At 48.2% G+C, this 144,179-nt stretch overlaps 15 non-coding genes across 15 annotated transcripts; all 15 read right to left on the reverse strand.

Moving 5' to 3' along the window:
- Positions 1-24,169: 24,169 nt before the first annotated feature.
- Positions 24,170-24,241, reverse strand: Trnar-ucu (transfer RNA arginine (anticodon UCU)). The gene has a single exon. It is a non-coding gene; the product is annotated as a tRNA-Arg (tRNA).
- Positions 24,242-26,118: 1,877 nt separating this feature from the next.
- On the reverse strand, positions 26,119-26,190 carry Trnak-uuu (transfer RNA lysine (anticodon UUU)). The gene has a single exon. It is a non-coding gene; the product is annotated as a tRNA-Lys (tRNA).
- A 415-nt stretch (positions 26,191-26,605) lies between these two features.
- Positions 26,606-26,677, reverse strand: Trnar-ucu (transfer RNA arginine (anticodon UCU)). Its single transcript has one exon. It is a non-coding gene; the product is annotated as a tRNA-Arg (tRNA).
- A 1,886-nt stretch (positions 26,678-28,563) lies between these two features.
- Positions 28,564-28,635, reverse strand: Trnak-uuu (transfer RNA lysine (anticodon UUU)). Its single transcript has one exon. It is a non-coding gene; the product is annotated as a tRNA-Lys (tRNA).
- Positions 28,636-29,050: 415 nt separating this feature from the next.
- Positions 29,051-29,122, reverse strand: Trnar-ucu (transfer RNA arginine (anticodon UCU)). Its single transcript has one exon. It is a non-coding gene; the product is annotated as a tRNA-Arg (tRNA).
- Positions 29,123-32,945: 3,823 nt separating this feature from the next.
- Trnar-ucu (transfer RNA arginine (anticodon UCU)) lies at positions 32,946-33,017 on the reverse strand. The gene has a single exon. It is a non-coding gene; the product is annotated as a tRNA-Arg (tRNA).
- Positions 33,018-35,390: 2,373 nt separating this feature from the next.
- Positions 35,391-35,462, reverse strand: Trnar-ucu (transfer RNA arginine (anticodon UCU)). The gene has a single exon. It is a non-coding gene; the product is annotated as a tRNA-Arg (tRNA).
- A 1,881-nt stretch (positions 35,463-37,343) lies between these two features.
- On the reverse strand, positions 37,344-37,415 carry Trnar-ucu (transfer RNA arginine (anticodon UCU)). Its single transcript has one exon. It is a non-coding gene; the product is annotated as a tRNA-Arg (tRNA).
- Positions 37,416-41,232: 3,817 nt separating this feature from the next.
- On the reverse strand, positions 41,233-41,304 carry Trnar-ucu (transfer RNA arginine (anticodon UCU)). The gene has a single exon. It is a non-coding gene; the product is annotated as a tRNA-Arg (tRNA).
- A 3,335-nt stretch (positions 41,305-44,639) lies between these two features.
- Positions 44,640-44,711, reverse strand: Trnar-ucu (transfer RNA arginine (anticodon UCU)). Its single transcript has one exon. It is a non-coding gene; the product is annotated as a tRNA-Arg (tRNA).
- A 1,887-nt stretch (positions 44,712-46,598) lies between these two features.
- On the reverse strand, positions 46,599-46,670 carry Trnak-uuu (transfer RNA lysine (anticodon UUU)). Its single transcript has one exon. It is a non-coding gene; the product is annotated as a tRNA-Lys (tRNA).
- Positions 46,671-47,085: 415 nt separating this feature from the next.
- Positions 47,086-47,157, reverse strand: Trnar-ucu (transfer RNA arginine (anticodon UCU)). The gene has a single exon. It is a non-coding gene; the product is annotated as a tRNA-Arg (tRNA).
- Positions 47,158-50,495: 3,338 nt separating this feature from the next.
- Trnar-ucu (transfer RNA arginine (anticodon UCU)) lies at positions 50,496-50,567 on the reverse strand. The gene has a single exon. It is a non-coding gene; the product is annotated as a tRNA-Arg (tRNA).
- Positions 50,568-54,878: 4,311 nt separating this feature from the next.
- On the reverse strand, positions 54,879-54,950 carry Trnak-uuu (transfer RNA lysine (anticodon UUU)). The gene has a single exon. It is a non-coding gene; the product is annotated as a tRNA-Lys (tRNA).
- A 413-nt stretch (positions 54,951-55,363) lies between these two features.
- Positions 55,364-55,435, reverse strand: Trnar-ucu (transfer RNA arginine (anticodon UCU)). Its single transcript has one exon. It is a non-coding gene; the product is annotated as a tRNA-Arg (tRNA).
- Between the last annotated feature and the right edge of the window lie 88,744 nt (positions 55,436-144,179).

A 144,179-nucleotide genomic window follows, 5' to 3' on the forward strand; every position in this document is an offset into this window, starting at 1 on the left:
TGAGCGGTCAACTGGCGGGAAGCCCTCTTATGCTACCTTCGCATCAAGGCTGCCAGAACCGAGGGCCCTCGCTAAGCTTTCGCGCGATAATAGGGTTTGGAAATGAGGGGCTCGTTAGGAAATACAGAAAGAAATGCCGGCAGTCTACAACGCCAAAGAAGGCATAGGGGAAGGTTAGACAATTTTTTTTTACCGTTAGTGACGTTACATTATTATTAATTTTTATTAATTACGAGAGAAAGAAAGAAAGAAAAACATGCGCCCAGAGTGGGGACCGAACCCACGCCTTTCGATTAGATCTCGAATGCCTTACCAATTCGGCTATCTGGGCGACTGTGTTCTGCTTCACTTTCTGGGGTATTTATATTTACTACAACTGTATCTGACGCTTGAGGGTGGTAGCCAGCGCCACTCAGACTACACGGGGAGAAGGGGACCTTCTTTTTCAACCCCCGGTGCATGACGCGAACGTCTACAACCGGTCATGAGCGGTCAACTGGCGGGAAGCCCTCTTATGCTACCTTGGCATCAAGGCTGCCAGAACCGAGGGCCCTCGCTAAGCTTTCGCGCGATAATAGGGTTTGGAAATGAGGGGCTCGTTAGGAAATACAGAAAGAATTGCCGGCAGTCTACAACGCCAAAGAAGGCATAGGGGAAGGTTAGACAATTTTTTTTTACCGTTAGTGACGTTACATTATTATTAATTTTTTATTAATTACGAGAGAAAGAAAGAAAGAAAAACATGCGCCCAGAGTGGGGACCGAACCCACGCCTTTCGATTAGATCTCGAATGCCTTACCAATTCGGCTATCTGGGCGACTGTGTTCTGCTTCACTTTCTGGGGTATTTATATTTGCTACAACTGTGTCTGACGCTTGAGGGTGGTAGCCAGCGCCACTCAGACTACACGGGGAGAAGGGGACCTTCTTTTTCAACCCCCGGGGCGTGACGCGAACGTCTACAGCCGGTCATGAGCGGTCAACTGGCGGGAAGCCCTCTTATGCTACCTTGGCATCAAAGCTGCCAGAACCGAGGGCCCTCGCTAAGCTTTCGCGCGATAATAGGGTTTGGAAATGAGGGGTTCGGTAGGAAATACAGAAAGAAATGCCGGCAGTCTACAACGCCAAAGAAGGCATAGGGGAAGGTTAGACAATTTTTTTTTTTTTTTTACCGTTAGTGACGTTACATTATTATTAATTTTTTATTAATTACGAGAGAAAGAAAGAAAGAAAAACATGCGCCCCGAGTGGGGACCGAACCCACGCCTTTCGATTAGATCTCGAATGCCTTACCAATTCGGCTATCTGGGCGACTGTGTTCTGCTTCACTTTCTGGGGTATTTATATTTACTACAACTGTATCTGACGCTTGAGGGTGGTAGCCAGCGCAACTCAGACTACACGTGGAGAAGGGGACCTTCTTTTTCAACCCCCGGGGCGTGACGCGAACGTCTACAGCCGGTCATGAGCGGTCAACTGGCGGGAAGCCCTCTTATGCTACCTTGGCATCAAGGCTGGCAGAACCGAGGGCCCTCGCTAAGCTTTCGCGCGATAATAGGGTTTGGAAATGAGGGGCTCGGTAGGAAATACAGAAAAAAATGCCGGCAGTCTACAACGCCAAAGAAGGCATAGGGGAAGGTTAGACAATTTTTTTTTTTTTTACCGTTAGGGACGTTACATTATTATTAATTTTTTATTAATTACGAGAGAAAGAAAGAAAGAAAAACATGCGCCCAGAGTGGGGACCGAACCCACGCCTTTCGATTAGATCTCGAATGCCTTACCAATTCGGCTATCTGGGCGACTGTGTTCTGCTTCACTTTCTGGGGTATTTATATTTACTACAACTGTATCTGACGCTTGAGGGTGGTAGCCAGCGCCACTCAGACTACACGGGGAGAAGGGGACCTTCTTTTTCAACCCCCGGGGCTTGACGCGAACGTCTACAGCCGGTCATGAGCGGTCAACTGGCGGGAAGCCCTCTTATGCTACCTTGGCATCAAGGCTGCCAGAACCGAGGGCCGTCGCTAAGCTTTCGCGCGATAATAGGGTTTGGAAATGAGGGGCTCGTTAGGAAATACAGAAAAAAATGCCGGCAGTCTACAACGCCAAAGAAGGCATAGGGGAAGGTTAGACAATTTTTTTTTACCGTTAGTGACGTTACATTATTATTAATTTTTTATTAATTACGAGAGAAAGAAAGAAAGAAAAACATGCGCCCAGAGTGGGGACCGAACCCACGCCTTTCGATTAGATCTCGAATGCCTTACCAATTCGGCTACCTGGGCGACTGTGTTCTGCTTCACTTTCTGGGGTATTTATATTTACTACAACTGTATCTGACGCTTGAGGGTGGTAGCCAGCGCCACTCAGACTACACGGAGAGAAGGGGACCTTCTTTTTCAACCCCCGGGGCGTGACGCGAACGTCTACAACCGGTCATGAGCGGTCAACTGGCGGGAAGCCCTTTTATGCTACCTTGGCATCAAGGCTGCCAGAACCGAGGGCCCTCGCTAAGCTTTCGCGCGATAATAGGGTTTGGAAATGAGGGGCTCGTTAGGAAATACAGAAAGAAATGCCGGCAGTCTACAACGCCAAAGAAGGCATAGGGGAAGGTTAGACAATTTTTTTTAACGTTAGTGACGTTACATTATTATTAATTTTTTATTAATTACGAGAGAAAGAAAGAAATAAAAACATGCGCCCAGAGTGGGGACCGAACCCACGCCTTTCGATTAGATCTCGAATGCCTTACCACTTCGGCTATCTGGGCGACTGTGTTCTGCTTCACTTTCTGGGGTATTTATATTTACTACAACTGTATCTGACGCTTGAGGGTGGTAGCCAGCGCCACTCAGACTACGCGGGGAGATGGGGACCTTCTTTTTCAACACCCGGGGCGTGACGCGAACGTCTACAGCCGGTCATGAGCGGTCAACTGGCGGGAAGCCCTCTTATGCTACCTTGGCATCAAGGCTGCCAGAACCGAGGGCCCTCGCTAAGCTTTCGCGCGATAATAGAGTTTGGAAATGAGGGGCTCGTTAGGAAATACAGAAAGAAATGCCGGCAGTCTACAACGCCAAAGAAGGCATAGGGGAAGGTTCGACAATTTTTTTTTACCGTTAGTGACGTTACATTATTATTAATTTTTTATTAATTACGAGAGAAAGAAAGAAAGAAAAACATGCGCCCAGAGTGGGGACCGAACCCACGCCTTTCGATTAGATCTCGAATGCCTTACCAATTCGGCTATCTGGGCGACTGTGTTCTGCTTCACTTTCTGGGGTATTTATATATACTACAACTGTATCTGACGCTTGAGGGTGGTAGCCAGCGCCACTCAGACTACACGGGGAGAAGGGGACCTTCTTTTTCAACCCCCGGGGCGTGACGCGAACGTCTACAGCCGGTCATGAGCGGTCAACTGGCGGGAAGCCCTCTTATGCTACCTTGGCATCAAAGCTGCCAGAACCGAGGGCCCTCGCTAAGCTTTCGCGCGATAATAGGGTTTGGAAATGAGGGGCTCGGTAGGAAATACAGAAAGAAATGCCAGCAGTCTACAACGCCAAAGAAGGCATAGGGGAAGGTTAGACAATTTTTTTGTTTTTTTTTACCGTTAGTGACGTTACATTATTATTAATTTTTTATTAATTACGAGAGAAAGAAAGAAAGAAAAACATGCGCCCAGAGTGGGGACCGAACCCACGCCTTTCGATTAGATCTCGAATGCCTTACCAATTCGGCTATCTGGGCGACTGTGTTCTGCTTCACTTTCTGGGGTATTTATATTTACTACAACTGTATCTGACGCTTGAGGGTGGTAGCCAGCGCCACTCAGACTACACGGGGAGAAGGGGACCTTCTTTTTCAACCCCCGGGGCGTGACGCAAACGTCTACAGCCGGTCATGAGCGGTCAACTGGCGGGAAGCCCTCTTATGCTACCTTGGCATCAAGGCTGCCAGAACCGAGGGCCCTCGCTAAGCTTTCGCGCGATAATAGGGTTTGGAAATGAGGGGCTCGTTAGGAAATACAGAAAGAAATTCCGGCAGTCTACAACGCCAAAGAAGGCATAGGGGAAGGTTAGACAATTTTTTTTACCGTTAGTGACGTTACATTATTATTAATTTTTTATTAATTACGAGAGAAAGAAAGAAAGAAAAACATGCGCCCAGAGTGGGGACCGAACCCACGCCTTTCGATTAGATCTCGAATGCCTTACCAATTCGGCTATCTGGGCGACTGTGTTCTGCTTCACTTTCTGGGGTATTTATATATACTGCAACTGTATCTGACGCTTGAGGGTGGTAGCCAGCGCCACTCAGACTACACGGGGAGAAGGGGACGTTCTTTTTCAACCCCCGGGGCGTGACGCGAACGTCTACAGCCGGTCATGAGCGGTCAACTGGCGGGAAGCCCTCTTATGCTACCTTGGCATCAAGGCTGCCAGAACCGAGGGCCCTCGCTAAGCTTTCGCGCGATAAAAGGTTTGGAAATGAGGGGCTCGTTAGGAAATACAGAAAGAAATGCCGGCAGTCTACAACGCCAAAGAAGGCATAGGGGAAGGTTAGACAATTTTTTTTAACGTTAGTGACGTTACATTATTATTAATTTTTTAATAATTACGAGAGAAAGAAAGAAATAAAAACATGCGCCCAGAGTGGGGACCGAACCCACGCCTTTCGATTAGATCTCGAATGCCTTACCAATTCGGCTATCTGGGCGACTGTGTTCTGCTTCACTTTCTGGGGTATTTATATTTACTACAACTGTATCTGACGCTTGAGGGTGGTAGCCAGCGCCACTCAGACTACACGGGGAGAAGGGGACCTTCTTTTTCAACCCCCGGGGCGTGACGCGAACGTCTACAGCCGGTCATGAGCGGTCAACTGGCGGGAAGCCCTCTTATGCTACCTTCGCATCAAGGCTGCCAGAACCGAGGGCCCTCGCTAAGCTTTCGCGCGATAATAGGGTTTTGAAATGAGGGGCTCGTTAGGAAATACAGAAAGAAATGCCGGCAGTCTACAACGCCAAAGAAGGCATAGGGGAAGGTTAGACAATTTTTTTTTTACCGTTAGTGACGTTACATTATTATTAATTTTTATTAATTACGAGAGAAAGAAAGAAAGAAAAACATGCGCCCAGAGTGGGGACCGAACCCACGCCTTTCGATTAGATCTCGAATGCCTTACCAATTCTGCTATCTGGGCGACTGTGTTCTGCTTCACTTTCTGGGGTATTTATATTTACTACAACTGTATCTGACGCTTGAGGGTGGTAGCCAGCGCCACTCAGACTACACGGGGAGAAGGGGACCTTCTTTTTCAACCCCCGGGGCATGACGCGAACGTCTACAACCGGTCATGAGCGGTCAACTGGCGGGAAGCCCTCTTATGCTACCTTGGCATCAAGGCTGCCAGAACCGAGGGCCCTCGCTAAGCTTTCGCGCGATAATAGGGTTTGGAAATGAGGGGCTCGTTAGGAAATACAGAAAGAATTGCCGGCAGTCTACAACGCCAAAGAAGGCATAGGGGAAGGTTAGACAATTTTTTTTTTACCGTTAGTGACGTTACATTATTATTAATTTTTTATTAATTACGAGAGAAAGAAAGAAAGAAAAACATGCGCCCAGAGTGGGGACCGAACCCACGCCTTTCGATTAGATCTCGAATGCCTTACCAATTCGGCTATCTGGGCGACTGTGTTCTGCTTCACTTTCTGGGGTATTTATATTTGCTACAACTGTGTCTGACGCTTGAGGGTGGTAGCCAGCGCCACTCAGACTACACGGGGAGAAGGGGACCTTCTTTTTCAACCCCCGGGGCGTGACGCGAACGTCTACAGCCGGTCATGAGCGGTCAACTGGCGGGAAGCCCTCTTATGCTACCTTGGCATCAAAGCTGCCAGAACCGAGGGCCCTCGCTAAGCTTTCGCGCGATAATAGGGTTTGGAAATGAGGGGTTCGGTAGGAAATACAGAAAGAAATGCCGGCAGTCTACAACGCCAAAGAAGGCATAGGGGAAGGTTAGACAATTTTTTTGTTTTTTTTTTACCGTTAGTGACGTTACATTATTATTAATTTTTTATTAATTACGAGAGAAAGAAAGAAAGAAAAACATGCGCCCCGAGTGGGGACCGAACCCACGCCTTTCGATTAGATCTCGAATGCCTTACCAATTCGGCTATCTGGGCGACTGTGTTCTGCTTCACTTTCTGGGGTATTTATATTTACTACAACTGTATCTGACGCTTGAGGGTGGTAGCCAGCGCAACTCAGACTACACGGGGAGAAGGGGACCTTCTTTTTCAACCCCCGGGGCGTGACGCGAACGTCTACAGCCGGTCATGAGCGGTCAACTGGCGGGAAGCCCTCTTATGCTACCTTGGCATCAAAGCTGGCAGAACCGAGGGCCCTCGCTAAGCTTTCGCGCGATAATAGGGTTTGGAAATGAGGGGCTCGGTAGGAAATACAGAAAAAAATGCCGGCAGTCTACAACGCCAAAGAAGGCATAGGGGAAGGTTAGACAATTTTTTTTTTACCGTTAGTGACGTTACATTATTATTAATTTTTTATTAATTACGAGAGAAAGAAAGAAAGAAAAACATGCGCCCAGAGTGGGGACCGAACCCACGCCTTTCGATTAGATCTCGAATGCCTTACCAATTCGGCTATCTGGGCGACTGTGTTCTGCTTCACTTTCTGGGGTATTTATATTTACTACAACTGTATCTGACGCTTGAGGGTGGTAGCCAGCGCCACTCAGACTACACGGGGAGAAGGGGACCTTCTTTTTCAACCCCCGGGGCATGACGCGAACGTCTACAACCGGTCATGAGCGGTCAACTGGCGGGAAGCCCTCTTATGCTACCTTGGCATCAAGGCTGCCAGAACCGAGGGCCCTCGCTAAGCTTTCGCGCGATAATAGGGTTTGGAAATGAGGGGCTCGTTAGGAAATACAGAAAGAATTGCCGGCAGTCTACAACGCCAAAGAAGGCATAGGGGAAGGTTAGACAATTTTTTTTTTACCGTTAGTGACGTTACATTATTATTAATTTTTTATTAATTACGAGAGAAAGAAAGAAAGAAAAACATGCGCCCAGAGTGGGGACCGAACCCACGCCTTTCGATTAGATCTCGAATGCCTTACCAATTCGGCTATCTGGGCGACTGTGTTCTGCTTCACTTTCTGGGGTATTTATATTTGCTACAACTGTGTCTGACGCTTGAGGGTGGTAGCCAGCGCCACTCAGACTACACGGGGAGAAGGGGACCTTCTTTTTCAACCCCCGGGGCGTGACGCGAACGTCTACAGCCGGTCATGAGCGGTCAACTGGCGGGAAGCCCTCTTATGCTACCTTGGCATCAAAGCTGCCAGAACCGAGGGCCCTCGCTAAGCTTTCGCGCGATAATAGGGTTTGGAAATGAGGGGTTCGGTAGGAAATACAGAAAGAAATGCCGGCAGTCTACAACGCCAAAGAAGGCATAGGGGAAGGTTAGACAATTTTTTTGTTTTTTTTTTACCGTTAGTGACGTTACATTATTATTAATTTTTTATTAATTACGAGAGAAAGAAAGAAAGAAAAACATGCGCCCCGAGTGGGGACCGAACCCACGCCTTTCGATTAGATCTCGAATGCCTTACCAATTCGGCTATCTGGGCGACTGTGTTCTGCTTCACTTTCTGGGGTATTTATATTTACTACAACTGTATCTGACGCTTGAGGGTGGTAGCCAGCGCAACTCAGACTACACGGGGAGAAGGGGACCTTCTTTTTCAACCCCCGGGGCGTGACGCGAACGTCTACAGCCGGTCATGAGCGGTCAACTGGCGGGAAGCCCTCTTATGCTACCTTGGCATCAAAGCTGGCAGAACCGAGGGCCCTCGCTAAGCTTTCGCGCGATAATAGGGTTTGGAAATGAGGGGCTCGGTAGGAAATACAGAAAAAAATGCCGGCAGTCTACAACGCCAAAGAAGGCATAGGGGAAGGTTAGACAATTTTTTTTTTTTTTTTACCGTTAGTGACGTTACATTATTATTAATTTTTTATTAATTACGAGAGAAAGAAAGAAAGAAAAACATGCGCCCAGAGTGGGGACCGAACCCACGCCTTTCGATTAGATCTCGAATGCCTTACCAATTCGGCTATCTGGGCGACTGTGTTCTGCTTCACTTTCTGGGGTATTTATATTTACTACAACTGTATCTGACGCTTGAGGGTGGTAGCCAGCGCCACTCAGACTACACGGGGAGAAGGGGACCTTCTTTTTCAACCCCCGGGGCTTGACGCGAACGTCTACAGCCGGTCATGAGCGGTCAACTGGCGGGAAGCCCTTTTATGCTACCTTGGCATCAAGGCTGCCAGAACCGAGGGCCCTCGCTAAGCTTTCGCGCGATAATAGGGTTTGGAAATGAGGGGCTCGTTAGGAAATACAGAAAGAAATGCCGGCAGTCTACAACGCCAAAGAAGGCATAGGGGAAGGTTAGACAATTTTTTTTAACGTTAGTGACGTTACATTATTATTAATTTTTTATTAATTACGAGAGAAAGAAAGAAATAAAAACATGCGCCCAGAGTGGGGACCGAACCCACGCCTTTCGATTAGATCTCGAATGCCTTACCACTTCGGCTATCTGGGCGACTGTGTTCTGCTTCACTTTCTGGGGTATTTATATTTACTACAACTGTATCTGACGCTTGAGGGTGGTAGCCAGCGCCACTCAGACTACGCGGGGAGATGGGGACCTTCTTTTTCAACACCCGGGGCGTGACGCGAACGTCTACAGCCGGTCATGAGCGGTCAACTGGCGGGAAGCCCTCTTATGCTACCTTGGCATCAAGGCTGCCAGAACCGAGGGCCCTCGCTAAGCTTTCGCGCGATAATAGGGTTTGGAAATGAGGGGCTCGTTAGGAAATACAGAAAGAAATGCCGGCAGTCCACAACGCCAAAGAAGGCATAGGGGAAGGTTAGACAATTTTTTTTTACCGTTAGTGACGTTACATTATTATTAATTTTTTATTAATTACGAGAGAAAGAAAGAAAGAAAAACATGCGCCCAGAGTGGGGACCGAACCCACGCCTTTCGATTAGATCTCGAATGCCTTACCAATTCGGCTACCTGGGCGACTGTGTTCTGCTTCACTTTCTGGGGTATTTATATTTACTACAACTGTATCTGACGCTTGAGGGTGGTAGCCAGCGCCACTCAGACTACACGGGGAGAAGGGGACCTTCTTTTTCAACCCCCGGGGCGTGACGCGAACGTCTACAACCGGTCATGAGCGGTCAACTGGCGGGAAGCCCTCTTATGCTACCTTGGCATCAAGGCTGCCAGAGCCGAGGGCCCTCGCTAAGCTTTCGCGCGATAATAGGGTTTGGAAATGAGGGGCTCGTTAGGAAATACAGAAAGAAATGCCGGCAGTCTACAACGCCAAAGAAGGCATAGGGGAAGGTTAGACAATTTTTTTTAACGTTAGTGACGTTACATTATTGTTAATTTTTTATTAATTACGAGAGAAAGAAAGAAATAAAAACATGCGCCCAGAGTGGGGACCGAACCCACGCCTTTCGATTAGATCTCGAATGCCTTACCAATTCGGCTATCTGGGCGACTGTGTTCTGCTTCACTTTCTGGGGTATTTATATTTACTACAACTGTATCTGACGCTTGAGGGTGGTAGCCAGCGCCACTCAGACTACACGGGGAGATGGGGACCTTCTTTTTCAACACCCGGGGCGTGACGCGAACGTCTACAGCCGGTCATGAGCGGTCAACTGGCGGGAAGCCCTCTTATGCTACCTTGGCATCAAGGCTGCCAGAACCGAGGGCCCTCGCTAAGCTTTCGCGCGATAATGGGGTTTGGAAATGAGGGGCTCGTTAGGAAATACAGAAAGAAATTCCGGCAGTCTACAACGCCAAAGAAGGCATAGGGGAAGGTTAGACAATTTTTTTTTACCGTTAGTGACGTTACATTATTATTAATTTTTTATTAATTACGAGAGAAAGAAAGAAAGAAAAACATGCGCCCAGAGTGGGGACCGAACCCACGCCTTTCGTTTAGATCTCGAATGCCTTACCAATTCGGCTATCTGGGCGACTGTGTTCTGCTTCACTTTCTGGGGTATTTATATTTACTACAACTGTATCTGACGCTTGAGGGTGGTAGCCAGCGCCACTCAGACTACACGGAAAGAAGGGGACCTTCTTTTTCAACCCCCGGGGCGTGACGCGAACGTCTACAGCCGGTCATGAGCGGTCAACTGGCGGGAAGCCCTCTTATGCTACCTTGGCATCAAGGCTGCCAGAACCGAGGGCCCTCGCTAAGCTTTCGCGCGATAATAGGGTTTGGAAATGAGGGGCTCGGTAGGAAATACAGAAAGAAATGCCGGCAGTCTACAACGCCAAAGAAGGCATAGGGGAAGGTTAGACAATTTTTTTGTTTTTTTTTACCGTTAGTGACGTTACATTATTATTAATTTTTTATTAATTACGAGAGAAAGAAAGAAAGAAAAACATGCGCCCAGAGTGGGGACCGAACCCACGCCTTTCGATTAGATCTCGAATGCCTTACCAATTCGGCTATCTGGGCGTCTGTGTTCTGCTTCACTTTCTGGGGTATTTATATTTACTACAACTGTATCTGACGCTTGAGGGTGGTAGCCAGCGCCACTCAGACTACACGGGGAGAAGGGGACCTTCTTTTTCAACCCCCGGGGCGTGACGCGAACGTCTACAGCCGGTCATGAGCGGTCAACTGGCGGGAAGCCCTCTTATGCTACCTTGGCATCAAGGCTGCCAGAACCGAGGGCCCTCGCTAAGCTTTCGCGCGATAATAGGGTTTGGAAATGAGGGGCTCGTTAGGAAATACAGAAAAAAATTCCGGCAGTCTACAACGCCAAAGAAGGCATAGGGGAAGGTTAGACAATTTTTTTTTTACCGTTAGTGACGTTACATTATTATTAATTTTTTATTAATTACGAGAGAAAGAAAGAAATAAAAACATGCGCCCAGAGTGGGGACCGAACCCACGCCTTTCGATTAGATCTCGAATGCATTACCAATTCGGCTATCTGGGCGACTGTGTTCTGCTTCACTTTCTGGGGTATTTATATTTACTACAACTGTATCTGACGCTTGAGGGTGGTAGCCAGCGCCACTCCGACTACACGGGGAGAAGGGGACCTTCTTTTTCAACCCCCGGGGCGTGACGCGAACGTCTACAGCCGGTCATGAGCGGTCAACTGGCGGGAAGCCCTCTTATGCTACCTTGGCATCAAGGCTGCCAGAACCGAGGGCCTTCGCTAAGCTTTCGCGCGATAATAGGGTTTGGAAATGAGGGGTTCGTTAGGAAATACAGAAAGAAATGCCGGCAGTCTACAACGTCAAAGAAGGCATAGGGGAAGGTTAGACAATTTTTTTACTGTTAGTGACATTACATTATTATTAATTTTTTATTAATTACGAGAGAAAGAAAGAAAGAAAAACAGGCGCCCAGTGTGGGGACCGAACCCACGCCTTTCGATTAGATCTCGAATGCCTTACCAATTCGGCTATCTGGGCGACTGTGTTCTGCTTCACTTTCTGGGGTATTTATATTAACTACAACTGTATCTGACGCTTGAGGGTGGTAGCCAGCGCCACTCAGACTACACGGGGAGAAGGGGACCTTCTTTTTCAACCCCCGGGGCGTGACGCGAACGTCTACAACCGGTCATGAGCGGTCAACTGGCGGGAAGCCCTCTTATGCTACCTTGGCATCAAGGCTGCCGGAACCGAGGGCCCTCGCTAAGCTTTCGCGCGATAATAGGGTTTGGAAATGAGGGGCTCGTTAGGAAATACAGAAAGAAATGCCGGCAGTCTACAACGCCAAAGAAGGCATAGGGGAAGGTTAGACAATTTTTTTTTAAACGTTAGTGACGTTACATTATTATTAATTTTTTATTAATTACGAGAGAAAGAAAGAAATAAAAACATGCGCCCAGAGTGGGGACCGAACCCACGCCTTTCGATTAGATCTCGAATGCCTTACCAATTCGGCTATCTGGGCGACTGTGTTCTGCTTCACTTTCTGGGGTATTTATATTTACTACAACTGTACCTGACGCTTGAGGGTGGTAGCCAGCGCCACTCATACTACACGGGGAGAAGGGGACCTTCTTTTTCAACCCCCGGGGCGTGACGCGAACGTCTACAGCCGGTCATGAGCGGTCAACTGGCGGGAAGCCCTCTTATGCTACCTTGGCATCAAGGCTGCCAGAACCGAGGTCTCGCTAAGCTTTCGCGCGATAATAGGGTTTGGAAATGAGGGGCTCGTTAGGAAATACAGAAAGAAATTCCGGCAGTCTACAACGCCAAAGAAGGCATAGGGGAAGGTTAGACAATTTTTTTTTACCGTTAGTGACGTTACATTATTATTAATTTTTTATTAATTACGAGAGAAAGAAAGAAAGAAAAACATGCGCCCAGAGTGGGGACCGAACCCACGCCTTTCGATTTGATCTCGAATGCCTTACCAATTCGGCTATCTGGGCGACTGTGTTCTGCTTCACTTTCTGGGGTATTTATATATACTACAACTGTATCTGACGCTTGAGGGTGGTAGCCAGCGCCCCTCAGACTACACGGGGAGAAGGGGACCTTCTTTTTCAACCCCCGGGGCGTGACGCGAACGTCTACAGCCGGTCATGAGCGGTCAACTGGCGGGAAGCCCTCTTATGCTACCTTGGCATCAAAGCTGCCAGAACCGAGGGCCCTCGCTAAGCTTTCGCGCGATAATAGGGTTTGGAAATGAGGGGCTCGGTAGGAAATACAGAAAGAAATGCCGGAAGTCTACAACGCCAAAGAAGGCATAGGGGAAGGTTAGACAATTTTTTGTTTTTTTTTACCGTTAGTGACGTTACATTATTATTAATTTTTTATTAATTACGAGAGAAAGAAAGAAAGAAAAACATGCGCCCAGAGTGGGGACCGAACCCACGCCTTTCGATTAGATCTCGAATGCCTTACCAATTCGGCTATCTGGGCGACTGTGTTCTGCTTCACATTCTGGGGTATTTATATTTACTACAACTGTATCTGACGCTTGAGGGTGGTAGCCAGCGCCACTCAGACTACACGGGGAGAAGGGGACCTTCTTTTTCAACCCCCGGGGCGTGACGCGAACGTCTACAGCCGGTCATGAGCGGTCAACTGGCGGGAAGCCCTCTTATGCTACCTTGGCATCAAGGCTGCCAGAACCGAGGGCCCTCGCTAAGCTTTCGCGCGATAATAGGGTTTGGAAATGAGGGGCTCGGTAGGAAATACAGAAAGAAATGCCGGCAGTCTACAACGCCAAAGAAGGCATAGGGAAAGGTTAGACAATTTTTTTGTTTTTTTTACCGTTAGTGACGTTACATTATTATTAATTTTTTATTAATTACGAGAGAAAGAAAGAAAGAAAAACATGCGCCCAGAGTGGGGACCGAACCCACGCCTTTCGATTAGATCTCGAATGCCTTACCAATTCGGCTATCTGGGCGACTGTGTTCTGCTTCACTTTCTGGGGTATTTATATTTACTACAACTGTATCTGACGCTTGAGGGTGGTAGCCAGCGCCACTCAGACTACACGGGGAGAAGGGGACCTTCTTTTTCAACCCCCGGGGCGTGACGCGAACATCTAGAGCCGGTCATGAGCGGTCAACTCGCGGGAAGCCCTCTTATGCTACCTTGGCATCAAGGCTGCCAGAACCGGGGGCCCTCGCTAAGCTTTCGCGCGATAATAGGGTTTGGAAATGAGGGGCTCGTTAGGAAATACAGAAAGAAATGCCGGCAGTCTACAACGCCAAAGAAGGCATAGGGGAAGGTTAGACAATTTTTTTTACCGTTAGTGACGTTACATTATTATTAATTTTTTATTAATTACGAGAGAAAGAAAGAAAGAAAAACATGCGCCCAGAGTGGGGACCGAACCCACGCCTTTCGATTAGATCTCGAATGCCTTACCAATTCGGCTATCTGGGCGACTGTGTTCTGCTTCACTTTCTGGGGTATTTATATTTACTACAACTGTATCTGACGCTTGAGGGTGGTAGCCAGCGCCACTCAGACTACACGGGGAGAAGGGGACCTTCTTTTTCAACCCCCGGGGCGTGACGCGAACGTCTACAGCCGGTCATGAGCGGTCAACTGGCGGGAAGCCCTCTTATGCTACCTTGGCATCAAGGCTGCCAGAACCGAGGGCCCTCGCTAAGCTTTCGCGCGATAATAGGGTTTGGAAATGAGGGGCTCGGTAGGAAATACAGAAAGAAATGCCGGCAGTCTACAACGCCAAAGAAGGCATAGGGGAAGTTTAGACAATTTTTTTGTTTTTTTTACCGTTAGTGACGTTACATTATTATTAATTTTATAATAATTACGAGAGAAAGAAAGAAAGAAAAACATGCGCCCAGAGTGGGGACCGAACCCACGCCTTTCGATTAGATCTCGAATGCCTTACCAATTCGGCTATCTGGGCGACTGTGTTCTGCTTCACTTTCTGGGGTATTTATATTTACTACAACTGTATCTGACGCTTGAGGGTGGTAGCCAGCGCCACTCAGACTACACGGGGAGAAGGGGACCTTCTTTTTCAACCCCCGGGGCGTGACGCGAACGTCTACAGCCGGTCATGAGCGGTCAACTCGCGGGAAGCCCTCTTATGCTACCTTGGCATCAAGGCTGCCAGAACCGAGGGCCCTCGCTAAGCTTTCGCGCGATAATAGGGTTTGGAAATGAGGGGCTCGTTAGGAAATACAGAAAGAAATGCCGGCAGTCTACAACGCCAAAGAAGGCATAGGGGAAGGTTAGACAATTTTTTTTTACCGTTAGTGACGTTACATTATTATTAATTTTTTATTAATTACGAGAGAAAGAAAGAAAGAAAAACATGCGCCCAGAGTGGGGACCGAACCCACGCCTTTCGATTAGATCTCGAATGCCTTACCAATTCGGCTATCTGGTGTTCTGCTTCACTTTCTGGGGTATTTATATTTACTACAACTGTATCTGACGCTTGAGGGTGGTAGCCAGCGCCACTCAGACTACACGGGGAGAAGGGGACCTTCTTTTTCAACCCCCGGGGCGTGACGCGAACGTCTACAGCCGGTCATGAGCGGTCAACTGGCGGGAAGCCCTCTTATGCTACCTTGGCATCAAGGCTGCCAGAACCGAGGGCCCTCGCTAAGCTTTCGCGCGATAATAGGGTTTGGAAATGAGGGGCTCGTTAGGAAATACAAAAAGAAATGCCGGCAGTCTACAACGCTAAAGAAGGCATAGGGGAAGGTTAGACAATTTTTTTTTACCGTTAGTGACGTTACATTATTATTAATTTTTTATTAATTACGAGAGAAAGAAAGAAAGAAAAACGTGCGCCCAGAGTGGTGACCGAACCCACGCCTTTCGATTAGATCTCGAATGCCTTACCAATTCGGCTATCTGGGCGACTGTGTTCTGCTTCACTTTCTGGGGTATTTATATTTACTTAAACTGTATCTGACGCTTGAGAGTGGTAGCCAGCGCCACTCAGACTACACGGGGAGAAGGGGACCTTCTTTTTCAACCCCCGGGGCGTGACGCGAACGTCTACAACCGGTCATGAGCGGTCAACTGGCGGGAAGCCCTCTTATGCTACCTTGGCATCAAGGCTGCCGGAACCGAGGGTCCTCGCTAAGCTTTCACGCGATAATAGGGTTTGGAAATGAGGGGCTCGTTAGGAAATACAGAAAGAAATGCCGGCAGTCTACAACGCCAAAGAAGGCATAGGGGAAGGTTAGACAATTTTTTTTTAACGTTAGTGACGTTACATTATTATTAATTTTTTATTAATTACGAGAGAAAGAAAGAAATAAAAACATGCTCCCAGAGTGGGGACCGAACCCACGCCTTTCGATTAGATCTCGAATGCCTTACCAATTCGGCTATCTGGGCGACTGTGTTCTGCTTCACTTTCTGGGGTATTTATATATACTACAACTGTATCTGACGCTTGAGGGTGGTAGCCAGCGCCACTCATACTACACGGGGAGAAGGGGACCTTCTTTTTCAACCCCCGGGGCGTGACGCGAACGTCTACAGCCGGTCATGAGCGGTCAACTGGCGGGAAGCCCTCTTATGCTACCTTGGCATCAAGGCTGCCAGAACCGAGGGCCCTCGCTAAGCTTTCGCGCGATAATAGGGTTTGGAAATGAGGGGCTCGGTAGGAAATACAGAAAGAAATGCCGGCAGTCTACAACGCCAAAGAAGGCATAGGGAAAGGTTAGACAATTTTTTTGTTTTTTTTTTACCGTTAGTGACGTTACATTATTATTAATTTTTTATTAATTACGAGAGAAAGAAAGAAAGAAAAACATGCGCCCAGAGTGGGGACCGAACCCACGCCTTTCGATTAGATCTCGAATGCCTTACCAATTCGGCTATCTGGGCGACTGTGTTCTGCTTCACTTTCTGGGGTATTTATATTTACTACAACTGTATCTGACGCTTGAGGGTGGTAGCCAGTGCCACTCAGACTACACGGGGAGAAGGGGACCTTCTTTTTCAACCCCCGGGGCGTGACGCGAACGTCTAGAGCCGGTCATGAGCGGTCAACTCGCGGGAAGCCCTCTTATGCTACCTTGGCATCAAGGCTGCCAGAACCGAGGGCCCTCGCTAAGCTTTCGCGCGATAATAGGGTTTGGAAATGAGGGGCTCGTTAGGAAATACAGAAAGAAATGCCGGCAGTCTACAACGCCAAAGAAGGCATAGGGGAAGGTTAGACAATTTTTTTTACCGTTAGTGACGTTACATTATTATTAATTTTTTATTAATTACGAGAGAAAGAAAGAAAGAAAAACATGCGCCCAGAGTGGGGACCGAACCCACGCCTTTCGATTTGATCTCGAATGCCTTACCAATTCGGCTATCTGGGCGACTGTGTTCTGCTTCACTTTCTGGGGTATTTATATATACTACAACTGTATCTGACGCTTGAGGGTGGTAGCCAGCGCCACTCAGACTACACGGGGAGAAGGGGACCTTCTTTTTCAACCCCCGGGGCGTGACGCGAACGTCTACAGCCGGTCATGAGCGGTCAACTGGCGGGAAGCCCTCTTATGCTACCTTGGCATCAAAGCTGCCAGAACCGAGGGCCCTCGCTAAGCTTTCGCGCGATAATAGGGTTTGGAAATGAGGGGCTCGGTAGGAAATACAGAAAGAAATGCCGGAAGTCTACAACGCCAAAGAAGGCATAGGGGAAGGTTAGACAATTTTTTGTTTTTTTTTACCGTTAGTGACGTTACATTATTATTAATTTTTTATTAATTACGAGAGAAAGAAAGAAAGAAAAACATGCGCCCAGAGTGGGGACCGAACCCACGCCTTTCGATTAGATCTCGAATGCCTTACCAATTCGGCTATCTGGGCGACTGTGTTCTGCTTCACATTCTGGGGTATTTATATTTACTACAACTGTATCTGACGCTTGAGGGTGGTAGCCAGCGCCACTCAGACTACACGGGGAGAAGGGGACCTTCTTTTTCAACCCCCGGGGCGTGACGCGAACGTCTACAGCCGGTCATGAGCGGTCAACTGGCGGGAAGCCCTCTTATGCTACCTTGGCATCAAGGCTGCCAGAACCGAGGGCCCTCGCTAAGCTTTCGCGCGATAATAGGGTTTGGAAATGAGGGGCTCGGTAGGAAATACAGAAAGAAATGCCGGCAGTCTACAACGCCAAAGAAGGCATAGGGAAAGGTTAGACAATTTTTTTGTTTTTTTTACCGTTAGTGACGTTACATTATTATTAATTTTTTATTAATTACGAGAGAAAGAAAGAAAGAAAAACATGCGCCCAGAGTGGGGACCGAACCCACGCCTTTCGATTAGATCTCGAATGCCTTACCAATTCGGCTATCTGGGCGACTGTGTTCTGCTTCACTTTCTGGGGTATTTATATTTACTACAACTGTATCTGACGCTTGAGGGTGGTAGCCAGCGCCACTCAGACTACACGGGGAGAAGGGGACCTTCTTTTTCAACCCCCGGGGCGTGACGCGAACATCTAGAGCCGGTCATGAGCGGTCAACTCGCGGGAAGCCCTCTTATGCTACCTTGGCATCAAGGCTGCCAGAACCGGGGGCCCTCGCTAAGCTTTCGCGCGATAATAGGGTTTGGAAATGAGGGGCTCGTTAGGAAATACAGAAAGAAATGCCGGCAGTCTACAACGCCAAAGAAGGCATAGGGGAAGGTTAGACAATTTTTTTTACCGTTAGTGACGTTACATTATTATTAATTTTTTATTAATTACGAGAGAAAGAAAGAAAGAAAAACATGCGCCCAGAGTGGGGACCGAACCCACGCCTTTCGATTAGATCTCGAATGCCTTACCAATTCGGCTATCTGGGCAACTGTGTTCTGCTTCACTTTCTGGGGTATTTATATTTACTACAACTGTATCTGACGCTTGAGGGTGGTAGCCAGCGCCACTCAGACTACACGGGGAGAAGGGGACCTTCTTTTTCAACCCCCGGGGCGTGACGCGAACGTCTACAGCCGGTCATGAGCGGTCAACTGGCGGGAAGCCCTCTTATGCTACCTTGGCATCAAGGCTGCCAGAACCGAGGGCCCTCGCTAAGCTTTCGCGCGATAATAGGGTTTGGAAATGAGGGGCTCGGTAGGAAATACAGAAAGAAATGCCGGCAGTCTACAACGCCAAAGAAGGCATAGGGGAAGTTTAGACAATTTTTTTGTTTTTTTTACCGTTAGTGACGTTACATTATTATTAATTTTATAATAATTACGAGAGAAAGAAAGAAAGAAAAACATGCGCCCAGAGTGGGGACCGAACCCACGCCTTTCGATTAGATCTCGAATGCCTTACCAATTCGGCTATCTGGGCGACTGTGTTCTGCTTCACTTTCTGGGGTATTTATATTTACTACAACTGTATCTGACGCTTGAGGGTGGTAGCCAGCGCCACTCAGACTACACGGGGAGAAGGGGACCTTCTTTTTCAACCCCCGGGGCGTGACGCGAACGTCTACAGCCGGTCATGAGCGGTCAACTCGCGGGAAGCCCTCTTATGCTACCTTGGCATCAAGGCTGCCAGAACCGAGGGCCCTCGCTAAGCTTTCGCGCGATAATAGGGTTTGGAAATGAGGGGCTCGTTAGGAAATACAGAAAGAAATGCCGGCAGTCTACAACGCCAAAGAAGGCATAGGGGAAGGTTAGACAATTTTTTTTTACCGTTAGTGACGTTACATTATTATTAATTTTTTATTAATTACGAGAGAAAGAAAGAAAGAAAAACATGCGCCCAGAGTGGGGACCGAACCCACGCCTTTCGATTAGATCTCGAATGCCTTACCAATTCGGCTATCTGGTGTTCTGCTTCACTTTCTGGGGTATTTATATTTACTACAACTGTATCTGACGCTTGAGGGTGGTAGCCAGCGCCACTCAGACTACACGGGGAGAAGGGGACCTTCTTTTTCAACCCCCGGGGCGTGACGCGAACGTCTACAGCCGGTCATGAGCGGTCAACTGGCGGGAAGCCCTCTTATGCTACCTTGGCATCAAGGCTGCCAGAACCGAGGGCCCTCGCTAAGCTTTCGCGCGATAATAGGGTTTGGAAATGAGGGGCTCGTTAGGAAATACAAAAAGAAATGCCGGCAGTCTACAACGCTAAAGAAGGCATAGGGGAAGGTTAGACAATTTTTTTTTACCGTTAGTGACGTTACATTATTATTAATTTTTTATTAATTACGAGAGAAAGAAAGAAAGAAAAACGTGCGCCCAGAGTGGTGACCGAACCCACGCCTTTCGATTAGATCTCGAATGCCTTACCAATTCGGCTATCTGGGCGACTGTGTTCTGCTTCACTTTCTGGGGTATTTATATTTACTTAAACTGTATCTGACGCTTGAGAGTGGTAGCCAGCGCCACTCAGACTACACGGGGAGAAGGGGACCTTCTTTTTCAACCCCCGGGGCGTGACGCGAACGTCTACAACCGGTCATGAGCGGTCAACTGGCGGGAAGCCCTCTTATGCTACCTTGGCATCAAGGCTGCCGGAACCGAGGGTCCTCGCTAAGCTTTCACGCGATAATAGGGTTTGGAAATGAGGGGCTCGTTAGGAAATACAGAAAGAAATGCCGGCAGTCTACAACGCCAAAGAAGGCATAGGGGAAGGTTAGACAATTTTTTTTTAACGTTAGTGACGTTACATTATTATTAATTTTTTATTAATTACGAGAGAAAGAAAGAAATAAAAACATGCTCCCAGAGTGGGGACCGAACCCACGCCTTTCGATTAGATCTCGAATGCCTTACCAATTCGGCTATCTGGGCGACTGTGTTCTGCTTCACTTTCTGGGGTATTTATATATACTACAACTGTATCTGACGCTTGAGGGTGGTAGCCAGCGCCACTCATACTACACGGGGAGAAGGGGACCTTCTTTTTCAACCCCCGGGGCGTGACGCGAACGTCTACAGCCGGTCATGAGCGGTCAACTGGCGGGAAGCCCTCTTATGCTACCTTGGCATCAAGGCTGCCAGAACCGAGGGCCCTCGCTAAGCTTTCGCGCGATAATAGGGTTTGGAAATGAGGGGCTCGGTAGGAAATACAGAAAGAAATGCCGGCAGTCTACAACGCCAAAGAAGGCATAGGGAAAGGTTAGACAATTTTTTTGTTTTTTTTTTACCGTTAGTGACGTTACATTATTATTAATTTTTTATTAATTACGAGAGAAAGAAAGAAAGAAAAACATGCGCCCAGAGTGGGGACCGAACCCACGCCTTTCGATTAGATCTCGAATGCCTTACCAATTCGGCTATCTGGGCGACTGTGTTCTGCTTCACTTTCTGGGGTATTTATATTTACTACAACTGTATCTGACGCTTGAGGGTGGTAGCCAGTGCCACTCAGACTACACGGGGAGAAGGGGACCTTCTTTTTCAACCCCCGGGGCGTGACGCGAACGTCTAGAGCCGGTCATGAGCGGTCAACTCGCGGGAAGCCCTCTTATGCTACCTTGGCATCAAGGCTGCCAGAACCGAGGGCCCTCGCTAAGCTTTCGCGCGATAATAGGGTTTGGAAATGAGGGGCTCGTTAGGAAATACAGAAAGAAATGCCGGCAGTCTACAACGCCAAAGAAGGCATAGGGGAAGGTTAGACAATTTTTTTTACCGTTAGTGACGTTACATTATTATTAATTTTTTATTAATTACGAGAGAAAGAAAGAAAGAAAAACATGCGCCCAGAGTGGGGACCGAACCCACGCCTTTCGATTAGATCTCGAATGCCTTACCAATTCGGCTATCTGGTGTTCTGCTTCACTTTCTGGGGTATTTATATTTACTACAACTGTATCTGACGCTTGAGGGTGGTAGCCAGCGCCACTCAGACTACACGGGGAGAAGGGGTCCTTCTTTTTCAACCCCCGGGGCGTGACGCGAACGTCTACAGCCGGTCATGAGCGGTCAACTGGCGGGAAGCCCTCTTATGCTACCTTGGCATCAAGGCTGCCAGAACCGAGGGCCCTCGCTAAGCTTTCGCGCGATAATAGGGTTTGGAAATGAGGGGCTCGTTAGGAAATACAAAAAGAAATGCCGGCAGTCTACAACGCCAAAGAAGGCATAGGGGAAGGTTAGACAATTTTTTTTTACCGTTAGTGACGTTACATTATTATTAATTTTTTATTAATTACGAGAGAAAGAAAGAAAGAAAAACGTGCGCCCAGAGTGGGGACCGAACCCACGCCTTTCGATTAGATCTCGAATGCCTTACCAATTCGGCTATCTGGGCGACTGTGTTCTGCTTCACTTTCTGGGATATTTATATTTACTTAAACTGTATCTGACGCTTGAGAGTGGTAGCCAGCGCCACTCAGACTACACGGGGAGAAGGGGACCTTCTTTTTCAACCCCCGGGGCGTGACGCGAACGTCTACAACCGGTCATGAGCGGTCAACTGGCGGGAAGCCCTCTTATGCTACCTTGGCATCAAGGCTGCCGGAACCGAGGGTCCTCGCTAAGCTTTCGCGCGATAATAGGGTTTGGAAATGAGGGGCTCGTTAGGAAATACAGAAAGAAATGCCGGCAGTCTACAACGCCAAAGAAGGCATAGGGGAAGGTTAGACAATTTTTTTTTAACGTTAGTGACGTTACATTATTATTAATTTTTTATTAATTACGAGAGAAAGAAAGAAATAAAAACATGCTCCCAGAGTGGGGACCGAACCCACGCCTTTCGATTAGATCTCGAATGCCTTACCAATTCGGCTATCTGGGCGACTGTGTTCTGCTTCACTTTCTGGGGTATTTATATATACTACAACTGTATCTGACGCTTGAGGGTGGTAGCCAGCGCCACTCATACTACACGGGGAGAAGGGGACCTTCTTTTTCAACCCCCGGGGCGTGACGCGAACGTCTACAGCCGGTCATGAGCGGTCAACTGGCGGGAAGCCCTCTTATGCTACCTTGGCATCAAGGCTGCCAGAACCGAGGTCTCGCTAAGCTTTCGCGCAATAATAGGGTTTGGAAATGAGGGGCTCGTTAGGAAATACAGAAAGAAATTCCGGCAGTCTACAACGCCAAAGAAGGCATAGGGGAAGGTTAGACAATTTTTTTTTACCGTTAGTGACGTTACATTATTATTAATTTTTTATTAATTACGAGAGAAAGAAAGAAAGAAAAACATGCGCCCAGAGTGGGGACCGAACCCACGCCTTTCGATTAGATCTCGAATGCCTTACCAATTAGGCTATCTGGGCGACTGTGTTCTGCTTCACTTTCTGGGGTATTTATATTTACTACAACTGTATCTGACGCTTGAGGGTGGTAGCCAGCGCCACTCAGACTACACGGGGAGAAGGGGACCTTCTTTTTCAACCCCCGGGGCGTGACGCGAACGTCTACAGCCGGTCATGAGCGGTCAACTGGCGGGAAGCCCTCTTATGCTACCTTGGCATCAAGGCTGCCAGAACCGAGGGCCCTCGCTAAGCTTTCGCGCGATAATAGGGTTTGGAAATGAGGGGCTCGGTAGGAAATACAGAAAGAAATGCCGGCAGTCTACAACGCCAAAGAAGGCATAGGGAAAGGTTAGACAATTTTTTTGTTTTTTTCTACCGTTAGTGACGTTACATTATTATTAATTTTTTATTAATTACGAGAGAAAGAAAGAAAGAAAAACATGCGCCCAGAGTGGGGACCGAACCCACGCCTTTCGATTAGATCTCGAATGCCTTACCAATTCGGCTATCTGGGCGACTGTGTTCTGCTTCACTTTCTGGGGTATTTATATTTACTACAACTGTATCTGACGCTTGAGGGTGGTAGCCAGTGCCACTCAGACTACACGGGGAGAAGGGGACCTTCTTTTTCAACCCCCGGGGCGTGACGCGAACGTCTAGAGCCGGTCATGAGCGGTCAACTCGCGGGAAGCCCTCTTATGCTACCTTGGCATCAAGGCTGCCAGAACCGAGGGCCCTCGCTAAGCTTTCGCGCGATAATAGGGTTTGGAAATGAGGGGCTCGTTAGGAAATACAGAAAGAAATGCCGGCAGTCTACAACGCCAAAGAAGGCATAGGGGAAGGTTAGACAATTTTTTTTTACCGTTATAGACGTTACATTATTATTAATTTTTTATTAATTACGAGAGAAAGAAAGAAAGAAAAACATGCGCCCAGAGTGGGGACCGAACCCACGCCTTTCGATTAGATCTCGAATGCCTTACCAATTCGGCTATCTGGGCGACTGTGTTCTGCTTCACTTTCTGGGGTATTTATATTTACTACAACTGTATCTGACGCTTGAGGGTGGTAGCCAGCGCCACTCAGACTACACGGGGAGAAGGGGACCTTCTTTTTCAACCCCCGGGGCGTGACGCGAACGTCTACAGCCGGTCATGAGCGGTCAACTGGCGGGAAGCCCTCTTATGCTACCTTGGCATCAAGGCTGCCAGAACCGAGGGCCCTCGCTAAGTTTCGCGCGATAATAGGGTTTGGAAATGAGGGGCTCGGTAGGAAATACAGAAAGAAATGCCGGCAGTCTACAACGCCAAAGAAGGCATAGGGGAAGGTTAGACAATTTTTTTGTTTTTTTTTACCGTTAGTGACGTTACATTATTATTAATTTTTTAATAATTACGAGAGAAAGAAAGAAAGAAAAACATGTGCCCAGAGTGGGGACCGAACCCACGCCTTTCGATTAGATCTCGAATGCCTTACCAATTCGGCTATCTGGGCGACTGTGTTCTGCTTCACTTTCTGGGGTATTTATATTTACTACAACTGTATCTGACGCTTGAGGGTGGTAGCCAGCGCCACTCAGACTACACGGGGAGAAGGGGACCTTCTTTTTCAACCCCCGGGGCGTGACGCGAACGTCTACAGCCGGTCATGAGCGGTCAACTCGCGGGAAGCCCTCTTATGCTACCTTGGCATCAAGGCTGCCAGAACCGAGGGCCCTCGCTAAGCTTTCGCGCGATAATAGGGTTTGGAAATGAGGGGCTCGTTAGGAAATACAAAAAGAAATGCCGGCAGTCTACAACGCCAAAGAAGGCATAGGGGAAGGTTAGACAATTTTTTTTTACCGTTAGTGACGTTACATTATTATTATTTTTTATTAATTACGAGAGAAAGAAAGAAAGAAAAACATGCGCCCAGAGTGGGCACCGAACCCACGCCTTTCGATTAGATCTCGAATGCCTTACCAATTCGGCTATCTGGGCGACTGTGTTCTGCTTCACTTTCTGGGGTATTTATATTTACTACGACTGTATCTGACGCTTGAGGGTGGTAGGCAGCGCCACTCAGACTACACGGGGAGAAGGGGACCTTCTTTTTCAACCCCCGGGGCGTGACGCGAACGTCTACAGCCGGTCATGAGCGGTCAACTGGCGGGAAGCCCTCTTATGCTACCTTGGCATCAAGGCTGCCAGAACCGAGGGCCCTCGCTAAGCTTTCGCGCGATAATAGGGTTTGGAAATGAGGGGCTCGGTAGGAAATACAGAAAGAAATGCCGGCAGTCTACAACGCCAAAGAAGGCATAGGGGAAGGTTAGACAATTTTTTTGTTTTTTTTACCGTTAGGGACGTTACATTAATATTAATTTTTATTAATTACGAGAGAAAGAAAGAAAGAAAAACATGCGCCCAGAGTGGGGACCGAACCCACGCCTTTCGATTAGATCTCGAATGCCTTACCAATTCGGCTATCTGGGCGACTGTGTTCTGCTTCACTTTCTGGGGTATTTATATTTACTACAACTGTATCTGACGCTTGAGGGTGGTAGCCAGCGCCACTCAGACTACACGGGGAGAAGGGGACCTTCTTTTTCAACCCCCGGGGCGTGACGCGAACGTCTACAGCCGGTCATGAGCGGTCAACTGGAGGGAAGCCCTCTTATGCTACCTTGGCATCAAGGCTGCCAGAACCGAGGGCCCTCGCTAAGCTTTCGCGCGATAATAGGGTTTGGAAATGAGGGGCTCGTTAGGAAATACAAAAAGAAATGCCGGCAGTCTACAACGCCAAAGAAGGCATAGGGGAAGGTTAGACAATTTTTTTTTTACCGTTAGTGACGTTACATTATTATTAATTTTTTATTAATTACGAGAGAAAGAAAGAAAGAAAAACATGCGCCCAGAGTGGGGACCGAACCCACGCCTTTCGATTAGATCTCGAATGCCTTACGAATTCGGCTATCTGGGCGACTGTGTTCTGCTTCACTTTCTGGGGTATTTATATTTACTACAACTGTATCTGACGCTTGAGGGTGGTAGCCAGCGCCACTCAGACTACACGGGGAGAAGGGGACCTTCTTTTTCAACCCCCGGGGCGTGACGCGAACGTCTACAGCCGGTCATGAGCGGTCAACTGGCGGGAAGCCCTCTTATGCTACCTTGGCATCAAGGCTGCCAGAACCGAGGGCCCTCGCTAAGCTTTCGCGCGATAATAGGGTTTGGAAATGAGGGGCTCGTTAGGAAATACAGAAAGAAATGCCGGCAGTCTACAACGCCAAAGAAGGCATAGGGGAAGGTTAGACAATTTTTTTTACCGTTAGTGACGTTACATTATTATTAATTTTTTATTAATTACGAGAGAAAGAAAGAAAGAAAAACATGCGCCCAGAGTGGGGACCGAACCCACGCCTTTCGATTAAATCTCGAATGTCTTACCAATTCGGCTATCTGGGCGACTGTGTTCTGCTTCACTTTCTGGGGTATTTATATTTACTACATCTGTATCTGACGCTTGAGGGTGGTAGCCAGCGCCACTCAGACTACACGGGGAGAAGGGGACCTTCTTTTTCAACCCCCGGGGCGTGACGCGAACGTCTACAACCGGTCATGAGCGGTCAACTGGCGGGAAGCCCTCTTATGCTACCTTGGCATCAAGGCTGCCAGAACCGAGGGCCCTCGCTAAGCTTTCGCGCGATAATAGGGTTTGGACATGAGGGGCTCGTTACGAAATACAGAAAGAAATGCCGGCAGTCTACAACGCCAAAGAAGGCATAGGGGAAGGTTAGACAATTTTTTTTTTAACGTTAGTGACGTTACATTATTATTAATTTTTTATTAATTACGAGAGAAAGAAAGAAATAAAAACATGCGCCCAGAGTGGGGACCGAACCCACGCCTTTCGATTAGATATCGAATGCCTTACCAATTCGGCTATCTGGGCGACTGTGTTCTGCTTCACTTTCTGGGGTATTTATATTTACTACAACTGTATCTGACTCTTGAGGGTGGTAGCCAGCGCCACTCAGACTACACGGGGAGAAGGGGACCTTCTTTTTCAACCCCCGGGGCGTGACGCGAACGTCTACAACCGGTCATGAGCGGTCAACTGGCGGGAAGCCCTCCTATGCTACCTTGGCATCAAGGCTGCCAGAACCGAGGGCCCTCGCTAAGCTTTCGCGCGATAATAGGGTTTGGAAATGAGGGGCTCGGTAGGAAATACAGAAAGCAATGCCGGCAGTCTACAACGCCAAAGAAGGCATAGGGGAAGGTTAGACAATTTTTTTGTTTTTTTTTACCGTTAGGGACGTTACATTAATATTAATTTTTATTAATTACGAGAGAAAGAAAGAAAGAAAAACATGCGCCCAGAGTGGGGACCGAACCCACGCCTTTCGATTAGATCTCGAATGCCTTACCAATTCGGCTATCTGGGCGACTGTGTTCTGCTTCACTTTCTGGGGTATTTATATTTACTACAACTGTATCTGACTCTTGAGGGTGGTAGCCAGCGCCACTCAGACTACACGGGGAGAAGGGGACCTTCTTTTTCAACCCCCGGGGCGTGACGCGAACGTCTACAACCGGTCATGAGCGGTCAACTGGCGGGAAGCCCTCCTATGCTACCTTGGCATCAAGGCTGCCAGAACCGAGGGCCCTCGCTAAGCTTTCGCGCGATAATAGGGTTTGGAAATGAGGGGCTCGTTAGGAAATACAGAAAGAAATGCCGGCAGTCTACAACGCCAAAGAAGGCATAGGGGAAGGTTAGACAATTTTTTTTTACCGTTAGTGACGTTACATTATTATTAATTTTTTATTAATTACGAGAGAAAGAAAGAAAGAAAAACATGCGCCCAGAGTGGGGACCGAACCCACGCCTTTCGATTAGATCTCGAATGCCTTACCAATTCGGCTATCTGGGCGACTGTGTTCTGCTTCACTTTCTGGGGTATTTATAGTTACTACAACTGTATCTGACGCTTGAGGGTGGTAGCCAGCGCCACTCAGACTACACGGGGAGAAGGGGACCTTCTTTTTCAACCCCCGGGGGGTGACGCAAACGTCTACAGCCGGTCATGAGCGGTCAACTGGCGGGAAGCCCTCTTATGCTACCTTGGCATCAAGGCTGCCAGAACCGAGGGCCCTCGCTAAGCTTTCGCGCGATAATAGGGTTTGGAAATGAGGGGCTCGGTAGGAAATACAGAAAGAAATGCCGGCAGTCTACAACGCCAAAGAAGGCATAGGGGAAGGTTAGACAATTTTTTTGTTTTTTTTTACCGTTAGGGACGTTACATTAATATTAATTTTTATTAATTACGAGAGAAAGAAAGAAAGAAAAACATGCGCCCAGAGTGGGGACCGAACCCACGCCTTTCGATTAGATCTCGAATGCCTTACCAATTCGGCTATCTGGGCGACTGTGTTCTGCTTCACTTTCTGGGGTATTTATATTTACTACAACTGTATCTGACGCTTGAGGGTGGTAGCCAGCGCCACTCAGACTACACGGGGAGAAGGGGACCTTCTTTTTCAACCCCCGGGGCGTGACGCGAACGTCTACAGCCGGTCATGAGCGGTCAACTGGAGGGAAGCCCTCTTATGCTACCTTGGCATCAAGGCTGCCAGAACCGAGGGCCCTCGCTAAGCTTTCGCGCGATAATAGGGTTTGGAAATGAGGGGCTTGTTAGGAAATACAAAAAGAAATGCCGGCAGTCTACAACGCCAAAGAAGGCATAGGGGAAGGTTAGACAATTTTTTTTTACCGTTAGTGACGTTACATTATTATTAATTTTTTATTAATTACGAGAGAAAGAAAGAAAGAAAAACATGCGCCCAGAGTGGGGACCGAACCCACGCCTTTCGATTAAATCTCGAATGTCTTACCAATTCGGCTATCTGGGCGACTGTGTTCTGCTTCACTTTCTGGGGTATTTATATTTACTACATCTGTATCTGACGCTTGAGGGTGGTAGCCAGCGCCACTCAGACTACACGGGGAGAAGGGGACCTTCTTTTTCAACCCCCGGGGCGTGACGCGAACGTCTACAACCGGTCATGAGCGGTCAACTGGCGGGAAGCCCTCTTATGCTACCTTGGCATCAAGGCTGCCAGAACCGAGGGCCCTCGCTAAGCTTTCGCGCGATAATAGGGTTTGGACATGAGGGGCTCGTTAGGAAATACAGAAAGAAATGCCGGCAGTCTACAACGCCAAAGAAGGCATAGGGGAAGGTTAGACAATTTTTTTTTTAACGTTAGTGACGTTACATTATTATTAATTTTTTATTAATTACGAGAGAAAGAAAGAAATAAAAACATGCGCCCAGAGTGGGGACCGAACCCACGCCTTTCGATTAGATATCGAATGCCTTACCAATTCGGCTATCTGGGCGACTGTGTTCTGCTTCACTTTCTGGGGTATTTATATTTACTACAACTGTATCTGACTCTTGAGGGTGGTAGCCAGCGCCACTCAGACTACACGGGGAGAAGGGGACCTTCTTTTTCAACCCCCGGGGCGTGACGCGAACGTCTACAACCGGTCATGAGCGGTCAACTGGCGGGAAGCCCTCCTATGCTACCTTGGCATCAAGGCTGCCAGAACCGAGGGCCCTCGCTAAGCTTTCGCGCGATAATAGGGTTTGGAAATGAGGGGCTCGTTAGGAAATACAGAAAGAAATGCCGGCAGTCTACAACGCCAAAGAAGGCATAGGGGAAGGTTAGACAATTTTTTTTTACCGTTAGTGACGTTACATTATTATTAATTTTTTATTAATTACGAGAGAAAGAAAGAAAGAAAAACATGCGCCCAGAGTGGGGACCGAACCCACGCCTTTCGATTAGATCTCGAATGCCTTACCAATTCGGCTATCTGGGCGACTGTGTTCTGCTTCACTTTCTGGGGTATTTATATTTACTACAACTGTATCTGACTCTTGAGGGTGGTAGCCAGCGCCACTCAGACTACACGGGGAGAAGGGGACCTTCTTTTTCAACCCCCGGGGCGTGACGCGAACGTCTACAACCGGTCATGAGCGGTCAACTGGCGGGAAGCCCTCCTATGCTACCTTGGCATCAAGGCTGCCAGAACCGAGGGCCCTCGCTAAGCTTTCGCGCGATAATAGGGTTTGGAAATGAGGGGCTCGTTAGGAAATACAGAAAGAAATGCCGGCAGTCTACAACGCCAAAGAAGGCATAGGGGAAGGTTAGACAATTTTTTTTTACCGTTAGTGACGTTACATTATTATTAATTTTTTATTAATTACGAGAGAAAGAAAGAAAGAAAAACATGCGCCCAGAGTGGGGACCGAACCCACGCCTTTCGATTAGATCTCGAATGCCTTACCAATTCGGCTATCTGGTGTTCTGCTTCACTTTCTGGGGTATTTATATTTACTACAACTGTATCTGACGCTTGAGGGTGGTAGCCAGCGCCACTCAGACTACACGGGGAGAAGGGGACCTTCTTTTTCAACCCCCGGGGCGTGACGCGAACGTCTACAGCCGGTCATGAGCGGTCAACTGGCGGGAAGCCCTCTTATGCTACCTTGGCATCAAGGCTGCCAGAACCGAGGGCCCTCGCTAAGCTTTCGCGCGATAATAGGGTTTGGAAATGAGGGGCTCGTTAGGAAATACAAAAAGAAATGCCGGCAGTCTACAACGCCAAAGAAGGCATAGGGGAAGGTTAGACAATTTTTTTTTACCGTTAGTGACGTTACATTATTATTAATTTTTTATTAATTACGAGAGAAAGAAAGAAAGAAAAACGTGCGCCCAGAGTGGGGACCGAACCCACGCCTTTCGATTAGATCTCGAATGCCTTACCAATTCGGCTATCTGGGCGACTGTGTTCTGCTTCACTTTCTGGGGTATTTATATTTACTTAAACTGTATCTGACGCTTGAGAGTGGTAGCCAGCGCCACTCAGACTACACGGGGAGAAGGGGACCTTCTTTTTCAACCCCCGGGGCGTGACGCGAACGTCTACAACCGGTCATGAGCGGTCAACTGGCGGGAAGCCCTCTTATGCTACCTTGGCATCAAGGCTGCCGGAACCGAGGGTCCTCGCTAAGCTTTCGCGCGATAATAGGGTTTGGAAATGAGGGGCTCGTTAGGAAATACAGAAAGAAATGCCGGCAGTCTACAACGCCAAAGAAGGCATAGGGGAAGGTTAGACAATTTTTTTTAACGTTAGTGACGTTACATTATTATTAATTTTTTATTAATTACGAGAGAAAGAAAGAAATAAAAACATGCTCCCAGAGTGGGGACCGAACCCACGCCTTTCGATTAGATCTCGAATGCCTTACCAATTCGGCTATCTGGGCGACTGTGTTCTGCTTCACTTTCTGGGGTATTTATATATACTACAACTGTATCTGACGCTTGAGGGTGGTAGCCAGCGCCACTCATACTACACGGGGAGAAGGGGACCTTCTTTTTCAACCCCCGGGGCGTGACGCGAACGTCTACAGCCGGTCATGAGCGGTCAACTGGCGGGAAGCCCTCTTATGCTACCTTGGCATCAAGGCTGCCAGAACCGAGGTCTCGCTAAGCTTTCGCGCGATAATAGGGTTTGGAAATGAGGGGCTCGTTAGGAAATACAGAAAGAAATTCCGGCAGTCTACAACGCCAAAGAAGGCATAGGGGAAGGTTAGACAATTTTTTTTTACCGTTAGTGACGTTACATTATTATTAATTTTTTATTAATTACGAGAGAAAGAAAGAAAGAAAAACATGCACCCAGAGTGGGGACCGAACCCACGCCTTTCGATTAGATCTCGAATGCCTTACCAATTAGGCTATCTGGGCGACTGTGTTCTGCTTCACTTTCTGGGGTATTTATATTTACTACAACTGTATCTGACGCTTGAGGGTGGTAGCCAGCGCCACTCAGACTACACGGGGAGAAGGGGACCTTCTTTTTCAACCCCCGGGGCGTGACGCGAACGTCTACAGCCGGTCATGAGCGGTCAACTGGCGGGAAGCCCTCTTATGCTACCTTGGCATCAAGGCTGCCAGAACCGAGGGCCCTCGCTAAGCTTTCGCGCGATAATAGGGTTTGGAAATGAGGGGCTCGGTAGGAAATACAGAAAGAAATGCCGGCAGTCTACAACGCCAAAGAAGGCATAGGGAAAGGTTAGACAATTTTTTTGTTTTTTTTTTACCGTTAGTGACGTTACATTATTATTAATTTTTTATTAATTACGAGAGAAAGAAAGAAAGAAAAACATGCGCCCAGAGTGGGGACCGAACCCACGCCTTTCGATTAGATCTCGAATGCCTTACCAATTCGGCTATCTGGGCGACTGTGTTCTGCTTCACTTTCTGGGGTATTTATATTTACTACAACTGTATCTGACGCTTGAGGGTGGTAGCCAGTGCCACTCAGACTACACGGGGAGAAGGGGACCTTCTTTTTCAACCCCCGGGGCGTGACGCGAACGTCTAGAGCCGGTCATGAGCGGTCAACTCGCGGGAAGCCCTCTTATGCTACCTTGGCATCAAGGCTGCCAGAACCGAGGGCCCTCGCTAAGCTTTCGCGCGATAATAGGGTTTGGAAATGAGGGGCTCGTTAGGAAATACAGAAAGAAATGCCGGCAGTCTACAACGCCAAAGAAGGCATAGGGGAAGGTTAGACAATTTTTTTTTACCGTTAGTGACGTTACATTATTATTAATTTTTTATTAATTACGAGAGAAAGAAAGAAAGAAAAACATGCGCCCAGAGTGGGGACCGAACCCACGCCTTTCGATTAGATCTCGAATGCCTTACCAATTCGGCTATCTGGGCGACTGTGTTCTGCTTCACTTTCTGGGGTATTTATATTTACTACAACTGTATCTGACGCTTGAGGGTGGTAGCCAGCGCCACTCAGACTACACGGGGAGAAGGGGACCTTCTTTTTCAACCCCCGGGGCGTGACGCGAACGTCTACAGCCGGTCATGAGCGGTCAACTGGCGGGAAGCCCTCTTATGCTACCTTGGCATCAAGGCTGCCAGAACCGAGGGCCCTCGCTAAGCTTTCGCGCGATAATAGGGTTTGGAAATGAGGGGCTCGGTAGGAAATACAGAAAGAAATGCCGGCAGTCTACAACGCCAAAGAAGGCATAGGGGAAGGTTAGACAATTTTTTTGTTTTTTTTTACCGTTAGTGACGTTACATTATTATTAATTTTTTAATAATTACGAGAGAAAGAAAGAAAGAAAAACATGTGCCCAGAGTGGGGACCGAACCCACGCCTTTCGATTAGATCTCGAATGCCTTACCAATTCGGCTATCTGGGCGACTGTGTTCTGCTTCACTTTCTGGGGTATTTATATTTACTACAACTGTATCTGACGCTTGAGGGTGGTAGCCAGCGCCACTCAGACTACACGGGGAGAAGGGGACCTTCTTTTTCAACCCCCGGGGCGTGACGCGAACGTCTACAGCCGGTCATGAGCGGTCAACTCGCGGGAAGCCCTCTTATGCTACCTTGGCATCAAGGCTGCCAGAACCGAGGGCCCTCGCTAAGCTTTCGCGCGATAATAGGGTTTGGAAATGAGGGGCTCGTTAGGAAATACAAAAAGAAATGCCGGCAGTCTACAACGCCAAAGAAGGCATAGGGGAAGGTTAGACAATTTTTTTTTACCGTTAGTGACGTTACATTATTATTAATTTTTTATTAATTACGAGAGAAAGAAAGAAAGAAAAACATGCGCCCAGAGTGGGGACCGAACCCACGCCTTTCGATTAGATCTCGAATGCCTTACCAATTCGGCTATCTGGGCGACTGTGTTCTGCTTCACTTTCTGGGGTATTTATATTTACTACGACTGTATCTGACGCTTGAGGGTGGTAGCCAGCGCCACTCAGACTACACGGGGAGAAGGGGACCTTCTTTTTCAACCCCCGGGGCGTGACGCGAACGTCTACAGCCGGTCATGAGCGGTCAACTGGCGGGAAGCCCTCTTATGCTACCTTGGCATCAAGGCTGCCAGAACCGAGGGCCCTCGCTAAGCTTTCGCGCGATAATAGGGTTTGGAAATGAGGGGCTCGTTAGGAAATACAGAAAGAAATGCCGGCAGTCTACAACGCCAAAGAAGGCATAGGGGAAGGTTAGACAATTTTTTTTACCGTTAGTGACGTTACATTATTATTAATTTTTTATTAATTACGAGAGAAAGAAAGAAAGAAAAACATGCGCCCAGAGTGGGGACCGAACCCACGCCTTTCGATTAGATCTCGAATGCCTTACCAATTCGGCTATCTGGGCGACTGTGTTCTGCTTCACTTTCTGGGGTATTTATATATACTACAACTGTATCTGACGCTTGAGGGTGGTAGCCAGCGCCACTCAGACTACACGGGGAGAAGGGGACCTTCTTTTTCAACCCCCGGGGGGTGACGCGAACGTCTACAGCCGGTCATGAGCGGTCAACTGGCGGGAAGCCCTCTTATGCTACCTTGGCATCAAGGCTGCCAGAACCGAGGGCCCTCGCTAAGCTTTCGCGCGATAATAGGGTTTGGAAATGAGGGGCTCGGTAGGAAATACAGAAAGAAATGCCGGCAGTCTACAACGCCAAAGAAGGCATAGGGGAAGGTTAGACAATTTTTTTGTTTTTTTTTACCGTTAGGGACGTTACATTAATATTAATTTTTATTAATTACGAGAGAAAGAAAGAAAGAAAAACATGCGCCCAGAGTGGGGACCGAACCCACGCCTTTCGATTAGATCTCGAATGCCTTACCAATTCGGCTATCTGGGCGACTGTGTTCTGCTTCACTTTCTGGGGTATTTATATTTACTACAACTGTATCTGACGCTTGAGGGTGGTAGCCAGCGCCACTCAGACTACACGGGGAGAAGGGGACCTTCTTTTTCAACCCCCGGGGCGTGACGCGAACGTCTACAGCCGGTCATGAGCGGTCAACTGGAGGGAAGCCCTCTTATGCTACCTTGGCATCAAGGCTGCCAGAACCGAGGGCCCTCGCTAAGCTTTCGCGCGATAATAGGGTTTGGAAATGAGGGGCTCGTTAGGAAATACAAAAAGAAATGCCGGCAGTCTACAACGCCAAAGAAGGCATAGGGGAAGGTTAGACAATTTTTTTTTTACCGTTAGTGACGTTACATTATAATTAATTTTTTATTAATTACGAGAGAAAGAAAGAAAGAAAAACATGCGCCCAGAGTGGGGACCGAACCCACGCCTTTCGATTAGATCTCGAATGCCTTACCAATTCGGCTATCTGGGCGACTGTGTTCTGCTTCACTTTCTGGGGTATTTATATTTACTACGACTGTATCTGACGCTTGAGGGTGGTAGCCAGCGCCACTCAGACTACACGGGGAGAAGGGGACCTTCTTTTTCAACCCCCGGGGCGTGACGCGAACGTCTACAGCCGGTCATGAGCGGTCAACTGGCGGGAAGCCCTCTTATGCTACCTTGGCATCAAGGCTGCCAGAACCGAGGGCCCTCGCTAAGCTTTCGCGCGATAATAGGGTTTGGAAATGAGGGGCTCGGTAGGAAATACAGAAAGAAATGCCGGCAGTCTACAACGCCAAAGAAGGCATAGGGGAAGGTTAGACAATTTTTTTGTTTTTTTTTACCGTTAGTGACGTTACATTATTATTAATTTTTTAATAATTACGAGAGAAAGAAAGAAAGAAAAACATGTGCCCAGAGTGGGGACCGAACCCACGCCTTTCGATTAGATCTCGAATGCCTTACCAATTCGGCTATCTGGGCGACTGTGTTCTGCTTCACTTTCTGGGGTATTTATATTTACTACAACTGTATCTGACGCTTGAGGGTGGTAGCCAGCGCCACTCCGACTACACGGGGAGAAGGGGACCTTCTTTTTCAACCCCCGGGGCGTGACGCGAACGTCTACAGCCGGTCATGAGCGGTCAACTCGCGGGAAGCCCTCTCATGCTACCTTGGCATCAAGGCTGCCAGAACCGAGGGCCCTCGCTAAGCTTTCGCGCGATAATAGGGTTTGGAAATGAGGGGCTCGTTAGGAAATACAAAAAGAAATGCCGGCAGTCTACAACGCCAAAGAAGGCATAGGGGCAGGTTAGACAATTTTTTTTTACCGTTAGTGACGTTACATTATTATTATTTTTTATTAATTACGAGAGAAAGAAAGAAAGAAAAACATGCGCCCAGAGTGGGGACCGAACCCACGCCTTTCGATTAGATCTCGAATGCCTTACCAATTCGGCTATCTGGGCGACTGTGTTCTGCTTCACTTTCTGGGGTATTTATATTTACTACGACTGTATCTGACGCTTGAGGGTGGTAGCCAGCGCCACTCAGACTACACGGGGAGAAGGGGACCTTCTTTTTCAACCCCCGGGGCGTGACGCGAACGTCTACAACCGGTCATGAGCGGTCAACTGGCGGGAAGCCCTCCTATGCTACCTTGGCATCAAGGCTGCCAGAACCGAGGGCCCTCGCTAAGCTTTCGCGCGATAATAGGGTTTGGAAATGAGGGGCTCGGTAGGAAATACAGAAAGAAATGCCGGCAGTCTACAACGCCAAAGAAGGCATAGGGGAAGGTTAGACAATTTTTTTGTTTTTTTTTACCGTTAGGGACGTTACATTAATATTAATTTTTATCAATTACGAGAGAAAGAAAGAAAGAAAAACATGCGCCCAGAGTGGGGACCGAACCCACGCCTTTCGATTAGATCTCGAATGCCTTACCAATTCGGCTATCTGGGCGACTGTGTTCTGCTTCACTTTCTGGGGTATTTATATTTACTACAACTGTATCTGACTCTTGAGGGTGGTAGCCAGCGCCACTCAGACTACACGGGGAGAAGGGGACCTTCTTTTTCAACCCCCGGGGCGTGACGCGAACGTCTACAACCGGTCATGAGCGGTCAACTGGCGGGAAGCCCTCCTATGCTACCTTGGCATCAAGGCTGCCAGAACCGAGGGCCCTCGCTAAGCTTTCGCGCGATAATAGGGTTTGGAAATGAGGGGCTCGTTAGGAAATACAGAAAGAAATGCCGGCAGTCTACAACGCCAAAGAAGGCATAGGGGAAGGTTAGACAATTTTTTTTTTACCGTTAGTGACGTTACATTATTATTAATTTTTTATTAATTACGAGAGAAAGAAAGAAAGAAAAACATGCGCCCAGAGTGGGGACCGAACCCACGCCTTTCGATTAGATCTCGAATGCCTTACCAATTCGGCTATCTGGGCGACTGTGTTCTGCTTCACTTTCTGGGGTATTTATATTTACTACAACTGTATCTGACGCTTGAGGGTGGTAGCCAGCGCCACTCAGACTACACGGGGAGAAGGGGACCTTCTTTTTCAACCCCCGGGGCGTGACGCGAACGTCTACAGCCGGTCATGAGCGGTCAACTGGAGGGAAGCCCTCTTATGCTACCTTGGCATCAAGGCTGCCAGAACCGAGGGCCCTCGCTAAGCTTTCGCGCGATAATAGGGTTTGGAAATGAGGGGCTCGTTAGGAAATACAAAAAGAAATGCCGGCAGTCTACAACGCCAAAGAAGGCATAGGGGAAGGTTAGACAATTTTTTTTTTTAACGTTAGTGACGTTACATTATTATTAATTTTTTATTAATTACGAGAGAAAGAAAGAAATAAAAACATGCGCCCAGAGTGGGGACCGAACCCACGCCTTTCGATTAGATATCGAATGCCTTACCAATTCGGCTATCTGGGCGACTGTGTTCTGCTTCACTTTCTGGGGTATTTATATTTACTACAACTGTATCTGACTCTTGAGGGTGGTAGCCAGCGCCACTCAGACTACACGGGGAGAAGGGGACCTTCTTTTTCAACCCCCGGGGCGTGACGCGAACGTCTACAACCGGTCATGAGCGGTCAACTGGCGGGAAGCCCTCCTATGCTACCTTGGCATCAAGGCTGCCAGAACCGAGGGCCCTCGCTAAGCTTTCGCGCGATAATAGGGTTTGGAAATGAGGGGCTCGTTAGGAAATACAGAAAGAAATGCCGGCAGTCTACAACGCCAAAGAAGGCATAGGGGAAGGTTAGACAATTTTTTTTTACCGTTAGTGACGTTACATTATTATTAATTTTTTATTAATTACGAGAGAAAGAAAGAAAGAAAAACATGCGCCCAGAGTGGGGACCGAACCCACGCCTTTCGATTAGATCTCGAATGCCTTACCAATTCGGCTATCTGGGCGACTGTGTTCTGCTTCACTTTCTGGGGTATTTATATTTACTACAACTGTATCTGACTCTTGAGGGTGGTAGCCAGCGCCACTCAGACTACACGGGGAGAAGGGGACCTTCTTTTTCAACCCCCGGGGCGTGACGCGAACGTCTACAACCGGTCATGAGCGGTCAACTGGCGGGAAGCCCTCCTATGCTACCTTGGCATCAAGGCTGCCAGAACCGAGGGCCCTCGCTAAGCTTTCGCGCGATAATAGGGTTTGGAAATGAGGGGCTCGTTAGGAAATACAGAAAGAAATGCCGGCAGTCTACAACGCCAAAGAAGGCATAGGGGAAGGTTAGACAATTTTTTTTTTACCGTTAGTGACGTTACATTATTATTAATTTTTTATTAATTACGAGAGAAAGAAAGAAAGAAAAACATGCGCCCAGAGTGGGGACCGAACCCACGCCTTTCGATTAGATCTCGAATGCCTTACCAATTCGGCTATCTGGTGTTCTGCTTCACTTTCTGGGGTATTTATATTTACTAAAACTGTATCTGACGCTTGAGGGTGGTAGCCAGCGCCACTCAGACTACACGGGGAGAAGGGGACCTTCTTTTTCAACCCCCGGGGCGTGACGCGAACGTCTACAGCCGGTCATGAGCGGTCAACTGGCGGGAAGCCCTCTTATGCTACCTTGGCATCAAGGCTGCCAGAACCGAGGGCCCTCGCTAAGCTTTCGCGCGATAATAGGGTTTGGAAATGAGGGGCTCGTTAGGAAATACAAAAAGAAATGCCGGCAGTCTACAACGCCAAAGAAGGCATAGGGGAAGGTTAGACAATTTTTTTTTACCGTTAGTGACGTTACATTATTATTAATTTTTTATTAATTACGAGAGAAAGAAAGAAAGAAAAACGTGCGCCCAGAGTGGGGACCGAACCCACGCCTTTCGATTAGATCTCGAATGCCTTACCAATTCGGCTATCTGGGCGACTGTGTTCTGCTTCACTTTCTGGGGTATTTATATTTACTTAAACTGTATCTGACGCTTGAGAGTGGTAGCCAGCGCCACTCAGACTACACGGGGAGAAGGGGACCTTCTTTTTCAACCCCCGGGGCGTGACGCGAACGTCTACAACCGGTCATGAGCGGTCAACTGGCGGGAAGCCCTCTTATGCTACCTTGGCATCAAGGCTGCCGGAACCGAGGGTCCTCGCTAAGCTTTCGCGCGATAATAGGGTTTGGAAATGAGGGGCTCGTTAGGAAATACAGAAAGAAATGCCGGCAGTCTACAACGCCAAAGAAGGCATAGGGGAAGGTTAGACAATTTTTTTTAACGTTAGTGACGTTACATTATTATTAATTTTTTATTAATTACGAGAGAAAGAAAGAAATAAAAACATGCTCCCAGAGTGGGGACCGAACCCACGCCTTTCGATTAGATCTCGAATGCCTTACCAATTCGGCTATCTGGGCGACTGTGTTCTGCTTCACTTTCTGGGGTATTTATATATACTACAACTGTATCTGACGCTTGAGGGTGGTAGCCAGCGCCACTCATACTACACGGGGAGAAGGGGACCTTCTTTTTCAACCCCCGGGGCGTGACGCGAACGTCTACAGCCGGTCATGAGCGGTCAACTGGCGGGAAGCCCTCTTATGCTACCTTGGCATCAAGGCTGCCAGAACCGAGGTCTCGCTAAGCTTTCGCGCGATAATAGGGTTTGGAAATGAGGGGCTCGTTAGGAAATACAGAAAGAAATTCCGGCAGTCTACAACGCCAAAGAAGGCATAGGGGAAGGTTAGACAATTTTTTTTTACCGTTAGTGACGTTACATTATTATTAATTTTTTATTAATTACGAGAGAAAGAAAGAAAGAAAAACATGCACCCAGAGTGGGGACCGAACCCACGCCTTTCGATTAGATCTCGAATGCCTTACCAATTAGGCTATCTGGGCGACTGTGTTCTGCTTCACTTTCTGGGGTATTTATATTTACTACAACTGTATCTGACGCTTGAGGGTGGTAGCCAGCGCCACTCAGACTACACGGGGAGAAGGGGACCTTCTTTTTCAACCCCCGGGGCGTGACGCGAACGTCTACAGCCGGTCATGAGCGGTCAACTGGAGGGAAGCCCTCTTATGCTACCTTGGCATCAAGGCTGCCAGAACCGAGGGCCCTCGCTAAGCTTTCGCGCGATAATAGGGTTTGGAAATGAGGGGCTCGTTAGGAAATACAAAAAGAAATGCCGGCAGTCTACAACGCCAAAGAAGGCATAGGGGAAGGTTAGACAATTTTTTTTTTACCGTTAGTGACGTTACATTATATTTAATTTTTTATTAATTACGAGAGAAAGAAAGAAAGAAAAACATGCGCCCAGAGTGGGGACCGAACCCACGCCTTTCGATTAGATCTCGAATGCCTTACCAATTCGGCTATCTGGGCGACTGTGTTCTGCTTCACTTTCTGGGGTATTTATATTTACTACAACTGTATCTGACGCTTGAGGGTGGTAGCCAGCGCCACTCAGACTACACGGGGAGAAGGGGACCTTCTTTTTCAACCCCCGGGGCGTGACGCGAACGTCTACAGCCGGTCATGAGCGGTCAACTGGAGGGAAGCCCTCTTATGCTACCTTGGCATCAAGGCTGCCAGAACCGAGGGCCCTCGCTAAGCTTTCGCGCGATAATAGGGTTTGGAAATGAGGGGCTCGTTAGGAAATACAAAAAGAAATGCCGGCAGTCTACAACGCCAAAGAAGGCATAGGGGAAGGTTAGACAATTTTTTTTTTACCGTTAGTGACGTTACATTATAATTAATTTTTTATTAATTACGAGAGAAAGAAAGAAAGAAAAACATGCGCCCAGAGTGGGGACCGAACCCACGCCTTTCGATTAGATCTCGAATGCCTTACCAATTCGGCTATCTGGGCGACTGTGTTCTGCTTCACTTTCTGGGGTATTTATATTTACTACGACTGTATCTGACGCTTGAGGGTGGTAGCCAGCGCCACTCAGACTACACGGGGAGAAGGGGACCTTCTTTTTCAACCCCCGGGGCGTGACGCGAACGTCTACAGCCGGTCATGAGCGGTCAACTGGCGGGAAGCCCTCTTATGCTACCTTGGCATCAAGGCTGCCAGAACCGAGGGCCCTCGCTAAGCTTTCGCGCGATAATAGGGTTTGGAAATGAGGGGCTCGGTAGGAAATACAGAAAGAAATGCCGGCAGTCTACAACGCAAAAGAAGGCATAGGGGAAGGTTAGACAATTTTTTTGTTTTTTTTTACCGTTAGTGACGTTACATTATTATTAATTTTTTAATAATTACGAGAGAAAGAAAGAAAGAAAAACATGTGCCCAGAGTGGGGACCGAACCCACGCCTTTCGATTAGATCTCGAATGCCTTACCAATTCGGCTATCTGGGCGACTGTGTTCTGCTTCACTTTCTGGGGTATTTATATTTACTACAACTGTATCTGACGCTTGAGGGTGGTAGCCAGCGCCACTCAGACTACACGGGGAGAAGGGGACCTTCTTTTTCAACCCCCGGGGCGTGACGCGAACGTCTACAGCCGGTCATGAGCGGTCAACTCGCGGGAAGCCCTCTTATGCTACCTTGGCATCAAGGCTGCCAGAACCGAGGGCCCTCGCTAAGCTTTCGCGCGATAATAGGGTTTGGAAATGAGGGGCTCGTTAGGAAATACAAAAAGAAATGCCGGCAGTCTACAACGCCAAAGAAGGCATAGGGGAAGGTTAGACAATTTTTTTTTTACCGTTAGTGACGTTACATTATTATTATTTTTTATTAATTACGAGAGAAAGAAAGAAAGAAAAACATGCGCCCAGAGTGGGGACCGAACCCACGCCTTTCGATTAGATCTCGAATGCCTTACCAATTCGGCTATCTGGGCGACTGTGTTCTGCTTCACTTTCTGGGGTATTTATATTTACTACGACTGTATCTGACGCTTGAGGGTGGTAGCCAGCGCCACTCAGACTACACGGGGAGAAGGGGACCTTCTTTTTCAACCCCCGGGGCGTGACGCGAACGTCTACAGCCGGTCATGAGCGGTCAACTGGCGGGAAGCCCTCTTATGCTACCTTGGCATCAAGGCTGCCAGAACCGAGGGCCCTCGCTAAGCTTTCGCGCGATAATAGGGTTTGGAAATGAGGGGCTCGTTAGGAAATACAGAAAGAAATGCCGGCAGTCTACAACGCCAAAGAAGGCATAGGGGAAGGTTAGACAATTTTTTTTTACCGTTAGTGACGTTACATTATTATTAATTTTTTATTAATTACGAGAGAAAGAAAGAAAGAAAAACATGCGCCCAGAGTGGGGACCGAACCCACGCCTTTCGATTAGATCTCGAATGCCTTACCAATTCGGCTATCTGGGCGACTGTGTTCTGCTTCACTTTCTGGGGTATTTATATTTACTACAACTGTATCTGACGCTTGAGGGTGGTAGCCAGCGCCACTCAGACTACACGGGGAGAAGGGGACCTTCTTTTTCAACCCCCGGGGGGTGACGCGAACGTCTACAGCCGGTCATGAGCGGTCAACTGGCGGGAAGCCCTCTTATGCTACCTTGGCATCAAGGCTGCCAGAACCGAGGGCCCTCGCTAAGCTTTCGCGCGATAATAGGGTTTGGAAATGAGGGGCTCGGTAGGAAATACAGAAAGAAATGCCGGCAGTCTACAACGCCAAAGAAGGCATAGGGGAAGGTTAGACAATTTTTTTGTTTTTTTTTACCGTTAGGGACGTTACATTAATATTAATTTTTATTAATTACGAGAGAAAGAAAGAAAGAAAAACATGCGCCCAGAGTGGGGACCGAACCCACGCCTTTCGATTAGATCTCGAATGCCTTACCAATTCGGCTATCTGGGCGACTGTGTTCTGCTTCACTTTCTGGGGTATTTATATTTACTACAACTGTATCTGACGCTTGAGGGTGGTAGCCAGCGCCACTCAGACTACACGGGGAGAAGGGGACCTTCTTTTTCAACCCCCGGGGCGTGACGCGAACGTCTACAGCCGGTCATGAGCGGTCAACTGGAGGGAAGCCCTCTTATGCTACCTTGGCATCAAGGCTGCCAGAACCGAGGGCCCTCGCTAAGCTTTCGCGCGATAATAGGGTTTGGAAATGAGGGGCTCGTTAGGAAATACAAAAAGAAATGCCGGCAGTCTACAACGCCAAAGAAGGCATAGGGGAAGGTTAGACAATTTTTTTTTTACCGTTAGTGACGTTACATTATTATTAATTTTTTATTAATTACGAGAGAAAGAAAGAAAGAAAAACATGCGCCCAGAGTGGGGACCGAACCCACGCCTTTCGATTAGATCTCGAATGCCTTACGAATTCGGCTATCTGGGCGACTGTGTTCTGCTTCACTTTCTGGGGTATTTATATTTACTACAACTGTATCTGACGCTTGAGGGTGGTAGCCAGCGCCACTCAGACTACACGGGGAGAAGGGGACCTTCTTTTTCAACCCCCGGGGCGTGACGCGAACGTCTACAGCCGGTCATGAGCGGTCAACTGGCGGGAAGCCCTCTTATGCTACCTTGGCATCAAGGCTGCCAGAACCGAGGGCCCTCGCTAAGCTTTCGCGCGATAATAGGGTTTGGAAATGAGGGGCTCGTTAGGAAATACAGAAAGAAATGCCGGAAGTCTACAACGCCAAAGAAGGCATAGGGGAAGGTTAGACAATTTTTTTTACCGTTAGTGACGTTACATTATTATTAATTTTTTATTAATTACGAGAGAAAGAAAGAAAGAAAAACATGCGCCCAGAGTGGGGACCGAACCCACGCCTTTCGATTAGATCTCGAATGCCTTACGAATTCGGCTATCTGGGCGACTGTGTTCTGCTTCACTTTCTGGGGTATTTATATTTACTACAACTGTATCTGACGCTTGAGGGTGGTAGCCAGCGCCACTCAGACTACACGGGGAGAAGGGGACCTTCTTTTTCAACCCCCGGGGCGTGACGCGAACGTCTACAGCCGGTCATGAGCGGTCAACTGGCGGGAAGCCCTCTTATGCTACCTTGGCATCAAGGCTGCCAGAACCGAGGGCCCTCGCTAAGCTTTCGCGCGATAATAGGGTTTGGAAATGAGGGGCTCGTTAGGAAATACAGAAAGAAATGCCGGAAGTCTACAACGCCAAAGAAGGCATAGGGGAAGGTTAGACAATTTTTTTTACCGTTAGTGACGTTACATTATTATTAATTTTTTATTAATTACGAGAGAAAGAAAGAAAGAAAAACATGCGCCCAGAGTGGGGACCGAACCCACGCCTTTCGATTAAATCTCGAATGTCTTACCAATTCGGCTATCTGAGCGACTGTGTTCTGCTTCACTTTCTGGGGTATTTATATTTACTACATCTGTATCTGACGCTTGAGGGTGGTAGCCAGCGCCACTCAGACTACACGGGGAGAAGGGGACCTTTTTTTTCAACCCCCGGGGCGTGACGCGAACGTCTACAACCGGTCATGAGCGGTCAACTGGCGGGAAGCCCTCTTATGCTACCTTGGCATCAAGGCTGCCAGAACCGAGGGCCCTCGCTAAGCTTTCGCGCGATAATAGGGTTTGGACATGAGGGGCTCGTTAGGAAATACAGAAAGAAATGCCGGCAGTCTACAACGCCAAAGAAGGCATAGGGGAACGTTAGACAATTTTTTTTAACGTTAGTGACGTTACATTATTATTAATTTTTTATTAATTACGAGAGAAAGAAAGAAATAAAAACATGCGCCCAGAGTGGGGACCGAACCCACGCCTTTCGATTAGATATCGAATGCCTTACCAGTTCGGCTATCTGGGCGACTGTGTTCTGCTTCACTTTCTGGGGTATTTATATTTACTACAACTGTATCTGACTCTTGAGGGTGGTAGCCAGCGCCACTCAGACTACACGGGGAGAAGGGGACCTTCTTTTTCAACCCCCGGGGCGTGACGCGAACGTCTACAACCGGTCATGAGCGGTCAACTGGCGGGAAGCCCTCCTATGCTACCTTGGCATCAAGGCTGCCAGAACCGAGGGCCCTCGCTAAGCTTTCGCGCGATAATAGGGTTTGGAAATGAGGGGCTCGGTAGGAAATACAGAAAGAAATGCCGGCAGTCTACAACGCCAAAGAAGGCATAGGGGAAGGTTAGACAATTTTTTTGTTTTTTTTTACCGTTAGGGACGTTACATTAATATTAATTTTTATTAATTACGAGAGAAAGAAAGAAAGAAAAACATGCTCCCAGAGTGGGGACCGAACCCACGCCTTTCGATTAGATCTCGAATGCCTTACCTATTCGGCTATCTGGGCGACTGTGTTCTGCTTCACTTTCTGGGGTATTTATATTTACTACAACTGTATCTGACTCTTGAGGGTGGTAGCCAGCGCCACTCAGACTACACGGGGAGAAGGGGACCTTCTTTTTCAACCCCCGGGGCGTGACGCGAACGTCTACAACCGGTCATGAGCGGTCAACTGGCGGGAAGCCCTCCTATGCTACCTTGGCATCAAGGCTGCCAGAACCGAGGGCCCTCGCTAAGCTTTCGCGCGATAATAGGGTTTGGAAATGAGGGGCTCGTTAGGAAATACAGAAAGAAATGCCGGCAGTCTACAACGCCAAAGAAGGCATAGGGGAAGGTTAGACAATTTTTTTTTTACCGTTAGTGACGTTACATTATTATTAATTTTTTATTAATTACGAGAGAAAGAAAGAAAGAAAAACATGCGCCCAGAGTGGGGACCGAACCCACGCCTTTCGATTAGATCTCGAATGCCTTACCAATTCGGCTATCTGGGCGACTGTGTTCTGCTTCACTTTCTGGGGTATTTATATTTACTACAACTGTATCTGACGCTTGAGGGTGGTAGCCAGCGCCACTCAGACTACACGGGGAGAAGGGGACCTTCTTTTTCAACCCCCGGGGGGTGACGCGAACGTCTACAGCCGGTCATGAGCGGTCAACTGGCGGGAAGCCCTCTTATGCTACCTTGGCATCAAGGCTGCCAGAACCGAGGGCCCTCGCTAAGCTTTCGCGCGATAATAGGGTTTGGAAATGAGGGGCTCGGTAGGAAATACAGAAAGAAATGCCGGCAGTCTACAACGCCAAAGAAGGCATAGGGGAAGGTTAGACAATTTTTTTGTTTTTTTTACTGTTAGGGACGTTACATTAATATTAATTTTTATTAATTACGAGAGAAAGAAAGAAAGAAAAACATGCGCCCAGAGTGGGGACCGAACCCACGCCTTTCGATTAGATCTCGAATGCCTTACCAATTCGGCTATCTGGGCGACTGTGTTCTGCTTCACTTTCTGGGGTATTTATATTTACTACAACTGTATCTGACGCTTGAGGGTGGTAGCCAGCGCCACTCAGACTACACGGGGAGAAGGGGACCTTCTTTTTCAACCCCCGGGGCGTGACGCGAACGTCTACAGCCGGTCATGAGCGGTCAACTGGAGGGAAGCCCTCTTATGCTACCTTGGCATCAAGGCTGCCAGAACCGAGGGCCCTCGCTAAGCTTTCGCGCGATAATAGGGTTTGGAAATGAGGGGCTCGTTAGGAAATACAAAAAGAAATGCCGGCAGTCTACAACGCCAAAGAAGGCATAGGGGAAGGTTAGACAATTTTTTTTTTACCGTTAGTGACGTTACATTATTATTAATTTTTTATTAATTACGAGAGAAAGAAAGAAAGAAAAACATGCGCCCAGAGTGGGGACCGAACCCACGCCTTTCGATTAAATCTCGAATGTCTTACCAATTCGGCTATCTGGGCGACTGTGTTGTGCTTCACTTTCTGGGGTATTTATATTTACTACATCTGTATCTGACGCTTGAGGGTGGTAGCCAGCGCCACTCAGACTACACGGGGAGAAGGGGACCTTCTTTTTCAACCCCCGGGGCGTGACGCGAACGTCTACAACCGGTCATGAGCGGTCAACTGGCGGGAAGCCCTCTTATGCTACCTTGGCATCAAGGCTGCCAGAACCGAGGGCCCTCGCTAAGCTTTCGCGCGATAATAGGGTTTGGACATGAGGGGCTCGTTAGGAAATACAGAAAGAAATGCCGGCAGTCTACAACGCCAAAGAAGGCATAGGGGAAGGTTAGACAATTTTTTTTTTAACGTTAGTGACGTTACATTATTATTAATTTTTTATTAATTACGAGAGAAAGAAAGAAATAAAAACATGCGCCCAGAGTGGGGACCGAACCCACGCCTTTCGATTAGATATCGAATGCCTTACCAATTCGGCTATCTGGGCGACTGTGTTCTGCTTCACTTTCTGGGGTATTTATATTTACTACAACTGTATCTGACTCTTGAGGGTGGTAGCCAGCGCCACTCAGACTACACGGGGAGAAGGGGACCTTCTTTTTCAACCCCCGGGGCGTGACGCGAACGTCTACAACCGGTCATGAGCGGTCAACTGGCGGGAAGCCCTCCTATGCTACCTTGGCATCAAGGCTGCCAGAACCGAGGGCCCTCGCTAAGCTTTCGCGCGATAATAGGGTTTGGAAATGAGGGGCTCGTTAGGAAATACAGAAAGAAATGCCGGCAGTCTACAACGCCAAAGAAGGCATAGGGGAAGGTTAGACAATTTTTTTTTACCGTTAGTGACGTTACATTATTATTAATTTTTTATTAATTACGAGAGAAAGAAAGAAAGAAAAACATGCGCCCAGAGTGGGGACCGAACCCACGCCTTTCGATTAGATCTCGAATGCCTTACCAATTCGGCTATCTGGGCGACTGTGTTCTGCTTCACTTTCTGGGGTATTTATATTTACTACAACTGTATCTGACTCTTGAGGGTGGTAGCCAGCGCCACTCAGACTACACGGGGAGAAGGGGACCTTCTTTTTCAACCCCCGGGGCGTGACGCGAACGTCTACAACCGGTCATGAGCGGTCAACTGGCGGGAAGCCCTCCTATGCTACCTTGGCATCAAGGCTGCCAGAACCGAGGGCCCTCGCTAAGCTTTCGCGCGATAATAGGGTTTGGAAATGAGGGGCTCGTTAGGAAATACAGAAAGAAATGCCGGCAGTCTACAACGCCAAAGAAGGCATAGGGGAAGGTTAGACAATTTTTTTTTTACCGTTAGTGACGTTACATTATTATTAATTTTTTATTAATTACGAGAGAAAGAAAGAAAGAAAAACATGCGCCCAGAGTGGGGACCGAACCCACGCCTTTCGATTAGATCTCGAATGCCTTACCAATTCGGCTATCTGGTGTTCTGCTTCACTTTCTGGGGTATTTATATTTACTACAACTGTATCTGACGCTTGAGGGTGGTAGCCAGCGCCACTCAGACTACACGGGGAGAAGGGGACCTTCTTTTTCAACCCCCGGGGCGTGACGCGAACGTCTACAGCCGGTCATGAGCGGTCAACTGGCGGGAAGCCCTCTTATGCTACCTTGGCATCAAGGCTGCCAGAACCGAGGGCCCTCGCTAAGCTTTCGCGCGATAATAGGGTTTGGAAATGAGGGGCTCGTTAGGAAATACAAAAAGAAATGCCGGCAGTCTACAACGCCAAAGAAGGCATAGGGGAAGGTTAGACAATTTTTTTTTACCGTTAGTGACGTTACATTATTATTAATTTTTTATTAATTACGAGAGAAAGAAAGAAAGAAAAACGTGCGCCCAGAGTGGGGACCGAACCCACGCCTTTCGATTAGATCTCGAATGCCTTACCAATTCGGCTATCTGGGCGACTGTGTTCTGCTTCACTTTCTGGGGTATTTATATTTACTTAAACTGTATCTGACGCTTGAGAGTGGTAGCCAGCGCCACTCAGACTACACGGGGAGAAGGGGACCTTCTTTTTCAACCCCCGGGGCGTGACGCGAACGTCTACAACCGGTCATGAGCGGTCAACTGGCGGGAAGCCCTCTTATGCTACCTTGGCATCAAGGCTGCCGGAACCGAGGGTCCTCGCTAAGCTTTCGCGCGATAATAGGGTTTGGAAATGAGGGGCTCGTTAGGAAATACAGAAAGAAATGCCGGCAGTCTACAACGCCAAAGAAGGCATAGGGGAAGGTTAGACAATTTTTTTTAACGTTAGTGACGTTACATTATTATTAATTTTTTATTAATTACGAGAGAAAGAAAGAAATAAAAACATGCTCCCAGAGTGGGGACCGAACCCACGCCTTTCGATTAGATCTCGAATGCCTTACCAATTCGGCTATCTGGGCGACTGTGTTCTGCTTCACTTTCTGGGGTATTTATATATACTACAACTGTATCTGACGCTTGAGGGTGGTAGCCAGCGCCACTCATACTACACGGGGAGAAGGGGACCTTCTTTTTCAACCCCCGGGGCGTGACGCGAACGTCTACAGCCGGTCATGAGCGGTCAACTGGCGGGAAGCCCTCTTATGCTACCTTGGCATCAAGGCTGCCAGAACCGAGGTCTCGCTAAGCTTTCGCGCGATAATAGGGTTTGGAAATGAGGGGCTCGTTAGGAAATACAGAAAGAAATTCCGGCAGTCTACAACGCCAAAGAAGGCATAGGGGAAGGTTAGACAATTTTTTTTTACCGTTAGTGACGTTACATTATTATTAATTTTTTATTAATTACGAGAGAAAGAAAGAAAGAAAAACATGCACCCAGAGTGGGGACCGAACCCACGCCTTTCGATTAGATCTCGAATGCCTTACCAATTAGGCTATCTGGGCGACTGTGTTCTGCTTCACTTTCTGGGGTATTTATATTTACTACAACTGTATCTGACGCTTGAGGGTGGTAGCCAGCGCCACTCAGACTACACGGGGAGAAGGGGACCTTCTTTTTCAACCCCCGGGGCGTGACGCGAACGTCTACAGCCGGTCATGAGCGGTCAACTGGCGGGAAGCCCTCTTATGCTACCTTGGCATCAAGGCTGCCAGAACCGAGGGCCCTCGCTAAGCTTTCGCGCGATAATAGGGTTTGGAAATGAGGGGCTCGGTAGGAAATACAGAAAGAAATGCCGGCAGTCTACAACGCCAAAGAAGGCATAGGGAAAGGTTAGACAATTTTTTTGTTTTTTTTTTACCGTTAGTGACGTTACATTATTATTAATTTTTTATTAATTACGAGAGAAAGAAAGAAAGAAAAACATGCGCCCAGAGTGGGGACCGAACCCACGCCTTTCGAATAGATCTCGAATGCCTTACCAATTCGGCTATCTGGGCGACTGTGTTCTGCTTCACTTTCTGGGGTATTTATATTTACTACAACTGTATCTGACGCTTGAGGGTGGTAGCCAGCGCCACTCAGACTACACGGGGAGAAGGGGACCTTCTTTTTCAACCCCCGGGGCGTGACGCGAACGTCTACAGCCGGTCATGAGCGGTCAACTGGCGGGAAGCCCTCTTATGCTACCTTGGCATCAAGGCTGCCAGAACCGAGGGCCCTCGCTAAGCTTTCGCGCGATAATAGGGTTTGGAAATGAGGGGCTCGGTAGGAAATACAGAAAGAAATGCCGGCAGTCTACAACGCCAAAGAAGGCATAGGGGAAGGTTAGACAATTTTTTTGTTTTTTTTTACCGTTAGTGACGTTACATTATTATTAATTTTTTAATAATTACGAGAGAAAGAAAGAAAGAAAAACATGTGCCCAGAGTGGGGACCGAACCCACGCCTTTCGATTAGATCTCGAATGCCTTACCAATTCGGCTATCTGGGCGACTGTGTTCTGCTTCACTTTCTGGGGTATTTATATTTACTACAACTGTATCTGACGCTTGAGGGTGGTAGCCAGCGCCACTCAGACTACACGGGGAGAAGGGGACCTTCTTTTTCAACCCCCGGGGCGTGACGCGAACGTCTACAGCCGGTCATGAGCGGTCAACTCGCGGGAAGCCCTCTTATGCTACCTTGGCATCAAGGCTGCCAGAACCGAGGGCCCTCGCTAAGCTTTCGCGCGATAATAGGGTTTGGAAATGAGGGGCTCGTTAGGAAATACAAAAAGAAATGCCGGCAGTCTACAACGCCAAAGAAGGCATAGGGGAAGGTTAGACAATTTTTTTTTACCGTTAGTGACGTTACATTATAATTAATTTTTTATTAATTACGAGAGAAAGAAAGAAAGAAAAACATGCGCCCAGAGTGGGGACCGAACCCACGCCTTTCGATTAGATCTCGAATGCCTTACCAATTCGGCTATCTGGGCGACTGTGTTCTGCTTCACTTTCTGGGGTATTTATATTTACTACGACTGTATCTGACGCTTGAGGGTGGTAGCCAGCGCCACTCAGACTACACGGGGAGAAGGGGACCTTCTTTTTCAACCCCCGGGGCGTGACGCGAACGTCTACAGCCGGTCATGAGCGGTCAACTGGCGGGAAGCCCTCTTATGCTACCTTGGCATCAAGGCTGCCAGAACCGAGGGCCCTCGCTAAGCTTTCGCGCGATAATAGGGTTTGGAAATGAGGGGCTCGTTAGGAAATACAGAAAGAAATGCCGGCAGTCTACAACGCCAAAGAAGGCATAGGGGAAGGTTAGACAATTTTTTTTACCGTTAGTGACGTTACATTATTATTAATTTTTTATTAATTACGAGAGAAAGAAAGAAAGAAAAACATGCGCCCAGAGTGGGGACCGAACCCACGCCTTTCGATTAGATCTCGAATGCCTTACCAATTCGGCTATCTGGGCGACTGTGTTCTGCTTCACTTTCTGGGGTATTTATATTTACTACAACTGTATCTGACGCTTGAGGGTGGTAGCCAGCGCCACTCAGACTACACGGGGAGAAGGGGACCTTCTTTTTCAACCCCCGGGGGGTGACGCGAACGTCTACAGCCGGTCATGAGCGGTCAACTGGCGGGAAGCCCTCTTATGCTACCTTGGCATCAAGGCTGCCAGAACCGAGGGCCCTCGCTAAGCTTTCGCGCGATAATAGGGTTTGGAAATGAGGGGCTCGTTAGGAAATACAGAAAGAAATGCCGGCAGTCTACAACGCCAAAGAAGGCATAGGGGAAGGTTAGACAATTTTTTTTTTACCGTTAGTGACGTTACATTATAATTAATTTTTTATTAATTACGAGAGAAAGAAAGAAAGAAAAACATGCGCCCAGAGTGGGGACCGAACCCACGCCTTTCGATTAGATCTCGAATGCCTTACCAATTCGGCTATCTGGGCGACTGTGTTCTGCTTCACTTTCTGGGGTATTTATATTTACTACGACTGTATCTGACGCTTGAGGGTGGTAGCCAGCGCCACTCAGACTACACGGGGAGAAGGGGACCTTCTTTTTCAACCCCCGGGGCGTGACGCGAACGTCTACAGCCGGTCATGAGCGGTCAACTGGCGGGAAGCCCTCTTATGCTACCTTGGCATCAAGGCTGCCAGAACCGAGGGCCCTCGCTAAGCTTTCGCGCGATAATAGGGTTTGGAAATGAGGGGCTCGTTAGGAAATACAGAAAGAAATGCCGGCAGTCTACAACGCCAAAGAAGGCATAGGGGAAGGTTAGACAATTTTTTTTACCGTTAGTGACGTTACATTATTATTAATTTTTTATTAATTACGAGAGAAAGAAAGAAAGAAAAACATGCGCCCAGAGTGGGGACCGAACCCACGCCTTTCGATTAGATCTCGAATGCCTTACCAATTCGGCTATCTGGGCGACTGTGTTCTGCTTCACTTTCTGGGGTATTTATATTTACTACAACTGTATCTGACGCTTGAGGGTGGTAGCCAGCGCCACTCAGACTACACGGGGAGAAGGGGACCTTCTTTTTCAACCCCCGGGGCGTGACGCGAACGTCTACAGCCGGTCATGAGCGGTCAACTCGCGGGAAGCCCTCTTATGCTACCTTGGCATCAAGGCTGCCAGAACCGAGGGCCCTCGCTAAGCTTTCGCGCGATAATAGGGTTTGGAAATGAGGGGCTCGTTAGGAAATACAAAAAGAAATGCCGGCAGTCTACAACGCCAAAGAAGGCATAGGGGAAGGTTAGACAATTTTTTTTTACCGTTAGTGACGTTACATTATAATTAATTTTTTATTAATTACGAGAGAAAGAAAGAAAGAAAAACATGCGCCCAGAGTGGGGACCGAACCCACGCCTTTCGATTAGATCTCGAATGCCTTACCAATTCGGCTATCTGGGCGACTGTGTTCTGCTTCACTTTCTGGGGTATTTATATTTACTACGACTGTATCTGACGCTTGAGGGTGGTAGCCAGCGCCACTCAGACTACACGGGGAGAAGGGGACCTTCTTTTTCAACCCCCGGGGCGTGACGCGAACGTCTACAGCCGGTCATGAGCGGTCAACTGGCGGGAAGCCCTCTTATGCTACCTTGGCATCAAGGCTGCCAGAACCGAGGGCCCTCGCTAAGCTTTCGCGCGATAATAGGGTTTGGAAATGAGGGGCTCGTTAGGAAATACAGAAAGAAATGCCGGCAGTCTACAACGCCAAAGAAGGCATAGGGGAAGGTTAGACAATTTTTTTTACCGTTAGTGACGTTACATTATTATTAATTTTTTATTAATTACGAGAGAAAGAAAGAAAGAAAAACATGCGCCCAGAGTGGGGACCGAACCCACGCCTTTCGATTAGATCTCGAATGCCTTACCAATTCGGCTATCTGGGCGACTGTGTTCTGCTTCACTTTCTGGGGTATTTATATTTACTACAACTGTATCTGACGCTTGAGGGTGGTAGCCAGCGCCACTCAGACTACACGGGGAGAAGGGGACCTTCTTTTTCAACCCCCGGGGGGTGACGCGAACGTCTACAGCCGGTCATGAGCGGTCAACTGGCGGGAAGCCCTCTTATGCTACCTTGGCATCAAGGCTGCCAGAACCGAGGGCCCTCGCTAAGCTTTCGCGCGATAATAGGGTTTGGAAATGAGGGGCTCGGTAGGAAATACAGAAAGAAATGCCGGCAGTCTACAACGCCAAAGAAGGCATAGGGGAAGGTTAGACAATTTTTTTGTTTTTTTTTTACCGTTAGGGACGTTACATTAATATTAATTTTTATTAATTACGAGAGAAAGAAAGAAAGAAAAACATGCGCCCAGAGTGGGGACCGAACCCACGCCTTTCGATTAGATCTCGAATGCCTTACCAATTCGGCTATCTGGGCGACTGTGTTCTGCTTCACTTTCTGGGGTATTTATATATATACTACAACTGTATCTGACGCTTGAGGGTGGTAGCCAGCGCCACTCAGACTACACGGGGAGAAGGGGACCTTCTTTTTCAACCCCCGGGGCGTGACGCGAACGTCTACCGCCGGTCATGAGCGGTCAACTGGAGGGAAGCCCTCTTATGCTACCTTGGCATCAAGGCTGCCAGAACCGAGGGCCCTCGCTAAGCTTTCGCGCGATAATAGGGTTTGGAAATGAGGGGCTCGTTAGGAAATACAAAAAGAAATGCCGGCAGTCTACAACGCCAAAGAAGGCATAGGGGAAGGTTAGACAATTTTTTTTTTACCGTTAGTGACGTTACATTATTATTAATTTTTTATTAATTACGAGAGAAAGAAAGAAAGAAAAACATGCGCCCAGAGTGGGGACCGAACCCACGCCTTTCGATTAGATCTCGAATGCCTTACGAATTCGGCTATCTGGGCGACTGTGTTCTGCTTCACTTTCTGGGGTATTTATATTTACTACAACTGTATCTGACGCTTGAGGGTGGTAGCCAGCGCCACTCAGACTACACGGGGAGAAGGGGACCTTCTTTTTCAACCCCCGGGGCGTGACGCGAACGTCTACAGCCGGTCATGAGCGGTCAACTGGCGGGAAGCCCTCTTATGCTACCTTGGCATCAAGGCTGCCAGAACCGAGGGCCCTCGCTAAGCTTTCACGCGATAATAGGGTTTGGAAATGAGGGGCTCGTTAGGAAATACAGAAAGAAATGCCGGCAGTCTACAACGCCAAAGAAGGCATAGGGGAAGGTTAGACAATTTTTTTTTACCGTTAGTGACGTTACATTATTATTAATTTTTTATTAATTACGAGAGAAAGAAAGAAAGAAAAACATGCGCCCAGAGTGGGGACCGAACCCACGCCTTTCGATTAAATCTCGAATGTCTTACCAATTCGGCTATCTGGGCGACTGTGTTCTGCTTCACTTTCTGGGGTATTTATATTTACTACATCTGTATCTGACGCTTGAGGGTGGTAGCCAGCGCCACTCAGACTACACGGGGAGAATGGACCTTCTTTTTCAACCCCCGGGGCGTGACGCGAACGTCTACAACCGGTCATGAGCGGTCAACTGGCGGGAAGCCCTCTTATGCTACCTTGGCATCAAGGCTGCCAGAACCGAGGGCCCTCGCTAAGCTTTCGCGCGATAATAGGGTTTGGACATGAGGGGCTCGTTACGAAATACAGAAAGAAATGCCGGCAGTCTACAACGCCAAAGAAGGCATAGGGGAAGGTTAGACAATTTTTTTTTAACGTTAGTGACGTTACATTATTATTAATTTTTTATTAATTACGAGAGAAAGAAGGAAATAAAAACATGCGCCCAGAGTGGGGACCGAACCCACGCCTTTCGATTAGATATCGAATGCCTTACCAATTCGGCTATCTGGGCGACTGTGTTCTGCTTCACTTTCTGGGGTATTTATATTTACTACAACTGTATCTGACTCTTGAGGGTGGTAGCCAGCGCCACTCAGACTACACGGGGAGAAGGGGACCTTCTTTTTCAACCCCCGGGGCGTGACGCGAACGTCTACAACCGGTCATGAGCGGTCAACTGGCGGGAAGCCCTCCTATGCTACCTTGGCATCAAGGCTGCCAGAACCGAGGGCCCTCGCTAAGCTTTCGCGCGATAATAGGGTTTGGAAATGAGGGGCTCGTTAGGAAATACAGAAAGAAATTCCGGCAGTCTACAACGCCAAAGAAGGCATAGGGGAAGGTTAGACAATTTTTTTTTACCGTTAGTGACGTTACATTATTATTAATTTTTTATTAATTACGAGAGAAAGAAAGAAAGAAAAACATGCGCCCAGAGTGGGGACCGAACCCACGCCTTTCGATTAGATCTCGAATGCCTTACCAATTCGGCTATCTGGGCGACTGTGTTCTGCTTCACTTTCTGGGGTATTTATATTTACTACAACTGTATCTGACGCTTGAGGGTGGTAGCCAGCGCCACTCAGACTACACGGGGAGAAGGGGACCTTCTTTTTCAACCCCCGGGGCGTGACGCGAACGTCTACAGCCGGTCATGAGCGGTCAACTGGCGGGAAGCCCTCTTATGCTACCTTGGCATCAAGGCTGCCAGAACCGAGGGCCCTCGCTAAGCTTTCGCGCGATAATAGGGTTTGGAAATGAGGGGCTCGGTAGGAAATACAGAAAGAAATGCCGGCAGTCTACAACGCCAAAGAAGGCATAGGGAAAGGTTAGACAATTTTTTTGTTTTTTTTACCGTTAGTGACGTTACATTATTATTATTTTTTATTAATTACGAGAGAAAGAAAGAAAGAAAAACATGCGCCCAGAGTGGGGACCGAACCCACGCCTTTCGATTAGATCTCGAATGCCTTACCAATTCGGCTATCTGGGCGACTGTGTTCTGCTTCACTTTCTGGGGTTTTTATATTTACTACAACTGTATCTGACGCTTGAGGGTGGTAGCCAGCGCCACTCAGACTACACGGGGAGAAGGGGACCTTCTTTTTCAACCCCCGGGGCGTGACGCGAATGTCTACAGCCGGTCATGAGCGGTCAACTGGCGGGAAGCCCTCTTATGCTACCTTGGCATCAAGGCTGCCAGAACCGAGGGCCCTCGCTAAGCTTTCGCGCGATAATAGGGTTTGGAAATGAGGGGCTCGTTGGAAATACAAAAAGAAATGCCGGCAGTCTACAACGCCAAAGAAGGCATAGGGGAAGGTTAGACAATTTTTTTTTACCTTTAGTGACGTTACATTATTATTAATTTTTTTATTAATTACGAGAGAAAGAAAGAAAGAAAAACATGCGCCCAGAGTGGGGACCGAACCCACGCCTTTCGATTAGATCTCGAATGCCTTACCAATTCGGCTATCTGGGCGACTGTGTTCTGCTTCACTTTCTGGGGTATTTATATTTACTACAACTGTATCTGACGCTTGAGGGTGGTAGCCAGCGCCACTCAGACTACACGGGGAGAAGGGGACCTTCTTTTTCAACCCCCGGGGCGTGACGCGAACGTCTACAGCCGGTCATGAGCGGTCAACTGGCGGGAAGCCCTCTTATGCTACCTTGGCATCAAGGCTGCCAGAACCGGGGGCCCTTGCTAAGCTTTCGCGCGATAATAGGGTTTGGAAATGAGGGGCTCGTTAGGAAATACAGAAAGAAATGCCGGCAGTCTACAACGCCAAAGAAGGCATAGGGGAAGGTTAGACAATTTTTTTGTTTTTTTTTACCGTTAGTGACGTTACATTATTATTAATTTTTTATTAATTACGAGAGAAAGAAAGAAAGAAAAACATGCGCCCAGAGTGGGGACCGAACCCACGCCTTTCGATTAGATCTCGAATGCCTTACCAATTCGGCTATCTGGGCGACTGTGTTCTGCTTCACTTTCTGGGGTATTTATATTTACTACAACTGTATCTGACGCTTGAGGGTGGTAGCCAGCGCCACTCAGACTACACGGGGAGAAGGGGACCTTCTTTTTCAACCCCCGGGGCGTGACGCGAACGTCTACAGCCGGTCATGAGCGGTCAACTGGCGGGAAGCCCTCTTTTGCTACCTTGGCATCAAGGCTGCCAGAACCGAGGGCCCTCGCTAAGCTTTCGCGCGATAATAGGGTTTGGAAATGAGGGGCTCGTTAGGAAATACAAAAAGAAATGCCGGCAGTCTACAACGCCAAAGAAGGCATAGGGGAAGGTTAGACAATTTTTTTTTACCGTTAGTGACGTTACATTATTATTAATTTTTTTATTAATTACGAGAGAAAGAAAGAAAGAAAAACATGCGCCCAGAGTGGGGACCGAACCCACGCCTTTCGATTAGATCTCGAATGCCTTACCAATTCGGCTATCTGGGCGACTGTGTTCTGCTTCACTTTCTGGGGTATTTATATTTACTACAACTGTATCTGACGCTTGAGGGTGGTAGCCAGCGCCACTCAGACTACACGGGGAGAAGGGGACCTTCTTTTTCAACCCCCGGGGCGTGACGCGAACGTCTACAGCCGGTCATGAGCGGTCAACTGGCGGGAAGCCCTCTTATGCTACCTTGGCATCAAGGCTGCGAGAACCGAGGGCCCTCGCTAAGCTTTCGCGCGATAATAGGGTTTGGAAATGAGGGGCTCGTTAGGAAATACAGAAAGAAATGCCGGCAGTCTACAACGCCAAAGAAGGCATAGGGGAAGGTTAGACAATTTTTTTTTTACCGTTAGTGACGTTACATTATTATAAATTTTTTATTAATTACGAGAGAAAGAAAAACATGCGCCCAGAGTGGGGACCGAACCCACGCCTTTCGATTAGATCTCGAATGCCTTACCAATTCGGCTATCTGGGCGACTGTGTTCTGCTTCACTTTCTGGGGTATTTATATTTACTACAACTGTATCTGACGCTTGAGGGTGGTAGCCAGCGCCACTCAGACTACACGGGGAGAAGGGGACCTTCTTTTTCAACCCCCGGGGCGTGACGCGAACGTCTACAGCCGGTCATGAGCGGTCAACTGGCGGGAAGCCCTCTTATGCTACCTTGGCATCAAGGCTGCGAGAACCGAGGGCCCTCGCTAAGCTTTCGCGCGATAATAGGGTTTGGAAATGAGGGGCTCGTTAGGAAATACAGAAAGAAATGCCGGCAGTCTACAACGCCAAAGAAGGCATAGGGGAAGGTTAGACAATTTTTTTTTTACCGTTAGTGACGTTACATTATATAATTTTTTATTAATTACGAGAGAAAGAAAGAAAGAAAAACATGCGCCCAGAGTGGGGACCGAACCCACGCCTTTCGATTAGATCTCGAATGCCTTACCAATTCGGCTATCTGGGCGACTGTGTTCTGCATCACTTTCTGGGGTATTTATATTTACTACAACTGTATCTGACCCTTGAGGGTGGTAGCCAGCGCCACTCAGACTACACGGGGAGAAGGGGACCTTCTTTTTCAACCCCCGGGGCGTGACGCGAACGTCTACAGCCGGTCATGAGCGGTCAACTGGCGGGAAGCCCTCTTATGCTACCTTGGCATCAAGGCTGCGAGAACCGAGGGCCCTCGCTAAGCTTTCGCGCGATAATAGGGTTTGGAAATGAGGGGCTCGTTAGGAAATACAGAAAGAAATGCCGGCAGTCTACAACGCCAAAGAAGGCATAGGGGAAGGTTAGACAATTTTTTTTTTACCGTTAGTGACGTTACATTATTATAAATTTTTTATTAATTACGAGAGAAAGAAAAACATGCGCCCAGAGTGGGGACCGAACCCACGCCTTTCGATTAGATCTCGAATGCCTTACCAATTCGGCTATCTGGGCGACTGTGTTCTGCTTCACTTTCTGGGGTATTTATATTTACTACAACTGTATCTGACGCTTGAGGGTGGTAGCCAGCGCCACTCAGACTACACGGGGAGAAGGGGACCTTCTTTTTCAACCCCCGGGGCGTGACGCGAACGTCTACAGCCGGTCATGAGCGGTCAACTGGCGGGAAGCCCTCTTATGCTACCTTGGCATCAAGGCTGCGAGAACCGAGGGCCCTCGCTAAGCTTTCGCGCGATAATAGGGTTTGGAAATGAGGGGCTCGTTAGGAAATACAGAAAGAAATGCCGGCAGTCTACAACGCCAAAGAAGGCATAGGGGAAGGTTAGACAATTTTTTTTTTTACCGTTAGTGACGTTACATTATATAATTTTTTATAATTACGAGAGAAAGAAAGAAAGAAAAACATGCGCCCAGAGTGGGGACCGAACCCACGCCTTTCGATTAGATCTCGAATGCCTTACCAATTCGGCTATCTGGGCGACTGTGTTCTGCATCACTTTCTGGGGTATTTATATTTACTACAACTGTATCTGACCCTTGAGGGTGGTAGCCAGCGCCACTCAGACTACACGGGGAGAAGGGGACCTTCTTTTTCAACCCCCGGGGCGTGACGCGAACGTCTACAGCCGGTCATGAGCGGTCAACTGGCGGGAAGCCCTCTTATGCTACCTTGGCATCAAGGCTGCCAGAACCGAGGGCCCTCGCTAAGCTTTCGCGCGATAATAGGGTTTGGAAATGAGGGGCTCGTTAGGAAATACAGAAAGAAATGCTGGCAGTCTACAACGCCAAAGAAGGCATAGGGGAAGGTTAGACAATTTTTTTTACCGTTAGTGACGTTACATTATTATTAATTTTTTATTAATTACGAGAGAAAGAAAGAAAGAAAAACATGCGGCCAGAGTGGGGACCGAACCCACGCCTTTCGATTAGATCTCGAATGCCTTACCAATTCGGCTATCTGGGCGACTGTGCTCTGCTTCACTTTCTGGGGTATTTATATTTACTACAACTGTATCTGACGCTTGAGGGTGTTAGCCAGCGCCACTCAGACTACACGGGGAGAAGGGGACCTTCTTTTTCAACCCCCGGGGCGTGACGCGAACGTCTACAGCCGGTCATGAGCGGTCAACTGGCGGGAAGCCCTCTTATGCTACCTTGGCATCAAGGCTGCCAGAACCGAGGGCCCTCGCTAAGCTTTCGCGCGATAATAGGGTTTGGAAATGAGGGGCTCGTTAGGAAATGCAGAAAGAAATGCCGGCAGTCTACAACGCTCAAGAAGGCATAGGGAAAGGTTAGACAATTTTTTTTTTACCGTTAGTGACGTTACATTATTATTAATTTTTTATTAATTACGAGAGAAAGAAAGAAAGAAAAACATGCGCCCAGAGTGGGGACCGAACCCACGCCTTTTGATTAGATCTCGAATGCCTTACCAATTCGGCTATCTGGGCGACTGTGTTCTGCTTCACTTTCTGGGGTATTTATATTTACTACAACTGTATCTGACGCTTGAGGGTGGTAGCCAGTGCCACTCAGACTACACGGGGAGAAGGGGACCTTCTTTTTCAACCCCCGGGGCGTGACGCGAACGTCTACAGCCGGTCATGAGCGGTCAACTGGCGGGAAGCCCTCTTATGCTACCTTGGCATCAAGGCTGCCAGAACCGAGGGCCCTCGCTAAGCTTTCGCGCATTAATAGGGTTTGGAAATGAGGGCTCGTTAGGAAATACAGAAAGAAATGCCGGCAGTCTACAACGCCAAAGAAGGCATTGGGGAAGGTTAGACAATTTTTTTTTTACCGTTAGTGACGTTACACTATTATTAATTTTTTATTAATTACGAGAGAAAGAAAGAAAGAAAAACATGCGCCCAGAGTGGGGACCGAACCCACGCCTTTCGATTAGATCTCGAATGCCTTACCAATTCGGCTATCTGGGCGACTGTGTTCTGCTTCACTTTCTGGGGTATTTATATTTACTACAACTGTATCTGACGCTTGAGGGTGGTAGCCAGCGCCACTCAGACTACACGGGGAGAAGGGGACCTTCTTTTTCAACCCCCGGGGCGTGACGCGAACGTCTACAGCCGGTCATGAGCGGTCAACTGGCGGGAAGCCCTCTTATGCTACCTTGGCATCAAGGCTGCCAGAACCGAGGGCCCTCGCTAAGCTTTCGCGCGATAATAGGGTTTGGAAATGAGGGGCTCGTTAGGAAATACAGAAAGAAATGCCGGCAGTCTACAACGCCAAAGAAGGCATAGGGGAAGGTTAGACAATTTTTTTGTTTTTTTTTACCGTTAGTGACGTTACATTATTATTAATTTTTTATTAATTACGAGAGAAAGAAAGAAAGAAAAACATGCGCCCAGAGTGGGGACCGAACCCACGCCTTTCGATTAGATCTCGAATGCCTTACCAATTCGGCTATCTGGGCGACTGTGTTCTGCTTCACTTTCTGGGGTATTTATATTTACTACAACTGTATCTGACGCTTGAGGGTGGTAGCCAGCGCCACTCAGACTACACGGGGAGAAGGGGACCTTCGTTTTCAACCCCCGGGGCGTGACGCGAACGTCTACAGCCGGTCATGAGCGGTCAACTGGCGGGAAGCCCTCTTATGCTACCTTGGCATCAAGGCTGCCAGAACCGAGGGCCCTCGCTAAGCTTTCGCGCGATAATAGGGTTTGGAAATGAGGGGCTCGTTAGGAAATACAAAAAGAAATGCCGGCAGTCTACAACGCCAAAGAAGGCATAGGGGAAGGTTAGACAATTTTTTTTACCGTTAGTGACGTTACATTATTATTAATTTTTTTATTAATTACGAGAGAAAGAAAGAAAGAAAAACATGCGCCCAGAGTGGGGACCGAACCCACGCCTTTCGATTAGATCTCGAATGCCTTACCAATTCGGCTATCTGGGCGACTGTGTTCTGCTTCACTTTCTGGGGTATTTATATTTACTACAACTGTATCTGACGCTTGAGGGTGTTAGCCAGCGCCACTCAGACTACACGGGGAGAAGGGGACCTTCTTTTTCAACCCCCGGGGCGTGACGCGAACGTCTACAGCCGGTCATGAGCGGTCAACTGGCGGGAAGCCCTCTTATGCTACCTTGGCATCAAGGCTGCCAGAACCGAGGGCCCTCGCTAAGCTTTCGCGCGATAATAGGGTTTGGAAATGAGGGGCTCGTTAGGAAATACAGAAAGAAATGCCGGCAGTCTACAACGCTCAAGAAGGCATAGGGAAAGGTTAGACATTTTTTTTTTTACCGTTAGTGACGTTACATTATTATTAATTTTTTATTAATTACGAGAGAAAGAAAGAAAGAAAAACATGCGCCCAGAGTGGGGACCGAACCCACGCCTTTTGATTAGATCTCGAATGCCTTACCAATTCGGCTATCTGGGCGACTGTGTTCTGCTTCACTTTCTGGGGTATTTATATTTACTACAACTGTATCTGACGCTTGAGGGTGGTAGCCAGTGCCACTCAGACTACACGGGGAGAAGGGGACCTTCTTTTTCAACCCCCGGGGCGTGACGCGAACGTCTACAGCCGGTCATGAGCGGTCAACTGGCGGGAAGCCCTCTTATGCTACCTTGGCATCAAGGCTGCCAGAACCGAGGGCCCTCGCTAAGCTTTCGCGCATTAATAGGGTTTGGAAATGAGGGCTCGTTAGGAAATACAGAAAGAAATGCCGGCAGTCTACAACGCCAAAGAAGGCATTGGGGAAGGTTAGACAATTTTTTTTTACCGTTAGTGACGTTACATTATTATTAATTTTTTATTAATTACGAGAGAAAGAAAGAAAGAAAAACATGCGCCCAGAGTGGGGACCGAACCCACGCCTTTCGATTAGATCTCGAATGCCTTACCAATTCGGCTATCTGGGCGACTGTGTTCTGCTTCACTTTCTGGGGTATTTATATTTACTACAACTGTATCTGACGCTTGAGGGTGGTAGCCAGCGCCACTCAGACTACACGGGGAGAAGGGGACCTTCTTTTTCAACCCCCGGGGCGTGACGCGAACGTCTACAGCCGGTCATGAGCGGTCAACTGGCGGGAAGCCCTCTTATGCTACCTTGGCATCAAGGCTGCCAGAACCGAGGGCCCTCGCTAAGCTTTCGCGCGACAATAGGGTTTGAAAATGAGGGGCTCGTTAGGAAATACAGAAAGAAATGCCGGCAGTCTACAACGCTCAAGAAGGCATAGGGAAAGGTTAGACAATTTTTTTTTTACCGTTAGTGACGTTACATTATTATTAATTTTTTATTAATTACGAGAGAAAGAAAGAAAGAAAAACATGCGCCCATAGTGGGTACCGAACCCACGCCTTTCGATTAGATCTCGAATGCCTTACCAATTCGGCTATCTGGGCGACTGTGTTCTGCTTCACTTTCTGGGGTATTTATATATACTACAACTGTATCTGACGCTTGAGGGTGGTAGCCAGCGCCACTCAGACTACACGGGGAGAAGGGGACCTTCTTTTTCAACCCCCGGGGCGTGACGCGAAGGTCTACAGCCGGTCATGAGCGGTCAACTGGCGGGAAGCCCTCTTATGCTACCTTGGCATCAAGGCTGCTAGAACCGAGGGCCCTCGCTAAGCTTTCGCGCGATAATAGGGTTTGGAAATGAGGGGCTCGTTAGGAAATACAGAAAGAAATGCCGGCAGTCTACAATGCTCAAGAAGGCATAGGGAAAGGTTAGACAATTTTTTTTTACCGTTAGTGACGTTACATTATTATTAATTTTTTATTAATTACGAGAGAAAGAAAGAAAGAAAAACATGCGCCCAGAGTGGGGACCGAACCCACGCCTTTTGATTAGATCTCGAATGCCTTACCAATTCTGCTATCTGGGCGACTGTGTTCTGCTTCACTTTCTGGGGTATTTATATTTACTACAACTGTATCTGACGCTTGAGGGTGGTAGCCAGTGCCACTCAGACTACACGGGGAGAAGGGGACCTTCTTTTTCAACCCCCGGGGCGTGACGCGAACGTCTACAGCCGGTCATGAGCGGTCAACTGGCGGGAAGCCCTCTTATGCTACCTTGGCATCAAGGCTGCCAGAACCGAGGGCCCTCGCTAAGCTTTCGCGCATTAATAGGGTTTGGAAATGAGGGGCTCGTTAGGAAATACAGAAAGAAATGCCGGCAGTCTACAACGCCAAAGAAGGCATTGGGGAAGGTTAGACAATTTTTTTTTACCGTTAGTGACGTTACATTATTATTAATTTTTTATTAATTACGAGAGAAAGAAAGAAAGAAAAACATGCGCCCAGAGTGGGGACCGAACCCACGCCTTTCGATTAGATCTCGAATGCCTTACCAATTCGGCTATCTGGGCGACTGTGTTCTGCTTCACTTTCTGGGGTATTTATATTTACTACAACTGTATCTGACGCTTGAGGGTGGTAGCCAGCGCCACTCAGACTACACGGGGAGAAGGTGACCTTCTTTTTCAACCCCCGGGGCGTGACGCGAACGTCTACAGCCGGTCATGAGCGGTCAACTGGCGGGAAGCCCTCTTATGCTACCTTGGCATCAAGGCTGCCAGAACCGAGGGCCCTCGCTAAGCTTTCGCGCGATAATATGGTTTGGAAATGAGGGGCTCGTTAGGAAATACAGAAAGAAATGCCGGCAGTCTACAACGCCAAAGAAGGCATAGGGGAAGGTTAGACAATTTTTTTTTTACCGTTAGTGACGTTACATTATAATTAATTTTTTATTAATTACGAGAGAAAGAAAGAAAGAAAAACATGCGCCCAAAGTGGGGACCGAACCCACGCCTTTCGATTAGATCTCGAATGCCTTACCAATTCGGCTATCTGGGCGACTGTGTTCTGCTTCACTTTCTGGGGTATTTGTATTTACTACAACTGTATCTGACGCTTGAGGGTGGTAGCCAGCGCCACTCAGACTACACGGGGAGAAGGGGACCTTCTTTTTCAACCCCCGGGGCGTGACGCGAACGTCTACAGCCGGTCATGAGCGGTCAACTGGCGGGAAGCCCTCTTATGCTACCTTGGCATCAAGGCTGCCAGAACCGAGGGCCCTCGCTAAGCTTTCGCGCGATAATAGGGTTTGGAAATGAGGGGCTCGTTAGGAAATACAGAAAGAAATGGCGGCAGTCTACAACGCCAAAGAAGGCATAGGGGAAGGTTAGACAATTTTTTTTTACCGTTAGAGACGTTACATTATTATTAATTTTTTATTAATTACGAGAGAAAGAAAGAAAGAAAAACATGCGCCCAGAGTGGGGACCGAACCCACGCCTTTCGATTAGATCTCGAATGCCTTACCAATTCGGCTATCTGGGCGACTGTGTTCTGCTTCACTTTCTGGGGTATTTATATTTACTACAACTGTATCTGACGCTTGAGGGTGGTAGGCAGCGCCACTCAGACTACACGGGGAGAAGGGGACCTTCTTTTTCAACCCCCGGGGCGTGACGCGAACGTCTACAGCCGGTCATGAGTGGTCAACTGGCGGGAAGCCCTCTTGTGCTACCTTGGCATCAAGGCTGCCAGAACCGAGGGCCCTCGCTAAGCTTTAGCGCGACAATAGGGTTTGGAAATGAGGGGCTCGTTAGGAAATACAGAAAGAAATGCCGGCAGTCTACAACGCTCAAGAAGGCATAGGGAAAGGTTAGACAATTTTTTTTTATACCGTTAGTGACGTTACATTATTATTAATTTTTTATTAATTACGAGAGAAAGAAAGAAAGAAAAACATGCGCCCAGAGTGGGGACCGAACCCACGCCTTTCGATTAGATCTCGAATGCCTTACCAATTCGGCTATCTGGGCGACTGTGTTCTGCTTCACTTTCTGGGGTATTTATATTAACTACAACTGTATCTGACGCTTGAGGGTGGTAGCCAGCGCCACTCAGACTACACGGGGAGAAGGGGACCTTCTTTTTCAACCCCCGGGGCGTGACGCGAACGTCTACAGCCGGTCATGAGCGGTCAACTGGCGGGAAGCCCTCTTATGCTACCTTGGCATCAAGGCTGCCAGAACCGAGGTCCCTCGCTAAGCTTTCGCGCGATAATAGGGTTTGGAAATGAGGGGCTCGTTAGGAAATACAGAAAGAAATGCCGGCAGTCTACAACGCCAAAGAAGGCATAGGGGAAGGTTAGACAATTTTTTTTTACCGTTAGTGACGTTACATTATTATAAATTTTTTATTAATTACGAGAGAAAGAAAGAAAAACATGCGCCCAGAGTGGGGACCGAACCCACGCCTTTCGATTAGATCTCGAATGCCTTACCAATTCGGCTATCTGGGCGACTGTGTACTGCTTCACTTTCTGGGGTATTTATATTTACTACAACTGTATCTGACGCTTGAGGGTGGTAGCCAGCGCCACTCAGACTACACGGGGAGAAGGGGACCTTTTTTTTCAACCTCCGGGGCGTGACGCGAACGTCTACAGCCGGTCATGAGCGGTCAACTGGCGGGAAGCCCTCTTATGCTACCTTGGCATCAAGGCTGCCAGAACCGAGGGCTCTCGCTAAGCTTTCGCGCGATAATAGGGTTTGGAAATGAGGGGCTCGTTAGGAAATACAGAAAGAAATGCCGGCAGTCTACAACGCCAAAGAAGGCATAGGGGAAGGTTAGACAATTTTTTTTACCGTTAGTGACGTTACATTATTATTATTTTTTATTAATTACGAGAGAAAGAAAGAAAGAAAAACATGCGCCCAGAGTGGGGACCGAACCCACGCCTTTCGATTAGATCTCGAATGCCTTACCAATTCGGCTATCTGGGCGACTGTGTACTGCTTCACTTTCTGGGGTATTTATATTTACTACAACTGTATCTGACGCTTGAGGGTGGTAGCCAGCGCCACTCAGACTACACGGGGAGAAGGGGACCTTTTTTTTCAACCTCCGGGGCGTGACGCGAACGTCTACAGCCGGTCATGAGCGGTCAACTGGCGGGAAGCCCTCTTATGCTACCTTGGCATCAAGGCTGCCAGAACCGAGGGCTCTCGCTAAGCTTTCGCGCGATAATAGGGTTTGGAAAAGAGGGGCTCGTTAGGAAATACAGAAAGAAATGGCGGCAGTCTACAACGCCAAAGAAGGCATAGGGGAAGGTTAGACAATTTTTTTTTACCGTTAGTGACGTTACATTATTATTAATTTTTTATTAATTACGAGAGAAAGAAAGAAAGAAAAACATGCGCCCAGAGTGGGGACCGAACCCACGCCTTTCGATTAGATCTCGAATGCCTTACCAATTCGGCTATCTGGGCGACTGTGTTCTGCTTCACTTTCTGGGGTATTTATATTTACTACAACTGTATCTGACGCTTGAGGGTGGTAGCCAGTGCCACTCAGACTACACGGGGAGAAGGGGACCTTCTTTTTCAACCCCCGGGGCGTGACGCGAACGTCTACAGCCGGTCATGAGCGGTCAACTGGCGGGAAGCCCTCTTATGCTACCTTGGCATCAAGGCTGCCAGAACCGAGGGCCCTCGCTAAGCTTTCGCGCATTAATAGGGTTTGGAAATGAGGGCTCGTTAGGAAATACAGAAAGAAATGCCGGCAGTCTACAACGCCAAAGAAGGCATTGGGGAAGGTTAGACAATTTTTTTTTACCGTTAGTGACGTTACATTATTATTAATTTTTTATTAATTACGAGAGAAAGAAAGAAAGAAAAACATGCGCCCAGAGTGGGGACCGAACCCACGCCTTTCGATTAGATCTCGAATGCCTTACCAATTCGGCTATCTGGGCGACTGTGTTCTGCTTCACTTTCTGGGGTATTTATATTTACTACAACTGTATCTGACGCTTGAGGGTGGTAGCCAGCGCCACTCAGACTACACGGGGAGAAGGGGACCTTCTTTTTCAACCCCCGGGGCGTGACGCGAACGTCTACAGCCGGTCATGAGCGGTCAACTGGCGGGAAGCCCTCTTATGCTACCTTGGCATCAAGGCTGCCAGAACCGAGGGCCCTCGCTAAGCTTTCGCGCGACAATAGGGTTTGAAAATGAGGGGCTCGTTAGGAAATACAGAAAGAAATGCCGGCAGTCTACAACGCTCAAGAAGGCATAGGGAAAGGTTAGACAATTTTTTTTTACCGTTAGTGACGTTACATTATTATTAATTTTTTATTAATTACGAGAGAAAGAAAGAAAGAAAAACATGCGCCCATAGTGGGTACCGAACCCACGCCTTTCGATTAGATCTCGAATGCCTTACCAATTCGGCTATCTGGGCGACTGTGTTCTGCTTCACTTTCTGGGGTATTTATATATACTACAACTGTATCTGACGCTTGAGGGTGGTAGCCAGCGCCACTCAGACTACACGGGGAGAAGGGGACCTTCTTTTTCAACCCCCGGGGCGTGACGCGAACGTCTACAGCCGGTCATGAGCGGTCAACTGGCGGGAAGCCCTCTTATGCTACCTTGGCATCAAGGCTGCCAGAACCGAGGGCCCTCGCTAAGCTTTCGCGCGATAATAGGGTTTGGAAATGAGGGGCTCGTTAGGAAATACAGAAAGAAATGCCGGCAGTCTACAACGCTCAAGAAGGCATAGGGAAAGGTTAGACAATTTTTTTTTACCGTTAGTGACGTTACATTATTATTAATTTTTTATTAATTACGAGAGAAAGAAAGAAAGAAAAACATGCGCCCAGAGTGGGGACCGAACCCACGCCTTTTGATTAGATCTCGAATGCCTTACCAATTCTGCTATCTGGGCGACTGTGTTCTGCTTCACTTTCTGGGGTATTTATATTTACTACAACTGTATCTGACGCTTGAGGGTGGTAGCCAGTGCCACTCAGACTACACGGGGAGAAGGGGACCTTCTTTTTCAACCCCCGGGGCGTGACGCGAACGTCTACAGCCGGTCATGAGCGGTCAACTGGCGGGAAGCCCTCTTATGCTACCTTGGCATCAAGGCTGCCAGAACCGAGGGCCCTCGCTAAGCTTTCGCGCGATAATAGGGTTTGGAAATGAGGGGCTCGTTAGGAAATACAGAAAGAAATGCCGGCAGTCTACAACGCCAAAGAAGGCATTGGGGAAGGTTAGACAATTTTTTTTACCGTTAGTGACGTTACATTATTATTAATTTTTTATTAATTACGAGAGAAAGAAAGAAAGAAAAACATGCGCCCAAAGTGGGGACCGAACCCACGCCTTTCGATTAGATCTCGAATGCCTTACCAATTCGGCTATCTGGGCGACTGTGTTCTGCTTCACTTTCTGGGGTATTTGTATTTACTACAACTGTATCTGACGCTTGAGGGTGGTAGCCAGCGCCACTCAGACTACACGGGGAGAAGGGGACCTTCTTTTTCAACCCCCGGGGCGTGACGCGAACGTCTACAGCCGGTCATGAGCGGTCAACTGGCGGGAAGCCCTCTTATGCTACCTTGGCATCAAGGCTGCCAGAACCGAGGGCCCTCGCTAAGCTTTCGCGCGATAATAGGGTTTGGAAATGAGGGGCTCGTTAGGAAATACAGAAAGAAATGCCGGCAGTCTACAACGCCAAAGAAGGCATAGGGGAAGGTTAGACAATTTTTTTTTACCGTTAGAGACGTTACATTATTATTAATTTTTTATTAATTACGAGAGAAAGAAAGAAAGAAAAACATGCGCCCAGAGTGGGGACCGAACCCACGCCTTTCGATTAGATCTCGAATGCCTTACCAATTCGGCTATCTGGGCGACTGTGTTCTGCTTCACTTTCTGGGGTATTTATATTTACTACAACTGTATCTGACGCTTGAGGGTGGTAGGCAGCGCCACTCAGACTACACGGGGAGAAGGGGACCTTCTTTTTCAACCCCCGGGGCGTGACGCGAACGTCTACAGCCGGTCATGAGTGGTCAACTGGCGGGAAGCCCTCTTGTGCTACCTTGGCATCAAGGCTGCCAGAACCGAGGGCCCTCGCTAAGCTTTAGCGCGACAATAGGGTTTGGAAATGAGGGGCTCGTTAGGAAATACAGAAAGAAATGCCGGCAGTCTACAACGCTCAAGAAGGCATAGGGAAAGGTTAGACAATTTTTTTTATACCGTTAGTGACGTTACATTATTATTAATTTTTTATTAATTACGAGAGAAAGAAAGAAAGAAAAACATGCGCCCAGAGTGGGGACCGAACCCACGCCTTTCGATTAGATCTCGAATGCCTTACCAATTCGGCTATCTGGGCGACTGTGTTCTGCTTCACTTTCTGGGGTATTTATATTAACTACAACTGTATCTGACGCTTGAGGGTGGTAGCCAGCGCCACTCAGACTACACGGGGAGAAGGGGACCTTCTTTTTCAACCCCCGGGGCGTGACGCGAACGTCTACAGCCGGTCATGAGCGGTCAACTGGCGGGAAGCCCTCTTATGCTACCTTGGCATCAAGGCTGCCAGAACCGAGGTCCCTCGCTAAGCTTTCGCGCGATAATAGGGTTTGGAAATGAGGGGCTCGTTAGGAAATACAGAAAGAAATGCCGGCAGTCTACAACGCCAAAGAAGGCATAGGGGAAGGTTAGACAATTTTTTTTTACCGTTAGTGACGTTACATTATTATAAATTTTTTATTCATTACGAGAGAAAGAAAGAAAAACATGCGCCCAGAGTGGGGACCGAACCCACGCCTTTCGATTAGATCTCGAATGCCTTACCAATTCGGCTATCTGGGCGACTGTGTACTGCTTCACTTTCTGGGGTATTTATATTTACTACAACTGTATCTGACGCTTGAGGGTGGTAGCCAGCGCCACTCAGACTACACGGGGAGAAGGGGACCTTTTTTTTCAACCTCCGGGGCGTGACGCGAACGTCTACAGCCGGTCATGAGCGGTCAACTGGCGGGAAGCCCTCTTATGCTACCTTGGCATCAAGGCTGCCAGAACCGAGGGCTCTCGCTAAGCTTTCGCGCGATAATAGGGTTTGGAAATGAGGGGCTCGTTAGGAAATACAGAAAGAAATGCCGGCAGTCTACAACGCCAAAGAAGGCATAGGGGAAGGTTAGACAATTTTTTTTTACCGTTAGTGACGTTACATTATTATTATTTTTTATTAATTACGAGAGAAAGAAAGAAAGAAAAACATGCGCCCAGAGTGGGGACCGAACCCACGCCTTTCGATTAGATCTCGAATGCCTTACCAATTCGGCTATCTGGGCGACTGTGTACTGCTTCACTTTCTGGGGTATTTATATTTACTACAACTGTATCTGACGCTTGAGGGTGGTAGCCAGCGCCACTCAGACTACACGGGGAGAAGGGGACCTTTTTTTTCAACCTCCGGGGCGTGACGCGAACGTCTACAGCCGGTCATGAGCGGTCAACTGGCGGGAAGCCCTCTTATGCTACCTTGGCATCAAGGCTGCCAGAACCGAGGGCTCTCGCTAAGCTTTCGCGCGATAATAGGGTTTGGAAAAGAGGGGCTCGTTAGGAAATACAGAAAGAAATGGCGGCAGTCTACAACGCCAAAGAAGGCATAGGGGAAGGTTAGACAATTTTTTTTTACCGTTAGTGACGTTACATTATTATTAATTTTTTATTAATTACGAGAGAAAGAAAGAAAGAAAAACATGCGCCCAGAGTGGGGACCGAACCCACGCCTTTCGATTAGATCTCGAATGCCTTACCAATTCGGCTATCTGGGCGACTGTGTTCTGCTTCACTTTCTGGGGTATTTATATTTACTACAACTGTATCTGACCCTTGAGGGTGGTAGCCAGCGCCACTCAGACTACACGGGGAGAAGGGGACTTTCTTTTTCAACCCCCGGGACGTGACGCGAACGTCTACAGCCGGTCATGAGCGGTCAACTGGCGGGAAGCCCTCTTATGCTACCTTGGCATCAAGGCTGCCAGAACCGAGGGCCCTCGCTAAGCTTTCGCGCGATAATAGGGTTTGGAAATGAGGGGCTCGTTAGGAAATACAGAAAGAAATGCCGGCAGTCAACAACGCCAAAGAAGGCATAGGGAAAGGTTAGACAATTTTTTTTTACCGTTAGTGACGTTACATTATTATTAATTTTTTATTAATTACGAGAGAAAGAAAGAAAGAAAAACATGCGCCCAGAGTGGGGACCGAACCCACGCCTTTCGATTAGATCTCGAATGCCTTACCAATTCGGCTATCTGGGCGACTGTGTTCTGCTTCACTTTCTGGGGTATTTATATTTACTACAACTGTATCTGACGCTTGAGGGTGGTAGCCAGCGCCACTCAGACTACACTGGGAGAAGGGGACCTTCTTTTTCAACCCCCGGGGCGTGACGCGAACGTCTACAGCCGGTCATGAGCGGTCAACTGGCGGGAAGCCCTCTTATGCTACCTTGGCATCAAGGCTGCCAGAACCGAGGGCTCTCGCTAAGCTTTCGCGCGATAATAGGGTTTGGAAATGAGGGGCTCGTTAGGAAATACAGAAAGAAATGCCGGCAGTCTACAACGCCAAAGAAGGCATAGGGGAAGGTTAGACAATTTTTTTTTACCGTTAGTGACGTTACATTATATTAATTTTTTATTAATTACGAGAGAAAGAAAGAAAGAAAAACATGCGCCCAGAGTGGGGACCGAACCCACGCCTTTCGATTAGATCTCGAATGCCTTACCAATTCGGCTATCTGGGCGACTGTGTTCTGCTTCACTTTCTGGGGTATTCATATTTACTACAACTGTATCTGACGCTTGAGGGTGGTAGCCAGCGCCACTCAAACTACACGGGGAGAAGGGGACTTTCTTTTTCAACCCCCGGGGCGTGACGCGAACGTCTACAGCCGGTCATGAGTGGTCAACTGGCGGGAAGCCCTCTTATGCTACCTTGGCATCAAGGCTGCCAGAACCGAGGGCCCTCGCTAAGCTTTTGCGCGATAATAGGGTCTGGAAATGAGGGGCTCGTTATGAAATACAGAAAGAAATGCCGGCAGTCTACAACGCCAAAGAAGGCATAGGGAAAGGTTAGACAATTTTTTTTTACCGTTAGTGACGTTACATTATTATTAATTTTTTATTAATTACGAGAGAAAGAAAGAAAGAAAAACATGCGCCCAGAGTGGGGACCGAACCCACGCCTTTCGATTAGATCTCGAATGCCTTACCAATTCGGCTATCTGGGCGACTGTGTTCTGCTTCACTTTCTGGGGTATTTATATTTACTACAACTGTATCTGACGCTTGAGGGTGGTAGCCAGCGCCACTCAGACTACACGGGGAGAAGGGGACCTTCTTTTTCAACCCCCGGGGCGTGACGCGAACGTCTACAGCCGGTCATGAGCGGTCAACTGGCGGGAAGCCCTCTTATGCTACCTTGGCATCAAGGCTGCCAGAACCGAGGGCCCTCGCTAAGCTTTCGCGCGATAATAGGGTTTGGAAATGAGGGGCTCGTTAGGAAATACAGTAAGAAATGCCGGCAGTCTACAACGCTCAAGAAGGCATAGGGAAAGGTTAGACAATTTTTTTTTACCGTTAGTGACGTTAAATTATTATTAATTTTTTATTAATTACGAGAGAAAGAAAGAAAGAAAAACATGCGCCCATAGTGGGGACCGAACCCACGCCTTTCGATTAGATCTCGAATGCCTTACCAATTCGGCTATCTGGGCGACTGTGTTCTGCTTCACTTTCTGGGGTATTTATATATACTACAACTGTATCTGACGCTTGAGGGTGGTAGCCAGCGCCACTCAGACTACACGGGGAGAAGGGGACCTTCTTTTTCAACCCCCGGGGCGTGACGCGAACGTCTACAGCCGGTCATGAGCGGTCAACTGGCGGGAAGCCCTCTTATGCTACCTTGGCATCAAGGCTGCCAGAACCGAGGGCCCTCGCTAAGCTTTAGCGCGACAATAGGGTTTGGAAATGAGGGGCTCGTTAGGAAATACAGAAAGAAATGCCGGCAGTCTACAACGCTCAAGAAGGCATAGGGAAAGGTTAGACAATTTTTTTTTTATACCGTTAGTGACGTTACATTATTATTAATTTTTTATTAATTACGAGAGAAAGAAAGAAAGAAAAACATGCGCCCAGAGTGGGGACCGAACCCACGCCTTTCGATTAGATCTCGAATGCCTTACCAATTCGGCTATCTGGGCGACTGTGTTCTGCTTCACTTTCTGGGGTATTTATATTTACTACAACTGTATCTGACGCTTGAGGGTGGTAGCCAGCGCCACTCAGACTACACGGGGAGAAGGGGACCTTCTTTTTCAACCCCCGGGGCGTGACGCGAACGTCTACAGCCGGTCATAAGCGGTCAACTGGCGGGAAGCCCTCTTATGCTACCTTGGCATCAAGGCTGCCAGAACCGAGGGCTCTCGCTAAGCTTTCGCGCGATAATAGGGTTTGAAAATGAGGGGCTCGTTAGGAAATACAGAAAGAAATGCCGGCAGTCTACAACGCCAAAGAAGGCATAGGGGAAGGTTAGACAATTTTTTTTTACCGTTAGTGACGTTACATTATATTAATTTTTTATTAATTACGAGAGAAAGAAAGAAAGAAAAACATGCGCCCAGAGTGGGGACCGAACCCACGCCTTTCGATTAGATCTCGAATGCCTTACCAATTCGGCTATCTGGGCGACTGTGTTCTGCTTCACTTTCTGGGGTATTCATATTTACTACAACTGTATCTGACGCTTGAGGGTGGTAGCCAGCGCCACTCAGACTACACGGGGAGAAGGGGACTTTCTTTTTCAACCCCCGGGGCGTGACGCGAACGTCTACAGCCGGTCATGAGTGGTCAACTGGCGGGAAGCCCTCTTATGCTACCTTGGCATCAAGGCTGCCAGAACCGAGGGCCCTCGCTAAGCTTTCGCGCGATAATAGGGTCTGGAAATGAGGGGCTCGTTATGAAATACAGAAAGAAATGCCGGCAGTCTACAACGCCAAAGAAGGCATAGGGAAAGGTTAGACAATTTTTTTTACCGTTAGTGACGTTACATTATTATTATTTTTTTAATAATTACGAGAGAAAGAAAGAAAGAAAAACATGCGCCCAGAGTGGGGACCGAACCCACGCCTTTCGATTAGATCTCGAATGCCTTACCAATTCGGCTATCTGGGCGACTGTGTTCTGCTTCACTTTCTGGGGTATTTATATTTACTACAACTGTATCTGACGCTTGAGGGTGGTAGCCAGCGCCACTCAGACTACACGGGGAGAAGGGGACTTTCTTTTTCAACCCCCGGGGCGTGACGCGAACGTCTACAGCCGGTCATGAGTGGTCAACTGGCGGGAAGCCCTCTTATGCTACCTTGGCATCAAGGCTGCCAGAACCGAGGGCCCTCGCTAAGCTTTCGCGCGATAATAGGGTCTGGAAATGAGGGGCTCGTTATGAAATACAGAAAGAAATGCCGGCAGTCTACAACGCCAAAGAAGGCATAGGGAAAGGTTAGACAATTTTTTTTTACCGTTAGTGACGTTACATTATTATTAATTTTTTATTAATTACGAGAGAAAGAAAGAAAGAAAAACATGCGCCCAGAGTGGGGACCGAACCCACGCCTTTCGATTAGATCTCGAATGCCTTACCAATTCGGCTATCTGGGCGACTGTGTTCTGCTTCACTTTCTGGGGTATTTATATTTACTACAACTGTATCTGACGCTTGAGGGTGGTAGCCAGCGCCACTCAGACTACACGGGGAGAAGGGGACCTTCTTTTTCAACCCCCGGGGCGTGACGCGAACGTCTACAGCCGGTCATGAGCGGTCAACTGGCGGGAAGCCCTCTTATGCTACCTTGGCATCAAGGCTGCCAGAACCGAGGGCCCTCGCTAAGCTTTCGCGCGATAATAGGGTTTGGAAATGAGGGGCTCGTTAGGAAATACAGTAAGAAATGCCGGCAGTCTACAACGCTCAAGAAGGCATAGGGAAAGGTTAGACAATTTTTTTTTACCGTTAGTGACGTTAAATTATTATTAATTTTTTATTAATTACGAGAGAAAGAAAGAAAGAAAAACATGCGCCCAGAGTGGGGACCGAACCCACGCCTTTCGATTAGATCTCGAATGCCTTACCAATTCGGCTATCTGGGCGACTGTGTTCTGCTTCACTTTCTGGGGTATTTATATTTACTACAACTGTATCTGACCCTTGAGGGTGGTAGCCAGCGCCACTCAGACTACTCGGGGAGAAGGGGACTTTCTTTTTCAACCCCCGGGACGTGACGCGAACGTCTACAGCCGGTCATGAGCGGTCAACTGGCGGGAAGCCCTCTTATGCTACCTTGGCATCAAGGCTGCCAGAACCGAGGGCCCTCGCTAAGCTTTCGCGCGATAATAGGGTTTGGAAATGAGGGGCTCGTTAGGAAATACAGAAAGAAATGCCGGCAGTCTACAACGCCAAAGAAGGCATAGGGAAAGGTTAGACAATTTTTTTTTACCGTTAGTGACGTTACATTATTATTAATTTTTTATTAATAACGAGAGAAAGAAAGAAAGAAAAACATGCGCCCAGAGTGGGGACCGAACCCACGCCTTTCGATTAGATCTCGAATGCCTTACCAATTCGGCTATCTGGGCGACTGTGTTCTGCTTCACTTTCTGGGGTATTTATATTTACTACAACTGTATCTGACGCTTGAGGGTGGTAGCCAGCGCCACTCAGACTACACTGGGAGAAGGGGACCTTCTTTTTCAACCCCCGGGGCGTGACGCGAACATCTACAGCCGGTCATGAGCGGTCAACTGGCGGGAAGCCCTCTTATGCTACCTTGGCATCAAGGCTGCCAGAACCGAGGGCTCTCGCTAAGCTTTCGCGCGATAATAGGGTTTGGAAATGAGGGGCTCGTTAGGAAATACAGAAAGAAATGCCGGCAGTCTACAACGCCAAAGAAGGCATAGGGGAAGGTTATACAATTTTTTATTACCGTTAGTGACGTTACATTATATTAATTTTTTATTAATTACGAGAGAAAGAAAGAAAGAAAAACATGCGCCCAGAGTGGGGACCGAACCCACGCCTTTCGATTAGATCTCGAATGCCTTACCAATTCGGCTATCTGGGCGACTGTGTTCTGCTTCACTTTCTGGGGTATTCATATTTACTACAACTGTATCTGACGCTTGAGGGTGGTAGCCAGCGCCACTCAGACTACACGGGGAGAAGGGGACTTTCTTTTTCAACCCCCGGGGCGTGACGCGAACGTCTACAGCCGGTCATGAGTGGTCAACTGGCGGGAAGCCCTCTTATGCTACCTTGGCATCAAGGCTGCCAGAACCGAGGGCCCTCGCTAAGCTTTCGCGCGATAATAGGGTCTGGAAATGAGGGGCTCGTTATGAAATACAGAAAGAAATGCCGGCAGTCTACAACGCCAAAGAAGGCATAGGGAAAGGTTAGACAATTTTTTTTTACCGTTAGTGACGTTACATTATTATTAATTTTTTATTAATTACGAGAGAAAGAAAGAAAGAAAAACATGCGCCCAGAGTGGGGACCGAACCCACGCCTTTCGATTAGATCTCGAATGCCTTACCAATTCGGCTATCTGGGCGACTGTGTTCTGCTTCACTTTCTGGGGTATTTATATTTACTACAACTGTATCTGACGCTTGAGGGTGGTAGCCAGCGCCACTCAGACTACACGGGGAGAAGGGGACCTTCTTTTTCAACCCCCGGGGCGTGACGCGAACGTCTACAGCCGGTCATGAGCGGTCAACTGGCGGGAAGCCCTCTTATGCTACCTTGGCATCAAGGCTGCCAGAACCGAGGGCCCTCGCTAAGCTTTCGCGCGATAATAGGGTTTGGAAATGAGGGGCTCGTTAGGAAATACAGTAAGAAATGCCGGCAGTCTACAACGCTCAAGAAGGCATAGGGAAAGGTTAGACAATTTTTTTTTACCGTTAGTGACGTTAAATTATTATTAATTTTTTATTAATTACGAGAGAAAGAAAGAAAGAAAAACATGCGCCCATAGTGGGGACCGAACCCACGCCTTTCGATTAGATCTCGAATGCCTTACCAATTCGGCTATCTGGGCGACTGTGTTCTGCTTCACTTTCTGGGGTATTTATATATACTACAACTGTATCCGACGCTTGAGGGTGGTAGCCAGCGCCACTCAGACTACACGGGGAGAAGGGGACCTTCTTTTTCAACCCCCGGGGCGTGACGCGAACGTCTACAGCCGGTCATGAGCGGTCAACTGGCGGGAAGCCCTCTTATGCTACCTTGGCATCAAGGCTGCCAGAACCGAGGGCCCTTGCTAAGCTTTAGCGCGACAATAGGGTTTGGAAATGAGGGGCTCGTTAGGAAATACAGAAAGAAATGCCGGCAGTCTACAACGCTCAAGAAGGCATAGGGAAAGGTTAGACAATTTTTTTTTTATACCGTTAGTGACGTTACATTATTATTAATTTTTTATTAATTACGAGAGAAAGAAAGAAAGAAAAACATGCGCCCAGAGTGGGGACCGAACCCACGCCTTTCAAATAGATCTCGAATGCCTTACCAATTCGGCTATCTGGGCGACTGTGTTCTGCTTCACTTTCTGGGGTATTTATATTTACTACAACTGTATCTGACGCTTGAGGGTGGTAGCCAGCGCCACTCAGACTACACGGGGAGAAGGGGACCTTCTTTTTCAACCCCCGGGGCGTGACGCGAACGTCTACAGCCGGTCATGAGCGGTCAACTGGCGGGAAGCCCTCTTATGCTACCTTGGCATCAAGGCTGCCAGAACCGAGGTCCCTCGCTAAGCTTTCGCGCGATAATAGGGTTTGGAAATGAGGGGCTCGTTAGGAAATACAAAAAGAAATGCCGGCAGTCTACAACGCCAAAGAAGGCATAGGGGAAGGTTAGACAATTTTTTTTTTACCGTTAGTGACGTTACATTATTATAAATTTTTTATTAATTACGAGAGAAAGAAAGAAAGAAAAACATGCGCCCAGAGTGGGGACCGAACCCACGCCTTTCGATTAGATCTCGAATGCCTTACCAATTCGGCTATCTTGGCGACTGTGTACTGCTTCACTTTCTGGGGTATTTATATTTACTACAACTGTATCTGACGCTTGAGGGTGGTAGCCAGCGCCACTCAGACTACACGGGGAGAAGGGGACCTTTTTTTTCAACCTCCGGGGCGTGACGCGAACGTCTACAGCCGGTCATGAGCGGTCAACTGGCGCGAAGCCCTCTTATGCTACCTTGGCATCAAGGCTGCCAGAACCGAGGGCTCTCGCTAAGCTTTCGCGCGATAATAGGGTTTGGAAATGAGGGGCTCGTTAGGAAATACAGAAAGAAATGCCGGCAGTCTACAACGCCAAAGAAGGCATAGGGGAAGGTTAGACAATTTTTTTTTACTGTTAGTGACGTTACATTATTATTAATTTTTTATTAATTACGAGAGAAAGAAAGAAAGAAAAACATGCGCCCAGAGTGGGGACCGAACCCACGCCTTTCGATTAGATCTCGAATGCCTTACCAATTCGGCTATCTGGGCGACTGTGTTCTGCTTCACTTTCTGGGGTATTTATATTTACTACAACTGTATCTGACCCTTGAGGGTGGTAGCCAGCGCCACTCAGACTACACGGGGAGAAGGGGACTTTCTTTTTCAACCCCCGGGGCGTGACGCGAACGTCTACAGCCGGTCATGAGCGGTCAACTGGCGGGAAGCCCTCTTATGCTACCTTGGCATCAAGGCTGCCAGAACCGAGGGCCCTCGCTAAGCTTTCGCGCGATAATAGGGTTTGGAAATGAGGGGCTCGTTAGGAAATACAGAAAGAAATGCCGGCAGTCTACAACGCCAAAGAAGGCATAGGGAAAGGTTAGACAATTTTTTTTACCGTTAGTGACGTTACATTATTATTAATTTTTTATTAATTACGAGAGAAAGAAAGAAAGAAAAACATGCGCCCAGAGTGGGGACCGAACCCACGCCTTTCGATTAGATCTCGAATGCCTTACCAATTCGGCTATCTGGGCGACTGTGTGCTGCTTCACTTTCTGGGGTATTTATATTTACTACAACTGTATCTGACGCTTGAGGGTGGTAGCCAGCGCCACTCAGACTACACGGGGAGAAGGGGACCTTCTTTTTCAACCCCCGGGGCGTGACGCGAACGTCTACAGCCGGTCATGAGCGGTCAACTGGCGGGAAGCCCTCTTATGCTACCTTGGCATCAAGGCTGCCAGAACCGAGGGCCCTCGCTAAGCTTTCGCGCGATAATAGGGTTTGGAAATGAGGGGCTTGTTAGGAAATACAGAAAGAAATGCCGGCAGTCTACAACGCCAAAGAAGGCATAGGGGAAGGTTAGACAATTTTTTTTTACCGTTAGTGACGTTACATTATTATTAATTTTTTAATAATTACGAGAGAAAGAAAGAAAGAAAAACATGCGCCCAGAGTGGGGACCGAACCCACGCCTTTCGATTAGATCTCGAATGCCTTACCAATTCGGCTATCTGGGCGACTGTGTACTGCTTCACTTTCTGGGGTATTTATATTTACTACAACTGTATCTGACGCTTGAGGGTGGTAGCCAGCGCCACTCAGACTACACGGGGAGAAGGGGACCTTTTTTTTCAACCTCCGGGGCGTGACGCGAACGTCTACAGCCGGTCATGAGCGGTCAACTGGCGCGAAGCCCTCTTATGCTACCTTGGCATCAAGGCTGCCAGAACCGAGGGCTCTCGCTAAGCTTTCGCGCGATAATAGGGTTTGGAAATGAGGGGCTCGTTAGGAAATACAGAAAGAAATGCCGGCAGTCTACAACGCCAAAGAAGGCATAGGGGAAGGTTAGACAATTTTTTTTTACCGTTAGTGACGTTACATTATTATTAATTTTTTATTAATTACGAGAGAAAGAAAGAAAGAAAAACATGCGCCCAGAGTGGGGACCGAACCCACGCCTTTCGATTAGATCTCGAATGCCTTACCAATTCGGCTATCTGGGCGACTGTGTTCTGCTTCACTTTCTGGGGTATTTATATTTACTACAACACTATCTGACGCTTGAGGGTGGTAGCCAGCGCCACTCAGACTACACGGGGAGAAGGGGACCTTCTTTTTCAACCCCCGGGGCGTGACGCGAACGTCTACAGCCGGTCATGAGCGGTCAACTGGCGGGAAGCCCTCTTATGCTACCTTGGCATCAAGGCTGCCAGAACCGAGGGCCCTCGCTAAGCTTTCGCGCGATAATAGGGTTTGGAAATGAGGGCTCGTTAGGAAATACAGAAAGAAATGCCGGCAGTCTACAACGCCAAAGAAGGCATGAGGAAGGTTAGACAATTTTTTTTTAGCGTTAGTGACGTTACCTTATTATTAATTTTTTATTAATTACGAGAGAAAGAAAGAAAGAAAAACATGCGCCCAGAGTGGGGACTGAACCCACGCCTTTCGATTAGATCTCGAATGCCTTACCAATTCAACTATCTGGGCGACTGTGTTCTGCTTCACTTTCTGGGGTATTTATATTTACTACAACTGTATCTGACGCTTGAGGGTGGTAGCCAGCGCCACTCAGACTACACGGGGAGAAGGGGACCTTCTTTTTCAACCCCCGGGGCGTGACGCGAACGTCTACAGCCGGTCATGAGCGGTCAACTGGCGGGAAGCCCTCTTATGCTACCTTGGCATCAAGGCTGCCAGAACCGAGGGCCCTCGCTAAGCTTTCGCGCGATAATAGGGTTTGGAAATGAGGGGCTCGTTAGGAAATACAGAAAGAAATGCTGTTAGTCTACAACGCCAAAGAAGGCATAGGGGAAGGTTAGACAATTTTTTTTTACCGTTAGTGACGTTACATTATTATTAATTTTTTATTAATTACGAGATAAAGAAAGAAAGAAAAACATGCGCCCAGAGTGGGGACCGAACCCACGCCTTTCGATTAGATCTCGAATGCCTTACCAATTCGGCTATCTGGGCGACTGTGTTCTGCTTCACTTTCTGGGGTATTTATATTTACTACAACTGTATCTGACGCTTGAGGGTGGTAGCCAGCGCCACTCAGTCTACACTGGGAGAAGGGGACCTTCTTTTTCAACCCCCGGGGCGTGACGCGAACGTCTACAGCCGGTCATGAGCGGTCAACTGGCGGGAAGCCCTCTTATGCTACCTTGGCATCAAGGCTGCCAGAACCGAGGGCCCTCGCTAAGCTTTCGCGCGATAATAGGGTTTGGAAATGAGGGGCTTGTTAGGAAATACAGAAAGAAATGCCGGCAGTCTACAACGCCAAAGAAGGCATAGGGGAAGGTTAGACAATTTTTTTTTTACCGTTAGTGACGTTACATTATTATTAATTTTTTATTAATTACGAGAGAAAGAAAGAAAGAAAAACATGCGCCCAGAGTGGGGACCGAACCCACGCCTTTCGATTAGATCTCGAATGCCTTACCAATTCGGCTATCTGGGCGACTGTGTTCTGCTTCACTTTCTGGGGTATTTATATTTACTACAACTGTATCTGACGCTTGAGGGTGGTAGCCAGCGCCACTCAGTCTACACTGGGAGAAGGGGACCTTCTTTTTCAACCCCCGGGGCGTGACGTGAACGTCTACAGCCGGTCATGAGCGGTCAACTGGTGGGAAGCCCTCTTATGCTACCTTGGCATCAAGGCTGCCAGAACCGAGGGCTCTCGCTAAGCTTTCGCGCGATAATAGGGTTTGGAAATGAGGAGCTCGTTAGGAAATACAGAAAGAAATGCCGGCAGTCTACAACGCCAAAGAAGGCATAGGGGAAGGTTAGACAATTTTTTTTTACCGTTAGTGACGTTACATTATATTAATTTTTTATTAATTACGAGAGAAAGAAAGAAAGAAAAACATGCGCCCAGAGTGGGGACCGAACCCACGCCTTTCGATTAGATCTCGAATGCCTTACCAATTCGGCTATCTGGGCGACTGTGTTCTGCTTCACTTTCTGGGGTATTCATATTTACTACAACTGTATCTGACGCTTGAGGGTGGTAGCCAGCGCCACTCAGACTACACGGGGAGAAGGGGACTTTCTTTTTCAACCCCCGGGGCGTGACGCGAACGTCTACAGCCGGTCATGAGCGGTCAACTGGCGGGAAGCCCTCTTATGCTACCTTGGCATCAAGGCTGCCAGAACCGAGGGCCCTCGCTAAGCTTTCGCGCGATAATAGGGTTTGGAAATGAGGGGCTCGTTAGGAAATACAGAAAGAAATGCCGGCAGTCTACAACGCCAAAGAAGGCATAGGGAAAGGTTAGACAATTTTTTTTTACCGTTAGTGACGTTACATTATTATTAATTTTTTATTAATTACGAGAGAAAGAAAGAAAAACATGCGCCCAGAGTGGGGACCGAACCCACGCCTTTCGATTAGATCTCGAATGCCTTACCAATTCGGCTATCTGGGCGACTGTTTTCTGCTTCACTTTCTGGGGTATTTATATTTACTACAACTGTATCTGACGCTTGAGGGTGGTAGCCAGCGCCACTCAGACTACACGGGGAGAAGGGGACCTTCTTATTCAACCCCCGGGGCGTGACGCGAACGTCTACAGCCGGTCATGAGCGGTCAACTGGCGGGAAGCCCTCTTATGCTACCTTGGCATCAAGGCTGCCAGAACCGAGGGCCCTCGCTAAGCTTTCGCGCGATAATAGGGTTTGGAAATGAGGGGCTTGTTAGGAAATACAGAAAGAAATGCCGGCAGTCTACAACGCCAAAGAAGGCATAGGGGAAGGTTAGACAATTTTTTTTTACCGTTAGTGACGTTACATTATTATTAATTTTTTAATAATTACGAGAGAAAGAAAGAAAGAAAAACATGCGCCCAGAGTGGGGACCGAACCCACGCCTTTCGATTAGATCTCGAATGCCTTACCAATTCGGCTATCTGGGCGACTGTGTACTGCTTCACTTTCTGGGGTATTTATATTTACTACAACTGTATCTGACGCTTGAGGGTGGTAGCCAGCGCCACTCAGACTACACGGGGAGAAGGGGACCTTTTTTTTCAACCTCCGGGGCGTGACGCGAACGTCTACAGCCGGTCATGAGCGGTCAACTGGCGCGAAGCCCTCTTATGCTACCTTGGCATCAAGGCTGCCAGAACCGAGGGCTCTCGCTAAGCTTTCGCGCGATAATAGGGTTTGGAAATGAGGGGCTCGTTAGGAAATACAGAAAGAAATGCCGGCAGTCTACAACGCCAAAGAAGGCATAGGGGAAGGTTAGACAATTTTTTTTTACCGTTAGTGACGTTACATTATTATTAATTTTTTATTAATTACGAGAGAAAGAAAGAAAGAAAAACATGCGCCCAGAGTGGGGCCCGAACCCACGCCTTTCGATTAGATCTCGAATGCCTTACCAATTCGGCTATCTGGGCGACTGTGTTCTGCTTCACTTTCTGGGGTATTTATATTTACTACAACACTATCTGACGCTTGAGGGTGGTAGCCAGCGCCACTCAGACTACACGGGGAGAAGGGGACCTTCTTTTTCAACCCCCGGGGCGTGACGCGAACGTCTACAGCCGGTCGTGAGCGGTCAACTGGCGGGAAGCCCTCTTATGCTACCTTGGCATCAAGGCTGCCAGAACCGAGGGCCCTCGCTAAGCTTTCGCGCGATAATAGGGTTTGGAAATGAGGGGCTCGTTAGGAAATACAGAAAGAAATGCCGGCAGTCTACAACGCCAAAGAAGGCATAGGGGAAGGTTAGACAATTTTTTTTTAGCGTTAGTGACGTTACCTTATTAATAATTTTTTATTAATTACGAGAGAAAGAAAGAAAGAAAAACATGCGCCCAGAGTGGGGACTGAACCCACGCCTTTCGATTAGATCTCGAATGCCTTACCAATTCAACTATCTGGGCGACTGTGTTCTGCTTCACTTTCTGGGGTATTTATATTTACTACAACTGTATCTGACGCTTGAGGGTGGTAGCCAGCGCCACTCAGACTACACGGGGAGAAGGGGACCTTCTTTTTCAACCCCCGGGGCGTGACGCGAACGTCTACAGCCGGTCATGAGCGGTCAACTGGCGGGAAGCCCTCTTATGCTACCTTGGCATCAAGGCTGCCAGAACCGAGGGCCCTCGCTAAGCTTTCGCGCGATAATAGGGTTTGGAAATGAGGGGCTCGTTAGGAAATACAGAAAGAAATGCTGTTAGTCTACAACGCCAAAGAAGGCATAGGGGAAGGTTAGACAATTTTTTTTTTACCGTTAGTGACGTTACATTATTATTAATTTTTTATTAATTACGAGATAAAGAAAGAAAGAAAAACATGCGCCCAGAGTGGGGACCGAACCCACGCCTTTCGATTAGATCTCGAATGCCTTACCAATTCGGCTATCTGGGCGACTGTGTTCTGCTTCACTTTCTGGGGTATTTATATTTACTACAACTGTATCTGACGCTTGAGGGTGGTAGCCAGCGCCACTCAGTCTACACTGGGAGAAGGGGACCTTCTTTTTCAACCCCCGGGGCGTGACGCGAACGTCTACAGCCGGTCATGAGCGGTCAACTGGCGGGAAGCCCTCTTATGCTACCTTGGCATCAAGGCTGCCAGAACCGAGGGCCCTCGCTAAGCTTTCGCGCGATAATAGGGTTTGGAAATGAGGGGCTTGTTAGGAAATACAGAAAGAAATGCCGGCAGTCTACAACGCCAAAGAAGGCATAGGGGAAGGTTAGACAATTTTTTTTTTACCGTTAGTGACGTTACATTATTATTAATTTTTTATTAATTACGAGAGAAAGAAAGAAAGAAAAACATGCGCCCAGAGTGGGGACCGAACCCACGCCTTTCGATTAGATCTCGAATGCCTTACCAATTCGGCTATCTGGGCGACTGTGTTCTGCTTCACTTTCTGGGGTATTTATATTTACTACAACTGTATCTGACGCTTGAGGGTGGTAGCCAGCGCCACTCAGTCTACACTGGGAGAAGGGGACCTTCTTTTTCAACCCCCGGGGCGTGACGTGAACGTCTACAGCCGGTCATGAGCGGTCAACTGGTGGGAAGCCCTCTTATGCTACCTTGGCATCAAGGCTGCCAGAACCGAGGGCTCTCGCTAAGCTTTCGCGCGATAATAGGGTTTGGAAATGAGGAGCTCGTTAGGAAATACAGAAAGAAATGCCGGCAGTCTACAACGCCAAAGAAGGCATAGGGGAAGGTTAGACAATTTTTTTTACCGTTAGTGACGTTACATTATATTAATTTTTTATTAATTACGAGAGAAAGAAAGAAAGAAAAACATGCGCCCAGAGTGGGGACCGAACCCACGCCTTTCGATTAGATCTCGAATGCCTTACCAATTCGGCTATCTGGGCGACTGTGTTCTGCTTCACTTTCTGGGGTATTCATATTTACTACAACTGTATCTGACGCTTGAGGGTGGTAGCCAGCGCCACTCAGACTACACGGGGAGAAGGGGACTTTCTTTTTCAACCCCCGGGGCGTGACGCGAACGTCTACAGCCGGTCATGAGCGGTCAACTGGCGGGAAGCCCTCTTATGCTACCTTGGCATCAAGGCTGCCAGAACCGAGGGCCCTCGCTAAGCTTTCGCGCGATAATAGGGTTTGGAAATGAGGGGCTCGTTAGGAAATACAGAAAGAAATGCCGGCAGTCTACAACGCCAAAGAAGGCATAGGGAAAGGTTAGACAATTTTTTTTTACCGTTAGTGACGTTACATTATTATTAATTTTTTATTAATTACGAGAGAAAGAAAGAAAAACATGCGCCCAGAGTGGGGACCGAACCCACGCCTTTCGATTAGATCTCGAATGCCTTACCAATTCGGCTATCTGGGCGACTGTTTTCTGCTTCACTTTCTGGGGTATTTATATTTACTACAACTGTATCTGACGCTTGAGGGTGGTAGCCAGCGCCACTCAGACTACACGGGGAGAAGGGGACCTTCTTATTCAACCCCCGGGGCGTGACGCGAACGTCTACAGCCGGTCATGAGCGGTCAACTGGCGGGAAGCCCTCTTATGCTACCTTAGCATCAAGGCTGCCAGAACCGAGGGCCCTCGCTAAGCTTTCGCGCGATAATAGGGTTTGGAAATGAGGGGCTCGTTAGGAAATACAGAAAGAAATGCCGGCAGTCTACAACGCCAAAGAAGGCATAGGGAAAGGTTAGACAATTTTTTTTACCGTTAGTGACGTTACATTATTATTAATTTTTTATTAATTACGAGAGAAAGAAAGAAAGAAAAACATGCGCCCAGAGTGGGGACCGAACCCACGCCTTTCGATTAGATCTCGAATGCCTTACCAATTCGGCTATCTGGGCGACTGTGTTCTGCTTCACTTTCTGGGGTATTTAGATTTACTACAACTGTATCTGACGCTTGAGGGTGGTAGCCAGCGCCACTCAGACTACACGGGGAGAAGGGGACCTTCTTTTTCAACCCCCGGGGCGTGACGCGAACGTCTACAGCCGGTCATGAGCGGTCAACTGGCGGGAAGCCCTCTTATGCTACCTTGGCATCAAGGCTGCCAGAACCGAGGGCCCTCGCTAAGCTTTCGCGCGATAATAGGGTTTGGAAATGAGGGGCTCGTTAGGAAATATAGAAAGAAATGCCGGCAGTCTACAACGCAAAGAAGGCATAGGAGAAGGTTAGACAATTTTTTTTTACCGTTAGTGACGTTACATTATTATTAATTTTTTATTAATTACGAGAGAAAGAAAGAAAGAAAAACATGCGCCCAGAGTGTGGACCGAACCCACGCCTTTCGATTAGATCTCGAATGCCTTACCAATTCGGCTATCTGGGCGACTGTGTTCTGCTTCACTTTCTGGGGTATTTATATTTACTACAACTGTATCTGACGCTTGAGGGTGGTAGCCAGCGCCACTCAGACTACACGGGGAGAAGGGGAACTTCTTTTTCAACCCCCGGGGCGTGACGCGAACGTCTACAGCCGGTCATGAGCGGTCAACTGGCGGGAACCCTCTTATGCTACCTTGGCATCAAGGCTGCCAGAACCGAGGGCCCTCGCTAAGCTTTCGCGCGATAATAGGGTTTGGAAATGAGGGGCTCGTTAGGAAATACAGAAAGAAATGCCGGCAGTCTACAACGCCAAAGAAGGCATAGGGGAAGGTTAGATATTTTTTTTACCGTTAGTGACGTTACATTATTATTAATTTTTTATCAATTACGAGAGAAAGAAAGAAAGAAAAACATGCGCCCAGAGTGGGGACCGAACCCACGCCTTTCGATTAGATCTCGAATGCCTTACCACATCGGCTATCTGGGCGACTGTGTTCTGCTTCACTTTCTGGGGTATTTATATTTACTACAACTGTATCTGACGCTTGAGGGTGGTAGCCAGCGCCACTCAGACTACACGGGGAGAAGGGGACCTTCTTTTTCAACCCCCGGGGCGTGACGCGAACGTCTACAGCCGGTCATGAGCGGTCAACTGGCGGGAAGCCCTCTTATGCTACCTTGGCATCAAGGCTGCCAGAACCGAGGGCCCTCGCTAAGCTTTCGCGCGATAATAGGGTTTGGAAATGAGGGGCTCTTTAGGAAATACAGAAAGAAATGCCGGCAGTCTACAACGCCAAAGAAGGCATAGCGGAAGGTTAGACAATTTTTTTTACCGTTAGTGACGTTACATTATTATTAATTTTTTATTAATTACGAGAGAAAGAAAGAAAGAAAAACATGCGCCCAGAGTGGGGACCGAACCCACGCCTTTCGATTAGATCTCGAATGCCTTACCAATTCGGCTATCTGGGCGACTGTGTTCTGCTTCACTTTCTGGGGTATTTATATTTACTACAACTGTATCTGACGCTTGAGGGTGGTAGCCAGCGCCACTCAGACTACACTGGGAGAAGGGGACCTTCTTTGTCAACCCCCGGGGCGTGACGCGAACGTCTACAGCCGGTCATGAGCGGTCAACTGGCGGGAAGCCCTCTTATGCTACCTTGGCATCAAGGCTGCCAGAACCGAGGGCTCTCGCTAAGCTTTCGCGCGATAATAGGGTTTGGAAATGAGGGTCTCGTTAGGAAATACAGAAAGAAATGCCGGCAGTCTACAACGCCAAAGAAGGCATAGGGGAAGGTTAGACAATTTTTTTTTACCGTTAGTGACGTTACATTATATTAATTTTTTATTAATTACGAGAGAAAGAAAGAAAGAAAAACATGCGCCCAGAGTGGGGACCGAACCCACGCCTTTCGATTAGATCTCGAATGCCTTACCAATTCGGCTATCTGGGCGACTGTGTTCTGCTTCACTTTCTGGGGTATTCATATTTACTACAACTGTATCTGACGCTTGAGGGTGGTAGCCAGCGCCACTCAGACTACACGGGGAGAAGGGGACTTTCTTTTTCAACCCCCGGGGCGTGACGCGAACGTCTACAGCCGGTCATGAGCGGTCAACTGGCGGGAAGCCCTCTTATGCTACCTTGGCATCAAGGCTGCCAGAACCGAGGGCCCTCGCTAAGCTTTCGCGCGATAATAGGGTTTGGAAATGAGGGGCTCGTTAGGAAATACAGAAAGAAATGCCGGCAGTCTACAACGCCAAAGAAGGCATAGGGGAAGGTTAGATTTTTTTTTTACCGTTAGTGACGTTACATTATTATTATTTTTTATTAATTACGAGAGAAAGAAAGAAAGAAAAACATGCGCCCAGAGTGGGGACCGAACCCACGCCTTTCGATTAGATCTCGAATGCCTTACCAATTCGGTTATCTGGGCGACTGTGTTCTGCTTCACTTTCTGGGGTATTTATATTTACTACAACTGTATCTGACGCTTGAGGGTGGTAGCCAGCGCCACTCAGACTACACGGGGAGAAGGGGACCTTCTTATTCAACCCCCGGGGCGTGACGCGAACGTCTACAGCCGGTCATGAGCGGTCAACTGGCGGGAAGCCCTCTTATGCTACCTTGGCATCAAGGCTGCCAGAACCGAGGGCCCTCGCTAAGCTTTCGCGCGATAATAGGGTTTGGAAATGAGGGGCTCGTTAGGAAATACAGAAAGAAATGCCGGCAGTCTACAACGCCAAAGAAGGCATAGGGGAAGGTTAGATATTTTTTTTTACCGTTAGTGACGTTACATTATTATTAATTTTTTAATAATTACGAGAGAAAGAAAGAAAGAAAAACATGCGCCCAGAGTGGGGACCGAACCCACGCCTTTCGATTAGATCTCGAATGCCTTACCAATTCGGCTATCTGGGCGACTGTGTTCTGCTTCACTTTCTGGGGTATTTAGATTTACTACAACTGTATCTGACGCTTGAGGGTGGTAGCCAGCGCCACTCAGACTACACGGGGAGAAGGGGACCTTCTTTTTCAACCCCCGGGGCGTGACGCGAACGTCTACAGCCGGTCATGAGCGGTCAACTGGCGGGAAGCCCTCTTATGCTACCTTGGCATCAAGGCTGCCAGAACCGAGGGCCCTCGCTAAGCTTTCGCGCGATAATAGGGTTTGGAAATGAGGGGCTCGTTAGGAAATACAGTAAGAAATGCCGGCAGTCTACAACGCCAAAGAAGGCATAGGGGAAGGTTAGATATTTTTTTTTTACCGTTAGTGACGTTACATTATTATTAATTTTTTATTAATTACGAGAGAAAGAAAGAAAGAAAAACATGCGCCCAGAGTGGGGACCGAACCCACGCCTTTCGATTAGATCTCGAATGCCTTACCAATTCGGCTATCTGGGCGACTGTGTTCTGCTTCACTTTCTGGGGTATTTATATTTACTACAACACTATCTGACGCTTGAGGGTGGTAGCCAGCGCCACTCAGACTACACGGGGAGAAGGGGACCTTCTTTTTCAACCCCCGGGGCGTGACGCGAACGTCTACAGCCGGTCATGAGCGGTCAACTGGCGGGAAGCCCTCTTATGCTACCTTGGCATCAAGGCTGCCAGAACCGAGGGCCCTCGCTAAGCTTTCGCGCGATAATAGGGTTTGGAAATGAGGGGCTCGTTAGGAAATACAGAAAGAAATGCCGGCAGTCTACAACGCCAAAGAAGGCATAGGGGAAGGTTAGACAATTTTTTTTACCGTTAGTGACGTTACATTATTATTAATTTTTTATTAATTACGAGAGAAAGAAAGAAAGAAAAACATGCGCCCAGAGTGGGGACTGAACCCACGCCTTTCGATTAGATCTCGAATGCCTTACCAATTCAACTATCTGGGCGACTGTGTTCTGCTTCACTTTCTGGGGTATTTATATTTACTACAACTGTATCTGACGCTTGAGGGTGGTAGCCAGCGCCACTCAGACTACACGGGGAGAAGGGGACCTTCTTTTTCAACCCCCGGGGCGTGACGCGAACGTCTACAGCCGGTCATGAGCGGTCAACTGGCGGGAAGCCCTCTTATGCTACCTTGGCATCAAGGCTGCCAGAACCGAGGGCCCTCGCTAAGCTTTCGCGCGATAATAGGGTTTGGAAATGAGGGGCTCGTTAGGAAATACAGAAAGAAATGCCGGCAGTCTACAACGCCAAAGAAGGCATAGGGGAAGGTTAGACAATTTTTTTTAGCGTTAGTGACGTTACCTTATTGTTAATTTTTTATTAATTACGAGAGAAAGAAAGAAAGAAAAACATGCGCCCAGAGTGGGGACTGAACCCACGCCTTTCGATTAGATCTCGAATGCCTTACCAATTCAACTATCTGGGCGACTGTGTTCTGCTTCACTTTCTGGGGTATTTATATTTACTACAACTGTATCTGACGCTTGAGGGTGGTAGCCAGCGCCACTCAGACTACACGGGGAGAAGGGGACCTTCTTTTTCAACCCCCGGGGCGTGACGCGAACGTCTACAGCCGGTCATGAGCGGTCAACTGGCGGGAAGCCCTCTTATGCTACCTTGGCATCAAGGCTGCCAGAACCGAGGGCCCTCGCTAAGCTTTCGCGCGATAATAGGGTTTGGAAATGAGGGGCTCGTTAGGAAATACAGTAAGAAATGCCGGCAGTCTACAATGCCAAAGAAGGCATAGGGGAAGGTTAGATATTTTTTTTTTACCGTTAGTGACGTTACATTATTATTAATTTTTTATTAATTACGAGAGAAAGAAAGAAAGAAAAACATGCGCCCAGAGTGGGGACCGAACCCACGCCTTTCGATTAGATCTCGAATGCCTTACCAATTCGGCTATCTGGGCGACTGTGTTCTGCTTCACTTTCTGGGGTATTTATATTTACTACAACACTATCTGACGCTTGAGGGTGGTAGCCAGCGCCACTCAGACTACACGGGGAGAAGGGGACCTTCTTTTTCAACCCCCGGGGCGTGACGCGAACGTCTACAGCCGGTCATGAGCGGTCAACTGGCGGGAAGCCCTCTTATGCTACCTTGGCATCAAGGCTGCCAGAACCGAGGGCCCTCGCTAAGCTTTCGCGCGATAATAGGGTTTGGAAATGAGGGGCTCGTTAGGAAATACAGAAAGAAATGCCGGCAGTCTACAACGCCAAAGAAGGCATAGGGGAAGGTTAGACAATTTTTTTTACCGTTAGTGACGTTACATTATTATTAATTTTTTTATTAATTACGAGAGAAAGAAAGAAAGAAAAACATGCGCCCAGAGTGGGGACCGAACCCACGCCTTTCGATTAGATCTCGAATGCCTTACCAATATATATGTATATATATATATATATATATATATATATATATATATCGGGAATCAGAAAATGGGAAATGAGGGGCTCTGTGAAATAAGACAGAAAATAAGGGTTGGCAGTCAAGAAAACCTCGGAAAGCCAATGGGAGGTTGTAGTGGGTCATAGAAAGGGATGAAGAATTTTTTAAGTCAGAAAGAAATTGGTGAAAAAGTGCCTTCCGGGTGGGATCCGAACCCACGACCTCCAGAATACCGGTCTGTTGCGATCTGGTCCAGAATACCGCACCAGACTGGTATTCTGGACGTCATGGGTTCAGTACCCACCCGGCGGCCATTTTTCACCAATTTCTTTCTTACTGAAAAAATTGTTCATCTCTTTCAATGACCCACCATAACCTCCCCGTTGCTTTCCGAGGTTTTCTTGACGGCCAACGGTTATTTTCTGTCTTATATAAGTATATATATATATATATATATATATAAATACATATATATATATATATATAGCTAATCAAATAGGAAATGAGGGGCTCGTTTAAATAAGACCGAAATAAAGAGTTGGCAGTCAAGAAAACCTCGGAAAGCAAAGAGGAGGATGTAGTAGTTTATTGAAATAGATAAAGAATTCGGAAAGAAAGCAAGAAAGTGGAGAAAAAATTCCCGCCATGTGCGATCCGAACCAACGACCTCCAGACAACGGTCTGGTGCGATGACCACTACGCTACCGGCGGGGCAAATTTTCCCTCCACTTTCTGGGGTGTGTATGTTAAGATGTTTTTGTTTCCACTGCTTGGGGGTGGTAACCAGCGCTTGCCAGCGGTACCCAGGTTGCCAGGTGGTAGCCAGTAGTACCCAGGTGGTAGCCAGCACTGGCTACCATCCACAAGCACAGGAAACAAAAATATCCTAACATAAATACCCCAGTAAGTGGAGGGGAAAATCGCCCCGCCAGTACCATGGTGGTCATCGCACCAGACTGCTATTGTGGAGGTCAGGGGTTCGGATCCCACCTGGCGGGCATTTCTTCTCCACTTTCTTTCCAAATTGTTTATCTGTTTCAAAGACCTACAACATCCTCCCCTTTGATTTCCAATGTTTAATTGACTGCCATCTCTAATTTATGTCACACACACACACACACATATATATATATAAATATATTTATGTATATATATAGACAGAAAATAAGGGTTGGCAGTCGAGAAAACCTCGGAAAGCAAAGGGGAGGTTGTGGTGGGTCATAGAAAGAGCTGATGAATTTTTTGAGTCGAAAAGAAAGTGGTGAAAAAATGCCCGCCGGGTGGGATCCGAACCCATGACCTCCAGAATACCGGTCAGAATACCTCCAGAAGACCGGTATTCTGGAGGTCGTGGGTTCGGATATATATATATATATATATATATAAATATATATATATATATATATAGTCAGGTAAAAGGTAAGAACAACTTTGCGGTTAACTTGTTTATTATAAATTAGTCAGACAGTTTCGGAAGTGGAACTTCCTTCCTCAGGGACAATCCCACAATGAACACCGAATCCTTATGCACACTGCATGCGAGGGAGAGTCTCTCCTCCTCTCCCTCATGAGGAGGGGAATACGCCAGAGAACGTAAAAAATCGGGCAACAACAGGGCACTTGCTGAGTGGAGAGGATTTAAATTAAAAAAAGAAAGAAAAAGAGGAAAGGCGGTGGTTTTAGTGAGAAAATGGCTCTGGTGGGGGAAGGGAGCGGGACCAAAGGTTTCTGTCGGCCCGCTGCGGCTGGGATGAAAGAGAACTGACAAACAAAATACAGACAACGCATGAGCACAGATGGGAAGAGCGGGGCGGTGGTGTAGTAACTAAGGACGCGGTCTTGGCCCGGCATTTGTTTCGTGGGTTCACCTAGAACAGACCGTTAAACGGAGAATCATTGCTTTTACCAAGAAACCGGTGATAAGTCTACTTTGTTTGCCCTTTGAAGGGCCGCGACATGGCGACAGAGAAAGGCACTAGCGGCAGCCAGCGGTGAGCCGCATAGCGGTCGGACCGCGCGGAAGACAGGGATCAAGTTACACAGGGGCGCGGCGAGTTCGGAGAAGGCGACTACCCCGTCCGTCCTTGGCCGCAGCGTAGAGTAATGTAAAGGCACACATACGACGCGACAAGCGTGAAGTTCAATGGAGGGCCGACACAGAAAACCACTGAATTACGACACCGCTATGTCTCAACGGAACACGGCAATCTCAAGGTACGGCCAGATTGGCACTGCCGTTCAACGTCACCTCCCTCTCTCTTCTTACTCTTCTTAGTTCTCCCAATGTGGACAGCATTTATCGCGCAGCACGTGCAGTGCGGGGCTTAGGCGGCTTTATTGGGCGGCGCTCCCTCTCGGTATGCGCCCGTTGTCTGCTGAGCTAATGGCGGGTGGTCCTGAATGAATTAAAAAAAAACTTTTATGCTAGGAGAAAGGGGGTGGAACAATGTGCATCCACTTCCTGTTGTCAATCAACGTCCGTGGTCCTCCGGAGGCACGACATGCTGCCAGCGCTCTCGTTGATACCATGAGTCAGCGTTTTGAACTTATAAATAAGGTACGATTCCTTCTGTTCGCGCTCCCGTTTAGTGTGAAAACCGGTCTCTAGCAGAGTGACTTTAATTTGGTCGAATGAATGTCCTGGGAGGCTGACATGTCTTGAAATGGGCAAGTTCGGTTGTGTTGTAGCGTGAGAACGGTGGTTGTTAAAGCGTTTACGGAAGGCGGTTTCTGTTTGTCCGATGTACTGCATGCCACAGATGTCACAGTGAAGCATGTAGACGACATTTTGGCTGTCACAGTTTAGATGCGCATTTATTTTGAATACGTAATCTGAGGAGCTGGCTTTAGCAGTAGTGGTGGTAGTCATGTGTGAACAAACCTTACAACGTGTTTTCTTGCATGGCTGGCATCCCCGTTGAGTGCCCTCAATGGCAGTCGTCTTGGCTCTGACTAACATATCTTTCAGGTTTTTTCCGCGGCGATAAACAACTCGGGGGGGCTTTTGGAAAATTGAAGATAGCCGGCTACTTTGTTGCAGTATATTAAAATGTCTCGAAAGAATGTTATTAAGTTTGGGCAACGCAGATGAGTGGGTGAGGACAAGATTTGTCTGGCTTCCTTCATTCCTGGGATTCCCTCCATGTAGAATTTCCTCGCAGTTTAGGTTACGAGCTCTGTTGATGGAGTCATCGACCACTGCTGCTGGGTACTTTTGACGAATGAGGGCATTTTTTAGTTGTTGGGAGTTGTGGTCAAAGTCGGCGTTGTCAGAGCAAATTCTGCGGTATCTGTGGGCCTGGGAATAGGGAATGCTCATCTTGCAATGCCATGGATGGTCACTTTCAAAGTGCAGATACTGCTGGCGATCTGTGGGTTTTCTATATAGGGCTGTGATCGTGGTCGTGCCCTCTACCTGAATGGTGACGTCGAGAAAGTTCACCGATGTCCTTGAGATATTATGCGTAAAAGATATAGAAGGGTGGACCAAGTTGAAATCCGAAATGAACTTATGCAAGCTTGCCTCGTCATGCGGCCAGACAAAAAAGATGTCATCCAGGAATCGCTTGTATATGAGCGGGCGAACGGGTTGAGCTTCCAAGAAGGGTCCCTCGAGTGCCGCCATGAACAAGTTCGCGTAATTAGGTGCCATTTTTGTGCCCATAGCTGTGCCGCTAATTTGAAGGTAATGTTTGTTTTCGAATTGGAAATAATTGTAACGAAGCACCAGGTCAAGTAGGGTAGTAAGGGCGTGCTCATTAATCTCTAGTGCCATATCAGCGTTTTGACATGCCTCCACGGTATACCTGATGCCGTCTGAATGGGGGATATTGGTGTAAAGGGATGAGACATCCATTGTAACCAGGAAGCTGCCAGGGGGGATTACCAGTCCAGACATCTCTCTCAAAAAATGGTTTGTGTCCTTGATATAGGCCGGAATTTTGGGAACTGCGTTTTTCAAAATAAAATCAAGAAAGCTGGAAATTGATTCTGTTGGAGTGCCATTGCAAGATACAATAGGGCGGCCTGGATTGCCAGGTTTGTGAATTTTAGGGAGTAGGTAAAAGCGTCCCGGTGCTGATTGGGTGGGCGTCATTGCTTTAAACATGTCTTTAGTTATATCGCCATTTTCAAGAAGCCTTGTGAGTTCAAGGGTGATTTTCGATACGAACTGCTGTGTTGGGTCCGCAGGAAGTTCCTGATAAAAATTCTCATCACTCAGTTGTCGGAGTCCTTCCCTAATGTAGTCGGTTTTGTTAATTACGACTATTGCTCCGCCCTTGTCCGCCGGCTTTATAACAATGTCATCCCGTTGGCGGAGGGAGGAAAGGGCCTTGCGCTCATCAGTTGATAGGTTGTTGCGGACAGGGTTTGTTTTCTTTAATGCATTCAACACGTCTTTTTGAACGGCCGAAATGTACATATCGAGATGTTTGTCCCGACCATCGCTCGGTGTCCAACATTTGTCTGATGCTCCCGGAGTTTTTTTGTCTGGGTTCGTTTGCCGGTCGTAGAAGTATTCACGAAGGCGTAAGTTTCTCGCAAAATTGTCTAAGTCCTGGTACAGCTGAAATTCATTAAATTTACCCGTAGAGGGACAGAATGTGAGACCTTTTGACAGCAGTTTAAGTTCAGATTCTATGAGCGGTACGTCCGATAGGTTGACAACGTTGGATTCTGGATGCGCCGAACTTTCAGATGGGGTTTGACTCACAGGACATACGCTTTTCTCCTCACCCAAGGGTACAGCAGCTGGATTATCCGGAATGGAAGAATTCTCAGTTCTGGTTTGGCTTCCTGAGCATCCAACTCCCTGCTCCCTAAAGGAGTGATCTGGATTGGGGATATTGTCTCTCCGCATCTTTTTAAATTTTTGGTTCATCACACCTCCTTCTTTTTGAGATTCGTATCTCTTGAGTTCCATTCTTTCCATTTTAGATATCTCCGGGCTGCTCCGAAGGGAAGTTTCCAACTTCTCTAATTCTAATGTCTTTCTTTCTCCGTGTCCTATTATTACCTGCATTAGCTGCAGGGTTGCGTCCTCAAGAATATTGTTCCACCGCGCCATTTCATCTGCATTAAGATCGGTCATTGACGGTGTCAGCCTTAGCCGCAGTCCTTTAGGTATTTTACGTGCTGTTGCATATGATTTTGAAGTAGCACTATGCAAGTTGTAGCGCACTCGCTTATCTATGCTTTTGCGAAGAGAGAGGAAGGCGCGCGACCAGGGTCGTGTCGTTCGGGCCGTACCTTTACTTGGGCGGAGTTAGTCGTTGCAAACCCCCGCGTCAGTCGTCTCAGGGGGGGTCTGGCGTGTCCCGTTGGGCCGGCGTGGCGAAGTCTTCGGGGTCACAGCTGTGGTGGGAGAGACCTCCGGAGAAGGGGGAGCCCGCTGACGTTCCCGCTGTGCCGGCGTTGCACCTGGTGTTGGGTTGTTCGGTGCCCGGGGTTTAAAGGGTCTCCGCTGCCAGCCGAGCGCCCTGAACGAGAGAGCGTTGCGGAAGTGCTCCGCCAGCAGCGCAACGCCCTCAAAACTCGCGTGGAGCCCGTCAGCAGCAAAGACCCTCCGTGCCGGTAGTTCGTGGAAGGCGTGATCGATGCACGTCTGCTCCTAACTCCTTCCGCTGGCACAGGCGGCGGACCTCGCGCACAAAATGGGAGGCTTCGCAGTTGAATGATCTGACAAACCGCCAGTCTCCCCCTCGTCGGCGCCGGTTCAGGGTGCGGGGAAGGGGCATGCTCAAACATATCCTTTTCAAGGCCGGACAGTGGAGGCGAACCCTCGCAAGCATTCGTCTCAACTTCTCCAGGGATGAGGACGATCCGCTTTCTGCTATATCAGCAGTTCCGACCTGAAGCACCAGTGTCTCCACGGTTGGGGGTAGATATTACGGGGCGGCGGTGACGTCCTCAAACTTCATGCCGCCGTATGAGATAAATCCGGGAGCACCTCTCTCACTCGGGTGGAAATGGCCGTGGACATGGCGGATGAGAGAGTCCCCCACAATAGCGCTCCGGATGGTGTGCCTTGGAAAAAGGCACGTCAACCGCTCCGTTGTATGGTGTCTGGCAGCCATTGATGGTCAAGATTTCGATGAGTTTTGCAACGGGCCAGAAGAAACGGTCAGGTAAAAGGTAAGAACAACTTTGCGGTTAACTTGTTTATTATAAATTAGTCCGACAGTTTCGGAAGTGGAACTTCCTTCCTCAGGGACAATCCCACAATGAACACCGAATCCTTATGCACACTGCATGCGAGGGAGAGTCTCTCCTCCTCTCCCTCATGAGGAGGGGAATACGCCAGAGAACGTAAAAAATCGGGCAAGAACAGGGCACTTGCTGAGTGGAGAGGATTTAAATTAAAAAAAGAAAGAAAAAGAGGAAAGGCGGTGGTTTTAGTGAGAAAATGGCTCTGGTGGGGGAAGGGAGCGGGACCAAAGGTTTCTGTCGGCCCGCTGCGGCTGGGAAGAAAGAGAAATGACAAACAAAATACAGACAACGCATGAGCACAGATGGGAAGAGCGGGGCGGTGGTGTAGTAACTAAGGACGCGGTCTTGGCCCGGCATTTGTTTCGTGGGTTCACCTAGAACAGACCGTTAAACGGAGAATCATTGCTTTTACCAAGAAACCGGTGATAAGTCTACTTTGTTTGCCCTTTGAAGGGCCGCGACATGGTGACAGAGAAAGACACTAGCGGCAGCCAGCGGCGAGCCGCATAGCTGTCGGACCGCGCGGAAGACAGGGATCAAGTTACACAGGGGCGCGGCGAGTTCGCAGAAGGCGACGACTACCCCGTCCGTCCTTGGCCGCAGCGTAGAGTAATGTAAAGGCACACATACGACGCGACAAGCGTGAAGTTCAATGGAGGGCCGACACAGAAAACCACTGAATTACGACACCGCTATGTCTCAACGGAACACGGCAATCTCAAGGTACGGCCAGATTGGCACTGCCGTTCAACGTCACCTCCCTCTCTCTTCTTACTCTTCTTAGTTGTCCCAATGTGGACAGCATTTATCGCGCAGCACTTGCAGTGCGGGGCTTAGGCGGCTTTTTTGGGCGGCGCTCCCTCTCGGTATGCGCCCGTTGTCTGCTGAGCTAATGGCGGGTGGTCCTGAATGAGTTAAAAAAAAAAACTTTTATGCTAGGAGAAAGGGGGTGGAACAATGTGCATCCACTTCCTGTTGTCAATCAACGTCCGTGGTCCTCCGGAGGCACGACATGCTGCCAGCGCTCTCGTTGATACCATGAGTCAGCGTTTTGAACTTATAAATAAGGTACGATTCCTTGTGTTCGCGCTCCCGTTTAGTGTGAAAACCGGTCTCTAGCAGAGTGACTTTAATTTGGTCGAATGAATGTCCTGGGAGGCTGACATGTCTTGAAATGGGCAAGTTCGGTTGTGTTTTAGCGTGAGAACGGTGGTTGTTAAAGCGTTTACGGAAGGCGGTTTCTGTTTGTCCGATGTACTGCATGCCACAGATGTCACAGTGAAGCATGTAGACGACATTTTGGCTGTCGCAGTTTAGATGCGCATTTATTTTGAATACGTAATCTGAGGAGCTCGCTTTAGCAGTAGTGGTGGTAGTCATGTGTGAACAAACCTTAAAACGTGTTTTCTTGCATGGCTGGCATCCCCGTTGAGTGCCCTCAATGGCAGTCGTCTTGGCTCTGACTAACATATCTTTCAGGTTTTTTCCGCGGCGATAAACAACTCGGGGGGGCTTTTGGAAAATTGAAGATAGCCGGCTACTTTGTTGCAGTATATTAAAATGTCTCGAAAGAATGTTATTAAGTTTGGGCAACGCAGATGAGTGGGTGAGGACAAGATTTGTCTGGCTTCCTTCATTCCTGGGATTCCCTCCATGTAGAATTTCCTCGCGGTTTAGGTTACGAGCTCTGTTGATGGAGTCATCGACCACTGCTGCTGGGTACTTTTGACGAATGAGGGCATTTTTTAGTTGTTGGGAGTTGTGGTCAAAGTCGGCGTTGTCAGAGCAAATTCTGCGGTATCTGTGGGCCTGGGAATAGGGAATGCTCATCTTGCAATGCCGTGGATGGTCACTTTCAAAGTGCAGATACTGCTGGCGATCTGTGGGTTTTCTATATAGGGCTGTGATCGTGGTCGTGCCCTCTACCTGAATGGTGACGTCGAGAAAGTTCACCGATGTCCTTGAGATATTATGCGTAAAAGATATAGAAGGGTGGACCAAGTTGAAATCCCAAATGAACTTATGCAAGCTTGCCTCGTCATGCGGCCAGACAAAAAAGATGTCATCCAGGAATCGCTTGTATATGAGCGGGCGAACGGGTTGAGCTTCCAAGAAGGGTCCCTCGAGTGCCGCCATGAACAAGTTCGCGTAATTAGGTGCCATTTTTGTGCCCATAGCTGTGCCGCTAATTTGAAGGTAATGTTTGTTTTCGAATTGGAAATAATTGTAACGAAGCACCAGGTCAAGTAGGGTAGTAAGGGCGTGCTCATTAATCTCTAGTGCCATATCAGCGTTTTGACATGCCTCCACGGTATACCTGATGCCGTCTGAATGGGGGATATTGGTGTAAAGCGATGAGACATCCATTGTAACCAGGAAGCTGCCAGGGGGGATTACCAGTCCAGACATCTCTCTCAAAAAATGGTTTGTGTCCTTGATATAGGCCGGAATTTTGGGAACTGCGTTTTTCAAAATAAAATCAAGAAAGCTGGAAATTGATTCTGTTGGAGTGCCATTGCAAGATACAATAGGGCGGCCTGGATTGCCAGGTTTGTGAATTTTAGGGAGTAGGTAAAAGCGTCCCGGTGCTGATTGGGTGGGCGTCATTGCTTTAAACATGTCTTTAGTTATATCGCCATTTTCAAGAAGCCTTGTGAGTTCAAGGGTGATTTTCGATACGAACTGCTGTGTTGGGTCCGCAGGAAGTTCCTCATAAAAATTCTCATCACTCAGTTGTCGGAGTCCTTCCCTAATGTAGTCGGTTTTGTTAATTACGACTATTGCTCCGCCCTTGTCCGCCGGCTTTATAACAATGTCATCCCGTTGGCGGAGGGAGAAAAGGGCCTTGCGCTCATCAGTTGATAGGTTGTTGCGGACAGGGTTTGTTTTCTTTAATGCATTCAACACGTCTTTTTGAACGGCCGAAATGTACATATCGAGATGTTTGTCCCGACCATCGCTCGGTGTCCAACATTTGTCTGATGCTCCCGGAATTTTTTTGTTTGGGTTCGTTTCCCGGTCGTAGAAGTATTCACGAAGGCGTAAGTTTCTCGCAAAATTGTCTAAGTCCTGGTACAGCTGAAATTCATTAAATTTACCCGTAGAGGGACAGAATGTGAGACCTTTTGACAGCAGTTTAAGTTCAGATTCTATGAGCGGTACGTCCGATAGGTTGACAACGTTGGATTCTGGATGCGCCGAACTTTCAGATGGGGTTTGACTCACAGGACATACGCTTTTCTCATGCGTTGTCTGTATTTTGTTTGTCAGTTCTCTTTCATCCCAGCCGCAGCGGGCCGACAGAAACCTTTGGTCCCGCTCCCTTCCCCCACCAGAGCCATTTTCTCACTAAAACTACCGCCTTTCCTCTTTTTCTTTCTTTTTTTAATTTAAATCCTCTCCACTCAGCAAGTGCCCTGTTGTTGCCCGATTTTTTACGTTCTCTGGCGTATTCCCCTCCTCATGAGGGAGAGAAGGAGAGACTCTCCCTCGCATGCAGTGTGCATAAGGATTCGGTGTTCATTGTGGGATTGTCGCTGAGGAAGGAAGTTCCACTTCCGAAACTGTCGGACTAATTTATAATAAACAAGTTAACCGCAAAGTTGTGCTTACCTTTTACCTGACCGTTTCTTCTGGCCCGTTGCAAAACTCATCGAAATCTATATATATATATATATATATATATATATATATATATATATATATATATATATATATATATATATATATATATATATATATATATATATGTATATATATATATATATATATACAGGGCACACCTTAGTTATGGGAGGCTTCAATGCTAAATTAGGCAAGAATGAGTCTGGAGACAACATAGTTGGGAACTAGGGTCTGGGGGTAAAAATAGCTGGGAGGACCTCCTGGTAGAGTTCGCCGAACGGAATAATCTACGCATCATGAATACCTTCTGCGAATGCGGGAGCCGGAAGTGAACCTGGAAGAGTGCGAATGGGGAGCATAAAAATAGGTAAATTTCTGATTATGCGATAAGTGTCGCCTCGTGCAGGATGTGCAAGTGCTCAGAAGGGTAAGGTGTAGTGACGACTGTATGGTAAGATCTCCAAGTAGGCTATATTTTAGGAAGAACCGTAACAAGCTAGTACGAAAGAAGTGGATTAATGAGCTAGCAGTAAGATCTAGAGTTCAAAAATACAGGATCATACTGCAGAACCGATATTCCGCTCTTACCGAGGAAGCAGAGTCTACGACAAAGTAAACCAGCGAGCATCTTACACTCCTTATCACAGAGGGTGCAGAGAAGTCGGGGGCACGATGGCTAGACAGGATACCGGTAAACTTTCTCAGGGGACTAAAGACCTAATTTGGAAATGACAAACGTGGACAATCTCCACCCCAGCTGACAGAATAGATCTAGCGGAGCTTTCGAAGTAAACAATCAGCCTAAGACAGCTGACACACGGAAATGAAATATGGACAGGATCGACTATCCTGTAAAGAACAGAGGCAGCCTTAAGGCTGGAAAAATGCGACTAGGGGTGGGGAAAAACCTGATGTATGCACCTAAAGACAAGCAAGCCAATGTCAGCACAAATAGGGTTAAAATAATCATAGTAGTCGAGCAGTTCTATAGAGATGTGCACAGCAGCCAGGACACCCAGGATTATGCCCACCGAGAAAGTAGTTCAGATGAGAGATCATCCCACCAGTAACGACAGAAGAAGTAAGGACGGCTTTGAAACAAATGAAAGGGATCAAACCCCCTGCGGAAGAACAGATAACACGACACATCTTGAGGGATGGCGGGTAAATGGTGCTAGTAAATCTGACAAACCTGTACACGCAATGAATAATGACCGCGAGTGTACCGTAAATTTGAATAACTCTAACATGATTCTAATCAAATAGAAAGGTGTCGCGGAGGACTTGAAAAATTGCTGTAATATTATCTTAGTGTCACTCGTCTACAAGACACTTTCCAAGGCAACCGCTGACAAAACGTCTACCACCTTAGATTTAGGTCAACCTAAAGGACACGCAGGGTTCCGTAAAGGCTATTCAACAATGGCCAAATTCAAACTATCAATCCGGTCATAGAGAAGTGCGTGAACTGAACCCCTTTATTGTCACGAATTCAAAGACGATGCAGTTGTCTTCAAGGGAGAGAAGCCTATTGGAGCGAAATTGTTACCCCTAACAAGTACGAACTTGTTACCCCTAACAAATCTAATATAAATTTATTTGCTGACGATTGCGTAGTGTTCCGAGAAATAATCTGTGACGATGACCTTACCACCCTTCAAACTGACCTGAATTCTATAACGGCTTGGTGCTTAAAGTGGCGCATGGAACTCAATGTTAGCAAGTGTAAATGTATGCGTGTATCTAGGGAAAATAACCCATTACCTGTTTACTACCTTGATAGCATCGCCCTAGACTCTGTTTCTTCCTATAAATATCTCGGCGTTAACATTACAAGCAACCTCACCTGGAACGTTCACATTGAACATATTATTAACAATGCAAATCGCATGCTGGGTTACCTGAGGCGTAATTTTGCTAAGGCACCATCTTCCCTTAAACTACTGTTGTACAGAATACTTATTCAGTCTAAATTAGAATACGCCCCGTGTATTTGGGATCCTTCTTGTAACAATCTCATAAACTCACTTGAAATGGTACAAAACAATTCTGCCCGTTTCATCCTGTCTAACTATAACCGAACCGCCAGCGTAACAACAATGAAATCTACCCTTAACCTTCAATCCCTAGCAGTTCGACGTAAAATTTCCCGACTTTCGCTGTTCCACAAAATATTTTATCACCAACATCTGCATGAAGAACTCTTTTTGCCTCCATTGTACGTTTCTTCTCGCCTTGATCATGCTCACAAAGTCGGTATTGCATCAACCCGAACGACCGCTTTTTCTCAGTCGTTTATTCCTCGTGCGTCATTAGAATGGAATCGCCTTCCCACCCGCCGCGGTGGCTCAGTGGCTAAGGCGTTGCGCTGCTGAGCACGAGGTCGCGGGTTCGATTCCCGGCCGCGGCGGCCGCTTTTCTGATGGAGGCGAAAAGCAAAAACGCCCGTGTGTACGAGATTTCGGCGCGCGTTAAAGATCCCCAGGTGGTCAAAATTAATCCGGAGCCCTCCACTACGGCGCGCCTCATCGCCTGCGTTGCGTCGGCGCGTTAAACCCTACAATCAATCAATCGCCGTCCCTCTCCTACAGCAACCATTGTAAATCACACGCTTTTCAAAAATGCCATAGTCAACATTATGTAATTCTTGCTTGTTGTGTACAGTTATGCTTGCTTGCTGCGTTTCTTTTTGTTTTGCCTAATTTTGTATAAGATGTTTGTTTGATATGTATTTCTCTCGCTGCTTTTTTTTGTTATTCCTATGAATGTACCCACTCCCCTCTATAATGCCATTGGCCCTGAGGGTATTACTAATAAATAAATAAACTCAAATACTACACAGGCGGTGAAGCAGCAGTCAACAAAGTGACGTGCGCTAACGAGCATCGGCAATAGTAATCCCGCGGTGTCTGCTCTACAAGCTTTATATCCTTCGGCGCATGTGGTTCTTTAACCGTCGGTTCGTATTCAGACCATTGTAGATCGAGGAAGATTATTCCACGCTAGTGACACTAGGGCGAAAGAGTCTCATAATCTGAATGAGATAGCCCGTGCGACAATAAAATATGGAAAGGAACACGCGCTTCGCTTGCTACAAAGATAGCAGAGCCGGACGCAAACCGGCCTTAAAAACAAACAATAAATAAACAAACCCGTACCTGATTTGCAGCATTAAGCCACTCTAAGAGTGCATAGACCCGATGCTAAAATAAAACGACCGTCCGAACAAACCGCAACAACAAAACAACAACAAAAATAAGAAATGTTCTCGGATTTAGGTTTCAAGGAGGCGTATTGAGTCGAAAATGCCTTGATCGTGGGCGGCATCAACGACCCTTTATGCGTGGGAGTTTAGACCAAAATACCAGGGTACGCAAAACACCATGTCTATTCATGGATAGCGTTTGTAGTTTAGTGCGTGTATGTATAAGTCACGAAAGCTCTAATAATTGGTTAGTTTAGTTGTGAAATTACTACAGCTGCCCTTGTGAAGCATTTCTACATATATCTGCGTCTACGTGTGCCTCTCCGTGCCGTGTCATAAAAAGCATCGTAATATCCCTACCTTTCTCACCTCACGTGAGTAATTACTATGGTTATACATCAGGCAATGCCTCAAACAAACTTTGGTTGGTCACGTTTTATTTCAGTGACACTTATTCTTCTATAACGAAGCTGAAACCGTGAGAGCCACGCGCGATATCGGATATAACGAAGAGATATTTGACCAGGAGGCTAAGAAGCTAATTGGAAAAAAACATCCCCCTCGCGAGGGGCACGATCAAATGCAGAGCATTTCCGCGCGGGGCGCGCCTGCAAGTCGTATGGATTACGTATTGGTTGTTGTAATTGTTGCCTTCCAGCGTAGACATTGTCGATGAAGTCGCTGGTGAAACGTGAAACGTGCCGTGAACCCCCTGCCGCGGCTATGACGCAACGTGGAGCGGCTATGACGCAACGTGGCGCGGCTATGACGCAACACAATCCAACACAATCCACTTTAATCCAATCCAATCCAAACCAATCCAAGCCAAGCCAAGCCAAGCCAATCCAATCGAATCCAATCCAATGCCCCTCGCGAGAGAGTGTTATAGCGCCAAAATCGCCCCACCACACGAACGCGTGATGTTGACGTCACGATAACGCCACAGATGTTAGCGACCGGAGCACGCGCGAACGACATATGTGGTTTAAGCGCGAACCGACCGCGGCGAGAGAGCGCGATGCGAGCGCCCCCACCTGTTCTTGCGCGCGAACCGACTGTTGATCAGCGCGAACCCAACGCGGCGACAGAGGGTGTTGCGCACGTCCCCACCTGTTGTGCGCCCGAACTGAACGCGGCGAGAGAGGGCGTTGCGAGCGGAGAGAAGGCGAGGAGGACGCGCGGGAGAGGGCGCACCTGTGGCCGAAGGTTGAATGAGTCAAGGATATAAGGCGTGTTCGTATCCTTCCGCGCCGGCGGCCGCGACGGCCTACCGGACCTTGCTGCCCACGCTCCCGACCGGCAAAATGAGTGAGAACGCCGTATTCCTGCACGCGGACCCTTCGGCCAGACCGTACGGCATCGACGACATCGTCGCAGCGATATCTGCGGTGGCGGACCTGAAGACCATCACCAACATGGGGCCCTTTCAGTTTAATCACGTGTGGGTGGTGACCTTCAGGACGGAGAAAAAAATGCAGCAGCTGGCATCGCTAACGGAGATCAAGGCCAAAGGGAGGAGGTGCCTGGTCATCAACCCCAACCAGCAGGAAAAAGAGGTCAAGATCCATTGGATGCCACCCAAAGCCCCGGACGAGCTGCTCACACGACAGTTCGCCCGCTTCGGCCGAGTACTGCGCGTGGTGAGAGAAGGGTGGCGCCGCCCCGGCATAGAGCACATGACCAGCACCACCAGGGTGGTGCACATCATCCCCAGGGAGCCCAACTCGCTCGACGCAGTGCCGCATCAAGCCCTGATCAACGGGAGCCCTATACTGATCGACGTACCCGGCCGACCACCCATGTGCCTGCGGTGCCGCCAGATCGGTCACATCCGGAGGATGTGCACGACACCGTGGTGCCGCGCCTGCCGTTCGTTCGGGCATTCGCAGGCAGACTGCTCGCAGTCATACGCAGCCAGGGCTAGGCAACCTGAGGCAGCGCAATCTCTAGAAGAATACATGGATGCCGAAGAGATGGCGGCCATGTCTGTGCCACTGACAGCAGCCGCAACCCCACCGAGCGAGGAGGAGCACTCTCCGGCGGCCCTCACCCACCCTCCGGCAGTCGAGACGAGCCGGATTACCGCAGCGTCCAACACTACGGCGGTCGGCGGTGCAATGGGAAAAGAGGGAGTGCCGCAGGCACACAACACCCTTTCCCCGCTGCCACAATGCGGCGACGGGGCCCACGAGAGCGGCGCGGCCGGCGAGCTCAAGGAACCGGTCGCCGAGCGCGATGCTGAGGCTCCCCCGACCGTTGCCCCAACGCCACCTGTTGCCCCGACCAACCCCAAGCCCACGGCGGACGCCGAACAGCGGAGTGAGGAGGCGAAAACCTCCGATGTGGAGGGAGAGGAGGCGGCCTTCCTGAACGACCAGCCAGGAGGGACCAGCTGTGACGACGCGGACGAGGAGCCCCCGACGAAGGTCGCCGCAGCACCGCGCAAGGGAGTTGAGACGCGACGGAAGGCACGCGGGAAACACGGCGGTGCAGCCACTTCCAAGCCAAGCCAGGGAGACACCGGGTCAACAAACCTTGGGGGAAGCTCAACAGGCGGAAGGAGTTGAAAGCCCAGTCGGTAAGCGCCTCTCTCACCATGACAGCACACCAGAACGCAGTAACGCTAGCCACGTTAAATGTGGTGAGCCTAACCTCACATAAAAGGAAACATTGGCTGGCCGACCTTCTAAACGAAAAAAGCATAGACGTGGCTTTTCTACAAGAAACCAAAATTGCCTCACGAGAGGACGCCCAAAATTTCGTTCGTTTTTTTGGCCACCAATTTTGGTGCTTTTACACCCTCACTCCTACGCGAGCGGGTGGAACCGCAATCCTAATCCGGAAGCATGATTTCTTAACCGTAATTGACTGCGAGCTGGCAAAGGACGGGCGTTTTTGTATCGTCGACGTCCTGGTGGGAGGGGAACTTACACGCTTTGTGTGCGTTTATGCGCCGAATGACCAGGCGGCGCGTGCCGACTTCTTTTCCTCCATTCGGGACATTCTCGTGGTTCCGGGTCGTCTCGTCCTGGCAGGCGATTTTAACTGTGTTGTCAATGCCAGCGACAGAGCGGGTGCTAGGGGTGTAGTGGACCCATCGGCACGTATCTTGAAAGCTATCCTTCGCGAAGGTGACCTGATTGACGTGGCCCTGCAGCGCGGGTGGTCGACCACTCGTTTCACCAGGTGGCGTGGCACGTCACAAGCTCGTTCAGATCGGGTCTACTTGACGGGTGACGCGCTATCACTGGTGACCGATTACACCGTCACCCCTGTCGCTTTCTCAGACCATGGCCTCGTAGCATGCTCCCTCAAAATCAGGCCTGAAATCAAAAGAAAGGTCGGCAGTCGTTGGCTGATGAACGCTATGGTCCTTGACAACGCAGCCTTCGTCGACCGCATAAGAGAGGAGATAGAAGCGCTTAACGCTTCAGCCGTCGACGTGGTGGCGTGGGAGCGTTTTAAAAAGCGCGTCAAAGGAGCAGCCATTGCGGTCGGGCAACAGGAGGCGCGAGACAAAAAGGCGAAATTAAGTCGGCTAGTAGAATGTCTGCGCTCTCTTGTAGAGGCGGATGAGGAGAGGCCGGGAGAGTTCGCTGGGGATATTCGCAGCGTCAAGGAAGAAATCCGGTCTGAGCTCGAGAAACGATATTGGGGAGCTCTTGTGCGGAGCAGGGAGCAGCGAGTGGTGTCCGAGGCACAGCCATCGAAGCTTTTCGGTGCTTTCGAGAGAGCAAGGACCGCCGCTAAAACAATTTCCGAGGTGAACCACTCTGGTAGCATCACTAGTGGGAGCGGGGAGGTGGCGACTGCCTTTTGTGAGTACTACGGTAAGCTGTTTTCCTTGCGCTCGAAGCTTGACGACCCCCCACCGGACGTCCTTGGTGAGCTGCCAACGGTGCCAGATGACGTTAGAGTCATAATAAACAGCCCGATAACGGTCGAAGAGGTAAAACACGCGATAAAAAAACTGTCAAAAAATAAGTCACCGGGGCCTGACGGGATTGTTTCTGAATTCTACCAGGTATTCCGTGAAGAGATAAGCCCTGTTCTGGTATCTGTCTTCGACAACATCCAAAACACAAAAGTGCTGCCACCTTCAATGCGGAACAGTTATTTGTGCCTCATACCCAAAAAATCCGACCAAGATACGGTACCGAATGTGGAAGATTTCAGGCCTATCAGTTTACTGTCGACAGACTATAAAATCCTAGCACGTATCCTGGCCCGACGACTCGAGATGGCCCTCAGTGGTGTGGTGGGCCCACATCAGACATGCGGATTTAGGGGCCGCTCCATTAACACCAATTTGCATCGCATGCGGACGGTCTGCGAGGTGGCAGAGTCAGGCACTTACCCCTTAGCTGTCCTTCAACTCGACCTTAAAAAGGCCTTGGACCAGGTAGACCACACCTTTCTGTTCATGCTCCTTAGTCAATGTGGGATCGGAGATGCAATGGTAGATTGGATAAAGATCTGCTACACAGAAATAACTACAAGCATCATCATGAATGGGGAAGTGGGGCCGCCAATCAACATCGGACGCTCGGTCAGGCAGGGCTGCCCCATGTCCCCTATCCTATTCGCACTGTACATAGAACCTCTCTGCAGGATGGCAATAGCGTCCAAGTCGATCCGAGGCTTCGTCCTTGGAGACGAAGAACTAAAGGTCCTGGCCTATGCGGACGATGTTGCCTTTGTGTGCACATCGAGAGAGCAGGCGGGGGAGGTTGTTGCACTGGCCGATGAATTCTGTCGATTCTCCGGGGCTCAGCTCAACCTTTTGAAGTCGGAGGGAGCATGGCTCGGCGAATGGCTCACCAAACCCCAACAACTCTACGGAGTTCGATGGAGGGGGGCCATCACCCGCTACCTTGGGGTAAACCTAGATACCGGCGCAGCCATCGCCCCCCGGTGGCAGACAAAACTGGCAGCGGCTGGAAGGAATTTGGAGCCCTGGAGAGCGCGACCTATTGCCCTCTTTTCTAGGGCACATGTTTGCAACGCCGTGGCATATCCGGCCATCTTGTACGCGGCCCGCGTCTCGACTATGGATGCAGGCTCAGTGTCCAAGCTACACCGGTTGTTTGCGGTTTTCGTCTGGAGATCCACGTATGAACCCATGCGCCGCACGAACATTTTCTGGAGTGCCGAAGCCGGGGGTCTTGGACTCGTTAACATGGAACTCAAACTGATTGTACAGAGATTTGTGTACTTCCGAGATCGCAGTGATGGCTTCCTCCAGGCGGTTCTCCAAAGTGTAGGCGCCCTACACCTGGCCCCTTGGCTCGTAACAACAGCAGACCTTGCACACGGCACCCGTGCAACAGGCTTTTACAGGGAAGTGGCGGGGGCACTGGCCCTCTTGCAGGAACTCTTCTCCTGGGAGTATTTGTGCGCAGTGAAGCCGAGGAAGCTCTACTGGGATTTGGTAGAACAGACCCTCCCACCCCCCTTGTACCGCTCCCCGCCTTTAGGCCGTCTTAAGAGTGACGTCTTACGGCGTGTGCGGAAACTCCCCGTTCCAACAAGCTCGAAGGACTTCTTTTTCCGTCTGCACGCAGGGATACTCACAACTAAGGCAAGGCAGGAAGAGCGGGGTTTCTTCCTCCCTGGAGGGGCCAACTGTCCGCTGTGCGGAAGGCGGGAGACGGGCGAGCACGTATTCTTAGAGTGCAATACGGCATCGTATTTCTGGGACGAGCTCCAGTGCTCCTTTGGCACACAATGGCAGCTCACGTGGACCAACCTAAGGTTCTTGGATGCATACACGGAACTCCCACACCTTCGAGATTGCATCCACGTCATGGGACTCCACTCGCTTTGGAGGGCAAGGGTGGATGCAGTTGAATGCGCTGAACACCCTCGGCCGGCGTGGAGGCATTTTGTTCAGAAGGCGCAGTGGGCAGTGGCCGCCCTTGACGGGCCAGACTCGGACACCGAGCTGCGTGATGCACTGGCGCAGGGTTCGCGTGTCCTTTCAGAATTTAAGGTAAAGGAGCGGAGGAGATGGGACTCAATCTGATGGCTAGAATCGGGTAACACCCCTGCTCACCTCTGCTTGCCCAGAGCCTTCTGCCCCTCCCTCCGCTCTGATCCCATTCCCTTCAAGCGGTGCACAAAAGTCACTGTCATCCATCGGACAACGTTCGTGCTAGTGTAATTACCGCCCAAACTCTGCGGCTGTGCCAGCATTGCGATGCCACTAGCTTACACTTGCTGGCAGAACATGCTTACGCCATGCTAGCGTAAAGGCAGTAAGCGCCTGCTTTTCTGCATGCGTAGAGCCGCTATTGTGTACGACGAATACCCTGCAATCATCTGAGGTGATCCTGTATTTATCTCTGTAAATAAAGTTTTTGTTTATAATAAAAAAAAAGTCGGCTTTGTGGTGCAGTGGGTAGAGTACCGTGTACCTTGCGTTCCGCCCGCAGAGTCGTTGGTTCGAAACCTAGTGCCGGTAAGTATTATTTTTTTATATAGTGTAGGGGGAGCGATGCGGACTACGGACGCCAACGCGGGTGACATCGTGAGTTACTGAAATGCTCTGCATTTAAAAAATCCCGCGCCTTCCCGCGAGGGGAACACGAGTAAATGCAGAGCATTGGGGGTCGTTAACGCCGCGTAAAGTAGCGTTAGGGCGGGTAGTTGGGTCGTAGTTGCGTTGGTGTTGGTTTGGGGTAGAGAGAGGAGAGCAAAATCGCGTTAGGGTGGAGCGAGCGTCAACCAAGGAAGGAACGAGCAACGCAGTGACTGAAGCACGAGCGACAGCTAGCCGCTTTATATTTGCAGCGCGCGCAGTGAGGGAGAGCAGTACGGGGGGGGGGAGGGTAGAGCACGGATACGCCCCACCGCGCTGCTACCACGCACCTGTTACGCCGAGACCGCGACGGAGCGAACTGGCTGACTACGACGCATGCGCGCGTCAGCTGCTGTTGAGAGAGAGGAGGGAAGAAGGAGAGGCGCACCTGCTGCGGACGCGGAGCTGTGGACGCCGTCCGACGCAGAAAGAAGCGAGGCTAATAAATGCTCTGCATTTAAAACGTCCATCGTCTTGGAAAGTACGGTTTGAGGCTAACCACGTGGACGACTTCGGGTAGCGTGCGTGGTCGTGATTGGCCGGAATCACCATAGGCGATCACTTCGTAGGTTAGTTACCCACCCTTATGAAAATTTCTACGTCCAGTCAAAAGACAGTCTACGTCCCGAAGGAAACAGACGGCGTGCGTCCCGTGTGTTTCCTCTGTGTTGGAATTACGCCACCGACTTTCTGCGTCCTTCAAGTGTCTCGTGTGTTTCCGTCCTCCATGCGTCCAGTCTATCTCCCAAAGGCAACACAGACACCATACGGCCTTTGTGTGTCCCCTGTATGTCTCGAAGGCAACAGACCGCATTCGTCCCTTGTGTGTCACCTGTATTGTAATTTCGCCACCGACGTTCTGCGTCCTCCAAGAATCCTTTATGTTTCCGTCCTCTACGTGTCCCACAAGCTTCCACCTTTTGAGTGCCCTTTGCATGCTGTCAAATAACAGCGCCCAACAGCCAGCTGCATGTGGAAAATGTCAGCCAGCTCCACAGTCACTGTTTCATGCTGCAGTTGTTTCTGTAAGAGCAAGCTGACGAAAATCACATGAATCACATGACTCTTGCAAACCTGAATATTTTATTCAGGTTGGATCCATACGTGCTGCTGCCGCCTACCACACCAGGTGTCTCCTCATCTTTACCCCTCACAGGACGGGATAGCCAAGGCCACACTTGAACCTGAAATGACAAACGCATTGATCGCATATGAAGGGGTTTAAACACACACGTCTCAAACATTTGCTGGTTATGCTTATAAATATAAAGGAGTGTTCCCATACAAAACTGAACCAAGTATCCTGAAAGAGAAGGTACAACTTCTAGGTTGCAAAATTAGCCACAAAATCTAGACCAAATAAATTAACTAATGAGCTTACGAACATCAAATATGACATACTGTTACATAGGCAACACAACCCAGAACTAAGTACTGTTTAGATTCATGGCCTCCTCATGACGGGCGTTTATACAGCCTCACAAGAAAATTTGAGAGATGATATTATTGCAGGAGCACTGTGGGAACAAAGCAATATGGAGTGGGGGGGGAGGGCAGAGAACGCAACATAAAATTGCATGAACATGCCAAGACAGGCATTGATCAGTCGTCATCATGAGTAGTTGCTTGTGTCTACGCGTTTTTTGGAACCTATAAGGGCAGCAGTTTTTTGGTTCATTTCGTTTACGAGACAGCACTTGCATTGTCTAGTTTGTCTGTGCTTGCTGACAAAAAGCAAAATGTACATCTCCATGAACTGACCAACCTCTAGGTTGGCTCCTCACTTTTTATATTTCCTTGTGTCGATGGGTCGACCAGAACATGGGTAAATAAAGCAGAAGGAAGTGTGCACCCCCCATGTGAATTCCATAATTATTGCTAGATACAAATATAAATTCATCCTTTGGCATTAAGGATGTGCACATGTATACCAGAGATCTGTGACTGGGGGGTGGGGGGCTCTTCAATAATTATGTCAGTGGTATTAACCCTTTCACTGTTGGGGGTTTCTGGCCATGACGCACCCCTAGTGTCGGATTGGTTTCCGGAATATCAAGGAAGGAACACAGTGATTTATATGACTATGATAGCGTCTGGAACGTAACACGTCAAAAGGAAAGAGCGTGGGTGAGAAATCGCCTTTCCAGATATTTTCAGTTTGCCGTGCACACTTCCGGGAGGATGACCCATCATTTCAACATCAGAATCTGATGCTGTGGAACTCACACCCCTTCTTCAGATGAGAAACTCTCAGAGTGCAAATTCGAGCTCAGCTCATTTTCGAATCGGAATTGAAGAACCATCACTCCTATCTGCAGTCGAAGGCCCCGCACATTCAGCCATCCGAAAGTAACGGCAAGCATAGAGGGAGCACTTTCAGCAGCCCCACAACGCACAGAAATGGTGCCTTCTGAAATCATGCTGGCAGATAGAGATAAAAAGGTATACAATCTTAATACAACAACCTCATGTGCTGCTGAAACACGAGGTTGTTGCTGACACGAGGTGTGTGCTGGGGTAACCTGGCGCGCCGTAGCAGACACAGGAACAGAAATAAAAAACAACCCTAGAAAACCATGGTGGATATCACACTTGCACCCATAATTGCACGCGTGCCACGTGGTCACTCATCCCAATAGACGTACAGCGCACGGAGTGACCCCGAAGCAGCGAAATATGGGCGTGGTCGCTCTGTACTTTGTGAAAATACAAGCTACTAGAAAGATTCGACAGATAGCACAAACAGTGCAGGTGCGCCAACTTTGCACCATGGCACGAATTTTTCAATGCACAACAGAAAACGCACCGGTATGTCAGTGACACTGGAGGAGCAATTCGAAAACAAACCAGGACATCAGTGACAGTGAAATCGTTAAAGCGGTCGAATACAGCAAATTTAATTTCAGGGTTTATGCTTATCAGCAATGAGGAAAGCTACCACAGTAACTTGAGCTGACTACTCTGTAACATGCACTCAAATGCTAAAAACACACAAGCGTTTTTGCATATGTTTGCACACAGAGCATTCATACTGTTCGACAATAATGCAGGTTTTTCCTACTATAAACATCATAATATTGCCCCCAACCACGCCATTTGATTTGTTTACAAAATGTTTTGTTACAAGCACCTGGCCACACCCTGCAATCTTATCCTTTTTTGAGGGAACCGTCTTTTTTCCCTTTTTCCTTTGTATGCTGCACCAGCAGTCTTGTTTGATATGGAAAGGGTGTTGCTTTGCGATCCCTATACTAGCTTTTCCTGTTTTTTATTGAAAATGTTCTCGATCTAAATGAATGAGTGCAAAAGAAACCCTGCAGCATTCAATTCGCCAACGCTCATCCATGCACGTCCCTTTGCTGACTCCTTCGAGGTTTGTATTTTTTTATGTTCACTGCGGAGCACAAGTTTGCTCCGATAATGTATATTTTGACAAAAACCCTGCATTATCCGTGGCTACATAACAATATTCCAAACAAAGTCTGATACACAAACCAGAACCCCCCACAGCTCTTTCTTCAATTGCTGATTACCCTTCTACAATTAGGACCATCATTATATTTGCTAGAGTAAATAGCTGTTCAGGGGGGGAGGGTGGAGGGGGCTACGATGGCCAGTGAGACTCATTACACTACAAGAAACAAAGTGGCAAAAATGCACGCAATACACCCTTTTCACTGCTAGGCACAAGTTGCATCTAGGGCATTGAAGTGGATTCACCTAAATTCTATTTCTGGGTGCATGGAATTGTTTCACTCATGTAATGTAATCCATAATATGACTTTTGAGTAGAAGTCTAAAGATCTAGTTCATATGTAATAGGCGGCAGAAGAAAAATCCCCACTCAGTGTCTGTGGCCACCACGCAACTACCACAGTGAACAAGGGTGACAAAGTCGTTATTAATTCATGGAGCAAGGACGCAGCCCTGATGCGACAAAAAAAATAAGAAAGGTACCAGGAAGTTTCTCACTCTCACCGGGTCCTTATTTTTTGCCCCATCTCTGCAATGTTCTAATGTCTTAATATCACTAAGGTACCACAAGGATACCACAATGCTTTTCTATGTTTTCATGTTCTCTCAGCCTTCAAAATCGAGATTTTCATGCATTTCACAGCCGTAATGAACTCCACTTACAGGTCGTGCAGGATAGATACTAACAGGAGGCAGCCAATTCTTCTGGTAGCTCACAACGTACATCCTCCATGTCAAACACCTGGCCCTGTAAAAAATGGAAGTTCAAGTAGTAAACAAGCCGTAAATATGCGGTATAATGCCGTGAAATACTCGCTCTGACAGGACATGACAGAATTTCTTTTTTGTAGGTGCAAAAAAGGCCCCTTCAGTTCTTTCAAGCTAAAAAATAAGTACAGGGCCCGCTGATTGAAACGCGACACTGCGAGCGCGTAGCCGCCAATACATGCAGCGCCGTCCATGGATGCCTGTGGAATCTAGGTGTTGCATTGTGGTATACTGCGAGGATGAGAGCGTGTTGACCGTAGGCTTACTGCTTCCGGTTGCCAATGCGCGGGACTGTGGTTCCCCGCAGCGACAGCAGGGCGCTGCGAGCCTGGAGCGCTTGTGGCCAGAAGCGAGCCTCCAACCGTTGGGCCTGGAACGAGCCCGACAGTTGTAGCTTGGCTGTGCGCGCAGCCGATTTCGCGAGATAGTAAGCGCGCGCTCTTGTTACGCGTGCCCTTCCGATGTGGCACAGTAGTGTTCATATAATGCACAGTCACCGTCATCAGAATAAAAGAAACTTCTGTACGCCGGAACACCAAACTCTATTCCAGGATGTAAACTAAAACAGGACAGACGCCTTTGCAGGCACGTTTGCGTGTGGTGCGGTGCATTAGTACTTCGTCGGCTCTCTTTTTTTAGTTTATACCATGGAATAAAGTTGGCTACTCCTTCGTGCAAATGCTCGTTTTATTCAGATAAGCGTGACTGTGCCTTACATGCAAATTATCTGTATCGCATCGGAACGGCACGCGTAACAACAGCGCGCGAGCACACGATGTTGCGACATTGGCTGCGCAGAACACCAGGCCACTACCACCGCCGCACAAACACGCTCCTGCGCTCCAGGCTCGCAGCGCACCACTGTCGCTGCGATGAACCACTGCCCCGCTTATTGGCAACCGGAAGCAGCAAGCTTATGGTCAAAACACTCTCATCCTCGTGGTATACCACAATGCAACACCTAGCTTCCACGGGCGTCCACTGGTGGCGCTGCATGTAGCGCAGGCCACGCGCTCGCCGTGTCGCGTTTCAATCCGTGAGCACTGTATATGCATGTCAATCCTTACAAGGCTTTCAGCCATACTTTAAAGGAACAGAAGCAACCTTACACTGAATTAATGTTAAACTAAGCCTATTAAATATCCCTAGGTGGTAGAAATCTCTGGCATCAGATTTCCACTGTGCAAGCATATTCTCCGGTCCAGAGGGTGCGAAGCGTGGTTACGGCTTTTAAAGGAGCCATGGAGAGAAAACACAAGTTTGGTTCATTCAAAGGATTGCGTTGCTAGAATCATGCTGACACCATTTTCAACATAAACTCCACTCAAATAAGCTACAAATTAGGAACAAAGGAAATGGCCCTGCGACCCACTAGCTCATTTCCCGCAACAGAACCTATGTCATACCAGCCAGTTCTGCAGTTCGCGGAGGGCGGCAACAGCAAACGCGAATTAGGCAGAGCTTGCCGAATGAACTATATGCGCTCAAATTTAGGGCACATTCTTTTTACATTTGTAAGAATGGTGGGACCAACAGTAAATGTTTGGAAAGCACATGTAAGAATAGAAGTACCGATGTGTACTTCTGTTGGTACTGCGCGCACTATGCTTGGTTTAGCTGCACAGGACTGAGGGGCTTTGGGGTTGTCTCGGACAACACTGGCCGATTCACACAAGCAACGGTGTCTTACGTGACCATATTTGTGGAGCGAGCACTATGTTTCACGAAACGATTATTTTCTCGCTGAACAAAAACAAGCCAGATTTAGATACGGTAAAAACAAACCAAAAGCACAAAGCGGCTTGCCACGGTATGGTGGCACCATCTACGTTCACTAACGGTAAAGAAGGCTTCCCAATCGGCTGCAGAGCGGTCGGTTTCTGTGATGTCATTGCAGACCCGGAAAATGCACGATTTAGCGGGAAAACCAAAATTTTAACTTCAATTAATTAATTTTTCAGTGAATAAAGCATCGTTTGCATTTGGACAAGTGCTGGGTGCACCATAACTTACGAAATCTTTCGAATAACACAAACTTGTATTTTGTCTCCATGGCGCCATTAAAATTCTCTCTGAGGCACATGGTGAACGTCTCAGCGTGCCAATACCACCAAGGGGTAGGCAAGTTTAAATGCTGACGAAACGAAAAAACGGGATGGCGAAGGAGCACGATGGCAAGCCCACGCCCTGTTTAATCTTTTTCGCACCGTGATTGTATCCCCATCACATGCATATTTGTAAGAATCAACACGTTCAACCCATGCTCAACATGTTATGGTGAACACAATTTATGCAAGCCAGCTACAAATAACGTCACACCACACAAGAATTTCTGTCTGATCATGACGATGCTGAATGAGCTTAGGAAGGTTGAAACATTTCTTGCATTTAAACAGTGAAAGCTGCCCTGTGACTGCACCAGCAATGCAGGCTGGAACAGCATGTTTTCAAGCTGCGACGTCTAAACAATTATCTGGTGAAATGTTCCCTTGCCTAAAGACCTTGTGCATGTGGTACTACTTATAAAGTTGCTAGCAATGCTTAAATGTTGAAAATTCAACGTATATGCAACTCTTACGTGTTATAACTACAAATGTAATGCAGCCTCCTTGCATTTCTTTACCCGTAAACAAAAACTACCCGTTAGAACAATGCTAAGCTGCCTACGTCCTGTAAAAGATATACTGTGGGTCAACTGCCTCCTAAAGAAAAAAATCGGGGAGTGGGCGTTTTGTTTTACAACCATTAACGCAGTTTTCTTTTTTCTTTTTTTTTTCATGCAACAAGCTTTAGCGGTCAAATCCACCCAAGCCAAGCGGCGGCTGCTGGGCCGTCAGCATAATAACATTTTCGTTGCCGGCAATGGCAAGGATCACTCACACAGCATACTGGCCGCCGCTCCTGGAAGCCCATTCATGTGACCGCGCCGACGCAGCCGGTAATTTACAATAAAAGAACGCGGCGAGCCGAACACCAAGGAAAATACTCAACACGTTTAACCAAATGGCGCTGCGGCAACGCGTAAGAAAATTTTAACATGCACCACGATAAACAATCACTTGCGGCAGAACACGCAGCATTTTTCACACGTCGCGTCGACAGACTGGAACTTGCAGTAGAGACTCTTGATTCACGTAGGCACGCACAACTTGTCAGGTGTTTTGTCAAATGGCGACCTCGATGTGCGTTTGCCACAGCAGCGCAGTACGGCGACGACACAGGCGCTTTGCCAGCACTCACGATGTTTCAGGTGGCACAAGAGAACTAACACTAATATTACGGCAGGAGGAGCACGTTGTAATTCACGTAACACCAGCAAATCGAAAACAAATCACCAAAACCACGCACAACGAACCAGCCACGTCTTTTCTTGCGCACCTGTAACAATGACTGCATATATGCTAGCCTAGACTAGACTTATTACTACAGTTGGCTATCTAGCAGTCATAGAGTTTTAGCAGCTACTTCGTTACTTCATGATCACCCCTGAAGCAAACTAGGCAGACGCCATTATAGTATTTTGTTAAAGTTGATAATAGCAAACATATATATAATGGCAGTATATTTTCTTGATGCGAGCAACGTCTTTTGATGTCGTAAGTTGTTGCTACTCAAAATCAAATAAAAATGGATTAACAAACGACGTTATTATCATCGTCATCTACATCTAGATTGACTGTTTTGTGTTTTGTTCAGCGTCCAAGCATTCACTGTTTGTGGGCTTTTCATAAACAGAACGGCCGATAAAAAAATTATTCTCGCAGACATACGCGAACACACGTGCACACGCATACCCATACACACCCGCGCACACACACACGCACACATGTACGCACACACACACACGCACGCACGCTCACAAAACCACCGTGCGTCAAATCCACGCAGGCAAACAATTCCCTCAAATAGAGGCTTAGCAAGACTATGTATGCTCAAATATTTATACCTACGTTTATCAACCCGCCCCATTCTGTTTGGGTGGCTTGGAGGTTAAGTACTCGCCTACTGACCCAAAGGCCGGTGTTTCAAAACCAGCATAGTAATCTTTTTTTTTACCGTGTTTAAATTGGAGTTTTTCTGCCTTAGGTTATATTTTGACATTGTTGTTGCTCTTGTTGCTCTCGTCTGGCTGTGTCCCTTTTTTTTCTGTCGCAATATATTTCTACCGCAAGCTCTACTCCAATAAACAGTACACCGCTTCAGCATTTAGTTGCAAAGATAAGCCATTTTACAACGACCCTGAAGGAAAACACAGACTAGGACAATCGGAAGCCACTTTTTAGGTTGTTTTTTTTCATTGCTTTGTTTTCTATTCGGCTTTTTGTTTTCTTTTTACTTTTCCTGGTCTGTATATTGTTCTCCCTCCCACTTTTTTTTCGTAAGGGGAGGGACGAGGCACTTCGAACAGCCTCGTTCAATATGTATCCTTCTTACGCCACTGTTTCATACAAACGTACCAGTTCGTAATATTAATTCTGCGAATTTATCAGACCTCACTAGGACGAAATAACGTATACAGTGCTGCAGAATTTCCACAAACCATCGGCGTTGTTTCTTACCATCTCTAGCCAAGCCAAAAAACTTAACCTTTCGAGTATAATTAAGGCTTACATGCTCGACTTTATGTTTACTTGAGGAAGCACAGCACGATTGTTTAGTTTGCGGCTCTTCAGAAAAAGAATGTAAGGCAACAAATAGTTATCCTTCCTTTCAGTGTCCTAGAGGCAACACAAAAGACATAAGTCAGTCTTTTGACTTCATTTTGCCTTCAGTACATACATAAGCAACAGCATTACGGCACACACAAGAATTAAGACAGCAAATTCAAGTTCTATCTTACAGCCTTTGTCCTAGAGGCAACACAGGGGAAACAGGCCAAAGTCTTTTGACTTCATTGTGCCTTGAGTACACACATGGGCAATAGCATTGCGGAACTCAGAAAGAGAAGAAAGCAAGTAATTTTTAAAGTTTTATACCTCTCATCCGAAATAAAATCTTCGTAGAGAAATTTAAACTTTGTCTTTACCATAGTACATATAAAGGTAAAACATCATGGCTGTTTACCCGGCAGTCTATAAAAAGTACACAGCCTGCTTATGTCCTAGAGGTAACACAAAGGAAAAGTCAAAAGAAAGGCCACACAGTAAACATGCAGGAGACACAAAGTAAACAGAAAGGAAAAGTTTATTTTCATCAGGGCAACAGGTCGTAGAATATGGTAGGGTCCGAAATACCGTCGTAGAAGCTTCTCACTGAGTCCACGTCGTCGGATGGGAGTCCAACCCCACACACGATCCCCTGGTTGGTACTCGGCGTCTCGGCGTCGGAGGTTGTAGCAGCCGGCATCTACCAGCTGCTGTTCCGTTATACAACGTTGAGCGAGCTCGCGGGCCTCCTCCGCACGTTGAACGTGTTGTTGGACGACGGCGTTGAGGTCGTCGTCTTTTACGTGTGGAAGCATTGCGTCAAGAACCGGGGTCGGTCTTGCTCCGTAGACAAGCTCGAACGGTGTCATCGGCGTAGTTTCCTGGATCGCTGTGTTGTACGCAAACGTGACATACGGAAGGACATTGTCCCAAGTATTATGTTCCACGTCGACGTACAAAGACAGCATCTCCGCCATTGTCTTGTTCAGACGTTCCATTAGTCCGTTCGTTTGGGGGTGGTACACCGTCGTTCTCCGGTGATCTGTATTGCTGTAGCATAAGATCTCTTGCATCAGCTCCGCAGTAAAGGCCGTTCCGTGACCCGTGATTTGAACTTCATTGTTCACCGTGTCATAGCACAAGTTGGTTTATGAAGAACATCATTACTTCTTGTGCAGTTCCCCTCGGAAGAGCTGCGGTCATTGCTTAGCCCGTCATGTAGTCTGTAGCTACGAGAATCCACTTGTTTTCTGATCGTGACGTATTAACGGCCCGAGAAGGTCCATTCCAATCTGCTGCAAAGGCATCGATGGGACGGGGATCAGCTGCAGAAGTCCGGCAGGTGTCGTTGGTGGCGTTATTCGTCGCTGGCAGTCACGACAGCTCCGGATGTAGTGGGTGACGTTGGATGTAAGGCGGGGCCAGTAGTACTTCACTTTCATTTTTTCATTTGTATGAGCTGTGCCGAGATGTCGGGAAGACGGGTCGTCGTGGCACGCTTTTAAAATTTCGTCCCGAAGATCAGCCGGAATGACGAGAAGATGATTCATTTATGTTTCGGGGATGAAATTCTACTTTGCAAGGATTGAATTTTTCCGGCTGTATGCTGGAAAGTTGCTTTTGAAGGCCCTAGGAACGGCGATGTTTTGTCATTATAGATAGTGGATCATAACGCGTAACTCGGGGTCAGCACGCTGCTGGGCGGCTAGGTCGCTTTCCGGTACCAGTCCGAAGAATGCGCTGTCTTCGTCGAAATGTTGGGGTGGTGGGTCGACTGGGGGAGGGCCGAATGACGTGTGTTTGACATGTTTATTTGATAAATTGATAAAAAGGCGAAAATATCAGTCGAAAAAAAATCCGCTGTTTGTTCCGGGAGTGGAATCGAGCCCACATCTCCGCATAACCGGTGCGGTGCGTTGACCATTACCCTTTCCCGCAGCGGCTTCTCTCTAGACTTTAACACGGGGTTTATATTTACAAGTGCTCTGAGGCCGGTTAACTAGCCCCGCCCCTTGACCACCGCGGGAGCCGTAGAACATCTTTTTTCCAGCGGCCGCCCGGTAAGCCATGGTCGGAGATCAGGGTTAGCAATTGGCATATCCGAACTGCTGGAGCCAGTGCCCTTGTAATGCATGTAGCAGAACCGAAAGATGCGGGACGATGGACTCTGTAAAGATAGATATCAAGGTTGTAGTCGTCATTTCCAGTGCTATTCGGCTTTTTCCTAAATATTTATTATGGCCGAATGACGTGTGTTTGAAATGTTTCTTTGATAAATTGATAAAAAAGCGAGAATATGAGTCGAAAAAAAAAATCCGCTGTTTTTTCCGGGAGTGGGAATCGAGCCCACATCTCCGCATAACCAGTGCGGTGCGTTGACCATTACCCTATCCGGCAGCGGCTTCCCTCTCGACTTTAACGCGGGGGTTTATATTTACAAGTTCTCTGAGGACGGTCAACTAGCGCCGCCCCTCGACCAGCACTGGAGCCGTAGAACGTCTTCTTTTCAGCGGCCGCCACGTAAGCCGTGGTCGGAGATCGGCGTTAGCAATTGGCATATCCGAACTGCTGGAGCCAGTGCTCTTGTAATGCGTGTAGCAGAACAGAAAGATACGGGAATAGGGACTCTGTAAAGCTAGATATCAAAATTGCAGTCGTCATTTCCAGTGCTACTCAGCTTTTTCCTAAATGTTGACGTGTGTTTGACATGTTTCTTTGATAAATTGATAAATAAGCGAAAATATAGGTCGAAAAAAATTCGCTGTTTTTGCTGGTAGAGGGAATCGAGCTCACATCCCCGCATAACCGGTGCGGTGCGTTGACCATTACTTTATCCCGCAGCGGCTTCTCTCTCGACTTTAACGCGGGGGTTTATATTTACAACTTGACGAAACAGCGTAAAAAACGGGGACACTAGGGGAGAAAGACGACAGGACGACGCTGTCCTGTCAGCGTCGTCCTGTCGTCTTTCTCAACTAGTGTCCTTGTTTTTTACGCTGTTTTGTCAAGATGATGCATAACCAGTACCAACTCGCCCAAATGTTGATCCTTCTGCTTTATATTTACAAGTGCTCCGAGGCCGGTCAACTAGCGCCGCCCCTCGACCAGCGCGGGAGCCGTAGAACGTCTTTTTTCCAGCGGCCGCCACGTAAGCCGTGGTCGGAGATCGGGGTTAGCAATTGGCATATCCGAACTGCTGGAGCCAGTGCCCTCGTAATGCATGTAGCAGAACAGGAAGATGCGGGACGAGGAACTCGGTAAAGGTAGATATCAAGGTTGCAGTCGTCATTTCCAGTGCTACTCGGCTTTTTCTTAAATATTTAATAGGGCCGAATGACGTGTGTTTGACATGTTTCTTTGATAAATGGATAAAAAGGAGAAAACATAAGTAGAAAAAAAAAACCGCTGTTTTTTCCGGGAGTGGGAATCGAGCCCACATCTCCGCATAACCGGTGCGGTGCGTTGACCATTATCCTATTTCGCTGCGGCTTCTCTATCGACTTTAACGCGGGGTTTATATTTACAAGTGCTCTGAGGCCGGTCAACTAGCGCCGCCCCTCGGCCACCGCGGGAGCCGTAGAACGTCTTTTTTCCGGCAGCCGCCACGTAAGCCGTGGTCGGAGATCGGGGTTAGCAATTGGCATATCCGAACTGCTGGAGCCAGTGCCCTCGTAATGCATGAAGCAGAACAGAAAGATGCAGGACGAGGGACTCTGTAAAGATAGATATCTAGGTTGCAGTCGTCATTTCCAGTGCTACTCGGCTTTTTCTTAAATATTTAATATGGCCGAATGACGTGAGTTTGACATGTTTCTTTGATAAATTGATAAATAGGCGAAAATATAGGTAGAAAAAAAAAACGCTGTTTTTTCCGGGAGTGGGAATCGAGCCCACATCTCCGCATAACCGGTGCGGTGCGTTGACCATTATCCTATTTCGCTGCGGCTTCTCTATCGACTTTAACGCGGGGTTTATATTTACAAGTGCTCTGAGGCCGGTCAACTAGCGCCGCCCCTCGGCCACCGCGGGAGCCGTAGAACGTCTTTTTTCAGGCGGCGGCCACGTAAGCCGTCGTCGGAGATCGGGGTTATCAATTGGCATACCCGAACTGCTGGAGCCAGTGCCCTCGTAATGCATGTAGCAGAACAGGAAGATGCGGGACGAGGGACTAGGTAAAGATAGATATCAAGGTTGCAGTCGTCATTTCCAGTGCTATTCGGCTATTTCTGAAATATTTAAAAGGTCTAATGACGTGTGTTTGACATGTTTCTTTGATAAATTGATAAATAAGCGAGAATATAAGTCGAAAAAAAAATCCCCTGTTTTTTTCCGGGAGAGGGAATCGTGCCCACATCTCCACATAACCGGTGTGGTGTGTTGACCATTACTTTATCCCGCAGCGGCTTCTCTCTCGACTTTAACGCGGGGGTTTATATTTACATGTGCTTTTCCAGCAGCTTTTGCTTTTCCAGCGGCTTTGCTTTTACAAGTGCTTTTCTATATTTCCAGCGTCCGGCACGTAAGCCGTTGTCGGAGATCGGGGTTAGCAATTGGGATATCCGAACTGCTGGAGCCAGTGCCCTCGTAATGCATGTAGGAGAACAGAAAGATGCGTGACGAGGGACTCTATAAAGATAGATATCAAGGTTGCAGTCATTTCCAGTGCTATTCGGCTTTTTCTGAAATATTTTACAGACCGAATGACGTGTGTTTGACATGTTTCTTTGATAAATTGATAAATAAGGGAAAATTAAGTCGAAAAAAAATGCGCTGTTTTTCCGCTAGTGGGAATCGAGCCCTCATCTCCGCAAAACCGGTGCGGTGCATTGACCATTACCCTATCCCGGAGCGGTTCTCTCTCGTCTTTAACGCGGGGATTTATATTTACAAGTGCTCTGAGGCCGGTCAACTAGCGCCGCTCCTCGAACACCGCGGGAGCCCTACAACGTCTTTTTTCCACCGGCGACCACGTAAGCCGTGGTCGGAGGTCAGGGTTAGCAATTGGCATATACGAACTGCTGGAGCCAGTGCCCTCGTAATGCATGTAGCAGAACAGGAAGATGCGGGACGAGGGACACACGTCATTCGGCCCTAATAACTATTTCAGAAAAAGCCGAATAGCACTGGCAATGACGACTGCAACCTTGATATGTATCTTTACCGAGTCCCTCGTCCAGTATCTTTCTGTTCTGCTACATGCATGACGAGGGCACTGGCTCGAGGAGTTCGGATATGCGAATTGCTAACCCCAAACTCCGACCACGGATTACGTGGCCGCCGCTGGAAAAAAGACATTGTACGTCTCCCGCGGTGGTCGAGGGGCGGCGCTTGTTGACCGGCCTCATAGCAAATGTAAATATAAACCCCCGCGTTAAATTGGAGGGAAAAGGCGCTGCGGGATAGGGTAATGGTCAACGCACTGCACCGGTTATGCGGAGATGTGGCCTCGATTCGCGCTCCAGGAAAAAAAGGGGATTTTTTCTCGACCAATATTTTCGCCTATTTTTCAATGTATCAAACAAACATGTAAAACACACGTCATTCGGCCGTAATAAATATTTCAGAAAAAGCCGAATAGCACTGGCAATGACGACTGCAACCTTTATATGTATCTTTACCGAGTCCCTCGTCCCGTATCTTTCTGTTCTGCTACATGCATTACGAGGGCACTGGCTACAGCAGTTCGGATATGCCAATTGCTAACACCGATCTCCGACCGCTGCTTACGTGGCGGCCGCTGGAAAAAAAGACGTTCTGCGTCTCCCGCGGTGGTCGAGGGACGGCGCAAGTTTGCCGGCCTCAGAGCACTTGTAAATATAAACCCCCGCGTTAATGTCGAGAGAGAAGGCGCTGCGGGATAGCGTAATGGTCAACGCACCGCACCGGTTATGCGAAGATGTGGGCTCGATTCCCTCTCCCGGAAAAAAAGCGGATTTTTTCTCGACCCATATTTTCGCTTATTTATCAATGTATCAAAGAAACATGTCAAACACACGTCATTCGGCCGTAATAAATATTTCATAAAAAGCCGAATAGCACTGGAAATGACGACTGCAACCTTTATATGTATTTTTACCGAGTCCCTCGTCCCGTATCTTTCTATTCTGCTACATGCATTACGAGGGCACTGGCTACAGCAGTTCGGATATGCCAATTGCTAACACCGATCTCCGACCGCTGCTTACGTGGCTGCCGCTTGAAAAAAAGACGTTCTACATCTCCCGCGGCTGTCGAGGGGCGGCGCTAGTTTACCGGACACAGAGCACTTGTGAATAAAAACCCCCACGTTAAAGTCGAGAGAGAAGCCACGGCGGGATAGCGTAATGGTCGAGGAACCGCACCGGTTATGCGGAGATGTGGGCTCGATTCCCGCTCCCGGAAAAAAAAGCGGATTTTTTCTCGACCTATATTTTCGCTTATTTATCAATGTATCAAAGAAACATGTCAAACACACGTCATTCGGCCGTAATAAATATTTCAGAAAAAGCCGAATAGCACTGGCAATGACGACTGCAACCTTTTTTTGTATCTTTACCGAGTCCTTCGTCCTGTATCTTTGTGTTCTGCAACATGCATTACGAGGGCACTGGCTACAGCAGTTCGGATATGCCAATTGCTAACCCCGAACTCCGACTACGGCTTACGTAGCGGCCGCTGGAAAAAAGACATTGTACGTCTCCCGCGGTGGCCGAAGGGCGGCGCTTGTTGACCGGCCTCAGAGCACTTGTAAATATAAACCCCCGCGTTAAATTCGAGGGAGAAGCCGCTGCGGGATAGCGTAATGGTCAACGCACCGCACCGGTTATGCGGAGATGTGGGCTCGATTCCCCCTCCTGGAAAAAACGGGATTTTTTCTCGACCTATATTTTCGCTTATTTATCAATGTATCAAAGGAACATGTCAAACGCACGTCATTCGGCCATAATAAATATTTCAGAAAAAGCCGCATAGCACTGGCAATGACGACTGCAACCTTTATATGTATCTTTACCGAGTCCCTCGTCCCGTATCTTTGTGTTCTGCAACATGCATTACGAGGGCACTGGCTACAGCACTTCGGATATGCCAATTGGTAACCCCGATCTCCGACCACTGCTTACGTTACGGCCGCTGGAAATAAAGACGTTCTACGTCTCCCGCGGTGGTTTAGGGGCGGCACTAGTTTACTGGCCTCAGAGCGCTTGTAAATATAAACCCCCGCGTTAAAGTCGAGAGAGAAGCGCTGCGGGATAGTGTAATGGTCAACGCACTGCACCGGTTATGCGGAGATGTGTGCTCGATTCCCGCTCCCGGAAAAAAAGCGGATTTTTTCTCGACCTATATTGTCGCTCATTTATCAATGTATCAAAGAAACATGTCAAACACGTCATTCGGCCCTAATAAAATATTTCAGAAAAAGCCGAATAGCACTGGCAATGACGACTGCAACCTTTATATCTATCTTTACCGAGTCCCTCGTCCCGTATCTTTCTATTCCGCTACATGCTTTACGAGGGCACTGGCTACAGCAGTTCGGATATGCCAATTGCTAACACCGATCTCCGACCGCTGCTTACGTTGCGGCCGCTTGAAAAAAAGACGTTCTACATCTCCCGCGGTGGTCGAGGGGCGGCGCTAGTTTACCGGCCTCAGAGCACTTGTGAATATAAACCCCCGCGTTAAAGTCGAGAGAGAATCCACTGCTGGATAGCGTAACGGTCGAGGAACCATACCGGTTAGGCGGAGATGTGGGCTCGATTCCCGCTCCCGGAAAAAACAAGGGATTTTTTCTCGACCTATATTTTCGACTATTTATCAATGTAACAAAGAAACATGTCAAACACACGTCTTTCGGCCCTAATAAATATTTCAGAAAAAGCCGAATAGCACTGGCAATGACGACTGAACCTTTTTTTGAATCTTTACCGAGTCCTTCGTCCTGTATCTTTGTGTTCTGCAACATGCATTACGAGGGCACTGGCTACAGCAGTTCGGATATGCCAATTGCTAACCCCGATCTCCGACCACTGCTTACGTGGCGGCCGCTGGAAATAAAGAGGTTCTACGTCTCCCGCGGTGGTCGAGGGGCGGCGCTAGTTTACCGGCCTCAGAGCACTTGTAAATATAAACCCCCGCGTTAAAGTCGAGAGAGAAGTCGCTGCGGGATAGCGTAAAGGTCGAGGAACCGCACCGGTTATGCGGAGATGTGGGTTCGATTTTCGCTCCCGTAAAAAAACAGTGGATTTTTTCTCGACCTATATTTTAGCCTATTTATCAATGTAACAAAGAAACATGTCACACACACGTCATTCGGCCCTAATAAATATTTCAGAAAAAGCCGAATAGCACTGGCAATGACGACTGCAACCTTTTTTTGAATCTTTACCGAGTCCTTCGTCCTGTATCTTTGTGTTCTGCAACATGCATTACGAGGGCACTGGCTACAGCAGTTCGGATATGCCAATTGCTAACCCCGAACTCCGACCACGGATTACGTGGCCGCCGCTGGAAAAAAAGACATTGTACGTCTCCCGCGGTGGTCGAGGGGCGGCGCTTGTTTACCGGCCTCATAGCAAATGTAAATATAAACCCCCGCGTTAAATTGGAGCGAAAAGGCGCTGCGGGATAGTGTAATGGTCAACGCACTGCACCGGTTATGTGGAGATGTGGCCTCGATTCCCGCTCCCGGAAAAAAAGGGGATTTTTTCTTGACCTATATTTTCGCCTATTTTTCAATGTATCAAAGAAACATGTGAAACACACGTCATAAGGCCCTAATAAATATTTCAGAAAAAGCCGAATAGCACTGGCAATGACGACTGCAACCTTTTTTTGAATCTTTACCGAGTCCTTCGTCCTGTATCTTTGTTTTCTGCAACATGCATTACGAGGGCACTGGCTACAGCAGTTTGGATATGCCAATTGCTAACACCGATCTCCGACCGCTGCTTACGGGTTCCGGCCGCTGGAAAAAAGACGTTCTGCGTCTCCCGCGGTGGTCGAGGGACGGCGCTAGTTTGCCGGCCTCATAGCACTTGTAAATATATACCCCCGCGTTAATGTCGAGAGAGAAGCCACTGCGGGATAGCGTAATGGTCGAGGAACCACACCGGTTATGCGGAGATGTGGGCTCGATTCCCGCTCCCGGAAAAAAAAGCGGATTTTTTCTCGACCAATATTTTCGCTTATTTATCAATGTATCAAAGAAACATGTCAAACACACGTCATTCGGCCCTAATAAATATTTCAGAAAAAGCCGAATAGCACTGGAAATGACGACTGCAACCTTTATATGTATTTTTACCGAGTCCCTCGTCCCGTATCTTTCTATTCTGCTACATGCATTACGAGGGCACTGGCTACAGCAGTTCGGATATGCCCATTGCTAACACCGATCTCCGACAGCTGCTTACGTGGCGGCCGCTTGAAAAAAAGACGTTCTACATCTCCCGCGGTTGTCGAGGGGCGGCGCTAGTTTGCCGGCCTCAGAGCACTTGTGAATATAAACCCCCACGTTAAAGTCGAGAGAGAAGCCACTGCGGGATAGCGTAATGGTCGAGGAACCACACCGGTTATGCGGAGATGTGGGCTCGATTCCCGCTCCCGGAAAAAAAAGCGGATTTTTTCTCGACCTATATTTTCGCTTATTTATCAATGTATCAAAGAAACATGTCAAACACACGTCATTCGGCCCTAATAAATATTTCAGAAAAAGCCGAATAGCACTGGAAATGACGACTGCAACCTTTATATGTATTTTTACCGAGTCCCTCGTCCCGTATCTTTCTATTCTGCTACATGCATTACGAGGGCACTGGCTACAGCAGTTCGGATATGCCCATTGCTAACACCGATCTCCGACCGCTGCTTACGTGGCGGCCGCTTGAAAAAAAGACGTTCTACATCTCCCGCGGTTGTCGAGGGGCGGCGCTAGTTTGCCGGCCTCAGAGCACTTGTGAATATAAACCCCCACGTTAAAGTCGAGAGAGAAGCCACTGCGGGATAGCGTAATGGTCGAGGAACCACACCGGTTATGCGGAGATGTGGGCTCGATTCCCGCTCCCGGAAAAAAAAGCGGATTTTTTCTCGACCTATATTTTCGCTCATTTATCAATGTATCAAAGAAACATGTCAAACACACGTCATTCGGACCTAATAAATATTTCCGAAAAAGCCGAATAGCACTGGCAATGACGACTGCAACCTTGATATGTATCTTTACCGAGTCCCTCGTCCAGTATCTTTCTGTTCTGCTACATGCATTACGAGGGCACTGGCTCGAGGAGTTCGGATATGCGTATTGCTAACCCTGAACTCCGACCACGGCTTACGTGGCGGCCGCTGGAAAAAAGACATTGTACGTCTCCCGCGGTGGTCGAGGGGCGGCGCTTGTTGACCGGCCTCAGAGCAAATGTAAATATAAACCCCCGCGTTAAATTCGACGGAAAAGCCGCTGCGGGATAGCGTAATGGTCAACGCACCGCACCGGTTATGCGGAGATGTGGGGTCGATTCCCACTCCCGGAAAAAACAGGGGATTTTTTCTCGACCTATATTTTCGACTATTTATCAATGTAACAAAGCAACATGTCAAACACACGTCTTTCGGCACTAATAAGTATTTCAGAAAAAGCCGAATAGCACTGGCAATGACAACTGCAACCTTTTTTTGAATCTTTACCGAGTCCTTAGTCCTGTATCTTTGTTTTATGGAACATGCATTACGAGGGCACTGGCTACAGCAGTTCGGATATGCCAATTGCTAACCCCGATCTCCGACCACTGCTTACGTGGCGGCCGCTGGAAATAAAGAGGTTCTACGTCTCCCGCGGTGGTCTAGGGGCGGCGCTAGTTTACCGGCCTCAGAGCACTTGTAAATATAAACCCCCGCGTTAAAGTCGAGAGAGAAGTCGCTGCAGGATAGCGTAAAGGTGGAGGAACCGCACCGGTTATGCGGAGATGTGGGTTCGATTTTCGCTCCCGGAAAAAAAACAGTGGATTTTTTCTCAACCTATATGCTAGCCTATTTATCAATGTATCAAAGAAACATGTCAAACACACGTCATTCGGCCATAATAAATATTTTAGAAAAAGCCGAACAGCACTGGCAATGACGACTGCAACCTTGATATGTATCTTTACCGAGCCCCTCGTCCGTATCTTTCTGTTCTGCTACATGCATTACGAGGGCACTGGATTGAGGAGTTCGGATATGCGAATTGCTAACCCCGAACTCCGACTGCGGCTTACGTAGCGGCCGCTGGAAAAAAGACATTGTACGTCTCCCGCGGTGGTCGAGGGGCGGCGCTTGTTGACCGGCCTCAGAGCACTTGTAAATATAAACCCCCGCGTTAAATTCGAGGGAGAAGCCACTGCGGGATAGCGTAATGGTCAACGCACCGCACCGGTTATGCGGAGATGTGGGCTCGATTCCCGCTCCCGGAAAAAAACGGGATTTTTTCTCGACCTATATTTTCGCTTATTTATCAATGTATCAAAGGAACATGTCAAACGCACGTCATTCGGCACTAATAAATATTTCAGAAAAAGCCGCATAGCACTGGCAATGACGACTGCAACCTTTATATGTATCTTTACCGAGTCCCTCGTCCCGTATCTTTGTGTTCTGAAACATGCATTACGAGGGCACTGGCTACAGCACTACGGATATGTCAATTGCTAACCCCGATATCCGACCACTGCTTACGTTACGGGCGCTGGAAATAAAGACGTTCTACGTCTCCCGCGGTGGTCGAGGGGCGGCGCTAGTTTACTTGCCTCAGAGCACTTGTAAATATAAACCCCCGCGTTAAAGTCGAGAGAGAAGCACTGCGGGATAGTGTAATGGTCAACGCACTGCACCGGTTATGCGGAGATGTGGGCTCGATTCCCGCTCCCGGAAAAAAAGCGGATTTTTTCTCGACCTATATTGTCGCTCATTTGTCAATGTATCAAAGAAACAAGTGAAACACACGTCATTCGCCCGTAATAAATATTTCAGAAAAAGCCGAATAGCACTGGCAATGACGACTGCAACCTTTAAATGTATCTTTACCGAGTCCCTCGTCCCGTATCTTTCTTTTCTTCTACATGCATTACGAGGGCACTGGCTACAGCAGTTCGGATATGCCAATTGCTAACACCGATCTCCGACCGCTGCTTATGTGGCGGCCGCTGGAAAAAAAGACGTTCTACGTCTCCCGCGGTTTTCGAGGGACGGCGCTAGTTTACCGGCCTCAGAGCACTTGTAAATATAAACCCCCGCGTTAAAGTCGAGAGAGAAGCGCTGCGGGATAGCGTAATGGTCAACGCACCGCACCGGTTATGCGGAGATGTGGGTTCGATTTTTGCTCCCGGAAAAAAAAGGGATTTTTTCTCGACCTATATTTTCGCTTATTAATCAATGTATCAAAGAAACATGTCAAACACACGTCATTCGGCCCTAATAAATATTTCAGAAAAAGTTGAATAGCACTGGCAAGGACGACTGCAACCTTTATATGTATCTTTACCGAGTCCCTCGTCCCGTATCTTTCTATTCCGCTACATGCATTACGAGGGCACTGGCTACAGCACTTCGGATATGCCAATTGCTAACCCCGATTACCGACCACTGCTTACGTTACGGCTGCTGGAAAAAAAGACGTTCTACGTCTCCCGCGGTTTTCGAGGGACGGCGCTAGTTTACCGGCCTCAGAGCACTTGTAAATATAAACCCCCGCGTTAAAGTCGAGAGAAAAGCGCTGCGGGATAGCGTAATGGTCAACGCACCGCACCGGTTATGCGGGGATGTGGGTTCGATTTTTGCTCCCGGAAGAAAAGGGATTTTTTCTCGACCTATATTTTCGCTCATTTGTCAATGTATCAAAGAAACAAGTGAAACACACGTCATTCGGCTATAATAAATATTTCAGAAAAAGCCCAATAGCACTGGCAATGACGACTGCAACCTTGATATGTATCTTTACCGAGTCCCTCGTCCAGTATCTTTCTGTTCTGCTACATGCATTACGAGGGCACTGGCTCGAGGAGTTCGGATATGCGAACTGCTAACCCTGAACTCCGACCACGGCTTACGTGGCGGCCGCTGGAAATAAAGATGTTCTACGTCTCCCGCGGTGGTCGAGGGGCGGCGCTAGTATACTAGCCTCAGAGCACTTGTAAATATAAACCCCTGCGTTAAAGTCGAGAGAGAAGCGCTGCGGGACAGTGTAATGGTCAACGCACTGCACCGGTTATGCGGAGATGTGGGCTCGATTCCGGCTCCCGGAAAAAAAGGGGATTTTTTCTCGACCTATATTTTCGCTCATTTGTCAATGTATCAAAGAAACAAGTGAAACACACGTCATTCGCCCGTAATAAATATTTCAGAAAAAGCCGAATAGCACTGGCAATGACGACTGCAACCTTTAAATGTATCTTTACCGAGTCCCTCGTCCCGTATCTTTCTTTTCTTCTACATGCATTACGAGGGCACTGGCTACAGCAGTTCGGATATGCCAATTGCTAACACCGATCTCCGACCGCTGCTTATGTGGCGGCCGCTGGAAAAAAAGACGTTCTACGTCTCCCGCGGTTTTCGAGGGACGGCGCTAGTTTACCGGCCTCAGAGCACTTGTAAATGTAAACCCCCGCGTTAAAGTCGAGAGAGAAGCGCTGCGGGATAGCGTAATGGTCAACGCACCGCACCGGTTATGCGGAGATGTGGGTTCGATTTTTGCTCCCGGAAAAAAAAGGGATTTTTTCTCGACCTATATTTTCGCTTAATAATCAATGTATCAAAGAAACATGTGATACACACGTCATTCGGCCCTAATAAATATTTCAGAAAAAGTTGAATAGCACTGGCAAGGACGACTGCAACCTTTATATGTATCTTTACCGAGTCCCTCGTCCCGTATCTTTCTATTCTGCTACATGCATTACGAGGGCACTGGCTACAGCACTTCGGATATGCCAATTGCTAACCCCGATTTCCGACCACTGCTTACGTTACGGCCGCTGGAAAAAAAGACGTTCTACGTCTCCCGCGGTTTTCGAGGGACGGCGCTAGTTTACCGGCCTCAGAGCACTTGTAAATATAAACCCCCACGTTAAAGTCGAGAGAGAAGCGCTGCGGGATAGCGTAATGGTCAACTCACCGCACCGGTTATGCGGGGATGTGGGTTCGATTTTTGCTCCCGGAAGAAAAGGAATTTTTTCTCGACCTATATTTTCGCTTATTTATCAATGTATCTAAAAAACATGTCAAACACACGTCATTCGGCCCTAATGAATATTTCAGAAAAAGCCGAATAACACTGGCAATGAAGACTGCAACCTTGATATGTATCTTTACCGAGTCCCTCGTCCAGTATCTTTCTGTTCTGCTACATGCATTACGAGGGCACTGGCTCGAGGAGTTCGGATATGCGAATTGCTAACCCTGAACTCCGACCACGGCTTACGTGGCGGCCGCTGGAAAAAAGACATTGTACGTCTCCCGCAGTGGTCGAGGGGCGGCGCTTGTTGACCGGCCTCAGAGCAAATGTAAATATAAACCCCCGCGTTAAATTCGAGGGAAAAGCCGCGGCGGGATAGCGTAATGGTCAACGCACCGCACCGGTTATGCGGAGATGTGTGGTCGATTCTCGCTCCCGGAAAAAACAGGGGATTTTTTCTCGACCTGTATTTTCGACTATTTATCAATGTAACAAAGAAACATGTCAAACACACGTCATTCGGCCCTAATAAATATTTCAAAAAAAGCCGAATAGCACTGGCAATGACGACTGCAACCTTTATTTGTATCTTTACCGAGTCCTTCGTCCTGTATCTTTGTGTTCTGCAACATGCATTACGAGGGCACTGGCTACAGCAGTTCGGATATGCCAATTGCTAACCCCGATCTCCGACCACTGCTTACGTTACGGCCGCTGGAAATAAAGATGTTCTACGTCTCCCGCGGTGGTCGAGGGGCGGCGCTAGTATACTAGCCTCAGAGCACTTGTAAATATAAACCCCTGCGTTAAAGTCGAGAGAGAAGCGCTGCGGGATAGTGTAATGGTCAACGCACTGCACCGGTTATGCGGAGATGTGGGCTCGATTCCGGCTCCCGGAAAAAAAGGGGATTTTTTCTCGACCTATATTTTCGCTCATTTGTCAATGTATCAAAGAAACATGTGAAACATACGTCATTCGCCCCTAATAAATATTTCAGAAAAAGCTGAATAGCACTCGCAGTGACGACTGCAACCTTTATATGTATCTTTACCGAGTCCCTCGTCCGTATCTTTCTGTTCTGCTACATGCATTACGAGGGCACTGGCTACAGCAGTTCGGATAAGCCAATTGCTAACACCGATCTCCGACCGCTGCTTACGTGGCGGCCGCTGGAAAAAAAGACGTTCTATGGCTCCCGCGGTGGTCAAGGGACGGCGCTAGTTTACCGGCCTCAGAGCACTTGTAAATATAAACCCCCGCGTTAATGTCGAGGGAGAAGACGCTGCGGGATAGCGTAATGGTCAACGCACCGCACCGGTTATGCGGAGATTTGAGCACGATTCCCGCTTCCGGAAAAAAAGCAGATTGTTTCTGAACCTATATTTTCGCTCATTTATCAATGTATCAAAGAAATATGTCAAACACACGTCATTCGGCACTAATAAATATTTCAGAAAAAGCCGAATAGCACTGCCAATGACGACTGCAACCTTTATATGTATCTTAACCGAGTCCCTCGTCCCGTATCTTTCTGTTCAGTACATGCATTCTGAGGGCACTGGCTACAGCAGTTCGGATATGCCAATAGCTAACACCGATCTCCGACCGCTGCTTACGTGGCGGCCGCTGGAAAAAAAGACGTTCTACCGGTCCCGCGTGATGGGCGGCGCTAGATTACCGGCCTCAGAGCACTTGTAAATATAAACCCCCGCGTTAAATTCGAGAGAGAAGCCGCTGCGGGATAGCGCAATGGTCAATGCACCGCACCGGTTATGCGGAGATGTAAGCTCGATTCCCGGTCCTGGAAAAAACAGCGGAATTTTTGTCTTCCTATATTTTTGCCTATTTATCAATGTATCAAAGAACCATGTCAAACACACGTCATTCGGCACTAAAAATTATTTGAGAAAAAGCCGAACAGCACTGGCAATGACGACTGCAACCTTTATATGTATCTTTACCGAGTCCCTCGTCCCGTATCTTTGTGTTCTGCAACATGCATTGCGAGGGCACTGGCTACAGCACTTCGGATATGCCAATTGCTAACCGCGATCTCCGACTACTGCTTACGTTACGGCCGCTGGAAATAAAGACGTTCTACGTCTCCCGCGGTGGTCGAGCGGCGGCGCTAGTTTTCTGGCCTCAGAGCACTGTTAAATATAAACCCCCGCGTTAAAGTCGAGAGAGAAGCGCTGGGGGATAGTTTAATGGTCAACGCACTGCACCGGTTATGCGGAGATGTGGGCTCGATTCCCGCTCCCGGAAAAAAAGCGGATTTTTTCTCGACCTATATTTTCGCTCATTTATCAATGTATCAAAGAAACAAGTGAAACACACGTCATTCGCCCGTAATAAATATTTCAGAAAAAGCCGAATAGCACTGGCAATGACGACTGCAACCTTTAAATGTATCTTTACTGAGTCCCTCGTCCCGTATCTTCCTTTTCTTCTACATGCATTACGAGGGCACTGGCTACAGCAGTTCGGATATGCCAATTGCTAACACCGATCTCCGACCGCTGCTTATGTGGCGGCCGCTGGAAAAAAAGACGTTCTACGTCTCCCGCGGTTTTCGAGGGACGGCGCTAGTTTACCGGCCTCAGAGCACTTGTAAATATAAACCCCCGCGTTAATGTCGAGAGAGAAGCGCTGCGGGATAGCGTAATGGTCAACGCACCGCACCGGTTATGCGGAGATGTGGGTTCGATTTTCGCTCCCGGAAAAAGCGGGATTTTTTCTCGACCTATATTTTCGCTTATTAATCAATGTATCAAAGAAACATGTAAACACACGTCATTCGGCCCTAATAAATATTTCAGAAAAAGTTGAATAGCACTGGCAAGGTTGACTGCAACCTTTATATGTATCTTTACCGAGTCTCTCGTCCCGTATCTGTGTGTTCTGTAACATGCTTTACGAGGGCACTGGCTACAGCACTTCGGATATGCCAATTGCTAACCCCGATCTCCGACCACTGCTTACTTTACGGCCGCTGGAAATAAAGACGTTTTACTTCTCCCGCGGTGGTCGAGGGGCCGCGCTAGTTTACCGGCCTCAGAGCACTTGTGAATATAAACCCCCGCGTTAAAGTCGAGAGAGAAGCCACTGCGGGATAGCGTAATGGTCGAGGAACCGTACCGGTTATGCGGAGATGTGGGTTCGATTTTCGCTCCCGGAAAAAACAGCGGATTTTTTTCTCGACCTATATTTTCGCTTATTTATCAATGTATGAAAGAAACATGTCAAACACACGTCATTCGGCCATAATAAATATTTCAGAAAAAGCCCAATAGCACTGGCAATGACGACTGCAACCTTTATATGTATCTTTACCGAGTCCCTCGTCCCGTATCTTTCTATTCTGCTACATGCATTACGAGGGCACTGGCTACAGCACTTCGGATATGCCAATTGCTAACCCTGATTTCCGACCACTGCTTACGTTACGGCCGCTGGATATAAAGACGTTCTACGTCTCCCGCGGTGGTCGAGGGGCGGCGCTAGTATACTGGCCTCAGAGCACTTGTAAATATAAACCCCCGCATTAAAGTCGAGAGAGAAGCGCTGCGGGATAGCGTAATCGTCGAGGAACCGCACCGGTTATGCGGAGGTGGGGGCTCGATTCCCGCTCCCGGAAAAAAAAGCGGATTTTTTCTCGACCTATATTTTCGCTTATTTATCAATGTATCAAAAAACCATGTCAAACACACGTCATTCGGCCCGAATAAATATTTCAGAAAAAGCCTAATAGCACTGGCAATGACGACTGCAACCTTGATATGTATCTTTACCTAGTCCCTCGTCCAGTATCTTTCTGTTCTGCTACATGCATTACGAGGGCACTGGCTACAGCAGTTCGGATATGCCAATTGCTAACACCGATCTCCGACCGCTGCTTATGTGGCGGCCACTGGAAAAAAAGACGTTCTACGTCTCCCGCGGTTTTCGAGGGACGGCGCTAGTTTACCGGCCTCAGAGCACTTGTAAATATAAACCCCCGCGTTAATGTCGAGAGAGAAGCGCTGCGGGATAGCGTAATGGTCAACGCACCGCACCGGTTCTGCGGAGATGTGCGTTCGATTTTCGCTCCCGGAAAAAACGGGATTTTTTCTCGACCTATATTTTCGCTTATAATCAATGTATCAAAGAAACATGTAAACACACGTCATTCGGCCCTAATAAATATTTCAGAAAAAGCCGAATAGCACTGGCAATGACGACTGCAACCTTTAAATGTATCTTTACCGAGTCCCTCGTCCCGTATCTTTCTTTTCTTCTACATGCATTACGAGGGCACTGGCTACAGCACTTCGGATATGCCAATTGCTAACACCAATCTCCGACCGCTGCTTATGTGGCGGCCGCTGGAAAAAAAGACGTTCTACGTCTCCCGCGGTTTTCGAGGGACGGCGCTTGTCTACCGGCCTCAGAGCACTTGTAAATATAAAACCCCGCGTTAATGTCGAGAGAGAAGCGCTGCGGGATAGCGTAATGGTCAACGCACCGCACCGGTTTTGCGGAGATGTGGGTTCGATTTTCGCTCCCGGAAAAAACGGGATTTTTTCTCGACCTATATTTTCGCTTATTAATCAATGTATTAAAGAAACATGTAAACACACGTTATTCGGCCCTAATAAATATTTTAGAAAAAGCCGAATAGCCCTGGCAATGACGACTGCAACCTTTAAATGTATCTTTACCGAGTCCCTCGTCCCGTATCTTTCTTTTCTTCTACATGCATTACGAGGGCACTGGCTACAGCAGTTCGGATATGCCAATTGCTAACACCGATCTCCGACCGCTGCTTATGTGGCGGCCGCTGAAAAAAAAGACGTTCTACGTCTCCCGCGGTTTTCGAGGGACGGCGCTAGTTTACCGGCCTCAGAGCACTTGTAAATATAAACCCCCGCGTTAATGTCGAGAGAGAAGCGCTGCGGGATAGCGTAATGGTCAACGCACCGCACCGGTTCTGCGGAGATGTGGGTTCGATTTTCGCTCCCGGAAAAAACGGGATTTTTTCTCGACCTATATTTTCGCTTATTTATCAATGTATGAAAGAAACATGTCAAACACACGTCATTCGGCCATAATAAATATTTCAGAAAAAGCCCAATAGCACTGGCAATGACGACTGCAACCTTTATATGTATCTTTACCGAGTCCCTCGTCCCGTATCTTTCTATTCTGCTACATGCATTACGAGGGCACTGACTACAGCACTTCGGATATGCCAATTGCTAACCCCGATTTCCGACCACTGCTTACGTTACAGCCGCTGGATATAAAGACGTTCTACGTCTCCCGCGGTGGTCGAGGGGCGGCGCTAGTATATTGGCCTCAGAGCACTTGTAAATATAAACCCCCGCAATAAAGTCGAGAGAGAAGCGCTGCGGGATAGTGTAATGGTCAACGCACCGCACCGGTTATGCGGAGATGTGGGCTCGATTCCCGCTCCCGGAAAAAAAGCGGATTATTTCTCGACCTATATTTTCGCTTATTTATCAATTTATCAAAGAAACATGTCAAACACACGTCATTCGGCCCTAATAAATATTTCAGAAAAAGCCGAATAGCACTGGCAATGACGACTGCAACCTTTATATGTATCTTTACCGAGTCCCTCGTCCCGTGTTTTTCTGTTCTGTACATGGATTACGAGGGCACTGGCTACAGCAGTTCGGATATGCCAATTTACAACACCGATCTCCGACCGCTGCTTACGTGGCGGCCGCTTGAAAAAAAGACGTTCTACATCTCCCGCGGTGGTCGAGGGGCGGCGCTAGTTTACCGGCCGCAGAGCACTTGTGAATATAAACCCCCACGTTAAAGTCGAGAGAGAAGCCACTGCGGGATAGCTTAATGGTCGATGAACCGCACCGGTTATGCGGAGATGTGGGCTCGATTCCCGCTCCCGGAAAAAAAAGTGGATTTTTTCTCGACCTGTATTTTCGCTTATTTATGAATGTATCAAAGAAACATGTCAATTACACGTCATTCGGCCCTAATAAATATTTCAGAAAAAGCCGAATAGCACTGGCAATGACGACTGCAACCTTTATATGTATCTTTACCGAGTCCCTCGTCCCGTGTTTTTCTGTTCTGTACATGGATTACGAGGGCACTGGCTCGAGGAGTTCGGATATGCGAATTGCTAACCCTGAACTCCGACCACGGCTTACGTGGCGGCCGCTGGAAAAAAGACATTGTACGTCTCCCGCGGTGGTCGAGGGGCGGCGCTTGTTGACCGGCCTCAGAGCAAATGTAAATATAAACCCCCGCGTTAAATTCGAGGGAAAAGCCGCGGCGGGATAGCGTAATGGTCAACGCACCGCACCGGTTATGCGGAGATGTGTGGTCGATTCTCGCTCCCGGAAAAAACAGGGGATTTTTTCTCGACCTGTATTTTCGACTATTTATCAATGTAACAAAGAAACATGTCAAACACACGTCATTCGGCCCTAATAAATATTTCAAAAAAAGCCGAATAGCACTGGCAATGACGACTGCAACCTTTATTTGTATCTTTACCGAGTCCTTCGTCCTGTATCTTTGTGTTCTGCAACATGCATTACGAGGGCACTGGCTACAGCAGTTCGGATATGCCAATTGCTAACCCCGATCTCCGACCACTGCTTACGTTACGGCCGCTGGAAATAAAGATGTTCTACGTCTCCCGCGGTGGTCGAGGGGCGGCGCTAGTATACTAGCCTCAGAGCACTTGTAAATATAAACCCCTGCGTTAAAGTCGAGAGAGAAGCGCTGCGGGATAGTGTAATGGTCAACGCACTGCACCGGTTATGCGGAGATGTGGGCTCGATTCCGGCTCCCGGAAAAAAAGGGGATTTTTTCTCGACCTATATTTTCGCTCATTTGTCAATGTATCAAAGAAACATGTGAAACATACGTCATTCGCCCCTAATAAATATTTCAGAAAAAGCTGAATAGCACTCGCAGTGACGACTGCAACCTTTATATGTATCTTTACCGAGTCCCTCGTCCGTATCTTTCTGTTCTGCTACATGCATTACGAGGGCACTGGCTACAGCAGTTCGGATAAGCCAATTGCTAACACCGATCTCCGACCGCTGCTTACGTGGCGGCCGCTGGAAAAAAAGACGTTCTATGGCTCCCGCGGTGGTCAAGGGACGGCGCTAGTTTACCGGCCTCAGAGCACTTGTAAATATAAACCCCCGCGTTAATGTCGAGGGAGAAGACGCTGCGGGATAGCGTAATGGTCAACGCACCGCACCGGTTATGCGGAGATTTGAGCACGATTCCCGCTTCCGGAAAAAAAGCAGATTGTTTCTGAACCTATATTTTCGCTCATTTATCAATGTATCAAAGAAATATGTCAAACACACGTCATTCGGCACAAATAAATATTTCAGAAAAAGCCGAATAGCACTGCCAATGACGACTGCAACCTTTATATGTATCTTAACCGAGTCCCTCGTCCCGTATCTTTCTGTTCAGTACATGCATTCTGAGGGCACTGGCTACAGCAGTTCGGATATGCCAATAGCTAACACCGATCTCCGACCGCTGCTTACGTGGCGGCCGCTGGAAAAAAAGACGTTCTACCGGTCCCGCGTGATGGGCGGCGCTAGATTACCGGCCTCAGAGCACTTGTAAATATAAACCCCCGCGTTAAATTCGAGAGAGAAGCCGCTGCGGGATAGCGCAATGGTCAATGCACCGCACCGGTTATGCGGAGATGTAAGCTCGATTCCCGGTCCTGGAAAAAACAGCGGAATTTTTGTCTTCCTATATTTTTGCCTATTTATCAATGTATCAAAGAACCATGTCAAACACACGTCATTCGGCACTAAAAATTATTTGAGAAAAAGCCGAACAGCACTGGCAATGACGACTGCAACCTTTATATGTATCTTTACCGAGTCCCTCGTCCCGTATCTTTGTGTTCTGCAACATGCATTGCGAGGGCACTGGCTACAGCACTTCGGATATGCCAATTGCTAACCGCGATCTCCGACTACTGCTTACGTTACGGCCGCTGGAAATAAAGACGTTCTACGTCTCCCGCGGTGGTCGAGCGGCGGCGCTAGTTTTCTGGCCTCAGAGCACTGTTAAATATAAACCCCCGCGTTAAAGTCGAGAGAGAAGCGCTGGGGGATAGTTTAATGGTCAACGCACTGCACCGGTTATGCGGAGATGTGGGCTCGATTCCCGCTCCCGGAAAAAAAGCGGATTTTTTCTCGACCTATATTTTCGCTTATTAATCAATGTATTAAAGAAACATGTAAACACACGTTATTCGGCCCTAATAAATATTTTAGAAAAAGCCGAATAGCCCTGGCAATGACGACTGCAACCTTTAAATGTATCTTTACCGAGTCCCTCGTCCCGTATCTTTCTTTTCTTCTACATGCATTACGAGGGCACTGGCTACAGCAGTTCGGATATGCCAATTGCTAACACCGATCTCCGACCGCTGCTTATGTGGCGGCCGCTGAAAAAAAAGACGTTCTACGTCTCCCGCGGTTTTCGAGGGACGGCGCTAGTTTACCGGCCTCAGAGCACTTGTAAATATAAACCCCCGCGTTAATGTCGAGAGAGAAGCGCTGCGGGATAGCGTAATGGTCAACGCACCGCACCGGTTCTGCGGAGATGTGGGTTCGATTTTCGCTCCCGGAAAAAACGGGA

This window comes from Haemaphysalis longicornis, unplaced genomic scaffold, assembly GCF_048455015.1.
Source record: "Haemaphysalis longicornis isolate Haplotype H1 unplaced genomic scaffold, Haemaphysalis longicornis Haplotype H1 scaffold_4, whole genome shotgun sequence".
Taxonomy (NCBI): Eukaryota; Metazoa; Arthropoda; class Arachnida; order Ixodida; family Ixodidae; genus Haemaphysalis; species Haemaphysalis longicornis.